The sequence below is a fragment of the Notolepis coatsorum genome (assembly GCF_963971535.1).
Source record: "Notolepis coatsorum genome assembly, chromosome: 10".
Classification (NCBI taxonomy): Eukaryota; Metazoa; Chordata; class Actinopteri; order Aulopiformes; family Paralepididae; genus Notolepis; species Notolepis coatsorum.
The window spans coordinates 91,999,365-92,143,543 of record NC_140174.1 but is presented as its reverse complement, the minus strand read 5'-3'; the positions used below and the strand labels follow the sequence as shown (position 1 = coordinate 92,143,543).

General features: G+C 45.4%; 1 protein-coding gene across 6 annotated transcripts; it reads right to left on the bottom strand.

The window, feature by feature from the left end:
* Positions 1-43,613: 43,613 nt before the first annotated feature.
* kansl3 (KAT8 regulatory NSL complex subunit 3) lies at positions 43,614-107,392 on the bottom strand. Of its 6 annotated transcripts, none has more exons than XM_084323477.1 (19): positions 107,219-107,392; positions 100,866-101,145; positions 96,670-96,840; positions 96,297-96,387; positions 80,895-81,080; positions 73,657-73,809; positions 69,545-69,688; positions 69,309-69,407; positions 67,712-67,783; positions 66,401-66,475; positions 65,718-65,875; positions 64,837-64,900; positions 58,267-58,449; positions 54,887-55,043; positions 47,787-47,966; positions 47,560-47,644; positions 47,215-47,339; positions 46,197-46,303; positions 43,614-44,483 (listed from the first exon to the last, which is right to left on the bottom strand). In XM_084323477.1, exons 2-19 carry the CDS (start codon positions 101,075-101,077, stop codon positions 44,268-44,270), a joined length of 2,478 nt encoding a protein of 825 aa, XP_084179603.1. In that variant the 5' UTR covers positions 101,078-101,145; positions 107,219-107,392; the 3' UTR covers positions 43,614-44,267. The 6 variants fall into 6 exon arrangements, with proteins under 6 accessions (XP_084179603.1, XP_084179606.1, XP_084179605.1 ...); XM_084323480.1 differs by having other exon boundaries at positions 69,545-69,661; XM_084323479.1 differs by having other exon boundaries at positions 73,657-73,788.
* Positions 107,393-144,179: the final 36,787 nt, after the last annotated feature.

The following is a 144,179-nucleotide window of genomic DNA, read 5'->3' as shown; positions in this document are numbered from 1 at the left end:
CTTGCTGCCCTCCCGACTTCCAACAGTGTGCTCTCCCCCCTTTGGCACGGTGTGAATGACCTACAGTCTGTGGGAAGTCGGAGCCTGAGCGGAGGAGGCCCCCGAGGGCCCCAGGTGGACGACAGAAAGCTCTTGCATGAGAGGAGGACAGAGGGGGTGCTTTTTTTTTTTTTTTGGTTTGCCTCGCTGTCCTCGCCCTCCCGGTGAAACCTTTTGGGCAAAGGCCACGGCGGTACAGGAGCTCATACGTAGGGCAAGGCACGACGCAAAGCGCACGTGGTTTAAAGTTTAACCACCGCAGGTAGCTTTTAATAGTCACACTAGGCAATATAGTCATGACATGAAATTTTTTTGGATTGTTTGCTGCGGAAATAAATCCACTCGGAGGAAAAAGATTTTTTTTTAAGTGTAGCAGACGTCAAGCGTGGCTGGATCTGGTTAATTTTTCACATTGAAAACGAGTGTGTCCGAGCTTAGCGGGGTTGTTTTAAAGAGTCTTAAATGACTTCCTGGAATGCTGCCACGGTTAGAGAACGGCGTTGCTTCAGTGTTATTAGACCGCTCTCACTTTTATCAATACACATTTGTGTGTGAGCGCGGACTAATCTGTTTTACATGTACACGTGAATTCATTGGTGAAAAGATTAATAATCTTGTTTTTGACAATAACAAGGCAAGTTGATGCATATTCAGCTGTCACCTAAATTGGATGATAATATTAGAACATACCCTATGATTCACTCTGTTACTCTGTTACAACTGAATCTGTCACCAGGTGGCATTTGAATAGCACTCGTTAATTAGGACAGTTAATTTTTTTTAATAGTTTTATAATTACTATTTTTTTCACCACATGGTATACGAGTTATTAACTGGAAGGTTACACAGACCTCTCTAGTATCAACAATATTGACAATGCGCCTTCTCACACTTGATCTAAGGTGGTCAGTTTGCATGATTTAATTCATTTGCAAGAGGACAATAGACCATATTCACACGGTGGCCATTTTGCCCTCATGTCATGCTCAGGTTGGGATTCCTTTGCACAACAGGGTGGAAAGCAATCCCAACCGGAGCACGACATAAGAGCAAAATGACCGCTGTGTGAATAATGGACAATAATGAATGGAAAGCCGTTCAGAATTTGTCAACAAGATCCTCCTAACTTTTAGTCGACTCGACTCTTCAAGGACTTCCATAGGAGGAGACAATTGTGCCATAGTAGGATTCTGAAATGCATTCTCCTCAGTTTGCAGCCGAATTACTAATTTTACAAGGGAGTAAGCACTTTTCCTGAATGGAGGCAGCATGGCAGAAAGAGGCGACCTTGAGGGCAGCGGAGAGCGCTCAAATAGACTCAGGACAGCGGTGTCCTTGGAAAGAAAATGAGAAGAAAAATCGATATGTGCACTAAGGCCAGAAATGTCAGGAACACTATACCAGGGTCTACATCAGCACCCTTCCTTCTCTGGTGTATTACTGAGTGAGTGAGTGGGTGACTGAATGAGTGGGTGACTGAATGAGTGAGCGAATCCTACTTTTTCTTCTTCTAGTGTTGTTGTTAGTCACACTGACATTTTATACCAATCATCCCAACTTGATATTTAGATGTTTTTTGCCATTACCTAATTTATTCCATCCATTACCGTTATTATTTGAATACATTTTTCGTAATTACTATTGTGCTTTGTCATGCCAATAAAGCCTGTTAGAATGTAATTGAAAGGGAGTGAGGGAGTAAGTACAGGAGGGAGCTAGGGAGTGAGGGAGTGAGGGAGTGAGTGAGGGAGTAAAGGGGGCAGCAGAGAGATCTTGGACACCGTGCTACAGAGTACGAGAGGCGAGAGAGGGAGAGAAGCAGGTGTTGGAAGTGGGTGGGATCCGCTGGTCAAGAGGAGAGTGGGAGTTGAACCTGTGAGCGTCTCCCACACACCCGTCTTCAGAAGAGCCCAGAGAGAACCAGCGACAAAATTACACTCCATTCAAACCATACTTGAACCGGCCTATGATTACACACAGCGCAAATAACACAACAGGTCCCTCCTAGAATTTGTCTGAGGAATAAGATTAACGGTCCTCCATTGTGTCGGGAGGGGTAAGATTAACGGTTCCCAACTCAAATGTGTCCGAGGAGAATAGAGCCTATGGTTGTGACTTAAGCCTGTAAAGAACCCCAATAAAACGCTATTTTTTTGCATTCTCCGGCGTCTCCCTTTTACCTATCGTACTTTGTCTTTTAAACCCACCTCACTTTTCACCCCCCGGAGCGTCTTTATGCCTTTCTGTGCTGCTAATTTGTAATAGAAGTCTGAAATAAAATAAAAATGTCAAAGATCAACATGTCGAGGACACAAACGTTTGTGACGTGAACACCGCGAGTGCAGCTCGTCCTCCTTCCAGGGGTCTTCTTCAGCCCCGACGAGTCATCATCTCACGCTGCGCACTAATAGTTAACCCTTTGCTGTGTGGCAGTGAAAGGGTTAACCTTCTGCATTGTCGCAGTGAAAGGTTAACCATTTTGGTAGTGAAAGGGTTACAGTAAACAACTCTGCGTGACTGATGATCAGAGAGATGAGGGCAACAACCTCTTGAGGCTGTGAACCCTGAACACGCTGATGTAAACACAGGAGAGAGAGAGAGAGCAGGAAGCACCCTCTTCAGACCCGCCGGTCACCATCTCCAGTGAGAGTTCCAGTAATGTTTATGTATACACAAAGTTTCACAATCTTAACATCAGAAAATAGCGCCGGCCGAGTCTGAAGGGAATCTCTCTCCTCTCGACTTCTGAGGGCGACGATGGGGTCTGGATGGTTGTACGGCATAGGGTTGAGGGCAGAGAGAGGTTCGTTTGTCGTTCGAATAAATCGTATAGTGTCAGAAGAGTCGGAAAGGTCAGAAAGGTCGTGTCACAGGAGCGCAGGGGGGGGGGGGGGGGGGGAAGAAAAGCAGGGAATGGGTCAGAATTCCCATGGCTTTCAGAGGTCATTTCCGAGAGATGCCAACTCCATCTGTAACCTAAATACTTCCATCGGATGGAAAACACAATCTGTTCAAATTCCCCAAAAGGGATTTGGCAAGAAATGTGTGTTCACAGCGAGAACTCCTGGGGTTACAATGACAAGTGAGATGTGCTCTCTGGCCAATGATGGGGGGGGGGGGGGGGGGGAGTGTGTAAGCCTTTAGGCTATACTGTTTAACCACATAGTTCAAATGAATAACTGTATGATTATGCATGAGTGAGTGACAATAGATGACATTCTCTATTATGGGCTACTTGTGTGTCGTCGTCCCCCCCACACAGACAAGACCATAATAAAACAACCAATAGTAGTCTATTATCTAAGTATAATTTATATATCCGACTGCACACCCCTCCTCCACTTTGATATAGTGGTGGTCTTGGGAACAGCCGACGAGGGAACGTATAGCCTATTTCTGCGATGATAAAACCAGGTAGGCTAAAAACCTATAGGGGAACGAACCGTTAACAGAAATGAGCAGAATTACTGTTTTGTGAACAGCTGAGGTTGTAGAATAGCGCGCATCGATGGTTATACGGCCACATTTATTGGAAATAAAAAGTGTAGTTCGCCGAAACAGTGGGCCACAACTTTGTTTACTTGTAAAGCTTAGTGGAAATGTTGTTTAAATAAAACTTTTTTTTTATGTTTTGTATTTTTCTTTCCGAAAATCTCAAATATTAAAAACTGTAGTAGAAAACTATAGACACTTGCAAAATAATGCATATAATGTTCTTTAAAGCCTTTTAAAACTACATTGACGACTGTCATCTTCTAAAGCAGTCCCCTGGCCGAGCTCCACAGGCTCACAGACACAAAAGCAATTCGTGGCATGTTTTCACCTCCACAATAAACAAGGTAAACAGCGTTTCCGAAAGCTCACCAGCTTTACAGGGATCCTTGTAGTCGATCACATCTGATGTGGCAGTAGTGGGCTCCACGTAGTAGCTCGGTTCAATCGCTTCCAAATCGATCGCAAAGATCACGCGAAGGCAGCATAAAAGAAACAAACATCTCGCTGCGAGATCCATGGTTCTAGGGATACAGCGAGAGACGAGGGATAGGGGTAGAGAAAAAGAGGGACGAGAGAGGGATAGAAGGAAGAGAGAGAGAGAGAAAATGGGAGGTTTTGGGGGAAATGAGATCTCTCCGGAGGGCGGGTTTAAAATCAGCCTTTTCCACAGTGTCTTGATTCTGCGGCCGTGATTCGCTCCCCTATAGAGCAGCTTATTGCCTACCAACTTTGATGATGATATTACATTTATGGCATTACATGTATTTTCTCTTAGTGCTGCCTGCCGTGTTTCAGAATCAGAAAGGTCTTTATTGCTAAGTAGTTTTACACATACAAGGAATTCGAGTTGGTCGTTTTTGGTGCGACAAGACAATTACGGTAGAATGAATAAAAAGGTGGAATGAAATAGAATATATAAAAAAAAAATAGAAGCACAATAGAATATGATACTTATAAAAGCAAATGAAATAGGCCAGGGCTGTACAATTACAATTCACGCCGGTAATAACAGCCTGCACTATTGAACACTTCAAATATACGGACATGCCATGCCCATGGTTTCAATTAAAATGTCTAATAACACTCTTCAGTCAGTGCGAGAACAATAATAATGGGTTAAACAAATGAAAGTTATAGCCTCGAATTCCTTTTTTTTCCGCTCACTCGATCCTGTCCTGAGTCCTGCACAAATGCACACGCAGGCAAAAGCACGCACTTATATACGCGCGCACTAACATTTAGACGCGCGCGTTCGAATCCGCTCGCGCACATAGTTTGCGAAAGAACCTGGGGTAGGGTCTTTTTTAAATGCTTTATTCACATAGTGAGAGCTTTTATATATAGTTCTATGAGATTCATTAGCAAACGCAGTGATTTAAGCGCCATCTGTTGCCAATAAGTGGAATTATTCCACATGATTAGATCATGATTGGTCTTTACTTTTTTACTTAATGAAGCACAATCTCAGGGGGGCTCATACAGAACCAATGCATTTCACTATAATGTATGCACCTTATATGTGACAAATAAAACAACTTGATTGTCAACCAAACGTCAGTGAAGATGTATCATAAACTGAATGCAATTATTCAATTACAAGAGTGATGATCTGCCTTGCCATCTTCAGTGAACTCCATACATCTTCAACAATGAAAACAATGCCTTTTTATATTATTGATGGAAAGGTTGCTGATATCGCTTGCACTGGAATAACGAAGCTCATTAGTGGATTGATTGAAAACTTTATTAACAGATTGCAGAATGGGTACAGACTACAGTACAGTACGGCTCAATACATACAATTGTTAAGGGGATGCAGACCAGAGAAAGACTTTCGTCTTGTTTACATCAGGGCAGTGGCGGTTGGAATGCCCCACGGGCCCCGAGGCGAGATTGACAGCTCGAGCCCCCCCCCCCCCCCCCCCCCCCCCCCGATATTTATTGTATTATTAAAAAAAAAAAAAAAAAAATCCAACATGAAACAAAACATATCACAATACAATAATAATACGTCAAATGTATATACTCTCTTTTCTGGACTCTTTTCGTATCACAAACAGTACTGTATTTGCAAATCTGGTATGTCATGTATAGATGTAGCACTACTGTCTATCTGTATGTCATTATGTTATAATGAATTGAAAATGGGGGACCCTGATGTAAACAAGACGAAAGTGTTTCTCTGGTCTGCATCCCCTTAACAATTGTATGTATTGTACCCATTCTGCAATCTGTTAAATAAAGTTTTCATTCATTCACCATGACATGTTTAGGTATTTGGCCAGATCCAGCTTGTCTGTGATGAGAGTGTTTTCTGTCTTTATGATTGACTATCATCATTAGATATTTCAGTTTCGTTATTACAGTAGCTGGCTAACAGTACGTTAGTTGACTAATACCAGAGTCAGAATTGGGTAATATGCCGACTACTGGCAGTGATGCGACCTATGTTACCACATAACTTTTGTCATCTCTGGTACTATGCAGTGCACTATGCAAAACGGCAAAGAGATAGGTAACGTTCGTTAAGTGCCAAATTACCATCATCATGATACACCCTCACATAATTCACAAAGTGTTCACGTGCGCCACCCATGTGGTAACCTAGAAATACCATAGATTGTGGCTAGGTGGTAACGTATATGTTTTCTATGATCACTATGAATTGAAAATGGGGGACCCTGATGTAAACAAGACAAACGTCTTTCTCTGGTCTGCATCCCCTTAACGAGCCGTACTGTATTGTACCCATTCTGCAATCTGTTAAATAAAGTTTTCATTCATTCATTCATTCATTCACATTACGTTAGTTAGCATCCAAGCTAGCGTGATAACGTTAGTAGTACTAGTTAGCTTACCTGCAATAATGTTGTCATCGTCCTGGACAGATAAGACTTGTTAAATCATAATATATCCACACTTTGTGCTGGTCCTCGGTAAATGTCCCCTTTAGCTGCTCGGCGTCGTCGGATTTTAATACACCATGGTAGCGGTGGTGATGTGGGGGACCCTGATGTAAACAAGACGAAAGTCTTTCTCTGGTCTGCATCCCCTTAACAATTGTATGTATTGAGCTGTACTGTACTGTACCCATTCTGCAATCTGTTAATAAAGTTTTCATTCATTCATTCATGTTTCAGGTGACTTATTATGTTGAACATAGCTTGCGATATGTTTCTCTGATGTCGCGTTCACGTTACGTGGGAAGAAGCGGAAGAACCAGAGGACATCTCGTTGCTACAACTAGGAAGCCTTCACGCATTGACTCGATCAAAACGCCCACATCCATACTTCCGCAATTCGTGACGCGAAGTGGGAGATATCGGGGTCTATAAAAAATCCCATATGTCCTAGTAGGAATTACAACTAGGAGGCTGACGTGAATGGTTTTTCCCAGTCGGAAGCTGATTCTTCCGATTCTTCCCACGTAACGTGAACGCGACATCAGAGAAAAATATCACCTCCGCACTGCTTGTGAGATTTACGTGGCTACGTCACAGCCAAGGAAAGGGAGTGCTGGATTTGTGCAAAACGCCCTGTTCCTAAACCACACGCTATCAGTCGTACTCGTACCACAGTACTGGCAAAACGGGAGGAGCCTAGAATCAAAACAAACGCACCAGTCCCAGTTGCCGTTACCACCAGTTGTGTTCGATCCAGTCCCACACGCGAACGGCAACTCCATTCAGTCCCGGGCCTGGGCCCGGGGCCGGAGGGGGGGCCCGGGGCCCGGGCCCCCCCTCCCGCCAGACGGTGGGCGGGCCCTAAGGCAGCTGCCTCCCCAGCCGCGCCTATAGCTCCGCCCCTGCATCAGGGTCCCCCATTTTCAATTCATCGTAACATATATGACATACAGATAGACAGTACTGCTACATCTATACATTTATGACATACCAGATTTGCAAATACAGTACTGTTTGTGATACGAAAAGAGTCCAGAAAAGAAGTATATACATTTGACGTAGAAACTGTACATTGGATGAGGCCAGCAGCTCTCTCTGGTTCTCTTCCTGGCGGCCGGCATACTTGTCCCCTACTTATCACATACAAAGCCCTGTTTATGTAACAGCGAAAGCACGCTCTACACCCAGTCTGACCGCCGCTCGTGTGGACACACACATCGAGAGGAAGAGGACGTCTGCTGACACAAGTAGGATTTGCACACTGCAGCTGTAGATGTGGCCAAGGAGCTGGAATCATGCACGAATGTAAAAGCCCCTTCGTTACAACTATAAGTTGAATACAAGGTTTTGATAATATTGTGAGCTGGTTCAGTGATTCCAGACACACTTGGTGACAGGAAACGACAGCGTCTTACCCATACTGTACGACTCTGAACTCTGTTGCCTATACTCAACTTATACCCCCCCCCCCCTCACAGTGAGCTGTGGTGTTCCACAAGGAAGCATACTAGGACCGCTATACTGTTCCTAATTTATGCAAATGACATGTTGTCAGCTTGTGACTGCAACTTGTTCTTGTTCGCGGACGATTCAGCCCTGCTGGTCTCTGACAAGAACAAGTTACAGGTTGAAAAAACCCTCAGCTCAGAACTCGGCAGAATCTGCAACTGGCTCGCTGATAACAAACTATCATTACACCTGGGTAAAACAGAGTCCATTCTCTTCGGATCAAATAATAAACTCAGCAAGACCGACGGCTTCTCAGTTACAGTGGGTGACAATATTGTCACAAGGAAAGATGAAATTACATACCTAGGTTCCATCCTATAGGCAAATGTTTCCTGTGACAAAATGGCATCCAAGGTTATTGAAGATAATGTGTTGTAATGTTGTTTGCTGGAGCCACTTCATCCACAACAGCACACCCCGGTCAGAGTGCGGACACAGACACCAAAGAACAGTCCTTTGTAGTTTAATGTTGGTATCAAAGGATCAAAGGATGATAGGGATTCTTCAGTACAGGTGATTTCCATCCAGTTCATAAGGCTGAATGAAACAATGAGCATCCACACAAGGATGAGGATGGTATTGGGTGAATCTAGCCAATTATTGAGTGAGTGGTTTTCATCCAGTTTGTAAGGCTGGATGAACAGTGAGGAATTGAGTGAGTGATTTCCATCCAGGTTGTAAGGCTGGATGAAGTAGTGAGATATTGAGTGAGTGATTTCCATCCAGGTTGTAATGCTGGATGAAGTAGTGAGATATTGAGTGCGTGAGCGAGTGGTATTTTCTTCACGAACACACTCATGTGACAGCAGACAGCAGTGGAAACACACATGTGGCGGCAAGATGGCCGCTGCATTTAATCACCAGACTAAGGACCCCTGGGCTGTCCAGAGAGATGCCCGACTAGAAAGTAATAGGACACCTGGTGGTCCAAAGAATTGCCTGACTGGAAATAATAATAATACACAGCATAGAAAATAATGGGGAATTTACAACAGCCGCCTCCAGAATAGCATACTGTAGCTATTATGTAAACAGTCAAATTCCCTAAGTGGCTACGGACGATTGTCATCGTCTGTGACAGTCGGGTCCGGAGCGTAGGACACTTGTGGCAGGGAGGCATCCCGTTGCCCCATCTGTAACCTGTTTGTTGTCACAGGGTCCAGATCCGCAATGTCTGATGGCACATAATGGCGCCTTAAGGGGCCCCAAACGGGCAGGATGTATTTATGCCATTGTTGGAACCACCGGCTTCCACCTCCGCTTCCTACATCCTGTGCAGGTCCTCTGGTGATGCTTGATGGCCCGTCTTCCCCACAGGACCCAGTACTGGTGCCTAATCTCTGCGAAGACCCTATCGGGCATCTACATCCTTGATGAGGAGTTTTGTCACTGCATGGCCAGGATCGAGGACTATGGGGTGGATGTCAGTGGAACAGGAGGTGTCCAGGTGACAAGAGCGTCCATCAGCTCGGAGGCACTTCTGTTCCTCTGGGAAGCAATCCGCCTGGCTGGTCTTCAGCAGGAAGACTTCGGTGTCATGGAGGTTAGGTTGAGGTAACGAGGAGTCGGCCGCCGCCCCGTGATGGGTGAACCATGACTCAGACCTATTCACCTCTTCTTCACCCAGCTTGGGAACACATCCTCCATTGATGAGCTGTTGGATCTCTGCTCCATTGATTTTAACGATTGGCACCACCTTAAGGTACACATTTCCTCCTTGTTTGGAGTTGGAGAGCGAGCCACCATCCTTTGGTGTGATGAGGTAGGCGCGGGGACCCGGCTTGGCGATGGCATGGAGAACTCTGAGGTGGACGTCCTGGCACTCACTGCATGCTTTCCTCAAGGTGCAGGCATCTTGTTTGTGGCTGGTACGACCGCAATTACGACAATGTTTGCCATTTGCTATCCACTTCTCAACCTTTCCCGGCGAGCATTGGACAATGTCTGGACACTGCCATAGGTAGTGCTCGACACTCCTACAGAAGAGACACATCCTCTTGAACTTCTGCTTCTTGGCTTCTGATCGAGATGTCTCAGCAGGCTGACGGCTGTCTTGTTTAGGCTTGACGGAGCCATAATAAACTGAGAAAGGCTGGTTGCAAGGTCTAGGTGGGGGAACTTGCTTGTCTCTGTTAGAGAACTGTATCCCTTCCATCCGATGGTGCTGTGCCATTCTCTCTGACAGTCTTTGAGCTTCTGTCTTTACCCTGAGCCAGTCGGCGAGGTCTAGAAAGGTTGTACGGGTTTAGGCTAGTCGTGTTGAGGCGACCTTGAGCCAGTAGGTGCTCCACAAAGCCGTCCCTCACTTGCGTAGGGAGCTTACACAGGAGCCGATCCACATGGCCGGTCGACATGACTTCCATCCCGTTAGGTCCTTCCAGCGACGTCAGCATTCCCACTAGCAAGTCGATGCTAAGGGCGAAGCTCTGGAAGGCTTTGGTATCTCCTGCTTTGAGATCAGGAGCGTTCAGTATTGCGGCAATCTTGCTTTGTGCAAGTTGATGTGGCTGTCCATATTGCCGCTGCAAGGCCTGCGTGGCGGCGGTGTAGGGTTGCGCATAATGCCTGCAGGACTGGGCTATCAGCTTAGCCTCATCTAGAACCAGCTGCTCCATAAGTACACGGTACTTGTAGTGCTCAGAAAGTTCAGTGTGGGCATCGAGTAGGTGGTCCAGCGCCATCTTAAGGTCAGCGAATTCTCTCTCGCTGTCATGGACCAGGTTAGGCAGTTTAGGTACAGGGACTGGCTGCCTGGGAGGCTGGAGAGTGTATGAATCCTGTAGTGATGTGGGAGGCTACGTGGCGTAGTGGGCAAGGTGCTCGCCACGAAATGCTGGAGACGCTGGGCTCGTCAGTTCGAGCCCAGCGCTCCACATTTGCTTTCAGTTTAGCTGGTCGTCCGTACTAATACACATTGGCCGTATTAGGGGGTGGGAAACTGATGGGTGGGGATCGGGCGTTGTGGACAGCGACTCCTACAGGTCGGTTGGTGCGCCTGCGCAGTAGAATCAGGAAGTGTCGGGGGCAGCGTGAGCCTCCCACGCGTTACTCCTCGCCACTGAGAGATCGAGCTGCGCAGGTGAAAAGATGCGACTGCTGTTACCTCAAGTACCAGAGGGGACTTGTGCTATGTATGACTTAGTCCACATTGCAGCCGGCTTGTGGGAGGCAAGAAACAGCGTCCGTGACAGGGGAGGGTTGAATTGGATGATACGAAATTGGGATGGGAGAAAATATAGAAAATGGGAGAAAAAGTGGATAAAAAAAAAATGAATCCTGTAGTGATGTATACTGGGGCTGACGGACATACTGGACTGGTGGAACTGCTACAGAATAATAGGGTGCTGGACCAGGTGTTGGATGCACTAGCTGATAGGCTGGCTGAATCGATGGAGCAGGCTGAGGCTGATACACTGGTTGTGAATGGTGGCTCAGTTGGTGCGGCAGCGATTGATGCATTTGCTGAGCAGGGATGGCTTGTGGAGGCTGATATGCTGGTTGTTGATGGCTCTGCTGGTACGGCAACGCTTGATACACTTGCTGAGCAGGAATGCCTAGTGGAGGCTGATATACTGGTGTTTGATGGTGGCTTAGCTGGTGCGGCAGCGATTGGTACACTTGCTGAGCAGTGATGACTGGTGGAGGCTGATATGGTGGTTGTGGATAGTGGCTCAGTTGGTGCAACAGCTATTGATGCACTTGCTGAGCAGGGATGACTTGTGGAGGCTGATATGCCCTCGCTGCTGCGACAGCGGTTGTGTATGGTGAAGGCGCCGCTGTCCAGGAGGGTAGTTGATTGGTAGACTGCTGAGGTGCACCTGCTGTATGTAGGCCCACTGGCTGGAGAGGAGCTGCAGTGGGTAACCGTCATGCAGGGTAGAGTGCTGTTGCAGTCTGAGGTTGATAATTAGGCTGTGCAGGTGTAGCTGTAGTATATGGATACGCTTGATATGCAGATCTCATGGGTCTGTGCGGCCGCTGGTGTGCTGCGATGCATGCTCTCCACAGTCGATGACACAGGCTGGTTTGACTGGTAGGGAGGCTGGTAACTTGGTACCGTTGGCATTTGCTGGCCCACGTGACCCATTGCTTGCATCACCTGGAAGTAAGACTGTGGCATGACCAAACTCATCGCAGTGGGGGCTGGGGGCCTAGGAGCTGCCCCGAACAGCGGTGCGGAGGTTACTGTTGGCGGTAGAGACTGAGTCGACATGTAGGCTGGCTGCCTTTGGCCCGGCGTACAAGTTGTGGCTTGAGACTGTAACGTTGCAGTTGTTGGGCACAGCAGAGGTATTAGTGGCAGCGAGCTCGACCATGGTGAGCGGTTGGGTGGGATGCCCAGACTATGATGTGACAATTGTGGTGGAAGACGTAGGGGCATGGTAGAACAAGGTCCTCTTGCATTGGAGCTGCCACCTGTTAGGCTCCGACTGTGGTGGCTCTGCTCTGATGGGGATGGCGATGTGAGCCCCACACACACATCCCGCTGGTCAGGCCGGGTGTTAGCATACGGTGATAGGTCCCATAGTCTCGCCTGATCGACTGGTCCTGGCAATGAGAGGCAGGGAGGGGGCCCGAGCGCAGTGTGGAGCTGGTCACCTGTAGTTGCAAACTCTGTCTGCAGGCTGAGTGACCGCAGCTGCTGTGCGCTGGCACCTTCGATGGCATCTTGTAGAGGAGCAGTATTAGGCATGAGGGACTGTGGTAAGCTAACCAGATAGCCTTGCAGATGTGGTGGAAGCTGTTGCAGCCTTCCTCCTCCTTGTCTTCCATTATCATCTGCTGCTGTTCTCTGTGTCCATGGCGCCGTCGTGGGTGAAGTACTCCGGCTCGAAGGACAAATATTGAAGATATAACGTGTTGTAATGTTGTTTGCTGGAGCCACTTCATCCACAACAGCACACCCCGGTCAGAGAGCGGACACAGACACCAAAGAACAGTCCTTTGTAGTGTAATGTTGGTATCAAAGGATCAAAGGATGATAGGGATTCTTCAGTAGCCTACAGGTGATTTCCATCCAGTTCATAAGGCTGAATTAAACAATGAGCATCCACACAAGGATGAGAATGGTATTGGGTGAATCTAGCCAATTATTGAGTGAGTGCTTTTCATCCAGTTTGTAAGGCTGGATGAACAGTGAGGAATTGAATGAGTGATTTTCATCCAGGTTGTAAGGCTGGATGAAGTAGTGAGATATTGAGTGAGTGATTTCCATCCAGGTTGTAATGCTGGATGAAGTAGTGAGATATTGAGTGCGTGAGCGAGTGGTATTTTCTTCACGAACACACTCATGTGACAGCAGACAGCAGTGGAAACACACATGTGGCGGCAAGATGGCCGCTGTATTTAATTTAATTTAACCAGACTAAGGACCCCTGGGCTATCCAGAGAGATGCCAGACTAGAAAGTAATAGGACACCTGCTGGTCCAAAGAATTGCCTGACTGGAAATAATAATAATACACAGCATAGAAAATAATGGGGAATTTACAACAAAGGTAATAAAAAAAGTCAACCAACAAACTAGATTTTTGTACCGGATCTCCTCTCTGGTAAACAAGAATACCCTGAAGACTCTGGCAGCAGCACTCATTCAAGGGTACTACGACTATGCTTGCACCTCATGGTACCAAAGCACCTCAAAGGCGCTAAAAACAAGATTACAAACATCACAAAATAAACTGGTCAGACCACTACTTGACCTTACTCCTAGAACCCACCTCACCCTTGCCCACTTTGACTACCTATAGGATGGCTTAGAGTAGACGACAGAGTACAGCAACTTGCAATGGGCCTGGTCTACAAGATACACTATACGACTAAGGTACCCATGTACATGTCAAAATACTTCCCAAAGGTCAGTGAATACCATGACCACAACACCAGAGGAAGCTCAACAAATCATGTTAAACCCAGATTTGGCTCAAACAAGGGACTAAACACGTTTCGCAATTATGCCACATCAATGTGGAACCGAACACCCTACCCAAAGCTGTAAAGGAATGTGAATCCCTACCCACATTCAAAACCGCTCTTAACACTTTCCGTGCCACTCACGAGATATCTCATGTTTTTTTATAGGTGGTTGAAAGCCACTCATGAGATTTCTCGGATTTTTTTTTTTTTTTTGCGATCTGAAATCATATTGCATCACCCGAGCCTACCCGAGTATAGCCGAGCGGCGCCGGCGATCATTGTCGTCTCCCAAGCGCCCCCTGTCGTCTCCCAGATGACATAAGTGATTTTGGAATGGACTCAATGAAAATGAATGGGGAAAAAAATCCGGTACTCCACATTTTCCAGTCCACTGATCCAGCCGGGGTTACCACAGTTCATTCTGGAACCTCAGATCCCCGCTGATCATGGAGTTCTACTGTATCGCGTTGGATCCATACACGTATCGATTTTTTCGAATGGTGATCAGGAATTGGAATATACCAGTTGTGTTACAAAGGGTCAGATTAAACCGAATATATATATTTATTACTTGAGATATATTGTATAATATTTGTATATCGTCTGATATCCCTTGTATATTCTTTGTACATATACACGGAATATCCCTTTACCTAGGTACAGGCCAGACCATAATATTCGTTCTCCTATTGGACAGCGACCCCCTAGGCGCCAACGGCCATACCACCAATGTCTAGTTCAAAGCCACCGCTGAGACATGTCTCAACATGCCCAGGTTTGCGCAGTAATACGAGACAGAACTGAGGTTGGCACTAGATTATTCACCTTACGTATAAATACGTCGCAGGTGGATACAGCAGTTAGTTAACCCAACAAGTTGAAGCCTTCACCACGATACAACGTGCTGTGAAGTGGGCCCCTTTTGCCCCTAAATAGAGCCTTGAGAACCGCGTGCGAATTGATAGCTAAAGTGTCAGAGTTTAACGCTGTATCGTCGAGTTCGACTTATTCTATTATAAAGTAATAGTCTATTATGTATAGTGTATCGTGCGGCTACCGTTCTACAGTGACCAGCATTACCACCGGTTCGTCGTACCGAGCTAGTGTACTTATCCAGGCTGGGCGGCCTAACCTTGTGCCGCCATCCGAGGAGTCCTAGACGAGAACCGTGTGGATATGTACACTGGATAACCTACACCGACGAATGCAGAGCCTTTTCCGGCTGGATTATATTGCTTTGGTACTGTGGCTGCTGGAGCAGAGAACCGTCTACCCCACTGCTGTGTGGGATCTACCCTGTGAGGAGCACCGTCGAGCCCGCCTCTAGGACCCAGAGGCTGGCTAGCTTTCATCCATGCTGCAATGCATACCGGAGTATAGCTGTTGCTTTGTCTAAGGACCAAGGGATTATTGCACCGTCTCCTGTACCTGGAGTCTCTTTATTCCTCGTTGATCCAGACTTTTGCTCCCGACAATTCCTCTCCCCTGCTGGCTTACAACCGGAGGGAACCCCCTTAGTATCTCCAGCTGACCTACGAGTGTGCCTTATATAATTCTTATGCTACAGGTGGTATTAATTATACCCATCGTAATATGCTCATGGACTTACGCTCTTGACCTATTTAAGTGTTCTTCGCCATATAAGCGCAACTCATAATTCTCAATATTGTACTCTACTATTGCTGCTCTGCTAATAAATACTTCTAAATATGACTTTCTTTGTTAAGCCGTGTTATTGTGTGGGTGTTCACCATATATACCGTGTACTGTATGGCCAGTAATTAAAGTACATAACTAAGTAGTGGTTTAATGATACCATACTCTCAATACAGTCAGGGAATTGTACCCCTCAGTTACAATTGGTCCTTCGAGCCGGAGGAATATCAGTGTAATATCTAAATATAATATTGATATTAACCATGGCCAGCGGTGAACACTCCACAAACGGCTCTCCTAAGCTAGAACGCCCGCAGCGCAGACGTCAGCCACCTCCTTACCTAGAGGACTACGCTGCCAGTCTAATACCTAGCTTTATACAGACGTTAAATGCGGGAAAAGCGGATAGTAAAAGCATGTCAAACCCTAACGACCAGGCGACCTTGCCAGTAGAGACCCTAGTGGGTTCTAACGTAACTGACCAAGCTCACGGGGGGGACCAGGAGGGACATGACATGACTATACCCCCCGACAACGTCAACGGGACGGTCCCCGGAGAGCTCCAGGATAAAGAAAGCGCTCCAGGGACGGAACCCGACCCACTACCAGAAGAGAAGAGCGCCCAGGAGATAGACCTCCTCGGAGTGGGCCAGGAGAACGGATCTCTAACGAGCACTGTCAGAAGCCGATCACCTCCATCAGTGTCTTCCCCCAGCGAGGCGGACAAGATGCTGGCGCAGGCATTCATCGCCACCCTGGCAGCCTCCACCGAACGCGATCGACTCCAAGCACAGACGCTTAGCGAGCGCGAACATTCTTCCATGGAACAAGAGCGCCTCCGGGCGCAACAGCTAAGTGAGCGCGAACACTCTACCATGGAAAGAGAACGCCTGCAGGCTCAACAACTGAGTGAGCGCGAACAATCTGCAGACCAAAGAGAGCGCCTTCACGCGCAACTCCAAGCGCAAGCCCTTAGTGAACGCGAACACTCTGCGACCCAGCGAGAGCGCTTCCAGGCGCAGCAAAGGAGTGAAGACGACCGCATACGCCTGGAGACCAGACGCCTCCAGACGGAAGAGAATATTGAAAGAGACCGCGCCGATGCCCAGCGCGCCGCTGCCGATGCACAGCGCGACGCCGCCAATGCACAGCGCGACGCAGCCCAAGCCCAGCGCGAAGCAGAGCGCGACCTCGCTCACATCAAGCGCGAAGCCGAGCGCGACCGACTACAAGCGCAGATAATGGAGCAACTGATTGCCAGGGCGACTCCCCCTCTCTCCGCACAGAGCTCCAGGGCATCGTCAAGACAAGGGTCTAGGGCACCTTCCCCTACCCGACCAAGCGACCCGGAGCCCGGCCAACAGAAAGAGCCTATACACGTCTCCGAACCCCCTCCCCGACCGGTCCATGCGAGACCCAGCAACCGGGAAGAACCGGCCTATGCCGCCGAGAGACTGAATAGACGACTGCAAGATCTAGAAGACCTAGCAGAGGAAGAGGAAGAGGAAGAGGAGGAAAGTCAAGCCCACCAGCAGCATCGTACTCCACAGGACCAGGAGGTCCAGTACAGCCCAGACTTTACCCCCGAGGCCCTGCGTTACAGACCCCCGACTCAACTCAAGGGCGAGTTTGACGCACAGCCAGCCCCGAGGAACAGCACCTTGGTACCCGGGCTTTGGTACCCACCAAGTACCAGCCCACGACGACACGCACGGGGAGACTCGCCCAGGAGGCCTCTCCCCCAACGCTCACCGATGTGCCAGCCATCCATGGCATCGTACCTTGGCACACCGACGTTCCCGGATTTTACACACGAGGACAGAGCACAGTACACGGAACTACGGATGTGCTTAGAGACTATGATGTCCGACGTCCCCGATGAGACGTACAAATATGCTATCCTCCTCAAGCACCTGAAGGTGCCCAGAGCGCATAATATAGCGCTGGCATATTCCAACTCAAGTACCCCATACACCGCGGCTCTAGTAGCCCTCGACCAACGTTATGGACGCATATGGGACTACGTGATACAAGAGATAAGGAATATTGACCGTCTCCCCCCAGCCACAGACAATCGCTCATTGGATGACCTCTCTATCAAGGTACAATCCCTGGTAGGGATGCTGGGGGCACAAAAGGAAAAGGGTAGACACGAACTGTACGCTAACTCTAATGTGGAAAGGATATTAGAGAAGCTTCCTCCCGCCCGACAAGAGCGCTTCAGGCGGCAAAGAGACCACCGTGATCCCAACGGTCCCGAGCCATCCCTCCTAGACCTGGCCGACTTCCTCGCGAGAGAAGTCAGCAGCCTATGACTGGATACGTTCGTGCGGAGTAGACCAAGCCCCAGAGATGGACCTCGGAGATCCAACGATAACCGCAGGCTGGTGACTGTCATGCACCAAGCCGAATCAGTAACGCGGAACAAGAACCACAGCACCCCCTCGACGAAAGAGAAGTGGAAGATTGTATGCCAGTACTGCGAGAAAGAACATTGGCTGTCACAATGTGACACTTTCAAGAAGATGACCGCCGACGAGGTGAGTCAATGGATAAAGTCCAACCGCCGCTGTTACCGCTGTGCGCGCAGCCATATGGCAGCCGAGTGCCGCTTGAAGAAGAGGTGCAGCCGGTGTGACGGAGCCCACTTGGACGTCTTGCATGACAGCAACAGGAAGAAACCCGCACCCCCAAGCAGCACCAGAGTAAGCGTCATGTATATTGACCCCGCCAGCAGCGGGGGCTCCCGGGTGCTCTTGAAGGTGGTCCGAGTGACATTAAGCTATGAGGACAAGGTCATGGACACTTACGCCGTCCTTGACGACGGGTCAGAAAAGACTCTCCTCCTCGCATCCGCTGCAGCCCAGCTGGGTCTGCGGGGGAGCGAAGAAACGATGACGATTCGTACTATAAGAAGAGACCTGAAGACAATAAAGGGTGAGCACGTCTCCTTCACTATCGCAGCAAGCGGGCAGCCAGAGAGGCGGTATAGGATCACTAACGCTTTCACCAGCCAAGACATAGGCCTGTCGCGGTACACCTACCCCATCGCCAAGCTGATGGATAAATACGTGCACCTGCGTCAACTACCTATACCGCTCATCGACGGCGCCACCCCGACCCTGCTCATAGGATCCGACCACGCACACCTCATCGTCCCGACGGACCGGGTCCACATTGGGCCCAGAGGCTGTCCAGCAGCAGTCGAGACCCGCCTAAGATGGACACTACAAGGCCCCCTCTCCAGGTCTCCCAACCGACCAGCAGCCACTTGCTGCCTCCACTCCAGAGTGACAGAAGAAGACACCACCCTCTTACAGCACGTCGAGAGGCTATGGACACTAGAGACAATGCCCTTTAAGAACGAAAAGAAACACATTCGTTCCAAGGAAGACATTTATGCCATAGCCCTCCTCGAGCAGGGGACAAAGAGAGTCAAAGTCAATGGAGTGATGAGATACGCAACTCCACTCCTGAGGCGAGAGGGTATGCCTACCTTCCACGCCTCAAAAGAAGCGACGGAGCGATATCTACTGAACACCGAGCGTCGCCTAGCCAGAGACCCCGCTCAAGCCACTGTGTACCGCGCTGAGATTAACAAGCTAATCACAGCGGGACACATAAAGAGAATTGACATTCAAGAGGCCGATCAGACGACCGAATCATGGTACGTGCCCCACCACAAGGTCCACCACAACGGCAAGGATCGTATTGTGTTTAACTGCAGCTACCAGATCGGATCACAAAATCTGAATAAAGAGCTCTTGCCCGGCCCAACACTCGGCCCCTCTCTACTAGGCGTGTTGCTACGTTTCCGCCAGAACAAGGTGGCCATCAGCGGCGACATCAAAGGGATGTTCCTGCAGGTGCGACTAGTGGAAGAGGACAAGCCCCTGCTGCGGTTCTTATGGAGAGAGAGGATCGGGGATGAGCAACCATCCATCTATCAATGGGAAGTCCTCCCTTTCGGAACCACATGCAGCCCATGCTGTGCTACGTTCGCACTGCAAAAACATGTCGCAGAGGACCCAGCAGCTGATGAGGAGGTCCGACAAAGTGTAGAGAAGAGTTTCTACAACTGTCTGCAAAGCGTCTCGACGCCAGAAGAGGCCGAGGCCCTCCTACTCAAGCTCCGCGCCTCCCTGATCAAAGGCGGCTTTGATCTCCGGCAGTGGGCCAGCAGCGACCCTCAAGTACTGCGCAGCCTCTCCCCAGAGGACAAGGCAGCAAGCAGCGAGACCTGGATGGCGACCATCCCAGGTGAAGCCCAAGAAATGACATTAGGACTAGTCTGGCGCTTCAAAACAGACTCGCCCCATTATAGACACACACCCCTGACCGAGGAGCAGGGAAGGTCGATTTCACTACCAGACGGAGTGTATACAGAACACTCGCCAGACAATATGACCCGTTGGGATGTATTCTACCTTACACCACCAGGGCAAAGATGATTGTACGAGAGCTGTGGGACAAGGACCAGGGCTGGGACGACCCCATACCCGACCACCTTGCTTCCACATGGAGAGAGTGGGAAACAGAACTCAGCTCGCTCCCAGGTGTCAACATACGCCGCAGCTACTTCCCACCCACAGTGCGGCTGGAGACGTGTCAGATGGACCTGCACGTCTTCAGCGACGCCTCCGAAGTAGCCTACGGTTCGGTGGCCTACTTGCGGGCCCGAGAGGAGGGAGGAGAAATACATACCGCCTTCATCCTGGCTCGTTCAAGAATAGCCCCCCGCAAGCAACAATCGATCCCGCGTCTAGAGCTCTGCGCAGCCCTAGTAGGAGCGCAACTCGCCACGTTAATCCAACGTGAACTCACCATCCCGGTGCAAAGAACAATCCTGTGGTCAGACTCCATGACCGTACTCACATGGATCCAGTCCGATTCGTGTAGATACAAGGTCTTCGTGGGAGTCAGAATCACAGAGATCCAAGATTTAACAGAATCAGCATGCTGGAGGTACGTGGACACAAAACAGAACCCAACAGACGTCATCACACGGGGAATGTCCCTGGATGACCTCACACGTCACAATCTCTATAGTGACGGTCCCGAGTTCCTCAAGCTCCCGGAAGAAGAGTGGCCTAACCCCACCCCACGGGAGGCTAGTCAAGAGGAGGCAGAGATGAAGAAATCTATGTTCTGTGGGTTGACGCACACACCAGTCCCCACAGATCCCAACATAGACGACTGCCCTACCCTTGAGAGTGCGCAGTTAAAGACATTCCTGTGGCACCACCCTGAGGTTCCCTCCACTACTGACATTAATGCAGCTAATTACGAAGAAGCAGAACTCCTTCTGCTACAGCGAGCCCAAAGAGACTCGTTCCCCGACGAGCTAGACTGTCTGCAGGGATCAAAGCCAGTCCCGTCAGACAGCAGACTGCTCCACTTGGCCCCTGAGCGCGACGCCCATAATCTCATCAGAGTGGGTGGTCGTCTGAGAAGGGCCCCAGACTTAACGGATGACGTCAAGTTCCCGATAGTTCTCAACAGCCGACACAAGGTCACAGAGCTCATCATAAAGAAATACGACGAGGACGTGCACCACGCCGGGGCAGAGAGAGTCTTCGCTGAGATCAGACGTCGCTATTGGATACTGCAAGGAAGAGAAGCAGTACGACGCTTCCAGCGGACCTGTCTAGACTGTCGCAAGTGGCGAGCACAGCCCAGTATACCCAGGATGGCTGACCTACCCCCCTGTCGCCTCCGACTCGGCGACAAGCCCTTTCACTCCACCGGTATGGACTGCTTCGGCCCGCTGTATGTGAAGAAAGGAAGAGGGACGGAGAAGCGGTGGGGTATTGTATTCAAATGCATGACCACCCGAGCGATACACATAGAACTCCTTCCAACCATGAGTACAGACTCATTCCTTATGGCCTTCCGGAGATTCACAGCGCGGAAAGGAAAACCGTCTATATTATTGTCTGATCACGGGACAAACTTCAAAGGCGGAGAAAGAGAGCTGAGAGAGAGCTTCCAAGCTATGGGCCCAGAACTTAAGACCCACCTCGCTCCCTATCAGATTGATTTCCAGTTTAACCCCCCGAATGCCCCTCACTTCGGGGGAACCTGGGAACGAGAAGTACGTTCAATAAAGACAGCCCTGTACGCCGTGCTTGGGGCCCAGACCGTGGCGGAAGAAGTCCTCACGACAGTCCTCACGGAGATCGAGGGAGTATTGAACTCAAAGCCCCTCGGTTACGTCTCAAGTGATGTAGCAGATGTCGACCCAGTCACCCCCAACACTCTCTTGATGGGGCGGCTGGACCCCGCGCTCCCACAGACAGTGTACAGACCTGAGGAAGCGAACGGCCGAAGAATGTGGAGGTACAGTCAAGTATTGGCTGACAAGTTTTGGAACAGTTACCTCCTCCACTATCTACCGTCTCTACAGACCCGCCAGGAATGGGTAAAAGAAAGAGACAATTTGACGGAGGGCACAGTCGTCATGATTATAGACCAGTCACTACCCCGAGCTATGTGGCCGGCCGGCCGCGTAAGCAAAGTGATCACTGGTGCCGATGGAAAGGTCAGAGCGGCAGAAGTGCTCGTCCAGGGACGGACATACACCCGACCCGTGGCGAGGCTGATAGAGTTGCCAAGGCTCCCTGACTCTCTTAATGACGACCATGACCCACTGACTTTGTGAATTGCCCTACTCCTCACAACGGACATTGAGTAGTGGACAAGACGGTTAATCTGTCTCTGCTTATCTAATTAGGTGCGGACTAATTAGGAGGCGGCTGTTACAAAGGGTCAGATTAAACCGAATATATATATTTATTACTTGAGATATATTGTATAATATTTGTATATCGTCTGATATCCCTTGTATATTCTTTGTACATATACACGGAATATCCCTTTACCTAGGTACAGGCCAGACCATAATATTCGTTCTCCTATTGGACAGCGACCCCCTAGGCGCCAACGGCCATACCCCCAATGTCTAGTTCAAAGCCACCGCTAAGACATGTCTCAACATGCCCAGGTTTGCGCAGTAATACGAGACAGAACTGAGGTTGGCACTAGATTATTCACCTTACGTATAAATACGTCGCAGGTGGATACAGCAGTTAGTTAACCCAACAAGTTGAAGCCTTCACCACGATACAACGTGCTGTGAAGTGGGCCCCTTTTGCCCCTAAATAGAGCCTTGAGAACCGCGTGCGAATTGATAGCTAAAGTGTCAGAGTTTAACGCTGTATCGTCGAGTTCGACTTATTCTATTATAAAGTAATAGTCTATTATGTATAGTGTATCGTGCGGCTACCGTTCTACAGTGACCAGCATTACCACCGGTTCGTCGTACCGAGCTAGTGTACTTATCCAGGCTGGGCGGCCTAACCTTGTGCCGCCATCCGAGGAGTCCTAGACGAGAACCGTGTGGATATGTACACTGGATAACCTACACCGACGAATGCAGAGCCTTTTCCGGCTGGATTATATTGCTTTGGTACTGTGGCTGCTGGAGCAGAGAACCGTCTACCCCACTGCTGTGTGGGATCTACCCTGTGAGGAGCACCATCGAGCCCGCCTCTAGGACCCAGAGGCTGGCTAGCTTTCATCCATGCTGCAATGCATACCGGAGTATAGCTGTTGCTTTGTCTAAGGACCAAGGGATTATTGCACCGTCTCCTGTACCTGGAGTCTCTTTATTCCTCGTTGATCCAGACTTTTGCTCCCGACAATTCCTCTCCCCTGCTGGCTTACAACCGGAGGGAACCCCCTTAGTATCTCCAGCTGACCTACGAGTGTGCCTTATATAATTCTTATGCTACAGGTGGTATTAATTATACCCATCGTGATATGCTCATGGACTTACGCTCTTGACCTATTTAAGTGTTCTTCGCCATATATAAGCGCAACTCATAATTCTCAATATTGTACTCTACTATTGCTGCTCTGCTAATAAATACTTCTAAATATGACTTTCTTTGTTAAGCCGTGTTATTGTGTGGGTGTTCACCATATATACCGTGTACTGTATGGCCAGTAATTAAAGTACATAACTAAGTAGTGGTTTAATGATACCATACTCTCAATACAGTCAGGGAATTGTACCCCTCAGTTACAAGTTGGATACCATCTGATGTCAGGTAAGGACTCTATGTTATCAGTGTTAGGATAATCAGAGTAAGTTTGATGAAGTTATAAGCTGTTTTGTGAAATGTCTTCTTTCGGTTTCACTGTAAAAGTCCATGAGGAAATCAACGGGGCGATTATCCGTGCGCGGCTCGAATGTGCTTGCGTGCACGTATAATATTGATCATCTAGCGTTTATTTGAAAACGATTCATAAAAAGGCAGACGAATATCAACGTTGTGGAATATTCCAGTAAAAGGCGATTTTCATAGAATGCTCCAGAATGGGCTGTTTTTTATCTGAAAACGGGTGCTTTTCTAAATGCTCTGAAACGGAAATGCCGCGATAAAAAAACAATCTGCCTTGACAGCACTGACTGGAAAATAGTCTTTGATAATGCGATGGGCAGATTAGACACATAGCCATAATTTAAAACATAGATTAGGCGATATTAACGTTAACATTGGCGCCGATGGTGGCATTCAGCCGGTAAAAAGGAAAACCCGGCGTGGCGCTCAAAGTGTTAAAGAGCACAGAACGGGAGGCTGCAATTCGAAACTGGCCACCGTAAATGTCCAAACCCCCCCACCTAATAGACAGTCTCCTCCCCACCGTATGTATATATTCTCATTTAAGTCAAGTCAAGAGATTTATTTGTCACGGCATACAAGTATACAATGAAATGCGGGTGGTCTTGCCCGCAACGATGTGCAAATAACATATAATAGAATCAACATTGTGCAATAAACAAGTAACATTGTGCAATAAACAAGTAACATGTTAGGGCATATCGGTATATGTACATAAGTTATTTACAGAGCATGGAGGACATACTAGGTCCTTTGGTAGTGTCTTTCTGTACATTGAAAGGTTCTTCCCCCGTGCCTTCCCTTATAATGTAACTTACGGTGCCTCCAATGAAAAGGATCAAGATATACTCTCGGATCTTCCACTTATACTGTAAATTAACCCTGGGTTCTTTTAATTGAATGTCGGCGAGGTGAACAGAGAGATGAGACAAAGAGTCAGATGGCAGTCTGTATAGTTTACTGAACTCTCACAGCACGAATAGATCACAATCCGGACCACCTGCTTGAATTCAGATAAACGCAGAATGGCCTCGACGACAGACAACGACAAACTTTTATACAGTGGTAGTTAGACACACCTCTTTCCTGACTTGATGATTGATAGTTGTCGCGTCATAGCTTGAGGACAAAGAACTTTAGGCGGGAAGAGGAGTAGAAGGAGAGGCCGTTTCAGTACGTGCTTTTCAGTAAGGGTGGGGGCCGAACGATAAGTGTTCCCTTGGGTCCCCCGCATTTGGGCGGTTGTGTGTCTGTGTGTACATGGTTGTGTATGCTTTTTGAATCAGTGTGTGCGAGACTTGAGGTCATGTCCTCACTCTAGTAATTTGTTTTTAACTATGACACTTTGTGATACTTAAGCAAGGCAGTCCATAAATGTATGCTGTCCATAAATCCTATGTGTGTTTATCTGTGTGTATGTTTGTGTGTAAGTATGTGTGAAACGAACTTTCTATCAGTGTGTATGTACATGTGCTTGTGAGCCGGCCAGTCGTCAGACGGAGGCAGCTAGAGGAGATGTGCACGTGGATGCACGTGTGTGTGTGTGTGAGATGTACAGGGATGTGTGGAAGGAGCCTACAGCCAGAGGTCATCAGGTCACGCCACATGCAGGGGGGAGAAGGCAGACACACAGACTTCTAGGCATATTCTACATTAAGGCCTTTAGATATATATAAGATATTCGACATCAATGAACTGAAAAACCTATCAACATGCTAATTTATACAATCTCCGGTTATACTATACTATTTTTAAAGTGACCCTTCTTGGTGGCCATAAGTGTGGGCGTGTGCAGCATGAGTGTGTGCCTGCTCATGTTAAAGTGGCTGCTAGTGTGTAAGCGTGTACAGTGAGTGTGTTGTGCGTGTGCTCATGTGTGCTTGTGTGTGGAGAGTTCAGTGTTCAGGGCTCTGATGGCCTGGTGGAAGAAGCTGAGCCGAAGTCTCTCTGTCCTAACAGCTGGTGTTCGCAGGCGTCTGCCTGACCTGAGCAACATGAACAGGCTGTTGTTGGGGTGGTGTGGGTCTTTCATTATTCTGCAGGCTCTGGATTTGCACCTCTTGTTGTATAGAACCTGCAGGGGTGGTAGTGCAATACCGTGGTACTACAAATGCATGGCTTTTGGCTTAAGCTCCGCCCTCAGCTGCTTCCAAAAGATCATGGCCTCCGTCTTCGCCGGGATCCCCGGGGTGGCCATCTACCTCGATGACATCGTGGTGCACGGGGCCAACGCAGAGAGTCACGATGCAAGCCTCCACAGTGTCTTAAGTGCGATGGCGAAGCACCACCTCACACTCAACGGCGAGAAGTGTGTCTTTGCCACCACGACCATTGACTTTGTTGGGTTCCGCCTCTCGGCTGACGGCATTTACCCGCTCCAGTCAAACACAGAGGCCATACACAGTGTCCCAGAGCCCACCTCAGCGGCCCAGGTGGCCTCTTTCCTGGGCATGACGGCATACTACCTCCGCTTCCTGCCACACTACTCCGACACAACTGCACCGCTGCGGAAGCTGTTGAAGCAGGACGAGCCCTGGCTCTGGACGCCTGCCTGCTCGAATGCTGTGTGCCTCCTCAAGTCCCAGCTCACCTCATCAACAGTCCTGGCGTTTTTCGACCTAGACAGCACCACCCTCGTAACATGTGATGCCTCCGCCGCAGCCGTGGTACTGTCACAGCTGCACGGGGGTGTGGAGAGGCCGGTCGCTTTCGCTTCACGGGCCCATAGCCCCACAGAACAGAGGTACTCAGTGGGGGAGCGAGAGGCCCTGGCCTGCATCTGGGCATGTGAGCGCTGGCATATGTACCTCTACGGCCACTCATTCACGCTTAGGACGGACCACCAGGCTCTCACTACCCTCCTCGCCACGTCAGGCACTGGCCACAAACCGCTCCGCCTCCACCGCTGGGCTGACCGCCTGCAGCAGTACAACTTCGGTTTGCAGTTCACGCCGGGCCGGGACAACGTAGTAGCTGACCTACTGTCACGCGCCATCCCCAGTCCCCCCACGGCCCCGCCCTCGACTCCCAATCGGGATCAGGCTGAGCATGACCTGGTCCAGCTCCTCCACACTCCCCTCCAAGAGACAGTGCAGGATGCCTCGTCTGCTGACCCTGTCCTCTCTGCGCTCTCAACCTACATCAGGCAGGGTTGGCCGGCGAGGACTCCGGGACGAGTTGTCATGCTGGAACGACTCCTGCATCGCTCGTGGGCTCTGTACTGTGGTCCCGAGTGTCCTTCGGGCGCGTGTCCTTGCTATGGCGCACGAGGGCCACTTGGGCATAGTCAGGCTCAAACAGCAGTGTCGTGACTTGGTGTGGTGGCCAGGCATCGACAGGGAAATCGAGACCCTGGTCAAGGACTGTACTGCCTGTCTTCTGAGCGGGAAGACCAGGGCCCCAGCCCCGCTCCCACCCATGCAGCCATTGGACTGGCCGTCCCAACCCTGGGAGCACCTGCAGCTCGACGTCTGTGGTGAACTGCACGGGGTACCGCATCACCAGCGTTTCCTCGTTGTGGTCTACGACCTCCACTCCAAGTGGCCTGAGGTGGCGCCCCGTGGGCTCGGTCACAGCCGGGGTGCTGATTGAGATTCTCGAGTCCCTGTTCACACGCTGGGGCCTGCCCAAGAGGATCACGACAGACAATGGCCCCTAAATGATCTCCCACGAACTGGCCTCCAACCTGGGGGGTAAGGGGATACGTCATATCCGCACGTCGTTCTACAACCCGGCTGCGAACGGGGGGGTGGAACGGCTGAACCAATCCCTGAAGAATGGCATCAGAGCCCACCTGGCACAAGGGTGCACATTCATCAACGGTCTCCAACAGACGCTCCTGCACTACAGGGCTACTCAACACGCAACCACAGGCGTCTCCCCAGCCTCCCTCATGCTAGGGCGCAAGTTTCAGCTGCCCCTGGACAGGCTGCGCCCTACTCCGGCTCAGGCTCCAGCCCACCCGCTTCAAGCCACAGTCAACACACGCCAGCGCCGGATGAAGGACCGTTTCGACAGGACCCGACATGCGAGACCACCTACCATCGCCGTCTCAGACTGGGTCAGGATTCGGCGACCCCACCAGGAAAACAAGCTCCGGTCATTCTGGTCTGACCCGGTCCAGGTCAGACAGCAGCTTGGCCTGGCCTCATTCAGGCTGGCTGATGGCACGCGTTGGCATGCTGGCCGACTGCGCAAGGTGCAGGCTCCCGCTGCCCCGGGACAGGGTGTGCCCGCGGCTATAGCTCTGCAGGACAGACGATTCAATGATGTTGCAGCCCCAGCACCCACGGCTATAGCTCTGCAGGACAGACAATTTGATGATGTTGCAGCCCCAGCACCCGCGGCTCAGCCTGAGGCTGCGGGACCTCCGCCGTTGGCTGTTGCAGTGCCCGGGCCCCGCCCACTCCGAGCGCGCAACAGGCCTGCACACCTGAATGATTTTGAGACTGAGTACCACTCCTAGGTTGAGTGAAGGGGGGGAAATGTTACGTCTGGTACTCTAGCGAGTGCCAGCACTTTAACTAGTGTTCTAACTATTGCGACAGTGTCGTGTTATTCTGTTGAGTTTCACGTTACGGCATGTGGCCGAACGGGACGTTGATGTTCTGGTGTATGTTACAATGCATGTGTCTTCAGTTCAGTAAACACCGACATGCTGAAACTATGTGTTGTCTGATTCTTCCAACATAACAATAGCCCCTCATATACTTGCTGTACACCTGCACATAACCCTTAGCTCTGTAGTATGTACTATAATGCTGTATACATATATATTTATTCACACCGCATAATATATACCTTTCCTCACCATCTGTACTTACCTGCACATAGTCCCTTACTAGACCTGTACATATCCTACTCTATTAGTTATGCTACTGGCCAGTAGTAGTCATACCGTCTCTATTTATATAATACAACTATGTACATACATCTGATTAGCACTACACTCTAGTTTAAATTACTAATAGTAATAGTAGTACTAATTTGTATATTTTGTATTTTGTAGCAACCGCATACCCGGCGAGGTCTACTGTCCATCGTAAGTTCAGTGTACGATCCCCTGGGTTTCATTAGTCCAGTTACACTGCCTGCCAAGTCCATGCTGCAGGAACTGTGTAGAAGAGGGTGCAGCTGGGATGAGAACATTCCAAAAGATATTGAACACCAATGGATAAGATGGTTGGAGGAACTGGAAAAGATGACATCATTCAAAGTCAACCGATGTGTTAAACCCAAAGACTTTGGACGCCCCACTCGGGCAAAATTGCATCACTTTTCCGACGCTAGCGAACATGGATTTGGGACTGTTGCCTATCTTAGGCTGCAGAACAGCAGGAACAGTATCCATGTTTCCTTCATGTTGGGGAAAGCAAGAGTCACGCCCCTGAAACATGTAACCATTCCACGTCTTGAACTGACAGCTGCGGTCCTAGCAGTCCGAGTGGACCAGATGTTGAAGACTGAGCTTCAACTGCCACTGGATCCATCAACATTCTGGACGGACAGCACGTCAGTGATCAAGTACATACAAAACGAGGACAAGCGCTTTCATACCTTCGTGGCAAACAGGGTGTCAACCATTAGAGAAATTACTGACGTGTCTCAATGGAAGTACATCAACACCAGAGACAACCCCGCTGATGACGCATCCAGGGGTATAGAAGTTGAAGAACTGCTGACGGATGACCGATGGATTGAGGGCCCAAAATTCCTCTCTCAGCCCATGGAGAAATGGCCTTCTTATACAGCAGACTGCATTGTGGCCAGCGACGATCCAGAAGTCAAGAAGCCTGTTGCTGTGAATGTGATCATCACACTCACCTAGTGCTACAGAACATCTTGTCACTTACTTCTCTGAATGGAAGAAGCTCAAGACAGCTGCAGCATGGTTTCTAAAGGTGAAGAGGACTCTTCTAGAACTGGCACAAAGGAGAAAGGAGTTGCACTGTCTCCGTGTAATGCCTACACGGAGACAGTGCTGGACTATGTTTGTACTAGGGTGAAAGAAACAATCCCCACTACCAAAATGAAAGTTTACCCAAATCAAAAACCCTGGGTAGACAAATCCGTCCGTGAAGCTCTGAGAGAGCGCACCAAAGCATACAACGACGGCCTAGAGGCAGGCAACATGAATGACCACAAGGTGGCGCGATACAACGTAAGGAGGACTGTGTCAGAGGCCAAACGACGCTACAGGGATAAAATTGAACTCCAGTTTGAACAAGCTGACTCTAGAGCTATGTGGCAGGGGCTCAAAACGATGACAGACTACAAAGGCTCCTCCCTCAAACTGAACAGTGACATCTCCTTAGCAAATGACCTCAATACCTTCTATGCAAGGTTTGATGCTGGTAATAACAACACCAGCTCACAAGCCTCGGCAATGGGGGGGGGGGGGTCGGCTGCTGATGGAGGCGCAGTGTTCAGGGTAACAGAGCATGAGGTGAGGCGGACCTTTAAAAAAGTGAATATCAGGAAGGCAGCAGGTCCAGACGGCATCCCCGGCCGCGTCCTAAAAGTCTGTGCCGACCAACTGGCCCCAGTATTCACTGACATATTTAACCTGTCCTTAGAACAGGCTGTCATCCCCACCTGCCTGAAGAAGTCCACTATTATCCCTGTACCCAAAAAATCCAAGCCTGCTTGCCTCAACGACTACCGCCCTGTAGCTCTCACCTCCATAGCCATGAAGTGCTTCGAGAAGCTAGTAAAGGGCTACATCTGCTCCTCCCTCCCCATCAACATGGACCCCCTGCAATTTGCATACCGCCCCAACAGGTCCACGGAGGATGCCATATCCCATGTGCTGCACACAGCAGCATCACACCTGGACAAGAGGCAGGGGAACTATGTGAGAATGCTATTCATCGACTACAGCTCGGCATTCAATACCATAGTCCCCTCCATACTCATAGCCAAGCTCAGGGACCTGGGCTTGGGCTATGACCTCTGCCAGTGGGTCTTGGACTTCCTGACTGGCAGACCCCAGGTGGTGAGAGCAGGCAACTGCACCTCCTCATCCATCACCCTCAACATAGGGGCCCCCCAGGGCTGTGTTCTGAGTCCCCTCCTCTACTCCCTGTACACACACGACTGTGTGGCTCAGCGGAGTAGCAATACAATCGTCAAATTTGCTGACGACACAGTGGTGGTGGGCCTGATCTCTGCCAACGACGAGAGGGCCTACCTGGAAGAGGTCAAGGTCCTGGCGGGATGGTGCCAGGAAAACAGCCTCTCCCTGAACGTCAGCAAAACAAAGGAGATGATTGTGGACTTCAGGAGGTCGGGGGTCAAGGACTACAGCCCCCTCAGCATCGACGGGGCACCGGTTGAGAGAGTCAACAGCTTTAAGTACCTCGGAGCCTACATATCCGAGGACTTGACATGGACCACACACATTAACAGTGTTGTGAAGAAGGCACGACAACGCCTCTACTTCCTCAGGCGCCTAAGGAAGTTCCAAGTCAGCCAGAAGATCCTTAAGAACTTCTACTCATGTACAATAGAGAGCATCTTGACCGGCAACATCACCTCCTGGTTTGGGAATAGCACTGCACAAGACCAAAGCAGACTACAAAGAGTGACACGTTCAGCCGAACGCACAATTGGAGGGGGGCTCCCCACCCTCCAGAACATTTACTACAAGCGTTGCAAGGGCAAGGCTAAGAGAATCATTAAAGACTCCAGTCACCCGAACAACTGCCTCTTTGAACTGCTGCGGTCAGGCAAGCGATACAGGAGTCTCAAGGCGAGCACAGAAAGACTCAGAAGAAGCTTCTATCCCCAGGCCATCAGGCTGCTAAACGAACAATGAATGAACACTACACAACAACAACCACCAAACGCACATAGCACACACATCCACACGCACACACTCACTTTAAACAAACACACTGTAGCACCCACTCCACACACTTATAGCACACACCCACTTTAAACAAACACACTGTAGCACCCACTCCCCACACTTTATATTTATGGATGAAGGATTGCACTACAACTCGTACACCTTACTGTAAATTGTACCTAAAATTGTACCTCATCCCATTTCTGCTTTGCACTAGATAGTACTGTACATTAGTACACTGCATAGTATTGTGTATTGTATATTATATGGTAACTCAGAACATTGTACATATGTCTATACCGAACACTGTGACCTCATTTTCTTCTTCTAAATTCATGCTATATTATGTTATTATGTTATTTGATACTATCTTGTCTAGCACAGTCTCTGGAGCGTAACAGTAAGAAGCATTTTGTATGAAAGTATTCTGTACTTCTGTATGACAACTATTAAAGAACTTGAACTTGAACTTGCAGGCTGTTAAGGTCCTTGAAAAGGATACACGTGGTGCTTCCAGGCACATTGAGTCAGAGATGGAAATGGCCAAAGGAGCCCTGAAAGGGCAGACCTTGTCATTGGATGACCTATTGAAGGCTGAAGTTTCCATCATCCGATACTGTCAGCAACAAAGGTTCCAGAAGGAAATGGCTGCACTATCAGCTGGAAAACCAGTTGCAAGAGACAGTGTGACCTACAAGCTGGACCCTCGAATGGATGATGGCCTTTTGAGAGTTGGTGGACGACTGAGTAGAGCGGCGATGCCTGAAGAAAGAAAACATCCACTCATTCTGTCTAAAGATCAGTACATTTCCACACTCATACTGAGGCACATCCACCAACAACTAGGACTCAGTGGAAAAAACCATACATTGTCGAAGCTTCGTAAGAAGTTCTGGATCACAAACGCCAATTCGGCTGTGAGGAAGATCATTGGAAAGTGTGGTTTTTGCAGGCTCCATTGTGCAAGGGTAGGAGAACAGAAAATGGCAGATTTGCCCAAGGAAAGGCTTCTGCCTGATTTACCCCCCTTCACGAATGTTGGAGTTGACTACTTCGGGCCATTTGAAGTGAAGAGAGGCCGAAGTACATGTAAGTGCTACAGAGTAATTTTTACCTGTTTCTTAAGCAGAGCTGTCCACTTGGAAGTGGCGCCTTCTCTGGATACAGATGCGTGCATCAACGCCATACGTAGATTTATCTGCAGAAGAGGCCAGGTATCCCAGATGCGATCTGACAATGGAACAAACTTTGTAGGAGCAGAGCGAGAGTTGAAGGAGGCTCTTGCAGCTCTGACTCATGAACAGTTGCAAGGAGCTTTGCTCCAAGATGGAATTCACTGGAAATTTTACCCACCAGGAGCATCCCACCACGGAGGCGTGTGGGAGAGAGTTATCCGCATGGTAAGGAAGGTTCTCGCATCTGTTTTGCATTTGCAAACTTTGGATGATGATGGATTGCACACTGTCATGTGCGAAGTGGAGGCAATATTAAATGACCGCCCCATCACCAAACTGTCCGACGATCCCAATGATCTTGAACCACTGACTTCCAACCATATTCTCCTGATGAAAGGCAAGCCACTCTTATCACCTGGGCTCTTTGTGAAGGAGGATCTGTATGTGAAGAGGAGGTGGAGGCAAGCTCAGTATATTTCTGGACTTTTCTGGAAAAGATGGGTGCAGGAGTACCTCACTCTCCTCCAAGAACGGCAAAAGTGGAGTCAGCCCAAGAGAAATGTTGTACCTGGAGATATTGTCGTGGTAGTCGACTCTGCAGCTCCTCGAGGCTCTTGGCTCCTCTGCAGAGTTTGAGACCTTCTCAGACAAGAACAGCTTGGTGCGCTCAGTGCGTCTGAAGACCAAAACAAATGTTTTAGAGCGACCAGTAACCAAGCTTTGTCTTTTGCACGAGGCAATAGTCTCAAAGATTTGATTTGTTTGTTGTTATGGCATACTTTGGCTCTTTGTTTTTCTTTTCATGTTAATTGTTATATGTTATGACATTTAACAATTAGGGGCCGTTGTGTAAGAGCCGATTTACATGGTTGTATTGACATGTTATATTTTATGCATTTGTTTTGTTTTTATGCATTTGTGTTGATTTCTGCCTGTAGACAGCCATGCCTGCTATTGGTTTATGGCATCAGTTCCCATTGCTCACCAGTAGGTGACTTACGTGGCTACTTAGTGGATAATGGGACTGATGACAGCCAGGTGTGTTTTGGTTACCGACAGAGAGCCAACAGTTTTTGACCGTCGCCATTGTTTGGTGAATTAGTTTTGTTTGTAGATAGTAATGTGTTGTTGTACAAGGTAGTATCGTTCACTTTATATATTATATGCAAATTGTGCATCAATGATTGTTTAATGTAAATAAACGCATTTTGGGGTGTTATTGCAACGGACCTTGTGGACATTCTATCTTTGGATCAGACGCGTCAACTATTATGTTCTAGTCTTTATCAGCCTCCAGGGCTTTATATTTATTGTTTTTGTTAAAATCAAGTTAGGCCCTTATAGTCCTCATATCCCTCCTAGTTACACAGTGTCCTCATATCTCTCCTAGTTACACATATGCATTTTATCAGAGAGGTCAGAGCGCAGGGTGCAGTTTGAGGGTTCAGTGCCTTGCTCAAGGGCACTTAGGTAGAGATGGTGGGCAACGCAGATGTAATACCAGCCACCCTTCAGTCACCAGCTCACAGCTGGAATACACCCTCCTGTCAGTGACGGGGATCGAACCGGCAACCTTTTTGTTACTGGCCCGTCTCTTTGCCTCTATGCCATCCTGCCTCCCCTAGGACCCCTAACTGTTCCCAATGAGCAGGTTGGCACCTTGCATGGTTGCCTCCGTGTGTGTAAAAGAGCTATATAAATGCAGTCCATTTATCCAGATAATAGGAAACCCCAACACCACAGCTGAGACATGCAGACATTAGCCAGGATACTGGGGGATTGGAAACACCAGATCTCGTTGAATTTTGAAAGTTCTGCTTTCATGGTAATATTCCCATATTACTTTGCACTCTAAAAAACGTATCTCTTCACCATAGCCTCTTAATACATTCCGACACATTACACTCATTACATCCACACTGTGATCATTGTATTGTGAATTAGAGTGAATGGGTGAATGTTGTTGGATAAAAGAGCTATATAGATGCAGTCCATGTATCATGTACACACCTTAGGGTCAGTGCTCCTGGCCAGCATCAGAGCCGCGTGACTTATTGCTCCCCCTCTGCTCGGCTGCCCTCGTAACGTCAGCGTTATCGAGGCGGGGACCTTCTGTCCCACTGCCAACACACAAGCACACAGCCGCGCCGCAGGATTAGAGCGGCTGAAGAGGTGCTCGTCAACAGCGTCGACAGGGACACCACGTCCTCAGTGCCGAGACCGACTCGGAAAAGTCTCAGCTAGATCCGGAGTTCGTATCCGAGCAGTTACTTTCACTGAACAGAATAGACTTAGTTTGGAGTCGCTGGGTAAAAATGATCATGATACAGTAGAACACAAATCTTCAGCATTAAAAAGGAGCTGTAAGTGGTACTTTCTTTTTTATAAATAAGTGTTAAATAGCTCTACATTCCGACAGCCATCAATGATAAGAGTGTTTGGTCAGTAACATGGGTCTCCCAGTCCCTCCACTCTGCAGTAAACAGAAAAGAAATGTTCTGGTATCCCTTCCCACTTTATCCAATCAGGAGAGATCTTTTTTTTTTCTCATTTCAAGAAGTCTTGCCAAGCCAAATTAGCTGGCAGATTATTTTACTTGTTTCAAGCACATATTCGTTTATTATTTCTTATTTTTGTCAGAGCATTTTTGCAGTGTGGAGTTCTCTCTCATGATTGAATAAAGTGGGAACAGGATACCAGACCATGTATTTTGTGTTTACAGCAGAGTGGAGGGTATGGGAGACTCACGTTACTGACCAGACACACTATATTAGTGATGGCGGTCAAAATGTAGAGCTATTATTTTAACAAAAAAAATATCGCTTACAGCACCTTTAATACATTCCCTGCCACGCACTTTCAGCATCTTATACCATTCTCTGCCAGTACTGTAAGTCTATGGAGATGTTCACCTTCTTTGCAGGGCTATAACTTTTTAAATTGTATTGCTAAATTGACATTACTATGGCCCATTCAACATAGATTATCTATCGTTCAGGATGTAGGAATGTTTTACTTTTTCATTCACACATTCATACGAAAATACCGTCTAGAATATAAATATGTTTTTATCGTTTTCTGCAGTAATTCCTAGAACGTGAGATATAGGCATAAATGCATATAGATTATCAAATGCCGTTTGTTGCCGATCCACGCTATATTAAAAATTTCAACTGTACATGGTCCTAAACGTTATGACTGATCATGCGCGGATGAACGGAGGGGGGGGGGGGGTCGTATATAATTCCGTGATCGTCGTTAAATGCTTTATGTAGTATGGATGATATATAGATCAGAGCAGTTTGCATGGATAATAATAAACAAACAGGCTGAAAGTCACAGCAGCCTCCTCTTACCGTTGGGCGATGAGACTGGAGCAAAAAGATCCCAGTTATTTGATGGGGATCGAGTCGATCCATTTCCGGTTTGTATAATACTAATACAGGCCCAAATCATGTCGATTATTGAGTTATGGCAGCGATCCATATCCACGGTGTGTGGCTAGAGTCCCGCGACGATATGCGAGTGGCCGGACGCATTTAGGAGACGCACCGAGACCCAACCGGCCATTTCCGGTTTGGCAACTCGCGATCATCCACCAGGGGGCAGTATTGAAGCGTTGCAGAGTTGTGCCGAGTCCCACTGCATCAGACAAGACTCCGTGAGGGAAATATGAATAACATGGCGAAAATATGAAATATGATCTCAATAACGTCGTACGCCGTGGATTGGCAGAATTCGCATGAAATTGAAACACGTCATACAACGTGATTGGCGGGGAAAGTGTTAACACATTGGGCACCATGGGTTATATCCATCAAATATAGCCAGTCTGCCACCGTTGAAAGCCTATGGATATGTTTACCTTTTTTGCAGGGCTATAACTTTTTAAATTGTATTGCTATATTGACATTACTATGGCCCATTCAACATCGATTATCTATCGTTCAGGATGTGGGAACGTTATATTTTTTCATTCATACATTGTTGTGTTACTAGCGTCGAGAGTATATAAGTATGTTTTTAATCTTTTCTGCTGTAATTCCAAAAACAGTATAGGCCCTGAAGCATATATAGATTATCGATTGGCGTCTCTTTCCTATACATGCTATATAAAAAAATTCAAATGTATATGATCGGTATACATTATGCTTCATCATGCGTGAAGGAAAGGGGGGGGGGGGGGTCGTTTATAATTTCTTGATAGTCAGTAGCGGCTTTATTTACTATGGCTTGATACGTTGATCAGATGGTTTGCAGTGAAATGAATAAACAATCGGGCTGAAAATAACGTTACTGTCCTCTTATCGTTCGCCGATGAGACTGGAGGAGAAAGATCCCAATTATTTGACGCTGATCTCCTACATCCATTTCCGGTTTGTATGGCGCAATAAACGCCAAAATCATATAGATTATTGCGTTATGGCAGCGATCCATATGCACTATAGTGTTTGTCCAAGAGTATTTTTGTTATGAATAAAGTAAAGGATGTGTTAGAGTATGAGGCAATGAGAACACTCTACAGTTCACTCATCTCACCTTATATCAGTTATTGTGTTGAAGTATGGGGGAATACTTATGGGACCAATATAAAACCATTATATATATTACAGAAGAGGGCTGTAAGAATAACAGATAAAGTGAGTTATCGAGAACACACAAATACATTATTTATTAAATCTAGAATAATTAAACTTGAAGACATGGTTAAGTTTCAAACAATGTTAATTATGTTTAGGGCAAGAAATAATACACTGCCAGAAAAACTACAAAATCTTTTTCATTTAGAAAGTGAGTTTAGTAGGAGAAAATACAATTTTAAACATCAGTTTGCACGTACCACACTTAAACATAATTATGTGTCCTTCAGTTATTGGTGTAAAGTTGTGGAATTCTCTCCATAGCGGGCTTAACACTTTGCTGCCCGACCACGAGTTAATACGGGTTTCGAATGCATGCGTTGTGGACAGAATCACGTATAAAGCCGTGGCAAGTTGTTATTGCTTTTATTCCATTTTAATATAATAATAATAATAATTTGTGCTTCACCTAAAGATTTGGTCAGCAGCCTCCACTGATGTACCGTGGATTACGTTTCGAATCGCAGATTTCTCCATGGAATAAGGGGATTTATCATCAGCCAATGGACATATCGATCTACCAGATGCCGATCGATAACGGGGAAATGCTCGGGGGTATCCCACCGGCTTATGGTAAGATCTTTTTCACATAAATTACAGCCGGATCAGAGCTTGCTATGATACGCAACCAGCCGATCAGCGTATGTGGCTAGTTACACGACCACTGTTATTGGTAATCAATAATAATAAACGACGTCCCCCGCCCCCCCTTTGATGCATACATGCTTTGGGACATTCCCGATGATATGCAGTTTGTTATTTCTTTAGCATATGTAAAACGGAAATGCCGTTGAATATAACGTTAGCAGCTATTAGCCCTATAACTAGCCTTCCAGAAAATATACGAGACAAAATCCGCTATAATGCTTATATTCACGGCGCTATAAAATGACAACCTATTGATGCATTTATTTCTTCTTTAAGCCATTTTGAAGGGACGGTTTATGAACTCAATTGACAATGAGAATGGACAGATAGCAATACTATAAAGTATAGATTTAGCTGTACAAAAAGACACCGGTCTGTTTACAAAAGCTGGTCCTCAACCACTATATTAGACGCATCCCAGCGGTCGCCAATGTGTTAAGGGATGTAATAGTGTTTATCAATTAAAAAAAAATATATATACAAAAAAAATATTTAGTCAGTATGAAAATCAAATGTGATCTGAATAGTGAGATTTTTTTTTATTCTTTATTATTATTATTTTTTTTTTCTTGTTTAACACTTTGGTCGCCAGGCTTAAATTCAGAATAAACCATCCCACGCCAGGGCCCTATTCCCCGTACCTGGTTCAACTAAGTCGATCAAGAGTCCCATTATCCAGATTCAATTAACCCGATGTTTGAAGCCGGGATTTTCCTGTTCCTCGAAGGTGGATTCAGTCTCGTTAACTCGAACCAGACTTGATACTCAGGATCAGTGCGCGCGCCCGCCTCAGCCGAGAAGGCAGCAAGTGTCGAGAGCAGAGATCCTGATTTTCTAACGGCATTGATTGATTGATTTAAAACTTTATTAACAGATTGCAGTACGGCTCAATAGCCTCGCCGACAAGTTAAATGCATAATCTATAGGCACATTTTAAGTCCCTCATTACCCCAATCAATCAATCAGATTATATTTCTTTAAACGTGCCCTGCTGGCAGTAGGTTCAAGTTTCAAGTTTCTTTAATAGTTGTCATACAGAAGTACAGAATACTTTTATACAAAATGCTTCTTACTGTTGCGCTCCAGAGACTGTGCAAGACAAGATAAGTATGAAATAAAATAAAATAGTAAAATTAGAAGTAAAAAAATTAGGTCACAGTGTTCAGTTTAGACATATGTACAATGTTCGATGCAGAATAGACGTAGTTACCATACAATATACAATACTGTGCAGTGTACTAATATACAATACTATATAGTGCAAGGCAGAAATGGAGAAATGGGACGAGGTGCAATTTAGGTACAATTCACAGTAGGTGTACGAGTTGTAGTGCAAATCCTTTATCAATAAATATAAAGTGTAAGTGTGTTTGTGTGATCTAAAGTGTGGAGGGTGGGTGCTGCAGTGTGTTGTTTGTTTGAGTGAGTGTGTGCGTGTGGGTGTGTGTGCTGTGTGCATTTGATGGTTGTTGCATAGTGATTATTGTTCGTTTAGCGATTATTGTTCATTTAGCAGCCTGATGGCCTGGGGATAGAAGCTTCTTCTGAGTCTTTCTGTGCTCGCCTTAAGACTCCGGTATCGCTTGCCTGACCGCAGCAGTTCAAAGAGGCAGTTGTTCGGGTGGCTCGAGTCCTTAATAATTCTCTTAGCCTTCCCCTTGCACCGCTTGTTGTAAATGTTCTGGAGGGTGGGAAGCCTGGAATGGAATGGATAATCAAATGAGATCTTGCTAACGAAAATAATTAGTTCAACAGTTTCAGAATAAGGATACGGCTCTCTTATCCATTGATGGATGTATGGTTGATGTTTCATTTGTCTGCCACCGTGGTCTGATGGTCGAGCATTTTGTCTTTCACACGGACGACCCGCGTTCGAATCCCACTTCTTCTAGCTTTCTTTTTGAAATGTAAATACTTCAATTTGGTGCACGTTGAGAGCTATATAAAGAATGACATCCTCAATGCATGTAGATTTATAATATTTTAACTTAAAACTAGGCTACTTTTGCGTATAATCATTAATATTATATTCCAAAAAAATCATATTGGAAACGCCGGGTCTCGAACCCGGGTCGCCGGCTTGCCAGGAGTGAACACTGCCGTTGGACCACTGTGCCAGACGGGATATATCCATTGTGTATCCAAGACCATCAATGGACAAGAGACCCGTGTTTAGAATATTTTTCTTTTGAATGAAGTTTTATCTCTTTATTCTCAAATGCATTAATCCCAGTTACAATATCACAATAACGTGAGTGATGATACAAACAATTCAACAATCCTCAGATTCCTCGTAATTCATAATCCACAAAAACCACAATCCACGCATAGACACTTCAATTTTATGCTTGAATGAAACACAATCCAGGCGCTCCCACAGCGGAGAATATGAAAGGAATCAGAGCCAAACGAGCGATAGGTTTCAATCATTAAAAATATCCCCGCAGGATTCACATTTGCAATGCTGCGCGTTGTTAAAATAACCACATAATGTGTACATCGCACCTAGCGAGCGCCACGGTATATATAACGTGCATTATTTAGGACAACGTGAATTTAGTATCAGCATTTTGGGTCTATTTTACATTTCAAAAGCCCCCTCTGGAAGAATGAAGCACAAAAACGTAATTCAGAATGGTATAATGCAGATCCTAGACTGTGAGAATCATTTCAGGAAGCGAGCTGTCATTTCTTTGCGGGGGCGTGGCCATGGTTCATCCAGCTAACTGAACTTAAGCCTGCTCTCGACCAGGCTCAAACTTTTTGATCTGTTGTCATGGTGATTTGGACAATCGAGCGTCGGGGAACAGAAAGCTCCGGCTTAAGTCAGGCTATACTGGAAATTATCCGGCTAACTCAGTTAGCCAGGTACGGGGAACGGGGCCCTGCTCTATTTGTCTATGGAGAAGTTCCCCTTCTTTGCAGGGCTATAACTTTTTAAATTGTATTGATAAATTGACATTACTATGGCCCATTCAACATCAAGTATCTATTGCAGGGTGTAGCAACGTTATACCTTTTCATTCACATATTCATACTAAAATACGGTCTAAAGTATAAGTATGTTTTTATCATTTTCTGCAGCTTTCTCCAGAACGTGATTTATAGCCCCAAATGCATTATATTGATGATTGTATACAGTTTGATAGCAATCGGCGCGAGATAAAAAAATTCAAATGGACGTGCTTCTAGAAGTTACTACTGATCATCTGATGTTGACCGGATGGGGGGGGGGGGTCGTTTATAATTCCGTGGCCAACGTTAGATGATTCATCAGAGCAGTTGATATGATCATCAGAGCAGTTTATATCGAACACGTTAAAAAATAACGCTGAATCTTACCGTAGCGTTGGGCGATGAGCGTGGAGCAGAAATATTCCTATTATGGGATGTAGAAATATGCGATACATTTCCAGGTTGTATAATAGTATATACGTCCAAATCATGTTGTTTATCGAGTTATTGGTAACGGATTGCTATCCGTTGTGTCTAGCTCGAGTCCGGGGACTATTAGCGAGTGATCGGACCGCATTGGAATGAGCACCAGCTAGAGCTGCCGCGATTACCGCATTACCGCGGTATCGCTGTTACATCACGGCCACCGCAGAGTAGGCTGAATACCGCATCACCGCTGTTTTTTTATAATAATAATAATGAAGTACCCTCCTCTGAGTCCTCTCGTTGGGCTTGCGGCTCTGCAGATATACCCTACTCCAATATCGAGGTTCCAAGCGACCCTATTGGGTACCAGAAAAGTCACGTGAAACATTGCAGACCACTGATTGGTCAGAAGAGAGACGCGTCACACGTTGGGAGCGTCCTGCAGTTTTTTACATCCTGAATGTCAGCCATTGATCAGAGCTCATCACAATACGGCTAATAACGTTAGCTTTAACTCCCCGCCGGAGTGGACTACCATCGCTCGTCAGGAGTACTAAACGAGACATAATGATTTTACTGTCTGCAACGAATGTTATAATAAAAGCCCTTCGTTCTATACACTTGTCTGATTGAAAACTTTAACAGACCGCAGAATGGGACAACTCAGCACGCTCTGAGCAAAGAAAGGAACTGAGATGGTCCGGTAAATACGCTGATGTTATTGAACGTATAACTATATAATGGTAATGCCACAAAACGAATGCCTTTATTATAAAGTAGTAACTTTATAGTAATAATAATAAGGAAGGGTCGGGGGGGTAACCACCCCTGCCCGCGACACCGAGTGAACGGCGCACGACCATAGGGGAAACTTCGAATCAGTGTTTCACTTTCAATAACTAATGCGTGCTTGCCGAATCCCAAACAATATTCATGCTGCAAAGTCATCCTCTAAAGATCGACATTTAGACTAGAGGCAGGCTATATGCTATAAAAAGTAGACTACTACTAAAAAAAAAAATGCATTCAAATTTTTTATTTTTTTTGTGTGCGTGCTGTAATAACCGCGGCGGTAGGAAATATTTTGCAAATCCGTGCGGTAAGGAAAACATCAATACCGCGGCAGCTCTAAGCTTCCATTTCCTGTTTCCGCTCTGGGCGATCCACCGATCGGCCACCAGATGGCGCTCTTGAACCGTTGGAGAGTTGAGAAACAGTAGATCTCAAGTCTCTGGGGGAGAAATATGATTTCGATCACAGATTTTTGAAATATTGATATCAAAGTCGTGGTACGGTGTCGTTGGCAGAATGAGCATGGCGGGGAATGACGTGTTAAGGCGTTTTTGGCGACCATAGTGTTAACTGTGGATTGTGCGTTTCTTGTATAATGGTATAAATTATTATTTGTGTAAATTAGGTTGTACGCCGACCATTAATTAAATACTTGTTTAGTTTAGGAATAAGGGGCAGGTAACTATAAGATTTATTCTTGTTCCTGCTCCTTTTGTCCATGGAATGATATTTATGATTGTGTAATGAAGAAACTCTGATTGTATGATTCCATGTGGCAAATAAAAACTCTGAACTGAACTGTCTGCAGTCCCAGACGCACCGATCACAACATCCGGTTTTGAGAGTGTAACTCGCCCGACCATCCACCAGGCGGCGGTATTGAGGCGTTGCAGTCTCATTCAGGGTCCCGCTGCAGCACTGGAGGTTGGCTGGGTGAATTATGAATGCCATGGCGAAAAAATGAAATATTTATCTCAAAAACGCTGTACAGCATTGTTGGCGTTCAACGCATGGCGGGCAATAACGCTGTACAGTGTTTTTGGCGACCAATGTGTTAAAAGAAATTGTTTACGTGTCAAAAATGGAGGAAAGAAAAAAAGGTCTTCAATTTCAATCAGGTTTTGTATCGTGGAAACCGTTATCAGTACATCCCTACACATAAAAAATGACTGACATCAAACCCAATTTCAATAAGTTGAGGATACTTGGCTGAAAGCAGACGGCACCTTCAGTGTCAAATATTTTCAGATGGAAGGTTGTAACGACCCTTTTCTCTAGACGTTTGCAAAGGAAACCGACAGCAGGGGTGTTTAGGGACAATAGGGATGATGAAGCAAGCAAGCAGGTAGTAGCTTGGGGGAGGGGGGGGGGGTACAACATTGATTTAACAGTCAAAGAAAGAGAAATGAAAGCACAGGGTTTGATTCCAGTCTTTATTGCAACGATAGGAACAGACGTGGGGTAATAATACCAAGCATATCTTGCTATTATTATTGCTTTTGCAACACTGCTCCCTATGTGGTTCAGTGGCTTGTTTGTTGCAGGTGATTTGATGAGGGTTTTTTACAAAAAGGTTGTCACATGAACAGGCACACGAAATGGAAACAAACAAACAAATAAAATGGCAGCTCCATCAAAGCAGACAGACCCGACAAACAGAAGCAGTCTGAACCGGCCCGCTGAACCCATCTCAGTCGTCACGTGACTCTTGGTCCATCTTCAAAAACGACAACCATCACCAATTACCACCGGTTTCTCTTTTCTTTCTCCCTGTATTTAATTAATTCATGTCGTCATGCGTTTAACATCGTAGCATTTGTGCCGTCTCTCGGGGGGGGGGGGGGGCGTCCATCAGAGCTTAGACGCCACACAGACGCAGCGCATCTGAAACGACAACATCTTACAAACAACAAGGCTCCTCCGAGGAAAACTATGTGCACGACAGATCTCTGAGGCGACAGCGCGGTTGTCCTCTACGGTCAGCCACGACGCTCCCGGGGGTCAAAGACCCGGCACTCTTAAGTGTTTTCTCCCCCCTCCCCCCCAGGAAACGAGGGAGGGAACGAACCCCCGGGGCGTTCAACGTGGCCGTCGTGCTTTGGCGGTGCAGGACATACTGGCGCTCTGGTGGGAGATGTGCGCCAGGCCCGGCAGGCTGTGGGCCAGCTTGGCCAGGCCGCCGTTGGTGAGCAGCTGGTGGATGGCGGTGGTTTTGGCCACCCCTCCTGTGGAGACCACAGGCACTGCCCGGAGCAGCGTGCCGGTGGTGGTGCTGATGGAGGTCAGGACCTGACCCTGTGGGAGGAACGGAGGCCGGTGAGAAACGACACTGTGTAGTTTTACATTTAGTCTTAGTTTGGCTGAGCGCTTTTATCCAAAGTGACTGCAAGTTGTGTACAACAAGTCAGCAGGAAGGGTACAAGTCTTGAGTGCATAGTAGTAAAGACATACTAGCATAGTAGGTAGTAATATAGGCAAGATAGATTCCTTAGTAGCAGAGTGCATAATAGTAAAAGACCGTAATAATGTTTTAATTTTTTTGTTGATATATATATATATATTAGGGCTGACCCCTATTAGTCGACTAATCGGTCGAAAGGAGCCGTAGTCGACTGCCAACCTCTTAGTCGAATACAAAAAAGGTTTTTATCATTCTTTCCAAAAGAAAAGAGGCCTAGAAGCGTGGCTAAGGCTAATGGCACGCATACCAGAGGCTAACTGCCTACAAAAACAGGCACAGAGGCACTGAAAGAGGATTTCACCCATCTAATGAACACACTAGACTAGACAAATATCAAGTTGTATCCATCAGTGGACCAATTGCATGCTTTTGCAGAGGACAAGAAGCCTTCAGTCGACTCCTTCAGACATTAAGCACCCCCCACAGCCCAAATGGAATGATAAAGAAATTTAATATATCTCTATATATATATATTTTTTTTTGTCGACTAATAGTCGACTAACGGCAAATTTTGGCCAATCATAGTCGACTATCCAAATCCTTAGTCGGGGACAGCCCTAATATATAAGGGAATTGGCATAACGACTGGGATGGGTGAAAAATACAGAAAAGGCCCAGAAATAAATGGAATAAAAAAAAAATATATATACATTTATTTCTGGGCCTTTTCTGTATTTTTCACCCATCCCAGTCGTTATGCCAATTCCCTTCCTGGTCGCTGCACGCATTGCCCCACTGTCGGCCTGGGGAGGGTGTAGAACTACCACATGCCTCCTCCGATACATGTGGAGTCGCCAGCCGCTTCTTTTCACCTGACAGCGAGGAGTTTCACTGGGGGAACGTAACGCGTGCAGAGGTTCACGCCATTTCCCCCAGATCGCCTCCCTGCTGAACAGGCTAACACTGCCAATTGTGTTCCCATGTTAACACTTCCTTTGGTCAATCCTCCAAATTCACTATTTTAAGGACTCTATCGCAGTTGTTTACACACACACTTGCTACTGTCACCCAGCCTTTTAACTGTAACTTGACTGCTCTGCTTCATGTATTACATACCTTGTAATTGTATTTGGTTGTTTGTTTGATGTGTGTTTATTATTTCTCTTACCTCTGTGATGTATGCATCGTCTGTCTCTTTTCTATTTTATAAAAATGTTCAGTCCCCTTTCCTGGTTACCCTTCAAGAGGCCCTTTTGTCCTCTCAACCAGGCCATCATTGTAAATACGGATTTGTTCTTAATTGACCTGCCTGGTTAAACAATAAACTAGTCTAGTACACACAGAAATCACGAGCAGCTGGGAAGTGGGGGAGGAAATGTCTATTGTCTAATGTTTTTTGTGTTGTTTGCAGTGTTTTTATTTTCTACTTGGTATCTTGTATTTTGCATTTATTAGTTAAGTGTTGTTCTGTATTTCTTATTATCTTATCATTATTACTGTTGTTATTGTTGATGTTGTGTTGTCAAAAGAAATTTGAAAAAAAAAAAAAAGGATTTGATGAAAAAAAAAACAGAAATCGCGAGCAGCTGGAGAGGGTCAACACGTACCTGGGTGCTGCCTGTTTTCGCTGCCGTCGAGGGCAAACTAGGGGACTTGGTGACGATTTCCTGAAGACTGAAGCTTAGGCCTTGCAGCAGGCTGCTGGCGGTATGTGCTGCATCAAGACACAAGGACAATACATTAAAGGGAACTGTGACACAGGCAGGGCTGTTAAAATCCTTAGTCCACTAATAGTCATAGAATTGTGATTATTATATTGTCCACGAATCAATTCATTTATCAGCAGATCTTAGATTGTGGTTTCCTCATGCAATTGTGCAGGAGAACTTCTTTAAATCTGGTGCTCAACAGGATTTGCTTATAATTTTCAAGGAAATAACAATTAAAAAAGCTTAAAAAAATTAAAAGAAACACCAACTAGGACCATAAACAGGGTGGGAAACCAGCTGCTGCTAAATCTTGCCTGGTAGGTTTGTCAATTCCACCAGCCACTTGTTAGGTGTTCTTGAGATCTATCAAAGATCAGTTTCATTCAAACTTTAATTTAGACTTCCAGAGTCCAGAGTGACTCACCCTGACTATAATGACTATTAGTCGACTAGGAACCAACTAGTGGTGGAGGGGGGCGGAGGGGAGAAACAGCCAATATCAAGAGAGTTAGTGCAAAACATATGCTGCTGTTAGTGACAACAACCACCCCTCCATGCCCAGACGAGGCCAGCCGGACCCTGCGGTGGACGTATCCACAGGGTAAAGGTACGGGACAGTGAGGTTGACGGATGATGCAAGTGGCGATCAATGATGATGTTTGCCTGGATGTGCTGTGCTCACAAAATGTTCTTAAAAATCTTTTTTGCACACGGAACTGATCCCCCCCCCCCCCCCCCCCGCCCCCACACCCCCTCCTGCCCAACCTTTTCATCTCACACACCGACAAAAAAAAAAGAGCGATGAGTGTATCTGCGTGAATTTGTGCCGGAAGCCAATGGGTGGAGAGAGAGAAGCTGCTTGACAGTACAGACAGGCGTACAGACAGGCGTGCAGGCGGGACAGGACAGCGGATACCTTGGGCCGTAGCGGGAGCCTGGGCTGGTGAGGAGGACCCTGACACCATGCAGGGCTGCAGGCTGGTGAACGAGCCGGAGCCCTGGGTCAATAGGGCGCTAGACACCTCTGAGAGACTAGCGGACCTGCAGTGACACATAATAACCAGCAGGCTACTCAGGAGCTGCACCACCACCACCACAGCTCCCAACCAGAGGCCACCACTCATCAATCCGCTTGCACCACTAGACACTAGACACACTGTTGCCCAACTGGCGGGGGGGGGGGGGGATTTGTAGCCATGGTTACTGATAAGAATGTGGTGTGTGTATAAATACACACATGTGATATAACGTTAAGGCATACCGTTGGGCAGTCAAGAGTCCAGAGAGCTCCTTGGCTCCAGCCACAGTCTGTCCTACTGTCATAGTGAGTGGCTTCCCAGATGCTCCTATAATATTGCAGAATAAGACGACAATGTATTGTAAATAGCAGTTCTATCGGAAATAACGTCTCAACTCTTAAAGAGAAATACAAAAATCGACGGCAACACCTAATGCGGTCCACGTGCCCAGGGAGCGATGGTAGCTTACCTTCCTGCGGAGCAGAGTTGATGGCGCCCCCTGCTGACTCGCCGTGGGACACGATGGTGACCTTGATCTTGGCTCTCTTGGAGGCCTTGCTGGGGGTGGGGCTGGGCGTCTGCCTCCTCTTGCCGTGGGACCTCAGCTCATCCCTGTCCAGGCCCTCTGTCTGGTCACTGGATACTGGCACTGCAAGACACACACACACAACAATGCAGTCAGGGTTTCTGCAGGCTTCAACAAGTTACATTTAAGACGTTTGAAGACTTCTTTAATAACACTTGGAGCTAAATATAATACCAATTTCACAACCATACTAGCAAATTTCTTTATATAAAAGTACACATAGCGACACTGCACTGGCGGGCACACAAAGCTCCCTGTAGCCCCGCAAAAAACAACGACTTGAATCCAAAAACATTTCATATATCTAATATTATTTAATCTCCCGACAGCTAGGTTGCCCCCACAAAAAAATCAAATACCTGTGCAAATTAAACCTAAAACTTTTAAGGCCTTAAATTGATAATTTAATACTATTTAATTCCTATTTATACCCTGCAGATACCCTGCTCACTAATGGGAAGGTAAGAGTGGACCACTGCGTGCATGTTCACATGTTAATATCCTGATATTATTTGGGATATTAAGAGCACTATGGGCTAGATCCAGATGGGCAGATTTATTGATTGAATGAAAGTTTTATTAACAGATTGCAGAATGGGTACAATACAGTACGGCTCAATACACACAATTGTTAAGGGGATGCAGACCAGAGAAAGACTTTCGTCTTGTTTTCATCAGGGTCCCCCATTTTCAATTCATAATGAATTGTAAGCAAGGGTGCAACTTGCTCCGTGCAATCCATTCTTTGTGGATCTAGCCCTATGTCTTTGAGTTGGCACATGCAAAAAAGCCATATCCCGTTTACATTAGCAATGATGAGCCCATATAGCCTGGAGGCCAGTATTTTTTAATTTTTTTTAGATTAATTTTTTGGCGTTTTTCATCGCTTAATTTCTACTGGGCAGTCCAGTAGTGAGAGACAGAGGAGGAATGGGATACAGAGTGGGGGGAAGACATTCGGCAAATAACGACGGGTTCGGGAGTCGAACCCGGGTCGGCCGTGTCGCGGCTGAGCGCGCTATGTGGTTCGCCACTGGGGCGCCCCGAGGCCAGTCTTTTTAACGGAAATATTTTCAACTTTTTAGATACAGACCGGCTTTCCTCATATCCACGTCCGTTACATAGAAATCGCAACATAATCGGAGGCCAATTAGGGGCCGCGTTCTAACTGCTGTTCTGTCTCCCGGGGGGGGGGGCCCTGATTGATTCCCGCAGTTGATGATAATAATAATAATAATGACTTGGATTTATATAGCGCTCTTCATGAGACCCAGAGCGCTTCACAGAGTCCATTATTCGTTCATACACAGTCATACCGGTGGTGGCGAGCTACAATTGCAGCCAGAGCTGCCCTGAGGCAGACTCACGGAAGCGTGGCGAATAATCATCGCCTACGGCCCCTCCGACCACCACCAACATTCATTCATATGCATACACATTCATACGAGGCAAGTAGGTTAAGTGTCTTGCCCAAGGACACAACGGCAGTGGGATGGACATGGGCTTGAGCGGGATTCGAACCACCAACCCTTCGATCATTGGACGACCCGCTCTACCCCTAAGCCACGCCGCCCCACAATGATGTGAAATACAGGCCAAAAACGGTAATGGCTTCTCCCAAGTGGTAACGTTAGCGCTAGTAGAATAAGTGCAGTTACAGCAGAAATAGACTCAATAACAACAATAAAACAAGAACAGTGGCGTCGCGTGGGTAAAATAACAGGGGAAGCCAAAAAATAAATAGAAATTCAATATTTTTTATTAATTTCTCTTTTTTTTTTAAGTCAAGTATAGTCACCATGTACACTACAGTATGGCTCGGCGGCCAGTCAAACTTTCTTTTTATTTATTTAACAGATTGCAGAATGGGTACAATACAGTACGGCTCAATACACACAATTGTATAAGGGGATGCAGACCAGAGAAAGACGTTTGTCTTGTTTACATCAGGGTCATTAATACTGCATTAATACTACTGGTTCATTTTTGGTCAGATTTTTCCTTGCATGATTTTGCGCGCCGCGTGGGAGCAAATTCGAGACACATATTCGGTTGCAAAAAGGTGTCCCACGGTCTCCTCTATGGCCATGAATATTTTCACACGGATCGGAATCACGGCGCGCCCGTGGGACACTTTTCCGTTTCGACGAGTTTATTCCACGCTTTCGGCTTTCCTTTTCTAAGCATTTTCGGGGCTACATGTGAATGAGTAAAAGTTGCGGGACGCCGAGATGTTTCCACGATAGAAAGCTCGCGTGGATCCCATAATAGGCTCACTTAATACAGCGTTTTTAAAATCACGCAACATTTTCAGGGTCGCGAGCCGACCTTTTCCCCTCGTTTTCGATGATGGAAGTGATTTAGAAAAAGCTTCGGCACGCCGAGAGGTACCCGTGGATTTAATCTCGCGAGGATCGGGGCAATATTCGGCCCGTGGAAGCAGTCACGGGTTAATACAATTTTCGGAGTGCAGAGGGGAGGTGTGCAGAGGGGATGCCAGACTAATTATTCTGCTCACAGGCCCGTTTTTAAACTTTTAAGGTGTGGCAGTCAGCTCGAATCTGATTGGCTAGTATCGGTTTTGGACTCTACATACATGAATCACATGGTTGAGGCTGGAGAAAGACACCTACCCCCTGCCTCTCCTCTAGCTGCAGTGAGCATAGTGAGTCTGACAGTGTGTTAGAGAGAGTGAGAAGGAGAAGAGGGAGACATTAAAAAAAATAAAAATTATAACACAGATGCACAGATGAAAAAGAATGTAAACTATATTAAAAAAAAATTATATATATATATATTTTTTCATATTTGATATTAATTCATATTTTGATAGGGAGGCCTGGCTTCCGTTGGCTTCCATAAGGATTCGCCACTGAACAAGAACGAGAGTACACATTAGCTGACTTTCTGATTAGCAGACTGGATTTTTTGGCAAAACGCCGATTGGCTGAAGGAGTTTGTCCGTCAAGGCAAGTACTCCCACCACCCACTGAAATGTGGCTAGAAGTCCAGGCTCAGTTTGCGGTAGCAGATGAGCCTGGCCTCCAGATTTATACTTTAAACTCTGAAGTCAAAGTGGTCGCAAATGTTGAGGCGAGCCTGCTGGCGAGGCCTACATGCAACTGGCCAAAGGCTCAACTGCACGTCAAATCGATGCGAGCTGATGTGGACAGCACAGAGCTGTGATTGGCCGCTGCCCTGGGCTGGGCCTGTCGACGTACCTCCTTATTTATCATCTCGATCATTCCATTATCGATCGCAATCAACTACATTGCAAACATGGACCAAATCGAAGAAAGACTGGCTGAGGAATATATAGCCATTTGTAGAACACAACGCAGCACAGCCACCTAGTGGTTCGGCTGTGTACTGTAACCCACGGGTTCGTTGAACTGACGTGGGAGTATGTCGGTCTCAAGCCCCCACACGCAAAATTTTGGCGACAGGCAACATTGAAGCATATCTCGGACTTAAAGCTCATAGGGGCGACAGTGGCTCAGGAGGTAGAGCGGTAGTCTGGTAATCTGAAGATTCCCGGTTCGATTCCGGCTCCTCCCGGCAGTGTGTCGAAGTGTCCTTGAGAAAGACATTTAACCCCCTAACTGCTCCCAATGAGCAGGTTGGCATGGTTGCCTCCGCCATCGGTGTGTGTGTGTGTGTGTGTGAATTTGAGGCATAAGTAAAGTGCTTCGGATAAAAGCGCTATATAAATGCAGTCCATGTATCCTGACAATAGGAAACCCCAATACCATAGCTGAGATATGCAGATATTAACCGTTGAATTTGGCAGTCTGTGCAAGTTCTGCTTTCATGGTAATATTCCCATATTACTTTGCACTCTAAAAACGTATCTCTTCACCTTAGCCTCTTAATACATTCCCACACATTACATACACACTGTGATCATTGTATTTAAATTAGATAAACTTTATCGTTTTATTACCTGCATTGTTTTTGCATTGTTACCACCTTATCCTGACTCAAGCCATCAACTAATATCTGGCAAATTAATGCAAGCGTTAACACACCCAACAACGGTTTGGTGAGATCCTGCACAGTAACTGACCTCGAACCCCGCCCCCCAAGCAACTGTTGTGATTGGAGGATCAAGAAAAGAGGGCGGGACTTCAGGTCAATTAGGCATGTACTAACCACGTGAACATTTTAGGCAACCAACTTGCGTTCAGCGTTTCTCCGATTGGCCACGACGCCCATGTGACCGCGGCAGCGCGAGAAAGGCAGTGCGGAAATAGGCTGCATTCTATTGCCATGCTCTGCGACAAACTCTAACCTTAACCAACTCCGAAACAATGCCTAAACTTAACCCTAACCTTAACCAACTCCGAAACAATGCCTAAACTTAACCCTAACCTTAACCAACTCCGAAAGAATATTGCCATGCTCTAAGACAAACTCTAACCTTAACCAACTTCGAAAGAATGCCTAAACTTAACCCTAACCTTAACCAACTCCGAAACAATGCCTAAACTTAACCCTAACCTTAACCAACTCCGAAAGAATGCCTAAACTTAACCGGCGAAAGAATGCACGTAAAAAAAAAAATTGAAGTTCAAGTTCTTTAATAGTTGTCATACAGAAGTACAGAATACTTTCATACAAAATGCTTCTTACTGTTACGCTCCAGAGACTGTGCTAGACAAGATAGTATCAAATAACATAATAACATAATATAGCATGAATTTAGAAGAAGAAAAATGAGGTCACAGTGTTCGGTATAGACATATGTACAATGTTCTGAGTTACCATATAATATACAATACACATACTATGCAGTGTACTAATGTACAGTACTATCTAGTGCAAAGCAGAAATGGGATGAGGTACAATTTTAGGTACAATTTACAGTAAGGTGTACGAGTTGTAGTGCAATCCTTCATCCATAAATATAAAGTGTGGGGAGTGGGTGCTACAGTGTGTTTGTTTAAAGTGGGTGTGTGCTATAAAGTGTGTGGAGTGGGTGCTACAGTGTGTTTGTTTAAAGTGAGTGTGTGCGTGTGGATGTGTGTGCTATGTGCGTTTGGTGGTTGTTGTTGTGTAGTGTTCATTCATTGTTCGTTTAGCAGCCTGATGGCCTGGGGATAGAAGCTGTCACCAACACACCGCAGGATCCACAGCAAGGCGGCGAACCAGTTGAGCTAACCGTCGATGTTAAAAGAGGGGGGATTACGGCTGCATAATGCCGTGGCGTGGCTAGGCGCAAGCTGGTTGCCTAAAATGATTAAGCGTACTAACCATACAGAAAACAGGATCAAACGGAAATAAGAAGGGAAGGAAGTGAAAGCGGTGAAAGGAGAACAGAGTAAGAAGAGGAGGAGGAGGAGAGGACAGGTAACTTACCAAAGACACAGGAAGGGCTGCCAGGAGGAAGGTTTTTCCTCATAAGCATGTTTTGTTTCATAAAAGCAGCAAACTGAGCTGGAACGGAGCGGGGAAAAAAGGTGGAAGGACAGATGTAGAAAGAAGAGAGACAGAGAAGGAGATCAGTTTCAGTCACGTTCCCTCTCGCCTAGGGGTGCCCCGATCACGTTTTTTGCCACCGATACCGATCACCGATCGTCTATGAGCCGTATCGGCCGATACCGATACAGAGCATTTTTGGTTTTATAATTTTTTTTTTTAATTTAAATAAAATTAAATATATAATTTTCTTTTAATAAAATATATATATTATATAATCATACTTGTAGTTGTATTATCTGCGAGACATCGCCACCATGCAACAAGTCAAAATGCTCGCTATCTGCAAACAGCTCCACTGTCTGTGTGTATACTCGAGCTACAGCCAGGATTCTCCGGTATACTCTGCTTTGGTCAAATCACATTCAGCATGCCCTCACCTAGCCCCTTTCGTGACTGCGATGCAAGCCAGGAGCTCGAATACGCATCGAATCAATGTTATAAGACATTGATATCAGGAGCTATCTGTAGCTACTGCTAGCCGGCTAGATAACGTTAAGACAACGCCTCAGTGAACTATTTAGTTTACAGGGACATTTCATTTAAACAGTGAGCTAACGTGAGCTAACGTTAGCTACCGAGCTAACGGAGGTATCATGCACTCAACTATTGCTGGAGCATTTGTTGATATCAGGAGCTATCAGTAGCTAGCCGGCTAGATACCGTTAGACAATGCCTCATGTATTAAATTAAAAGTGAATAGTTGACTGGGTCATTTAGTTTAAACAGTAACGTTAGCTAGGTAGCTAACGTTAGCTCACAGAGGTCCCATGCACTAGACTAGAGCAGACTATTGCCGGAGGCAACAGGAGCCTTTGTTGACATGGGTCTGGGAGGGGCAGGGGGAGGAGGAGGAGGAGGGGGAGGGGCAGTGCGCTGCAGCTCTGTATGCATGAGAGAGAAGTCAGCGAGTGAGAACTCCGCTAAGAATTGGATCATGTTTTTCGATCGGTTTTCACGATCGGCGAAAATAAAGCATTATCGGAATTCACCAATCTCATATTTATACTGAATATCGGCCGATACCGATCGCTGGCCGATCGATCGGGGCATCCCTACTCTCGCCCTTTAGATGTCGTGGCGCCATCATGTCACACACACACACACAAGCCTATTGAAAGCTTCAGTAGCATTAAGGGTGAAGAACTCATTATGACAAGATCACACAAACCAACGGGGCGAATGCGAGCACTGTGCGTTTGTGTGTGTGGATGAGACCGACCACCGTGCACGCCTAGGTACAAGCGAGTGCTCGCCGTGTCGGTGTGTGTGTGTGGATGTGCACGACCCCAGGGCTAGCAGCACCAACCTTGAGCTTGCTTGTGTGTGAGCACCATGCGTTTGTGTGTGTGTGTGTGTGTGAACGACCCCAGGGCCAGCAGCACCAACCTTGAGCCTGCTTGTGTGTGAGCACCATGCGTTTGTGTGTGTGTGTGTGTGTGTGTGTGTGTGTGTGTGTGTGTGTGTGTGTGTGTGTGAACGACCCCAGGGCCAGCAGCACCAACCTTGAGCCTGCTTGTGTGTGAGCACCGTGCCGGAGCGCTGCATGTGCGTCTTGAGGAGCTGCGTGGCCGTGATCAGGCTGGACTTCTGCGCCGGGGACAGGCCGGACGTCTTTGGCTTGGGGCTGGAGGTGGGACTGCTGCACACGCTGGACAGGTCCTGGGGACACAGCGAGGGGGGAGGCCGTCACGTGGCGAGCAGCGACCGCCGAGCATCCCTGGCGTTACTTATTAACCCGTTCACTGCCACACTACCAAATGGTTAACCCTTTCACGGTGACAATATGGAAGATTAACCCGTTCACAGCCACACAACCAAATGGTTAACCCTTTCACTGCAACAATATTGAAGGTTAACCCTTTCACTGCCACACTACCAAATGGTTAACCCTTTCACAGCGACAATATGGAAGGTCCCTTTCACTGCCACACGACAAATGATTAACCCTTTCACAACCACAGTACAGAAGGTTAACCCTTTCACCGCTACACTATACCTTTCACTGCCACACGACAAAGGGTTAACATAATAATTTTGCGTAACAAAAAACTGTATTTAGTAAAATATCCAGTGTCATCGGTAATACCGGTGTTGTCATGAGTTTATTAGTCATGGGAAATTCCACATCACTGTGGCACGAGACCGGCCCGGCCCAAGGAAAAACGGGAATGAAATTGAATGAAAGTGCCGACCCACAGACCGGAGAATCAGACCACTAAGGAGGCGAGATGATCCACGCATGTAGTGGTTTTCAATTTCTTATTGTCCTTCCACATTCTCACAGTGGACATTACACATGGCCTGAATTCTGCATGAGGCCGAGGGACATCACATTAGCCTACTTGTCACCTACATTTTACACCTACACCATACGTATACTGCACCCGTGTACTGTATACTTTACTTACCCATAGTATATATTCAGAAATATTATTGAGCATATTTATTTATTGCACCTTTGATTACACTGCTCATATGCTTATATTCAGAGTTAATTATATTGTTTACACTGCCTATATTTATATCTTTAGATATTTGAGATATTTGAAGTGCAATAGAGGTTTTTGTAAGCAGAACCGTATTCCATTTTACATTCTTTGTTGTAGCTAAAGTTAATAAAAGGAAAACAGAAACATTTCAATGTAATGCATCAATCATAAAAAAATTAATCTCAAAACAAATCTCCAGGCACTAACGCAGAATGTTGGAACGATCAGGAAATGTATTTCCGAGCAACACAAGGATGACAATAGAAAAAGGAGGTAGGAATAGGAGTACAGCTGTTTTCACCTCTGCTGTTGTTCAATATTCATATAATTTATATAGAAAAAGGTTGATAGCAACGACCCCCAGAGGACATGACACACAGTAGACTACAGATCCTTCAATGTGCAAAAATAACCTAAATGCCAAACACATCCTTAACCACCTCCGAATGAGGCCTGAGCACCTGTGTTTTTAACGCAAGTGTGAACAGGGAAATAGAGAAGGTCCCTTATATCCAGTTTATTTTACATCCATGAGAAAAAGTGACGTTTCGAGCCCAATGGTCTTCTTCAGAATCCAAGTATGCAAGTCTGAAGAAGAGCATTGTGCTAGTCGAAACATAATTTTTTTTGACTAGCACAATGCTCTTCTTCAGACTTGCATACTTGGATTCTGAAGAAGACCATTGGGCTCGAAACGTCACTTTTTCTCATGGATGTAAAATAAACTGGATATAAAGGAGCTACAGTGTGTGGGCCTTCGTCTCTTATTTCATTGGCAGTTTTCTACTGATCCAGGATCTGCCTAGATGGGAACTGGATGTGCGTGATCACTATGCAAACTCAACCTCTAAAGTGCTCAACTGCACTCTCAAGGCGAGAAAACAAATACAATGTTGTACGTCGATCGTTTGTGCAAAAGTGCAATGTTTATATTTATTATCTTTTCCTCAAACTGATCTACGCAATCTGACATGTGATTGCATTTTCAGGTGACCTACCATGTCGAAATTAGTTTCCCTAATTGAAGTTGCCTGCTGGTCACTTAATTTTTGCATGGCCAGTCACCTGCAAATGCAGTCACGTGTCAGATTGCATAGCTCCGTTTGAGGAAAAAGCCATATGCAAACAGTGCTGGGATTATAAACATTGCACTTTACAAACGATCTACTCAATATTACAACTTCGAACCATCAGTGCGACCAAGGTAGTGTAATGACAGAAGCCAACAATTACATTCATCCGACAGCGAGGAGTTTCACTGGGAGAACGTAACGTGTTGACTGGGTTCACACTATTTCCCCCAGATCCCCTCCCTGGTGAACAGTCGCGCTGACCGACCAGTAGGAGTCACTGTTTGCAATGACCAGGACACGTCTATTCGAAAGGCAACCGGTTCATACTTCCGCATTCGCGTTTTGCGCTCCGATTGGCCACTGCTGTTTCTGGTTGCACCAATCGTGTGACGGCAAGTTCTTTCGCCGGTTAAGCTTAGGCACTCTTTCGAAGTTGGTTAAGGTTAGAGTTTGTCTTAGAGCATGGCGATAGAACGCCAGCCCTGATTCCAAACTCTAACCTTAACCAACTTCGAAAGAGTCGCCTAAGCTTAACCAGTGATAAACTAGGTGTTAGGTAGTTTGCTGCTGGTCGAGGCGGAAATGGGCACGTCACGCGATTGGGCGCACATGTCACATGACCAGAAACGTCAGTGGCCAATCAGATTCGCAAAACGCATGAACCGGTTGCCTTTCGAATAGACGCGACCAGGACTCATACCCCCACCAGCTTCCCAACAGCAAACACTGCCAATTGTGTTTGTAGGGATGACTGACCAAGTCGGAGGTACCACTGACAGCTGGATTCGAGCCAGAGTCTCAGTGGTAGGCAAGTGCTTAGACCTCTATGCTACCCAGCCACCACTGGCCTATGGTACTTTCACCCAAAACTCATAACATGCGGTTGAGCAGAGCGGAGGTTGGGTATACCAGCTAACACAGTGTGAACGGGGTGTATGAGAGACTGAGCAGAGCGGAGGTTGGGTATACCAGCTAATACAGAGTGTGAACGGGGTGTATGAGAGACTGAGCAGAGCGGAGGTTGGGTATACCAGCTAATACAGAGTGTGAACGGGGTGTATGAGAGACTGAGCAGAGCAGAGGTTGGGTTTACCAGCTAATACAGAGTGTGAACGGGGTGTATGAGAGACTGAGCAGAGCGGAGGTTGGGTATACCAGCTAACACACAGTGTGAACGGGGTGTATGAGAGACTGAGCAGAGCAGAGGTTGGGTTTACCAGCTAATACAGAGTGTGAACGGGGTGTATGAGAGACTGAGCACAGCAGAGGTTGGGTATACCGGCTAATACAGAGTGTGAACTGGGTGTATGAGAGACTGACCTCAGAGCCTGAGGGGGATATGGGGAGTCTGAGAGCTGGGGAGGAGGGTCGTCCTCTCTCTATGTCGAAGGGCAGCTCCCGCCTGGACCTCTTCTTCTTCTCAGTGTCCAGGTCCCTCATCTCCCCAGAGCCGTGGCTCTCTGCCCGCGCCAGCACCCCCGACAGGAAGTCACCGATCTCATCCTACACGTCGACAGAAGAACGGGAAGAGCGGAACCTTCGTCGTGAAACCTCCAACACGTGTTGAAAATGTATCTCAAACCCTGCCCTCTTCTCTTAACACCTTGAGTGCCAACGACGAGATTTCTCGTTAGTTCATGCCAACCGTTGGGATCTCGTTTTTTTTATTTTTTATTATCGATTTCCATTCATTTTTCATCAATCTAGCCTCACGTTACCAGTGGGGATCTGTCTGAACTCGAACAGGGAAAATACCGCCCCCTATCATCTCTCCGGATGGTACTGCACCCCTTTGGATTGGATTGAATGAAACGCATGGAGAAAAAAAAGTCCTGCAACCACATTTTACTTGTCAGACAAGTAACCGGAGACGATCCAAGTAATCGCCCACCACCAGAACAGCGGAAAATCAGGCGATCAGGAATTGGAATAATCTTTTTGGAGAACATCTGATCTGAGGCAGTGTTAATTTTGTCAACTAAAATGGTGACGAAAGATCTTAGTCAACAAAGGTTTTTTTCATGACGACAAAGAGACGTGACGTCACGTTATTGAATACCATGATGTGACGCTAACGAGACTAAATAGTTTATTAAATACCGTTGACCACAACTGAGGATATAAATGTAATTTACAAAAACCAGGACGAAATTTCTCTTCATGTATGTTGATATTGTTGACTAAAACAAGACGAGACAAAATAATTATAACTTTTCTTAACACATTGAATGCCCATCACGAGAATTCTCGGATTTTTTTTTTATTTATTAGCGATCTGAATTCATATTTCATCAACCGAGTCTACCGTTGGTAATCCTGCCCCGCCAGGCGCTCGGATGTGAAAAAAGCGCCCCCTATCGTCTCCCAGATGGTAATGCACCATTTTGGATTGGACTCGATGAAAATGGATGAGAAAAAAAAAACTCCGGAATCCACATTTTACTTCTCACGCATGTAACCGGAGCCGATCAGATTCATGCTGGACCCTCAGCACAGCGTGTAATATGTGTTTTACAGTATGTAGCGGTGGATCAATAAAAGGATCGATTTTTGGAATGGCGATCAGGAATTGGAATAATCCATTTGGATACCATCTGATCTCAGGTAAGGAATCTATTTTACCAGTCTTAGGATAATCAGACTCGTTTTCACGGAGATATAAGCTTTTCCCCTATAATGTGATATGGCTGTTTTCAGCGCGCGGCACCAGCGTGCACACGTACACATATACTATCGATAATCTAGCGTTTATTTGAAAACGATTCATAAATAGGCAGAAAAATGACAACGTTCTAGAATATTACAGTACAGGGCGATTATCATGGAATCTTAAATTTTTCCGTGAAAACGAGGGCTTTTCAAAATGCTATAAAACGGAAATGAACCGATAAAAAAACAATCCGCTTCGACGATGTTGACTGGAAATGAGTCATTGATAATGCGACGGGCAGATTAGACACAGCCATAATTTAAAACATAGATTAGGCGATATTAATGCTAACATTGCAGTGGATGGTGGGCATTCAAGCACTAAATGTGCGCCCCCTGCTGGGCACTGAAAGTGTTAATGCCCTCGTCCCGAGTTGAGCAGTGTGACGGGGAGCTATGTTATTAGCATTAGCTGAAGAGCTATTTGAAAAGCTAGTTTTAGCTTAACGTTACCTTGGCTAAAGTTGGGACTATTCATAATCCAGCTGCAGACCTGCAAGCAAAGTACAGCAAGTTGGCAAAGGAGTATTCCAAGGTAAATCACTTTTTCACCAGTAACGTTACATTGTTTGTATTTCCATCTAGCTCGCGTTAGCTAGTGGCTAACCTAGCTCACGCTAATGTGGCTAACTGATCGATCCTCTCCCACACAATTAATGACATGTTGTGGACAGCCATACCGGTGACAATGTTTAGCTTTTAGTGCCAAATGATATAAGAGTCTGAGGCGGAGTCTCAAAAGAGAATGTTGAATATTTATTGTGCATTTAAAATCACAACAGAGCCTCTGCTACTACAGTAGCTAACCTAAACGGAGCCTTCTGGATAGGAGGAAGTGCGCAACAACGTATAATGTCTGTGTGGAACCAATGTGCCAACAACCTTTCCGTGGGTGAAGCATAGTTGAGCATAGAACTTTGAATGATACTAATACTAATCTATACAATCACCTGTTGAATAAATACCATTACTTTCTAGTTATTACTAAAAAACAGTACCGTACTTTTCGGACTATAAGCCGCGGCTTTTCCACCCATTTTTCTACCCTGCGGCTTATATAACGGTGCGGCTTATATGTGGACAAAACCCGAAAATCGAAATATTGCTTTTTTTTACTGCATTGAAATGTTATTTATCTGTTCCCTTATTTGCTAAACTTAATACAACTTGTAAATTTAGATTCAGATTCAGAGTTTTATTTGCCACATGGAATCATACACTCAGAGTTTCTTCACCACACAATCACAAATAACATTCCATGGACAAAAGGAGCAGGAAGAAGAATAAATCTTATAATTACCTGCCCCTTATTCCTAAACTAAAAAAAGTATTTTCTTAATGGTCGGTGTACAACCTAATTTATACAAATAATTATTTATACCATTATACAGAAACTCACAATCCACATTTAAACAAAGAAAAAATTAAATAATAATAATAATAATAAAGAATAAAAGAAAGAGAAAAAAAAGAAAAGAAAAGATCTCACTATTCAGATCACATTTGATTTTCATACCGACTAAATATTTCTTTTTTATAATTTTTTTTGAATTGATAAACACTTTTACATCCCTTAAGCTCGCTATGGAGATAATTCCACAACTTCACACCAATAACTGAAGGACACATCTGTTTAAGTGTGGTACGTGCAAACTGATGTTTAAAATTGTATTTTCTCCTACTAAACTCACTTTCTAAATGAAAAAGATTTTGTAGTTTTTCTGGCAGTGTATTATTTCTTGCCCTAAACATAATTAACATTGTTTGAAACTTAACCATGTCTTCAAGTTGAATTATTCTAGATTTAATAAATAATGTATTTGTGTTCTCGATAACTCACTTTATGTGTGATTCTTATGGCCCTCTTCTGTAGTATATAATATAATGGTTTTATATTGGTCCCATAAGTATTCCCCCATACTTCAATACAATAACTGATATAAGGTGAGATGAGTGAACAGTAGAGTGTTCTCATTGCCTCATACTCTAACACATCCTTTACTTTATTCATAACAAAAATACTCTTGGACATCTTTTTTTTAACGTGTGCTATGTGCGATTTCCATGTTAATTTATCATCCATAATCACACCAAGAAAACGAAATTCATTAACTCTCTCTATATCAACTCCATCTATTGTCAGTACTATATTTTCATCTAGTTTTCGATTGCCAAAAATCATAAATTTAGTTTTTTTCAGATTCAGTGATAGCTTATTTACATCAAACCATTTCTTTAGCTTTGTCATTTCATACACAATATATTCTGCTAGTTCCTTTAAATTATTTCCAGAGCAAAAAAAATTGGTATCATCAGCAAACAAGACAAACTGTAATAGTTTTGAAACATCACAAATATCATTAATATATAAAAGAAAGAGTTTGGGCCCCAAAACCAAACCTTGCGGTACCCCACATTCAATGAGTTAATTCTTGTTATTTGTCCGACAGTATTGTGTCCCAATGGGAGTCATTCTCTGTAGAGGTGGGAGTCATTCTCTGTAGAGGTGGGAACTTAAAGCTCAATATAAGAACGGCACCACAGAATCGAGAAAGAGCAATCAATCTGTCAATCCTTTCCGTGTCCGGGCCGGGTGAGGTTTCCTGTGTCGAGTCAAATTAAGCCGCAGGCTCCACTCCTTACATATGGTAATTAAACATTAAAAAACATGCGGCTTATAGTCCAGTGCGGCTTATATATGTACACATCATTCAATTTAGCTGCTGCGGCTTATAGTCAGGTGCGGCTTATAGTGCGAAAAGTACGGTATATATAAAACAGTAGCTGTAAAAAAGGGAAAAAAAGTTTTATAATTTATATATTTTTTTTGTACATTAACTAAAAATAGACACATGTCATCCGTTTGTCGACAAAATCTAGGCTAAAACAAAAAAGACAAAATTGAGACAAAAACTGACTAAGACGAGGTTCTATGTAGCATTGTTAGTAACTGTCTAACTGCATATATAACTGTTTCCACTAGAGGGCGCTCTAGGCGGAGCCACTCAAGACACCACCAGGTGGCGAGTATAAATAGAGATGTCTCCTCCCACTCTACCTCTTTCCCCCCAGCCTCTCAGTGAGAGGAGACCTCATGTGCTGCTGCTCATACCATGTGAATGAATAAACCACGCCGCTTAAGGCGAGACACTGCAGGTGAATAGTCAAATATACTTTTTTTGTTGATTTTGAGATTGTTATATTTTGCTTCCTAAACATGTCTTCTATGAAACTAGTGACAATAAAACGTCAATAACACACATTTAGTTGTTTATTTTACATCATTTTGCCTTATTGCATCCATAAATGGGCACATATTTAATGGGGAAGTGCCTCATTTGCATATATAAACATAAATTTCAGAAAACTTGCAATATATTTTTTCTTAGTTTATATGTACATAACAAATTGGGAAAGTTTCATAGTGATATCTATTCAAATATGTTTTGCCTATTAGGGGGTACTACACTGTACTACACTGTTTGTAGCCCGTGTGTAGTTCTGTTCAGTTCAATAACATCATTATTATTATTATTCAGTTATCAGGCATGTGTTTAGGTTGTCTATTACTAATGGTTTGATTAGGTATTGTGTTTGTAAATATCTGTTTAAAAAAAAAAGTATGGCATTTTACAATACAGAACTTTGAAGGCGTTTTCCCAAAAATTAGTTTTAAGAGTTTTTCCTCATACTCTGAGCCAGAAATCTCCACTTCAGTAGCACACACATACACCAAACCCTCCAGTTCTATTCATATCTATGTTCTGTTGGTATTTACAGAAGGGTTTGTTGATATCGCATTCATACCCTGATTTATATCACATTCTATTCCTAAAAACATGGCGAAATATGGAATTTTACCATAAAAATGGACTGAATGGAGTATTTTCTGATTTATGGAGTGATAAAAAGAGATATCCAAAATCCCCTCTGTAATAACCTTTGGCTCTAATATGTCAACAAAATGAAACTATAATTTTGAAAATGGCTTTATCCAATGTTCAGATTTCTGTCCTGGAATTGTATGCAAATTAGTGCATATTTAAGTAGATCATGCCTCATTTGCATATTTAAACATACAATTTCAGAAAACTTGTAATACAAAAAAGTCTTGTCTTAATATAAGTAATCAACTGGGGAAGTTTCATTGTGATATCTATTAGTTAATTTTTTTTACCCTATTCACCTGCAGTGTCTCCCCTTAAAGGCTAAAGATAGAAACCATGCCTCTTGACCACATTATTGTCGCTCTATAGCCGGATTCTGTCAACAAAGACTAAAATGCTCAGACATTTAGTTGACAAACTGACTAAAAGAAAAATAAATGAAGATGACTAAATATGATGAAAACGAAAAAGGAGCACTTGACACATGACTAATACTAAAACTAAAATGAAAATAGCTGCCAAAATTAACACTGATCTGAGGTAAGGAATCTATTTTACCAATCTTGGGATAATCAGAGCTATTTTCACCTATATATCAGCGTGTGCCATATGTGTGTATGTGTGTGTGCGATCAGGAAATAAGATAATCGATTTTTCAGCCCGCTTCTATAGCGTGCATAAGTACACATATACTATCGATAATCTAGCGTTTATTTGAAAACTATTCATAAATAGGCCGAAAAATGACAACGTGTTTTGTGTATTCCAGTGTATTCCAGTAAAGGGCGTTTATCACAGAATCTTAATTTTTTTCTGGAACTTTCAAAAAACGAGCGTTTTTCAAAATGGTATAAAACGGAAATGAACCGATTAAAAAACAATCCGTTTCGACAATGTTGACTGCAAACAAGACATTGATAAGCGACGGCCATATTAGACAGTCATAATTTAAGATATAGTTTATGCGTTCGCAAATATGAGAGCTCTGTCATTGAAGTGGGTGGTGGCACGCAACAGGGTTCCGGGGCACCGGAACTGTGGCACTCAAAGTGTTAATAAACTCTGCTTGAGGGAAGCAACCGTTGTGATTGGAGGGTCAAGGAAAGAGGGCGGAGCTTGGGACAGGTCAATTGCTCAAACTCCATTGACGGTTTCATATTGATACAAGAAATAAATAATATCCAATTTATCCAATACTCCACCACAATAAATACATAAATAAATAACTGAATTAATAAAATAAATAGACAAACAACAACGCTGTAAGAGCTACTATCATAAGAGTTGAACGGACCTGAATGCAGCGATCCACCATGGTCTGTGTCAGTCCCTCGGTCTTCATCTTTGTGGAGTTGATTCTGAGGAAGGCCACCATTGACGAACAATGAGAAGCAGAGGCAGAGCAGACGTTTCCAGGCAGATGAATAATAAAAGTGTCTGCACACTTTTCTAACTTTCTGTGGTGTGGTAGTGAAAGGATTAAAGAGGTCCCAAACCATCAGATCAACGCTTCCATCCACACAGATCTTTGTCCTTCCCTAGAAACAATAGGTGCTTTCGGACCAAACTAGGGATGCACCGATCCGACTTTTTCAGTCCCGATACCGATACCCATTGTTCAATTAATAAACTGTATGCCTCACTGTGTGGAAGAGACTGGGATCATTCTTTTGTGCAAGGCTTGACTTAAAAAACATTACTTTCCTAACTTAGTGAAACAAAATGAAACAAATTAACACAGATATAAATGTACTGAATTGTTATTTATAATTCAAATTAAACAACTAAAAATAATAATTAATAATAAATAAAATATCAATATCGGAGCATCCCTAGACCAAACCGTTCAGGAACTACAATCATCCTCTGTTCCTGCAGTACGAACACAACCCTAAAAAAAGGCTACTTTCACCAACACTTCCTGAATTATGAAAAAAAAAAGTCCCACCAATCCGAAAATGCCTAAAGAACATCCGCGTGGATTGAAACGTTGATCCGGTGACGACAATACACACCCTTTGGGAGGTTTTTAAGAACCATGGTGGGGAAAAAAAACTAAAAACATTTCACACCAGCCTGCAGAGTATACGACTGCAGAGTATACAACGAAGGAAAACAAATCACGACTTCTTCCTCCTCCACATTCCAAGCCACCAATAAGGACTGGCGACTAACCCAAGGTTGTCGTCGGCTCCTCCCACCACCACCATGCTGTTGTCCGCCCGCAGCCTCTCCCTGAACTCCTCCATGGCCTCCAGGCTGCACTGCAGGGCGTTCTGGCCCACCACGAACAGCACCGGGGTCTTCATGTCCAGCAGCGGATCGTCCACGTCCTGCAAGTCAGCAACGAGGATTCCACCCCATTATTACTTAAAAAAGGTGCTGTAACTGGTATTTATTTGTTAGAATAAGTGGTCTACATGTTGAAATAACAGCGACAGCCATCACTGATAAGAATATCTGGTCAGTAACATGGTGTCTCCCAGTCCCTCCACTCTGCACAGTAAACAGGAAACACACTTTATCCAATCAGGAGAGAGAGAAAAAAAGAGTCTGATAAAAATAAGAAATAAAATCGGGCTTGGCAAGATTTCTTGAAATAAGTAAAAATATTTAGGGTTCTCCCTCCTTATTGGATAAAGTGGGGGTGTATTTTCTGTTTGTGAAGGGACTGGGAGACCCACGTTACTGACCAATATCTATATCAGTGATGGCTGTCAGAATGTAAAGCTATTTAACACTTATTTCAATAAAGAAATACCACTTTAATGACCTGATGTCAAGTGCCAGTTGTCTAAGAAAACAAACAAAAAAACAGTATTATGATAACAATGGCCAAACATGTTTTAATGCCTCACCCCTCTTGGTCCACTGACCGTCGACAAGGGGAAGCCCAGGCACACCACGGCAGTCAGATACTCCATGAGAGACACCTGGAATCAGTACAATACAGTATACACTAGTGAGTGACTTATTTAAAAAAAATTGAAAAACAAAAATGTATTTTTTTATTTCTCCACGTGGTAAATACACAGGTCACAACATATTTACAGGAACGTTTTGGAGTTGTATTTGGAGTGTATTTCGTGACTGTTGGGAACTAGGCTACACTGGCACACTTACTTCCAGTGAATGACGCTAAGCTAGGCTAACAGTGCAGCTGTTCCCTAAGCCTAATGCATGCACAGAGAAGAAAAGGGTATGTACCTGCTTGTCTAACTCCAGGGTAGATGGCAAATAAGCTAATTTCCCAAAAAGTTGGGGTGCTCCTTTAACATCATCTTTCCCTACTCATCCCCTACAAGTCCTCAGCTACACTAAGATGTCTGTGATGGCGTCTTTCCTGCAAGTCCTCAGTTACACTAAGATGTCTGTGATGGCTTCTTCCCTGCAAGTCCTCAGTTACACTAAGATGTCTGTGATGGCTTCTTTCCTGCAAATCCTCAGTTACACTAAGATGTCTGTGATGGCTTCTTTCCTGCAAGTCCTCAGTTACACTAAGATGTCTGTGATGGCTTCTTTCCTGCAAGTCCTCAGCTACACTAAGATGTCTGTGATGGCGTCTTTCCTGCAAGTCCTCAGCTACACTAAGATGTCTGTGATGGCGTCTTTCCTGCAAGTCCTCAGCTACACTAAGATGTCTGTGATGGCGTCTTTCCTGCAAGTCCTCAGCTACACCAAGATGTCTGTGATGGCGTCTTTCCTGCAAGTCCTCAGTTACACTAAGATGTCTGTGATGGCTTCTTTCCTGCAAGTCCTCAGCTACACCAAGATGTCTGTGATGGCTTCTTTCCTGCACGCCTGTCCTCTCTGCTCTTCGTTCTCTCCCCCCTCCCTTTTCCCCTCAATCCCCTGCTGATCACCACCAATAATTTCTTTTGATTGCATGGCAAATCTATTTGTTTTGATTTGATGTAGCGCAATGTTACAAATTGCCTGCCTGCCAATGTTGGCTACCTTAAAGCAGAGCTACTTAAGGTTTAGAATGAGAAGACACAGCTGTACTGCTGTAGCTCTCTCCTTTTTCTCCCAGGTGACCCGCTAGGAACATATGGGGAAATGTGACGCTGGGCATCTCCAAAACGCTGTTTACATTTCATCAAATGGACATTTGAACTTCAGTGGAATGTATCATGTAAAAAAAAAAAAGGATTGTAGGGCAGCCTTACGTGACAAGCGATGAGAGCTCCAACATTCCAGCCAACCAGCACAATGGGTTTATGAGGGAAGTGGCTGTGAACCTGTTATATCGATGACATTAATAACGAAACAGATGGTCAATATGGCTAACAACACTAACCCGACTTTCACGAGGATATCTTAACACTTTGAATGCCCATAACAAATATTCTCGAGTTTACCCCCCGCGGGTTGAATGCCCATAACGAGAATATTCGTTTTTTTCTCGTTTTTTTTTTTTATCATTAGCGATCTGAATTCATATTTCATCAACCGAGTCTACCGTTGGTAAATCAGCCACCCCAGGCGCTCAGATGTGAAAAAAGCGACCCCTATCGTCTCCCAGATGGTAATTCACCCTTTTGGATTGGACTCAATGAAAATGCATGAAAAAAAGAAAACGGACTCCACATTTTACTTCTCACGCATGTAACCGGAGCCGATCAGCTTCATGCTGGACCCTCAGCACAGCGTGGTTACTGTGTTTTACAGTATACGCGTGGGATCGATAAAAGGATTGATTTTTGGAATGGCTATCAGGAATTGGAATAATCCATTTGGATACCATCTGATCTCAGGTAAGGAATCAATTTTACCAGTCTTAGGATAATCAGACCAGTTTTCACGGAGATATAAGCTTTTCCTCTATAATGTGATATGGCTGTTTGACTGTAAGAGTGATCAGCGTGCACACGTACACATACTATCGATAATCTAGCGTTTATTTGAAAACGATTCATAAATAGGCAGAAAAATGACAACGTTCTAGAATATTACAGTACAGGGCGATTATCATGGAATCTCTTGTTTTTTCCGTGAAAACGAGGGCTTTTCAAAATGCTATAAAATGGAAATGAACCGATAAAAAAACAATCCGCTTCGACAATGTTGACTGGAAATGGGTCATTGATAATGCGACGGGCAGATTAGACACATAGCCATAATTTAAAACATAGATTAGGCGATATTAACGTTAACATTGAAGCGGATGGTGGGCATTCAAGCACAATTTTTTTTTTTAAAGAACAAAAACGTGGAAATAATATTTTCTTTTTATCCACTTTTTCTCCCATTTTCTATATTTTCTCCCATCCCAATTTCGTATCATCCAATTCAACCCTTCCCTGTCACGAACGCTGTTTCTTGCCTCCCACAAGCCGGCTGCAATGTGGACTAAGTCATACATAGCACAAGTCCCCTCCGGTACTTGAGGTAACAGCAGTCGCATCTTTTCACCTGCGCAGCTCGATCTCTCAGTGGCGAGGAGTAACGCGTGGGAGGCTCACGCTGCCCCCGACACTTCCTGATTCTACTGCGCAGGCGCACCAACCGACCTGTAGGAGTCGCTGTCCACAACGCCCGATCCCCACCCTTCAGTTTCCCTCCCCGTAATACGGCCAATGTGTATTACTGTGGACGACCAGCTAAACTGAAAGAAATGTGGAGCGCTGGGATCGAACAGGCGATCCCAGCGTCTCTGCATTCGTGGCGAGCGCCTTGCCCACTACGCCACGTAGCCGGCCTCAACGTGGAAACAATATTACACCGCGTCCACAGAGCAACACAGTAAAACAGAAGAAGCCGTACCTCCATGACCTTGGCCCTGACGGTGCCTAACATGTGCTCCAGACACTGAGTGATGCCCACGTTGGCGCCGCTGTTCACATGGGTGTTTACCGGGATGACCTAACGGGAGACAGAGATGTTCAGGGGATCTATTCCAAGGACGGAGGGAAAATGTGTGGATTCACGGAAAACTGCGTGTGGATTTATTTGAGCGGGACGAGTTCATAAAAAAACAGAGTTCACACAAAGTCACAAACCTTTCCCAAACACGAGAGCTGAGACTGCCAGAACCTCATCCGGCGGGAGGTGGAGAAGGCGGGGTTGGTGGGGCCCGACGGTGCAATCAGAATGAGCGGGGAGAGAGGAAGCTTGCCCTGAAATGTAAACGAAAACAGAGGCATCTGTTTTTTTTAGTACATCATTATGAAACCACAAAACAAGATATGAATGTTTGCGAAACTCCCTAAAACCCAGGCATCTGTGGTCGAACCAAATTCGTCAATTCCAATAATGATCTTCGTGATCAATATAAGTTGATCAGTATAGGTCACCTCTGTATGATATGTACAATAATGCTGTGTATACCGTGTATATATATATATATATATAGATATATATATATACACTACCGTTCAAAAGTTTGGAGTCACCCAGACAATTTCGTGTTTTCCATGATAACTCACTTTTATTTATCAAATGAGTTGCAAAATGAATAGAAAATATAGTCAAGACATTGACAAGGTTAGAAATAATGATTTTTATTTTGAAATAATAATTTTGTCCTTCAAACTTTGCTTTCGTTAAATAATGCTGATGCTCCCTTTGCAGCAATTACAGCAATGCAGACCTTTGGCATTCTAGCTGTTAATTTGTTGAGGGAATCTGAAGAAATTTCACCCCATGCTTCCTGAAGCACCTCCCACAAGTTGGATTGGCTTGAAGTGCCTTCTTGCGTACCATACGGTCAAGCTGCTCCCACAACAGCTCAAAGGGGAGATGAAGCATAGCGATATAAACATAGTCATAGCATCAAATTAGTATTTAGATAAACCACAGAAAAAAATCACGTTATAAAAATAAGGCGTTTCTAAGAAAAAACGATTTGTTATGTCCATTTATGTAGCATTTATAAACATGTGCGCCACCATTTTAGATGGTGACGTCACGGTTATGGTTTGGTCTGGCTCCTGGTTTACACTGCTGGTTAGCTGCCTAGTAAACATGGAGTGTCTTGAAGGTCAGTCAGTAAATGCAACGTTGCCTACCAAACAACGGGGCTGCAGTGGTTCTTTTTGTATTGCTCCCGGCTGTTCAAACTAATTTTACTGCGTGAAAGAGAGAGGAAAGTTGGTTAATTTCCACAAACTACCAGTGAAAAAAATAGTGTTGTTGGCGCGTTGGCTGGCTGCAGCGGATCAGCCTGTTGGACAAGGAATGAAGATCTGCAGCGAACACTTCATTGCCTCGGATTATGTTGTTGAGGGTGAGAGGTTTGTCCAGAACGCGTGAACACTTAAGGTAACTAACGTTCAGTGTTTCGTTCAGCGTTTCTCTGATTGGCCACAACGCCCACGTGACCGCGCGCTAGCACGCCCCCTTATCCACGCCTGCCGCTCTGACTGTGTGTTGCAGCGCGCGGCAGAGCGGCAGAGTGTTCTCGCCTTCCTCAATTTATACGCATGGAAGTATTGACTACGCCGTAACGAATCATTAAAAAAATATACCGTTAACTGGAATATGTTGTGCCTTTACACATATGTTGGATTATGTAATTGGTTTGTCATGACAAACAAATAAAACAAATTGCGATTTACCCGGTGGCTACAAGTTGCTGCATGTAGTCACTGTGTGTTGTTGTAGCCACCTCCTCAGAGGCAGGAATACTAAGCTCCCCCTTAAGCTCCAGGAGAGAGGAGAGGCTGAAAACCCGCAGTTCTTGCCCGACTGATGGGAGCCGAATCCCGGATCCGATTTGTCTGATGAATACATGGAGGTCACGAATGCATGGAAGTATTGACTGCGCCGTAACGAATCATTAAATAAAAGATACCGTTAACTGGAATATGTTGTGCCTTTACACATATGTTGGATTATTAGTCACTGTGTGTTGTTGTTTGTTACGGCGTAGTCAATACTTCCATGCGTATAAATTGAGGAAGGCGAGAACACTCTGCCGCGCGCTGCAACACACAGTCAGAGCGGCAGGCGTGGATAAGGGGGCGTGCTAGCGCGTGGTCACGTGGGCGTCGTGGCCAATCAGAGAAACGCTGAACGCAAGTTAGTTACCTTAAGTGTTCACGCGTCCAGAACACCACTTATCAGCTGACGCCTGATGCGGTTCCCTCGGTCTTCGACAAACAGACCGGCCCAGGCAGTTCAACCAGCGTTGCGGAGCATTTAGCGTGCTGGCTAACGAGCTACGGTTCAGCTAACTAGCTACATGCAGCATTTAGCATGCTGGCTACCTAGCTACGGTTCAGCTAACTAGCTAAATGCAGCATTTAGCGTGCTGGCTACCTAGCTACGGTTCAGCTAACTAGCTACATGCAGCATTTAGCATGCTGGCTACCTAGCTACGGTTCAGCTAACTAGCTATATGCAGCATTTAGCTTGCTGGCTACCTAGCTACGGTTCAGCTAACTAGCTACATGCAGCATTTAGCGTGCTGGCTACCTAGCTACGGTTCAGCTAACTAACTACATGCAGCATTTAGCGAGCTGGGTTAGCCGGCTAGTTGGCTTTGAATCCCGGCTAGGTAGCCAGCACGCTAAATGCTGCATGTAGCTAGTTGGCTTTGAAAAAAATAATGAATAATGAAATTTCGAAGTGACCCCAAACTTTTGAACGGTGGTGTACTGTATATATTTATTCTTACCGTATATATATCTATCCATCTGTCTGTACATACCTGCACATAATCCCTTTACATATCTGTAGATACTATATCAATATCTGTACATATCCCTTACCTACTCTTACTAGTTACGCTGCTGGCCAGTAAGGCTGAGCCCGAACATTCGAACGTTCGTTCGTTACGCTGGCATTCGGATTTTAATGAATGGGTTCGAACGTTCGCAAAAAAAAATCCGTTTTTGGGTGGAACGTTTGGTGCACACGCAACGCGACCGGGGAGGTGGGGACGGTAGAGTGGGTTACACACAACATAGCAGTGCTGAAGCACCATTCACATTACACCATGCCCAACCTAACGTAATTATTTCTCAAAACTGCACTTCTTAGCCTAATTAGTTTGCTCCTCAGAAGAGCGGGCCTTGCAGTATTTACACATCAAGGGGACAAACGGTGCAGAAGATAAATATTCATCGTTTGTTGACTTTGCTCCCGGTCCCTGCGAGCCGCGGCCCGAGCTGAGCTGAGCGGAGCGAGCCTCTGTCGTCGTGACTCTGTTGGCACAGCCGCCTTCGACGCTGTGCGATTTCAAACGAGTGGGAACTACTGGGATATGTCTTGGAAACAAAATAACTGGAGATAAAACATTGTGGAGTAAACATCGCGCAATGACTGGGTGAAGTGGCTGGCGCGTATGGCATACCCAACTAAAAGTGAGTGCGTTATATGATATTACCGGTATGTTTGACTGCTGTCTTTTCCCTTTATTTTCTTTTGAGTGCTTTGTTTACATGTTTACATGAACAGCCACCACTGTAAAAAAATTCACTGATAGACTATGCAATGCCGCCCCCCGTAAAATCTATAATAATCAAATTAATTAATAAAAAAAAAAAAAAAAAAAAAAAAAAAAAAAAGGTCCGTTCGAAAAACCCTGGCGAACGTTCGAACACTAAAAACAGGGTTCGGGGCCAGCCTTACTGGCCAGTATGACTACTACCATAGTGTTTTTATACCTGTATCACTGTACATATTAATATTACAACTCTGATCACCTGTACATTGTATATTACTATTGCACTTTACTGTTACATTTACACTTTGGTTGGATGACAAACTTATTTTTGTTGTACTGTACTTGTGCTGTATAATGACAATAAATCTGAATCTAATTTAATCTAATCTAATCCAAAAGTGACACACATAGTACAAAGTACACACAGGTAAAGTGATCTTGGGCTAAGAGGAGTGCTCTCATCGTGGCCAGCTGGGAGAACACTGAGGTGGAGAAGGGGATCCAGCTCTCTTGTGGATAGAGAAGGGTGGGTGTTCGGGGGACATTGTCTCTCTAGGTGTGAGATTGAAGCTATTGTTAGGACAAACAAAAGGGATACCCTCCACACATCTAGACTTCAGGGTCTGTACACCAGATCAACTCTAACCAGGACCTCATTGGACGCGGTGCATGACGCAGTACAAACGAGATGCCTGGTTTTCAGAGAGAATGACTGAGTGCTACCGGTTTGTTGTGCGACAGGACTCCCACGGCAGGGTCCCAGGGCCGCTTCAGCAGCAGAGAGAGGGCCTCGGAGCCAGCCGCGCCCGTCCTGGCCGATGATGTCAGCAGCATCCTGTCAATCAGCGAGGGCAGCTTGACAAACACAGGGAGAGACTTAAAAGAGCACACAGTGCAGAGCAGTAAGATAACGACTGACTGAGCACATCCAACTGGCAGTAAGATGACGACTGACGGAGCACATCCAACTGGCAGTAAGATGACGACTGACGGAGCACATCCAACTGGCAGTAAGATGACGACAGAGCAATCCGCCAGACTCAGTCAGTTCATGCAATTTGAGAACCAACTGGAGATGAGAAAAAGGAGGAAGAATAGGAGACTGTTTTCTAAGGCTGAGACCACTTATCGATAACTACGTGAAATCGATAAGTTTCACTTATAGATTTTTTTTTATGTGTAACAATTATATTATTTAACTTTAGTTTGTGTGCGTGTCGTGGGCCAACTACAGCATTGCAAAAACTACAGAGTGCACGTGACACACACAAACTAAAGTTAAATAAAGATATCGATAATTTTGTCCCGATTTATCGATTCTTCCAAATGGCATATCGTCTCAGCCTTACTGTTTTCACATATTATATATATATGGAATGGTCTGCACCACCTTTGCTGTAGCCCAACACATCACTCCAGGGGTGTGTAACTATGGAGTGCTTTTGTTTGTATAACTGGCCTTTGACTACAGTATTTCCATTTACTGTCATACAACACTAAGAATAAGTAATACCAAGTTAATTAACATTTAACATAGGGGTGTAACGGTACGTGTATTATCGCCAACACACACGCCGCGCATCGCCAACACACACACACACGCCGCGCATCGCCAACACACACACGCCACGCGGCGCCAACACACACACACACGCCGCGCATCAACACACACACACGCGTCGCCAACAAACAACAACAACATTCTCCCCCGCCGGACTCACGCTGATCAAAAGAATAATAATAAACATACTTTTTGGGACTGATCATCTGAGCTCCTCTCGACTCCAGTTGAACTGCTATTGTGTTTAAATCCAAATAATCCTCTGCCATTGTTGTGCAACATGTCATCTGTTCTCTAGTTATTCAGTCTCGTGCAGTTAAATCCTCTCTAGAATGAAAGTGAAACTTACCAAGCCTATAAGTTGTTAAAGGGGCACTAGGCAATTAATTTACTCTGGATGCCTGAACACAGAGTGACACCAGTATCACTGACTACCACGGCAAGCCTATAGAAAATTATTCTATTTAATAATAATAATAATTATTATTATCATAAATATAATATATTAACACTTTCTCCGCCAGGCTTATGTACATCATTATACAATCCTCTGCCAGCTCTATCTGTCTATGGAGAAGTTCCCCTTCTTTGCAGGGCTATAACTTTTTAAATTGTATTGCTAAATTGACATTACTATGGCCCATTCAACGTCAATTATCTATCGTTCAGGATGTGGGAACGTTATACTTTTTCATTCACATATTCATACTAAAATACGGTCTAAAGTATAAATATGTTTTTATCGTTTTCTGCAGAACGTGATTTATAGCCCTAAATGCATTATATTGATGATCAACTACAGTTTGATAGCGATCGGCGCGAGATAAAAAATTTCAAATGGACGTGCTTCTAGAAGTTACTACTTATCATCTGATGTTGACCGGATGGGGGGGGGGGGTCGTTTATAATTCCGTGGCCAACGTTAGATGATTCATCTAGTGGGTGATATGATCATTAGAGCAGTTTGTATCGAACACGGTAAAAAAAACGCTGAAACTCACCGCAGCTTCCTCGTAGCGTTGGGCGATGAGCGTGGAGCAAAAATATTCCTATTATGGGATGTTGAAATATGCGATCCATCTCCAGGTTGTATAATAGTATATACGTCCAAATCATGTTGTTTATCGAGTTATTGGTAACGGATCACTATCCATTGTGTCGCGCTCGAGTCCCGGGACCTATAGCGAGTGATCAGACCGAATTTGGATGAGCACCAGTTTCCGTTCCCGGTTTCCGGTTTGGCCGATCCGCCGATCGGCCACCAGATGGCGCTCTTGAACCGTTGGAGAGTTGAGAGGGGATCAACAGTAGATCTCAAGTCTCCGGGGGAGAAATATGATTGCGATAACAGATTTTTTAAATATTGATCTCAATGACGTGTTACGGCATCATTGGCAGAATGAGCATGGCGAGCAATGACGAGTTTAGGCGACCTTGGCGGAGAAAGTGTTACATTTTTTTTTAAAAGATTTTATTAAAAAAACAAATAATATTAATAATAATAATAAATATTTTTTTTCTGTTGTACCGAACCGTGACCCCAATACCGAGGTACGTACCGAACAGTGGCTTCTGTGTACCGTTACACCCCTATTAGTAATTAATTAATTCATAACCACTGCATTTGAATCCTAAAATCGAGCGGGACCCTTTAGTTTGTCCGGGCGAAGTGGTGAGTGCAGCTGTGTCAGTCAGCTCGTCTTGGAAATGGCTGCTAGGCTACTGGTAACATTAAGTGGACAAGACGCTTGCATCGTTTAAAGGCCAACCTTCATGTTGTATTTTTGTTCAATAAACAATGTGGACTAGGCCAACGGTGACTTTCATGAAGAAGGGAAAAAAAAAGTATTGAAATTGACCCAGTTTTAGCGTTTTTATCAAACATTTTGTCTGCCCAACACAATCACCACGCACGTGGATATTTTAATCAATGGTTCATAACGTGCGTGTGTAATCGAAATTATGTCGTCACAACAGGTGCAGGGCACCAGGGGGCTCACCAGGGGGCGCTGAGAGTCACACACAGCTAGTGGCAGGCACTGAGAGCCTTGCTACTACTAGCCGAATGAAAATGTATCTGTTTCACCTAACAACACTATTGCTCCGTGATCATAGCCATCCATCTCTAAAGCTAACCACTATTTGTAAAAGCCACAACCACGTTACCATATTTGTAATAATGTAAATCATTGCGTCGTTGTACATATTGTGTACACCGTTATAAGCTAACATAGCTTAGCTTGGTAGCTATTGTGCTAACAACATATCCCGACGTCCGGCTCGCTGGCCGGCATGAACGCCCGACACAAAATGGTTCTCTCCTCTCTGTACACCCCCGTCCCCACGGGTACCCTGCCGGGGAGCCCATGGACGCGACAACGGCGGCAGCCGTAGGGTGCTCGAGCCCGCCGTAACGCTAGTGGTACACGATAGCTATGAGCTAACTAACGCTACGGCCGCCGCTGTTGTTGCGTCCACAAGCTCCCCGGCAGGACACACGCGAGAACGGGGGCACACAAAGAGTTGAGACCCACCCCAAATCGAGCACTCATGCCGGCCGACAAGCCGGACACCGCGGTTGTTGTTAGCACAACAGTAGCCCACTGTGATGCACCGAGTGGGCCACCATTGATCAACATGCAGCGACGTGTAGCTTGCATGATGCGTGTGCAGTGCTTTGCCACACAGGTCTGAGAAGAGGACCTGCACATGATTTTACTCGTTCCCCAAACTCCTCTACATGCCCCGATCTCAAATGGTTCACGACAGTAGACATAATGCTAACGTTAGCCAGCGCCATATATCGAGTAGTACTATGACCCGGACGGGCAAGGGATACGTTTCCTGAAGTGACGTCACGGCCGTGCTAGCGTCTGATAAGCTTTTAGATTCGGCTCATTAATATGCACCTGTAGTGACGTCGGCGTTTGATACGCTTTTTTGATTCGCGCGTGCATGTTATTCGTGCGTGGACCTTTTTAACTCTTTCGGAGTGGCATTTCCGGTGTCAAATGGAAAAAAATAAATAATGAAATTATATACCAATGATGTAAACTACCCATAATTGATCAGTAGGGTTTAACCTGGATGTTGGGCTTTAAGTCTGCTGTTTGGGCGCATTACAGATTTTGTTTGGTTTACGATAGAGATGGATTAAACAGCCACTGAGTTTGAGAATTGTGCACAGGGAGGTGTATGAGTGTCAACATATTTAATATTATGGGCCAGTTTGCATCGCCCGGGTCCGTTACCAGCGCAAGGAGAGATACGCAACGTATATTTACATAAAACAACCTCTGTATTTAGATTCCGACAGGGCAAAATCCATAACCAAAGCCTTAATGTTGTTATTTATAGCGACATATATGCTGCCCAATGCAGTCAGGGGAAATTTGTTATATCACTGCATAACGTCGAGCCACAACGTTAAGATTTTATAAAGTCACTTCAGAAAAACACGAGGCAGAATTGTCAGAGTCATCAAACACATCCACTATAGGCCGACAGAGATAGACTCCAGAGCAAAGTTACCAGAGAGTCATCCAACACATCCACTATAGGCCGACAGTACACTGACTCCAGAGCAAAGTTACCAGACTGCCCACAACTCGGTTAAAAAGTTCTTCAGACACGCCCCCTTATGAGAGCCACCTATAATGAACAAATAATAGACAAGTCTGTGTTCCTTATGCTTTCAGCTAAAAGCATTGAAGGCAAAACGTTTCTTCCTCTTTTTTACCAAATACTTTTTAATAAATACTTTTTTTCCCTCTGCGCTGAACCGTACCATACCGAAGACCGTGCCCCCGAAACCATGATATGAAGCGAACCATGATTTTAGTGAACCGTTCCACCACTAATATATAAATACATATATATATAGAATATCTGAATTTTTTCCAGTATCGGTCGGGCTCTAATCTGAATGCAAATTCTTTTTTTTATTTTCTTATTATCTTTCCCCCCCTCCTTTTTCCGTTTTTCTCCCATCCCAATGTTAGTCGTTATGCCATTTCCCAATCCCCTTCCTGGTCGCTGCGCACTCTACCCCCTACCGTCGGTCTGGGAGGGCGGAGACTATGACATGCTTCCTCCGACACATGTGCAGCCAGCCCACCGCTTCTTTTTCACCTGGCAGCGTGGACTCTCACCGGGAGAGTGTAACGTGTGGAAGGGTCACACTACCTCCCCCAGATCCTTTCCTCGCTGTGCAGGCACCCCGACCGAACTGTAGGAGTCGCTGTTTACAATGACCAGGACCCACCCCACCGGCTTTCCCACCCGCTGACACTGCCAATTGTGCCAGTATGGACGGCCGACCAAGCCGGAGGTACCGCAGCTGGATTCGATCCCACTGTCTCTGCGGTGGTAGACAGACGCTTAGTCCGCTGCGCTACCCGGCCGCGCCTGAATGCCAATTCTATTTGAATTTCATGTAGTAATTTGCTAGTAATTCATCATGTAGGTTTGTTGGACATAGCAACAGTAACTAAGGTCGCAAACAATACATTTTATGCTAATGCTTATGGTTCAAAGTTAACACTTTCAGAGCCCAAGCTTAACACTTTGTATGCCACTAAAGGCTTTTCTCGGGTTTACGCCCCAACCGTTGAATGCCACGTCACAAGTATTCTCGGTTTAAAAAAAATAAAAATGTATTAGCGATCTGAAATCATATTGCATCACACGAGCCTACCGTTGGAGATCCAGGGACCGCCGGCGCTCAGAAGTGAAAAAAGCAGCCCCTATCGTCTCCCAGATGGTAAATAACCCTTTTGGAATGGACTCAATGAAAGTGAATGGGAGAACGGATTTCTGACTCCACATTTTACTTCTCACTGATGCAGCCAGCGTCTACCAGAGTTCATTCTGGAGCCTCTGAGCCGCGGCGAATATGGGTTATACTGTACACACGATGGATCAATACAATTATCGATTTTTTCGAATGGCGATCGGAAATTGGAATAAACCATTTGGATACCATCTGACCTCAGGTAAGGAATCTATGTTATCAGTGTTAGGATAATCACTCGTTTTCACGGATATATAAGCGTTTATGTGATATGGCTGTTTTGACTGTAAAAGCCATGAGGAAATAAGAGCAGCGATTATCAGCACACGGCACAAGCATGCGTGCGCACACATATACTATCGATCATCTAGCGTTTATTTGAAAACGATTCATAAATAGGCCGACAAATGACAACGTTCTGGAATATTCCAGTAAAAGGCGATTATCATAGGCATGGGTTGTTTTTTCCCCGAAAACGGGTGATTTTCAAAATGCTATCAAGCGGAAATGAAGCGATAAAAAAACAATCTGCCTTGACAATGTTGACTGGAAAATGATTCTTTGATAAGCGATGGGCAGATTAGACACATAGCCATAATTTAAAACATAGATTAGGCGATATTAACGTTAACATTGGCCGTGGATGGTGGCATTCCAGCCGGTAAAAAGGTAAACACGGCTGGCGCTCAAAGTGTTAACCTTGATTTACCGGTTGAATGCCCACCATCCACTTCAATGTTAGCGTTAATAACGCCTAATCTATGTTTTAAATTATGGCTATGTGTCTAATCTGCCTGTCGCTTATCAATGACTCGTTTTCCAGTCAACATTGTCGAAGCGGATTGTTTTTTTTATCGGTTCATTTACGTTTTATAGCATTTTGAAAAGCCCTCGTTTTCAAGGAAAATATAAATATTCCATGATAAAAGACGTTTACTGGAATATTCTAGAATACACAAAAACTTTGTAATTTTTCGCCTATTTATGAATCGTTTTCAAATAAACGCTAGATTATCGATAGTATGTGTACGTATGCACGCTGGAGACGCGAGCTGAAAAATCGATTATCTGATTTCCTCATCAGCGATCGCACGCACACACACATAGGGCAAACGCTGAGATCTCAGCGAATACAACTCTGATTATCCCAAGACTGGTAAAATAGATTCCTTACCTCAGATCAGATGTTCTCCAAAAAGATCATTCCAATTCCTGATCGCCATTCCAAATATAGATCACTACTGTCTACTATCGATTGGCTACTGTGAATATATATTCCAGGCTGATTCCCATCCCGCGATGACTTCCATGTTGAGCAGACAGCTTGCCAGCTCAAGGAGCCAGCTGGCTCCGCCTCTACATATCGACTGATCCCAGGTCAGTCTAAGTGACTGACGTGCAGTTACTCAGGGATAGACGATAGGGGGCGCTTTTTTCCATTCTGAGCTGCTGGAGGAGCTGCTGTACCAACGGGAGACTTGGTTGATGAAATATGAAATCAGATCGCCAATAAAAAAATAAAACGCTAATACACGTTGTGGGCATTGGGCTGATAAAACATCATATGACGTCATGGGCACTGAAAGTGTTAAGAACAAGTGTAGTTACCTTGCTTTTGAGAGTCTGCAGGACGTCCAGATAAGCAGCCAGCAAGGCTAGACTCAGGGACTCGATCAAGGTGGTGTGTAACCACTGGGTCAGCTTGGTGTCCCAACTGATGCTGGCTAGAGCGTGGCGTACCTTCCTGGCACACTTGTCCACAGCAATCCTGCGCAACACTGGCTCATTGGAGGCCTGGAGGACAAGTGATCAGATGAGATAAACAGACATGGCAAACGCATTCCAAACAGCCAACCTGTCATTTATAAAAACACACACCTAGGCCTTCATACTGGGGACAACAAAACATGACTAGGTCTTCATACTTTTCTCTCTCTCTCTGTGAGCCTGAGGACAACATTCTCTGTTGGATGAGTCTGCTAAGACTGTTGCTATCGCTATCAGTCGCATGCACTCATCCGTGTTTCACTACACACATGAGTGCATGCTTACCAACTGTCCGCCTGTTTTTACTGCAACACTACTATCACCGACATCTAAGAAGGGAGATCCCCCCTTGAATGGCCCTTCTAAGGTTTCTCTCCTCCACATTGCCTGTGGTGCATTTTTTCTAGTGATGCACCGATGTGAAAATTGTGGCCGATACCGATAACCGATATTAATATTGCTGTTCTGGTCGATACCGATATTTACAGATGTCGATATCTCTGTATAGAAAACACTTTATGATAATCAAATAGAGAGCTATTTTCCAAAACGCATTTTTTTTTTTTTTTTTTTACTTTTGTAACCTATTTTCAGAAATTATTGATATTTTGAAACTATTTAAGGCCAAAACATGTAAAAAAAAAATATATATATATATATAAAAATATATATATATCGGCCCAATCTTGATCGGACCGATACCGATGTGTAAAAAAACTGCCATATCGGCCGATATTATATCGGCAGCCGATATATCGTGCATCACTAATTTTTTCCTTACCTTCGCGTGGGGTATGTCTGGGAGTGTTGCATTTATTTTAAAAGATTTTGGACCCTATAGTGTTCTTGTTTTGTTCTTGACTTATTGTGATGTTTCTTCTTGACTTGTTTAAAGAAGACGTGTACGGCCCATGGGGACATTAACACTTTGATTACCACTGGTGAACATGGTAAAACGTGGTTAAATGCCACCACCCACTTCAATGATAGCGTTGTGAACGCATTAGGGCTGTCTTAAATGCTTCGAAGCTTCGTTCGATGGCACAAGCTTCGAACATTTAAAAAAAAAATCGAAGTTCTAAAAAAATTAAATAAAAATCTTTCCAAAATCTTCCGCCTCCATTTCATGAAACAAAAGTAAGCGGCGCCTTCCCGCCTCCATTCCATGAAACGAAAGTAAGCGGCACCTCGACTCCACCTCTCTACAACAAGCACGTGGAGATTATCTGTGTTGAAAACAACAAGTACATGTGCGGCAGACATGTCGACGAAGAAGTCATCAGACGTGTGGTTACACTTTAAAATATGCAAAGACAATGCCCAAAAAGCCGAGTGCCAGATATGCCAGAAGAAATTGGCATATCACAACTCTACAACAACTTTGTCAAATCACCTAAAAAAACGTAAATATCCTCGTTAATTAATTAATAAGGCTATGCCTATGCTGCTATGACTAATGTGTTACCAAGTTGGCTAATTTAATTGTAATAATCTGCTTTTGTAGGTGCATTCTCTGAAAAAAACAGATGCTTCGACGTCAGGCTCAGCCGACACCTCACGACAAACAACAATTGGTGATATGCTGATTAAGAAGCTTACGGAAAGCAGAAAGCAAGCCATAAGCAATGCTTTAGTTTCGTTTATTGCAGAAGACATGAGACTTATAAATATCGTGGCAGGGAAAGGGTTTAAACGCCTAATCAAAATACTGGAGCCAGCATATACTTTGCCGACACGAGAGGCTATCTCCTATGCGCTTACAGACCAGCACAGACGCATACGGGATGCAGTGCGCAGCGACATTGAGAAGTGCTCTGCCATTAGTTTCACAACGGATATATGGACCAGTCTACAGATGGAAGCGTACATGACGGTGACGGCTCATATGATAAACAATGACTGGGGAATGCAGAACTGTGTGTTAGAGACCAAGTCAATGGAGGAGAGTCACACAGCTCGAAATATTGCACAGAGACTGGGAGAGGCGGTCGATGCATATGCTATACCTGCAGAGAAAAGAGTCGCGGTTGTGCACGACAATGCTGCTAATATGATTCTGTGCACTGATTTGCTGGAGGATGAGGCGTGGGGGGCTGTCAGGAGAGTGTGCTGTGCTGGACACACAATTCAGCTTTGCATTAATGCAGCGCTAAAACACGACCCAGTACACCGTGCCGTGGCTGCTGGAAGGTGCCTTGTGGGGCACTTTAAGAAAAGTGCGAAAGCAACTGCAGCATTAAAAGAAAAACAGAACATACAACAAGTCCCAGGCCACAAACTCATTCAAGACGTCGCAACACGCTGGAACTCGACGCGTTTTATGCTGGAGCGTCTACTTGAACAACGGTGGCCCATTTCAGCTGTCCTGTCTGACCCAATCGTCACCAAAAGAGCTGACCGAACACTGGACCTGACAACAGCCCAGTGGGTCATCGCAGAGGAAACTGTTGCCATGCTTAAGCCCTTCATCACTCTGACTGAACTCTTGTCAAAAGAAGAAAATGTGTCCTTGTCTGCAGTAGCGCCAAATCCGCCAATGCTGACAAATTTGAAAAGAAGACACCTGCAAGATGACGACAGTGACAGTCCCACCACAAAAGCTCTGAAAGGCAGTCTGGTGTACGAAATTGATAGGAGGTGGAAACTTCCAGCCGCGACTGAAGCTACTGTCCTCAGCGCAGTCACTGACCCCCGCTTCAAGCAACTAAGCTGGCTATCCGACGAGGAAAAGGAACATGTGTACGCGGAGGTGATTACGTTGGCTGAGCGCCTGGCACCGCCACCACCACCACCAACTGACGATGACGGGGATGAAGGAGGCAGTGAGTCGCCTCCAGCGGAAAAGAGGCGTAGAACGGACAGAGAGAGAGAATGCGACCTCCTTCCGTCTATGGGTGAAGATGCAGCACCCCGTGGAGAAGTGATCACTGCAAAGAGTGAACTGGATGACTTTTTAAAAGACAGAACCAAAACGGATAAAGGTGGACCGCTGGGCTGGTGGAGAATAAATGTGCACAGTTATCCTAAATTGGCAACTGTAGCCAAGCGTTTTCTTTCCATCCCTGCCACTTCAACCCCTTCAGAGCGCATCTTTTCGAAAGCTGGATTTATTGTAAACAAATCAAGAAGTTCTCTGTTGCCAAAGAATGTGGACACATTGGTCTTTTTGGCACACAACCTAAACTTTCAGGTTGAGGATAAACCGTGAGTAGCAGCACTATCCTTTATAGGCCAATCAAAGCTCAGGTATTGTAGGCTTCAATTCATTGTTTCTTTTTGTTAAACCTCAAAAAAATTTATTTTTGTTCAATTTAACTAAGTTGCCGTTCGTTTAAGATATTTTCATATTCGTCTACACTGACAGATTGTGTGTAGTAGCCTAATTGTGTGTGTAATAATTTTTATTAAGCCTCAAATGAAGGCATAGGCCTACAATTTAATTTATTTGAAGGAAAGCGAAGCAATGCCATTTGTTTAAGACGAGGTCGGACTCGGCCGTGTAGTAGCCTAGTTGTGTGTGTAATACTTTTTATTAAGCCTCAAATGAAGGCATAGGCCTACAATTTAATTTATTTAATTTGTTTATGCCATTTGTTTAAGACGAGGTCGGACTGGGCCGTGTAGTATAGCCTAATTGTGTGTGTAATACTTTTTATTAAGCCTCAAATGAAGGCATATGCCTAGTTGCCTACAATTTTATTTATTTTATTTGTTTATGCCATTTGTTTAAGACGAGGTCGGACTGGCCGTGTAGTAGCCTATTGTGTGTGTAATACTTTTTATTAAGCCTCAAATGAAGGCATAGGCCTACAATTTAATTTATTTTATTTGTTTATGCCATTTGTTTAAGACGAGGTCGGACTGGCCGTGTAGTAGCCTATTGTGTGTGTAATACTTTTTATTAAGCCTCAAATGAAGGCATAGGCCTACAATTTAATTTATTTTATTTGTTTATGCCATTTGTTTAAGACGAGGTCGGACTGGCCGTGTAGTAGCCTAATTGTGTGTGTAATACTTTTTATTAAGCCTCAAATGCAGGCATAGGCCTACAATTTAATTTATTTTATTTGTTTATGTTAAGGAAAGCGAAGCAATGCCGTTTGTTATTTAAGACTATGTCGGACAGATGTGTGTTATTGTGCTTTTAAAGTGTCCCGACCCATATAAAAATATGTCTTAATAAAACGTGCTTAATTAAGTCGAATTCTGCCTTTGTCTCCATCAACTACATATAAATATTTATATAATTGTTTGCTTGATAGACGAAGGTTGCAACATAATTATGTTTATATATATATTAAAAAGAAAATTATAATTAATATTTTTATTTATTTTTTTTTTCTGTCGAAGCTTCGAATTAAAATCGAAGCTCGGCCCCGAAGCTTCGATTGCCAAAAAAAGCTTCGAAGGTCAGCCCTAGAACGCATAATCTCGGTCTTAAATTATATGTGTCTAATCTGCCCGTCGTTTATCAATGACTTGTTTGCAGTCAACATTGTCGAAAACGGATTTTTTTTTTATTATTATTATTATTTTTTTTTTTATCGGTTCATTTCCATTTTATAGCATTTTGAAAAGCCCTCGTTTTTCACGAAAATATATAGATTCCGTGATAAACGGCATTTACTGGAATATTCTGGCATACACAAATTGTAATTTTTCGGCCTCATACATTTTATGAATCGTTTTCAAATAAACGCTAGATTATCGATAGTATATGTGTACTTATTATGCACGCTATAGAAGCAGGCTGAAATATCAATTCTCTCAGCGTGCACACACAGACACACACACACACACATGGGACACGTTGATATATCTGTGAAAAAAGCTCTGATTATCCCAAGACTGGTAAAATTGATTCCTTACCTCAGATCAGATGTTATCCAAAAAGATTATTCGAATTCCTGATCGCCATTCCAAATATCGATCGCGTTTATTGATTCAGAGTTGGGTACCGTAAATATATAATCCATGCGTTTTCCGGGCCGGCGATCAACTTGGGTCTCTTCAGTTGGCTTGACGGAAAAGTAGAATGAGGAAACTGGCCCCCCCCCCCCTTCATCAGTCTAAACTAATGGGGTGCAGTTACACAGGGAGAGACGATAGGGGGCGGTATCTTCCCAATTGAGCTCAGAGAGACTGCAACACTAGCGTGAGGCTCGATTGATGAAATATGAATTCAAATCGCCAATAAAAAAAAAGACAAACAAACGCTATATGTCGTTGGCGGCACTCAACTGGCGGCATGAACTAACGACTTATAGCGTCGTTGGCATCCAAAGTGTTAACGTGTGTTGTCGGGCCTTACAAATAAATTTGATTTGATTTTGATTTATGAACTATAAACAGTACTAAGGAGACACGTTGATCTGCCTGCCTGTAATGGCAACCATCAGGCATGATACAGTGGTTACTTACGATTAAATGTCTAATACAATTACATATTGTGATTTGATCACAATTAGAGATGAAATGTCATGGTATACAGGTGAAAAAAAACACGAAGCGACAAAAACCTTGTTTTTCGTGCAATCTGAATAGAGAGATTCAAATCTCCACTTAGTTAGTAAAGTAGTTGTGGTTATGATATTACCTACAGGCTAACCAGTAGGGATGGGAATCACCAGTTTCATCACGATACGATACGATATCGATTCTTTGGACAACGATACGATATTTGCCGATATCACAAAGTCTGCCACGATACGATTCGATTCAGGTGCCTGCGATCGATATGAGGCGATATTATGTGCCCATTTAACACAATCAGACACATTTAGATCAACTAAAAAAAGGCTACGGAAATATCAATTGACGTTTTTATTTTTGAGCTCTTCCAGACATTTAAATTAAAAACAATCTATTGTTTTTAATACAAATAGACCTCCTGTTCACTTTTTATATATTGAGCTTTAAACTTTAAGTAAAATGTTTTGGAACTCACAACACGCAAGCTAAAACCCCTTCCTCTCCCAAACTTCCTACAATTGTTTTATGTTGCATGATGATCATGAATACATTTATTATGTATTCATGTTTAAATACCAACTTTATCTGTCCATCCTCAGTAACACACACACAGAATGCCCCTCCCCCAGTCCCCCACAGAAAGGTAGAATGCCCTCGCCCCTCCTCCTTCCCCTCTCCTGTTCTCTCACAGTTAGCTGCTTAGCTTAGTTAGCTTAAGCAGCCAACGTGACGTTCATTTAGATATTTAACGCGACGTGGGCATAAAGGAATGGCGACGATGCAAAGCATGTTAGATGCATTTGACCCGTTGTGGGGGGAAAACTGCACAGACTTATATCGGGTCGCAAAATAGACGCTCTGTAGCGCTGTTCTGCTGTAATGTCTACACGGAGTTTCACAATACTGTGCGCCGGCGGATATGACTTGCGGGATTTTCAAAATAAGAGTATCGCAATATGAATCGATCTTTTTACGTTGCATCGATCCTATTTGATTATTGATAATAGATCAATATATCGATCTGGATCGATGTATCGTCCCACCCGAATGAACTACCGGTACATCATCAAAACATCACACCACTGTTGTCCCACAATGCCGGGCAGTCCCTTTCACACAGACGCTGGGGCAAACCCACCCCGGCATCTGGTCTATGGACTCACTCCTAACGTAAACATAGAAGAATGGACTCACTCCTAACATAAACATGTAAGGCCCTGTCCACACGAGCGCTGGATTTAACACTTTGGGTGCCGGGAAACGCCTAAACACGTCATTCCCGGCCATGCTCAAGTTGCCGAAGACGCCTTACAGCGTCTTTAATATCAATATTTCAAAAATCTGGGATCGGATTCATATGTCCCCTCCGCTGGCCTGAGATCCACCAGGAGGACCCACTGAGCTCTCTGGCGGTTCAGGAGCGCCATCTGGTGGCCGATCGGCGCAATCGCTTAACAGGAAGTGCCGTAGAGGTTGTGCTGGAGTCGGACGGCCGTATGACTTCCGGGCACTCGCTAATAGGTCCCGGGACTCGATCTCGACACACTACATAGCGATCGATTGCCAATAACTCGATAAACAACATGATTTGGACGTATATACCATTATACAAGCTGGAGATGGACCGGGTAAATCTACATCCCATAATGATACAATTTCTACTCTACGATGATCGCCCAACGGCGCGCGGAGACTGGGGTGAGTTTTAGCGTGTAAAGTTACCGTCTTCGATACTAACTGCTATTATCAACATTTGACCCACATTAGATGATTGGTATAACGCTGCCCACGGAATTATAAACGCCCCCTCGCCCATCCGGTCAACATCAGATGACGTGTAGTAACTTCTAGAAGTACGTCTAGTTGGAATTTTTTATATCGCGCTGATTGCCATAAAACTGTATTGCATCATCAATATAATGTATTTGGGGCTATAGATCACGTTCTGGAGAAAGCTGCAGAAAGAGATGAAAACATACTTATACATTAGACCATACTTTACTATGAATATGTGAATGAAAAAGTTTAACGTTGCTACACAATGAACAATACATATAGGACTTTGAATGGGCCCTAATAATGGCAATGTAGCAATATAATTTAAAAAGTTATAGCCCTGCAAAGAAGGGGACTTTCTCTATAGACAAATAGAGCCGGCAACCTACGGTTGATAATGAATTTAACCCATGGCAGCCAAAGTGTTAATATAACCGAAGTTTGAAAAAAAATAAAACTCCGTCCACACAGGTGAACAACCGTGTATAACTGCGTACTCATGACGACTGGAAAACCAAGCAACCGATACATGTAGTACAATGCCAAAACAGTAGGCGGCGATGTTGTTCAGACATGAAGGCCAAGGTTGAAAAGGTTGAACGCTCACTACACTTCCCGTTTAGCCGCCATCTTTAAATGTCATTTTGCCAACGGAGGATATATTTTTCAGCAAAGAAAGAAACTGCAATAAAAGTGCAATAAATAAACGGATACATTGACTGTGTGTTCTGCCTCTCATTTGTTGATGAAACAAAACCAACTCAGCAACACAATTTACCACCAAGAGCGGATAGTTTAGTCTCACAAAAGACTGCAGGTGTTGTTAGCTACATGCTAATGTGAATGGCTATATCTATGTATAGTATATAGCTTAAATGCTAACGTGATGTGGTAACGTTACCGCTATGAATGAATGCAAACGTTATTTAACACATTGCAGAATGGGTACAATACAATACGGCTCAATACAAACAATTGTTAAGGGGATGCAGTCTGGACTGGGTTCCTTATAACAATAACTTGACAACACATGAGTTTAGTTTAGCCGCAGCTACATGTTTACTCTGAGCAGCAGGTCAGGAATGCGACAATAGACATCAGTCGATCACAACACTCTTCAACACAGACTATACGTTTCGAACAAAAGTTTGTTACAATCATTTTCATATAACGCTACTTGGGACAGCTCTGCTGTAAACACTGGTGTAGCTGGCTCTGCTCTAATCTCTCTATCCCGCGCTCGGTTGTTGACAGTCTGCCATGAACATGGGAAATAATTGCGACAGCTCTGCTGTAAACACTGGGAATAACTTCGGTTGCTATGCCCACACGCAACTGCAAAACCGCAAAACTTCACCCTGGGCTCCAGTTTTCAAGACCGCGGTTGCAGTGTAGCAAATCCCCGGTTGTGTGTGGCCGAACAGTGCAACTGCGCACATACAATCATGGTTATATTAAATCCAGCACTCGTGTGGACAGGGCCTAAAGGCCTCTGCATGCTACAGAAACTTCAAAGCAACTGCAACACAACATCGACAAAGCAACAGTGTTTTAGACACTCTGCCTTTATGCTTCTGCAACATTGACGCGCAAAGTTAGTTTAACTAAAGTTAGTTTAGGTTCATGTTAACGTTAGATAATGTACAAAATAAACGTATTTCCGGTGATTTTAGACGTCGCTCTTTTATTTTGAAATCCCCCGACCGGAAGTGTTATAGTGTCTGTTGCTAGCAGCTTAACTTTCTGTGCTTTTCGAGCTAACGTTACCGTAACGTCATTAGTTTCCAATGGAGAGGACCTCAGCTCACATGCAGCTCAAACTACCTATTGGAATAAATTAATTGATTGATGTTTAACTTGTCCCCGTGTGTGTCCAGTCATTTCGACTAGCAAACGTTGTATTTAACGTTAAAGTTACCTCAGGATACCATTGTATTTAGTTGGTTAGCTATGTAGCTAATGTGGATAGCATTTTGTATAGCAACAATGCTAGCTGGCTGGCTACAGCTTTATTTACTAAATTATGGAGGCTTTTTAATCGTCAAGGTAAGAGAGGATTTGTCATGATCAACTGAAGGCGTATGCTATGGAACAATATGTGCTTGGGTTTTCAGAAAAAGGCCAGCTATGTGACGCTAATTATTTAGCATCAACGCTGGCTGGCTACAACAATGGCGGATGGTATTCTCTGCGAGACCAATATTATTCTATGACAACCCCGCCCCCATTCGCTAACCAACCAATCACTGCTACGCAATATCAACGCAACGGTTGTTTAGGTTAGATTTTGGAGACATGTACGCAGCATCCTCGCAACACAGTCTACAAGACCCTAAACAACAACCGTGCTGAAATCGCGCTGATGTTGTGTTGAAGTTGCTTTGAAGTTGCTGTAGCATGTAGAGGCCTTAAGAGCAGTGTTGGGACTAACGCGTTACAGTAACGAAGTTACTTTTGGCGATAACTAGTACTCTAACGCATTACTTTTGAAATTCAGTAACGCTACTTACGTTACTGAATGGTTTGTTAGTTCGTTACTGCGGTCTTTTTATGTAGATTCATAGCGAGCGTCCTTATTCCGCCTGCGTTTGTTTTGTTTACTGTAGAGAGTGTCTATTTCTTTCCGTAGCCTCATTTCTGGTTTTCGCATTTCTGATTGGCCACTGACTGACGTTCTCTGACGTTCTCTGACCAGAGAGCGTCAGTCAGTGGCCACTGGCCAATCAGAAATGCGAAAACCAGAAATGCGGCTACGGAAAGAAATAGACGCTCTCTATAGTAAACAAAAGTCAGGAGGACGCTCGCTATAAATCTACATAAAAATAACGCAATAACGAACTAACGAACCATTTAGCAACTACTTGGAGAGATAATTAATATACAACATGGAAACGAGATAAAGAACATGTTTGAGGCGGGGCTGCTGGAGTCAGCTGGACTAACGTAACGTTACATCTCGACCGGACCACCGCAGACTTGTGAGTGCATGCCAATGTGTTCACTGAAACTCAAGTTGATCAACGGATTTTGACTGTACGAAATCTGCCAGGGAATCTCATAATACTAATCAAACAATATAAATATAGTCCTTTCATGCACAATTGATATCCTAACTATTCTAACGTTGCAATGCTTTGATTGATATCTTAAACACCGTTGCAAGATGGTTATAATGAAACGCTCCGGCGACATCAAGGCTGTTCCTTCAACCGGCGCACTTCTTATTATATCGACTCGGGACAACATTTGTTTGCGTCAGATTTGTGAGTACAGTATGTATTTGATGCAGCTTGGTGAGAGCAGTATGTAGTGAGTACAGTATGTCTGTGATGCAGCTTGGTGAGAGCAGTATGTAGTGAGTACAGTATGTCTGTGATGCAGCTTGGTGAGAGCAGTATGTAGTGAGTACAGTATGTCTGTGATGCAGCTTGGTGAGAGCAGTATGTAGTGAGTACAGTATGTCTGTGATGCAGCTTGGTGAGAGCAGTATGTAGTGAGTACAGTATGTCTGTGATGCAGCTTGGTGAGAGCAGTATGTAGTGAGTACAGTATGTCTCTTATGCAGCTTCGTGAGAGCAGTATGTAGCGAGTACAGTATGTCTTTGATGCAGCTTGGTGAGAGCAGTATGTAGTGAGTTCAGTATGTCTCTTATGCAGCTTCGTGAGAGCAGTATGTAGTGAGTACAGTATGTCTTTGATGCAGCTTGGTGAGAGCAGTATGTAGTGAGTACAGTATGTCTGTGATGCAGCTTGGTGAGAGCAGTATGTAGCGAGTACAGTATGTCTGTGATGCAGCTTGGTGAGAGCAGTATGTAGTGAGTACAGTATGTCTTTGATGCAGCTTGGTGAGAGCAGTATGTAGTGAGTACAGTATGTCTGTGATGCAGCTTGGTGAGAGCAGTATGTAGTGAGTACAGTATGTCTGTGATGCAGCTTGGTGAGAGCAGTATGTAGTGAGTACAGTATGTCTGTGATGCAGCTTGGTGAGAGCAGTATGTAGTGAGTACAGTATGTCTCTTATGCAGCTTCGTGAGAGCAGTATGTAGTGAGTACAGTATGTCTGTGATGCAGCTTGGTGAGAGCAGTATGTAGTGAGTACAGTATGTCTCTTATGCAGCTTTGTGAGAGCAGTATGTAGCTAGTACAGTATGTCTTTGATGCAGCTTGGTGAGAGCAGTATGTAGTGAGTACAGTATGTCTCTTATGCAGCTTCGTGAGAGCAGTATGTAGCGAGTACAGTATGTCTTTGATGCAGCTTGGTGAGAGCAGTATGTAGTGAGTACAGTATTTGTGTTTGTATAGACCACATTGCTTAGCAGAGTTCAGTGATGTGAATGGAAACTGTCAAGTTGATCAACCGATTTTGAGTATCTGGGGCATGGGACTTGGGAGCAATCTTATTTTTTTTATAAATAACTAAATAGTTACTTTTCACAGTAACTCATTACTTTTGGGTGTAAGTAACTAGTAAAGTAACGACGTTACTTTGAAATGAAGTAACTAGTAAAGTAACTGAGTTACTATTTTTCAGTAACTAGCACAACACTGCTTAACACTTTGGGTGCCATGGGTTAAATTCATTATCAACCGTAGGTTGCCGGCTCTATTTGTCTATAGAGAAAGTCCCCTTCTTTGCAGGGCTATAACTTTTTAAATTATATTGCTACATTGCCATTATTAGGGCCCATTCAAAGTCCTATATGTATTGTTCATTGTGTAGCAACGTTAAACTTTTTCATTCACATATTCATAGTAAAGTATGGTCTAATGTATAAGTATGTTTTCATCTCTTTCTGCAGCTTTCTCCAGAACGTGATCTATAGCCCCAAATACATTATATTGATGATGCAATACAGTTTTATGGCAATCAGCGCGATATAAAAAATTCCAACTAGACGTACTTCTAGAAGTTACTACACGTCATCTGATGTTGACCGGATGGGCTAGGGGGCGTTTATAATTCCGTGGGCAGCGTTATACCAATCATCTAATGTGGGTCAAATGTTGATAATAGCAGTTAGTATCGAAGACGGTAATTTTACACGCTAAAACTCACCCCAGTCTCCGCGCGCCGTTGGGCGATCATCGTAGAGTAGAAATGTTACCATTATGGGATGTCGATTTACCCGGTCCATCTCCAGCTTGTATAATGGTATATACGTCCAAATCATGTTGTTTATCGAGTTATTGGCAATCGATCGCTATGTAGTGTGTCGAGATCGAGTCCCGGGACCTATAGCGAGTGCCCGGAAGTAATATGGCAGACCAGCACAACCTCTACTGCACTTCCTGTTAAGCGATTGCGCCGATCGGCCACCAGATGGCGCTCCTGAACCGCCAGAGAGCTCAGTGGGTCCTCCTGGTGGATCTCAGGCCAGCGGAGGGGAAATATGAATCCGATCCCAGATTTTTGAAATATTGATATTAAAGACGCTGTAAAGCCTCGGCAACTTGAGCATGGCCGGGAATGACGCTTTTAAGCGTTTTCCGACAGTCAAAGTGTTGTTAAGAGTGGACTCACTCCTAACGTAAACATAGAAGAGTGGACTCACTCCTAACGTAAACATAGAAGAATGGACTAGTGTTGTCAAAAATATCGAAAAATCGATACACATCGATTCTGAATATTTCAAACGGTTTCGATACTCATTTCCCGCAATATCGATACTTTCTGCAGTATCGATACCAGCTGGCTTGCTCGCAGTCTTCTACCGCAAGTTGTTGACAGACACACGCTGCTGCAGAGCACGCTTGCCCCTCCCTCCTCCCCCTCAGAGACCCGTCTTCAGTGTATTCTTGTCAACAAAGCATTAAACATTAAACCATTAACTTTAGTTTAATACATGAGACGTTGTCTACTGATGGCTCATAATATCAACAGCTGATTCGTTGTTAGTAACGTTACAGCTATTAGCTAATCGTTCTTCTGTTAGCTTATGCTAGCTAGCTGGCCACCTTATAATTCACAATATAATTACTTCATGGAAACGGAGTAACGTTAACGTTATGTCGAGTTCATACTACATTACACGTATTATGAACTCGACATAACATTAACGTTACCCCGTTTCCATGTCCAAGTGTTTACCGTACTTTTCGGACTATAAGCCGCGGCTTTTCCCCCCATTTTTCGACCCTGCGGCTTATATAACGGTGCGGCTTATATGTGACTCGACGTGACCAAACCCGAAAATGTAAAAATCTAAATATTGCTTTTTTGACTGCATTGAAATGTTATTTATCTGTTCCCTTATTTGCTAAACTTAATACAACTTGTAAATGAGTTAATTCTTGTTATTTGTCCGACAGTATTGTGTCCCAATGCTAATTACATATGGTAATTAAACATTAAAACACCTGCGGCTTATAGTCCAGTGCGGCTTATATATGTACACATCATTCAATTTAGCTGCTGCGGCTTATAGTCAGGTGCGGCTTATAGTGCGAAAAGTACGGTAATTAGCAGCAATCTTGTTGAAAATGTAACGTTAATGCTCCGAGCATAGCTCCGCAAACCGGAAGCCGTCATTAAATTGTTGTAGTCATATTGTAGTCTTTTAGTCTTATTAGGTAACTAAAAGATGTTAATCAAATAAAAAGCAGCAGCACTATTGCATAACCGAGTCATGTTTGCTATGTACCGGTATTTCTTTCTTTAGGGGAGTAGGACATTTGTTTCACAGTTTTAGCATGATGTTTTATAGATGGCTAGGTTAAACACAGGTTTTTGTTTTGATTTGATTTAGATTAGATAATTTAGTTATTTTTAAATGTCTGATCTAAAGAGAAACAAATGGTTTTAAGAGTGTTATATTTATCTTCTCTTATAGTACCAGTGAGAAGCTGAGGAGAATCAACCAGCAACAAAAGCAAAATTTGTAAAAAAATAATAAAAGTATTATTATTTTTTTGTTGTTGCATTTTTCGTGGTATCGAAAATGGTATTGAATATCGATACTTTTCAAGGTATCGTATCGAAGTTCGAAATTCCAGTATCGTGACAACACTAGAATGGACTCACTCCTAACATAAACATAGAAGAGTGGACTCACTCCTAACATAAACATAGAAGAGTGGACTCACTCCTAACATAAACATGTAAGGACTCACTCCTAACGTAAACATAGAACAAGAGTGGACTCACTCCTAACAAACAAGAGTGGACTCACTCCTAACATAAACATGTAAAAATGGACTCACTCCTAACATAAACAAGGAAGAGTGGACTCACTCCTAACATAAACAAGGAAGAGTGGACTCACTCCTAACATAAACATGGAAGAGTGGACTCACTCCTAACATAAATGGTAAATGGACTGCATTTATATAGCACTTTACAACTTATGCCTCACATTCACCCATTCACTCACACACCGACGGCAGAGGCAAACTGCCAACCTGCTCATCGGGAGCAGTTAGGGGGTTAAGAGTCTTGCTCAACGACACTTCGAAGCGCTGCCAGGAGGAGCCGGAATCGAACCGGGAACCATCCGATTACCAGACGACTGCTCTACCTAGTGATGCACCGATGTGAAAATTGTGGCCGATACCGATAACCGATATTAATATTGCTGTTCTGGCCGATACCGATATTTACCGATGTCGATATCTCTGTATAGAAAACACTTTTTTTATGATAATCAAATAAAGAGCTATTTTCCAAAACACATAATTTTTTTTACTTTTGTAACTTATTTTCAGAAATGACTGATATTTCGAAACTATTTAAGGCCAAAACATGTAAAAAAAAAAAAAAAAAAAAAGGGAAATATTAAAAAAAAATGGTGTGTTTTTTTTTTAATATCGGCCCTATCTTGATATCGGACCGATACCGATGTGTAAAAAAACGGCCATATCGGCCGATATTATATCGGCGGCCGATATATCGTGCATCACTAGCTCTACCTCCTGATCCACTGTCGCACCCTACATAAATATGCAAGAGTGGAATCACTCCTAACAAAACAATCAAATTACAAGCAGATGAGAACTCACATTTTCATTGGCCAGCCGGGCCAGTCTTTCAGCTTGCAGGGCTTTCAGCACTTTATTGAACAATTTGTTCTGAGCCACTGACCATCCAGTTCTGAAACAGAAAATAACATGGATCATTGCAAGATAGTCAATAGGCAACAAGGCAATAGGTTGTTGGGTAGTATATGGAAAACAATGCTCTGCATTCACATTCAGAAACACTTATACTGCCCTGTAGAGCCGCAGTAACTACAATTTATTTCAAAATGTAGTTATAAATGAACCTCACTGTCTGTGTAGTTACTGCGGTTAGCTTCTGCAGGGCAGTATAGTAAATGTTAAATCTACGAATGGGTTATGGTCCCATTATGGATTATTCAATATGTCCATGTACTTGTTGATGTGCTCCTCCCAGTCGTCAGGGGGCGGGGGACCGTCTGCAACAGTGCGAGCAAACAAGACGTGTCGCTCACACTCCTTCATCACACTGAGAGCTTTCTGGTTGTCATAGAGGGGGACAGGTGTGGGCGTGACCGTTTCCACATCAATCGAAGGGTCAGACTCTCTGCAGGCCCAAGATGAAAATACTGTAAGTCATTCATATTAGATAGAAACATTCCATCTCAAGAACATTGAAGGATGCTATTCACACACACAATTCCTCACAGTCAGATTTTCTTTTATTATCGAAAGCGACTTACAAGTTCTGTACAAACAAGTCAGTAGGAAAGGAACAACTCTGGCAGTAAGTGATATTGTTCCAAAGTCCAAACAGTGTCAAACTTAGTAGTATAGACACATTACAATAGTAGGTTGTAGTAAATGCATAATAGCAAAGTGCATAATAGTAAGACAGTAAGAAGGTTGGTAGTTTAGTAGCTATGCTACTTTAGCTACCCCTCCCCCCACCCACCTCCAATGTACAGCCCCCCCCCCCCCCACCTACCCAACGCCACCTACCCAACCTCCTCCAATGTACAGTTTCTTCCCCCACCTACCTCCTCCAATGTACAGTTTCTTCCCCCTCAAATGTATATACTCTCTTTGTAAACTCTTTTTGTACTCATAATCAGTACTGTATATTTGTAGATCTGGTATGTCATAAATGTCTAGATGTAACAGTACTGTCTATCCATATGTCATATATGTTATGATGATGAATTGAAAATGGGGGACCCTGATGTAAACAAGATGAAAGTCTTTCTCTGGTCTGCATCCCCTTAACAATTGTGTGTATTGAGCCGTACTGTGTTGTACCTAGGGGTGGGCGATATATCGAGTATACTCGATGTATCGCAGATTGTTCTACCCGAGATGTAGTACTGTACTATATCGCGAACATCGAGAGACACGGCCGAGAGACACTCGCAGTGCTTTCCTCGAGAAGGGACGGCGGAGCTATAGGCTAACGTTAGTGTACTGGTCCCGAGTGTAGCAGGGACGGCGGAGCTATAGGCTAACGTTAGTGTACTGGTCCGGAGTGTAGCAGGGACGGCGGAGCTATAGGCTAACGTTAGCCCATTTCGTGACTGTGATGCACCGAGGGCTAGGCTAACGTTAGTGTAGTGGTCCGGAGTGTAGCAGGGACGGCGGAGCTATAGGCTAACGTTAGCCCATTTCGTGACTGTGATGCACCGAGGGCTAGGCTAACGTTAGTGTAGTGGTCCGGAGTGTAGCAGGGACGGCGGAAAAGCGGTCAAAGCGGACTCCACACTAGTTCCATTCGTGAGGAAAGGGGGTGGGTTATATTGACAACGCTTGACAACAGAAGTTTAAACATAACTTCATATTTATTGGTTATTCGTTTCTGTATATCATCCACTTTCCATCTCTGTGTGTTAGACTCTTCCTGTTTACATTCGAGTGTGACGTCATCACCTACGGCAGCTTAGACGATCAAAACGTGAACCTAGAACAAAACCGGCACAGATGGCGACGTCACAGCAAGAGTAGGCAAAGCCAGAGCAGCATTCATCATTCTGAAGAACATCTGGTCCTCCAAGGACATCGCCATGACAACCAAAGTGCGGCTCTTCAATTCAAATGTCAAATCTGTCCTTCTCTACGGTTCAGAGACTTGGAGAATGACGAAAAGAACATTGCAGAAGATACAGACCTTTATAAACAGCTGTCTGAAACGCATCTTTGGGATCCGGTGGCCAAACAAAATCAAGAATGAGGAACTATGGCTGAAAGGAAGACAGGAACCAGTGGAGAAGCAGATCCTGAGACGAAAGTGGGGATGGATAGGCCACACTTTGAGGAAACCGGCTACCAGTACTACACGCCAGGCCCTGACTTGGAATCCCCAAGGGAAGCGGAAGAGAGGGCGGCCTAAGAACACCTGGAGGCGGGACACTGAGGCGGAGCTCAAGAGACAAGGAACTACCTGGGGGGAGGCAGAAAGGACAGCCCAAAGCCGTGTTGGATGGAGAAAAGTCGTAGATGGCCTATGCTCCATTGGGAGCGATGGGCCTAAGTAAAGTAAGTAAGAACAAAACCCGAGGGGGGGGGGGGGGGGCTGGCTCTCTCGTTCGTTCTCGCCCGTTCTCGCCCCCTCTCTCTCTCTCTACATTCAATGATTTAAAGTAGCCAAACGTTACAGACAGTATAAATACTAACTGGATAGTTGATGATATAAACATTTAATTTCATTATCTGAAATATTCTAAAATCATTAAGTCTGCTATAAGCCATTATCCCTTTGTGTGCGATTATTATTTTCTCACAGTAGTGTATGTATATATATATATATATATATATATATATATATATATATATATACACACACACACATACATATTATGTGCGTGTGTGTTTGGCTAAAGTGGATAGAAAACACAGTACTGTGCAAAAAAAAGGCACCCAAGAGTTTTTATATAAATGGTCTTAGATGTAAATAAATTTTTTTATTAGTGTGTCAGTAGACTACTCTTAGTACATTTTCATTAAATAATTTTTTAAAGCATCTTCATGGTTTAATAATGCAAACATATGTTGCAGGGACTTATTATAATCATCATATTGGCGTGACTGTATGCATCAAAGGGTTAAATCAAGCATTTTTAAGTGCTTTAGAGCAGGGGTGTACAGTGCGATATATATGTCGCACGTGCGACACTGACGTCAGTCTGTGCGATGAATGAATTGACTTCACTAGCACGGGTGCGATGGCCCGTGGCGCAAGCAAAAAAAAGAAAAAAAGTGTGACGGTAAATGAATGGACCACGGCGCTATCCACTTGGTACTTGTAGTCTTGTGCGATTAAATACAATGTCCCTTCTGCGTAAGACTCCATATATCAAACACCAAATCCCATAATCCCTAGCGAACAATATCCCTGCGAGTTGCGAGCAGTGACTCTATCCGCTCGGCTCAGCTCACAACACAGCAGGTGAGCAGGATCTCAGCAGCAGACAGTAGCCTTTGGAACGCGGACATTGAAACAGAGCTAGTGGATAGTGTTGTCGCGACCCAAAACAAATCCCTGCTGTTTTATTCGGCAACGGGTCAAATGCATATAATATGCTTTGCAATCCTCGCGTCATAAAGTCAGAAATGAACGTTACGTTAGCATGAGCTAATAACAAGCTGTTCATAGCCATATAGAGAGAACAGCAGACGGGCAGAGTGAGGAGGAGGGGGCAGACATTCTCCCTTCTCTGTGTGTGTGTGTGTGTGCGTTTGGAAAGATCACATGAAGTCAGACGAGTATATTATATTGATAGTAAATGTACTGAGGGTGGACAGATAATGTTGATATTTAAACATAAAAAATACAATACAAAATAAATGTATTCATGATCATGCAACATAAAACGGTTGCGTGTTGTGAGTTCCAAAACATTTAACTTAAAGTTTAAAGCTCAATATATCAAAACGTGGCACTTTACAGTGAACAGGAGGTCTATGTGTATTAAAAACAATAGATTGTTTTTCCTTTAAAAGTCTGGAAGAGGTCAAAAATAAAAATGTCAAATGATATTTCCGTTGCCTTTTTTGAGTTGATCTAAATGTTACTGATTGTGTTAAATGGGCTTATGTTATGATATCGTCTCATATCGATTGCAGGCACCTGCATCGTATCATATCGTGGCATATATCAGCAAATATCGTATTGTTGTCCAAAGAATCTATATCGTATCGTATCGTGATGAAACTGGTGATTCCCACCCCTAGTAGAGTCCATACACCCAACACCAAATCCCATAATTCCTTACACGTAACGTGTCTGGCTGTGTGATGTCAACTTGTCAGCATAAAATGACAGCCAAACATGGCACTGCAACTAAATAACACAAATACAATAGGAACATTTGTGACTGTTACAAATATAACACATTTTATACTTGTGCTACAAGATTTTGGCCTGTGCTACAAAACGATCAACCTCTGTAGCACCAGTGCTATGTGCAAAAAAAGTTAACGTACAGCCCTGCTTTAGAGGAAATGTCAAAATATCACGATATATATCGTGTATCGTGATATGGCCAAAAAATATTGCGATATCATTTAGAGGCCATATCGCCCAGCCCTAGTTGTACCCATTCTGCAATCCGTTAATAAAATGTTCAATCAATCAATACTTACGTGATTGGGTCGGGTTGGCGACGGGGGGTGACAAACAGCATCCTCGTGGGCCTGGCGCTGCTGGCGTCGGGGTGGGCGTTCCATGGCTTGGCGTAGCTGTGGTCCAGGAACACCAGGTCCAGCTCCCTCTCGTGAGCCGACAGCTGGAACAGCAGGGATGTTCCCATCTTTCTGGCTGATGTCTGGAAGTCTTTGTCCACGCCGCGGTGCATCCTCTTCTGGGGCCCCAAGGGGCCCTAGAGAAAAGGCTCTGCAGTAGTGTGTGAGGATTCAGACTAACCTGCGATCATGGGGGTGAAGCCAGTGTTCACATTAATTAATTCAAGCATGCAACAATATGATTGCTATTATGTTTACAACAGGCGCACGCTCACTAGTTTACACCATTCTAAATGCTAAATGACAATAACACTATGTAACAACAACCATCAAATGCACTCACAGCACACACATCCACACACTCACTTTAAACAAACTCACTGCAGCACCCACTTTAGAACACCTAACACACTTTATATTTATTGGTAGAGAATTTGCACTACAACCCATACCTCATTACACCTTACTGTAAATTGTACCTAAATTGTACCGCATCCCATTTCTGCATTGTACTGTATAGTATATTGTAACTCAGTTACTTTTCTACTCTGCATTGTACATTGTTTATATATATTGAACACTTTTGTCTACGTACTTGACTTCTATTTTATACTATTACTTACTATACTTATTTTATACTGATCTATTTTTATCTTAGCACAATCTCTGGAGCAAAACAGAAAGAAGCATTTTATATAAAAATATTCTGTACTTCTGTATGACAACTAATAAAGAAACTTGAAACATTCTGAATGAGAGGTCTGGCCAAAGCTAGGCCAGGTAACGTAATGAGTAGCTGGTCACGTTACACGTCTCTTGGCATCAATCGATGCAAGACCAATAGATGCATTTCACTGTATGCCCTGGTATGTATGTGACAAATAAACCTCTTGTTTCTTGATAGTACTGACTGGACAAATACGACTAGGGGGAATTGTAGATATAATTAGCTACAAATGGGGGACCCTGATGTAAACAAGACGAAAGTCTTTCTCTGGTCTGCATCCCCTTAACAATTGTGTGTATTGACCTCTGACAAGTCCATGATCTCCAATAAAGGGGTGATAGCATGCAGGTTAAGTGATCATTATATGATTTTCTGTACCCGCAAAAAGCTAAAACAGAAGGCCGGCTGTCACAAAACAGTCACATCTAGAGACCTCAAAACTTACTCTAGAGAGGCCTTTAACCTAGAACTGGGGAGCTTGGACTGGTCAGATGAACTCAGTGGTACACAGGTTGAAGAAGCATGGCTTGGATTCAAAACCAAATTCACAGCAATACTCAACAACATGGCACCCATAAGAACCACCAGGGTTAAAAATCGCGCTGAGCCATGGATGCACACTGAAATACTGGCCGCTATGAAAACCAGAGACAAAAAATGCTCTGAACTTCATAAAAGTCAGACAAAGCTTTCCAAAAGCTCAAACAGTGAACTCCAAGCCCACGTGGTTGAACTAAAAATTCAAAGAAACAGACTAAGAAATGACGTAAACACCATGATCAGAACCGCAAAAAGAAATTTCATCAACGACAAAACTGAGGAAAACAAAAACAAACCCAGCGAACTTTGGAAATTACTCAATAATCAACTAGGCTGCAGTAAAAAACTTAAAACCAGATTCTCAAACATAAACATAAAGACGGACAACACGCTCATCACAGACAAGCTGGATGTAGCCAATTACTTAAACATCTTCTTCACAAACATAGCCACAACACTGGTAAACAAACTACCCTCCCACTCAGGGCATTATGGGGTAGAACACATAGTAGAATACTACAAAAACCTAGGGGTCCACAAAGATGACTTCTAACTTGAAATGGTAACAACTGATGAGGTACTCAAAAAATTGAGCGCCCTCCAACCTAACAAGGCCACTGGCCATGACTGAACATCCCCTCCAAATTCCTCAGAGACGCAGCAGCCGCCATCACCCCAGTCATCACACACATAATAAACCTCTCTATAAAACAGGGACACGTCCCCAAGGACTTCAAAATTGCGAGAGTGACCCCTCTGCACAAAAAGGGCAGCAAATTAGACCCAGGCAACTACCGCCCTGTTTCTATTCTTACCTCCATCTCGAAAGTCATGGAGAAAATAGTCTACGAACAGGTCGAAAAGTACCTGGCGGAAAAAAATCTAATCTACGAATTCCAATCTGGCTTCAGAACGTCCCACTCCACTGACACATGCCTCCTCTATTTGAACGACCACATCAAACAAGAGGTGGACACGGGCAAATACTGCGGCATGGTCATGCTGGACCTACAAAAGGCCTTCGACACTGTCAATCACTCCATTCTGATGGACAAGCTAAAAGCAATTGGTTTTGATAGCTTATCAGTGAGCTGGATGCAATCCTACCTGGAGGGGAGAGAACAGATGGTAGAGGTAAACGGTACTCTATCCCCCCCCCTCACAGTGAGCTGTGGTGTTCCACAAGGAAGCATACTAGGACCGCTACTCTTCCTAATTTATGCAAATGACATGTCGTCAGCCTGTGACTGCAACTTGTTCCTGTTTGCGGACGACTCAGCCCTGCTGGTCTCTGACAAGAACAAGTTGCAGGTTGAAAAAACCCTCAGCACGGAACTAGGCAAAATCTGCATATGGCTCGCTGATAACAAACTATCATTACACATGGGCAAAACAGAGTCCATTCTCTTCGGTTCAAATAACAAACTCAGCAAGACCGACGGCTTCTCAGTTACAGTGGGTGACAATATTGTCACAAGGAAAGACGAAATTACCTACCTGGGTTCCATCCTAGAGGCAAATCTTTCCTGTGACAAAATGGCATCCAATGTAATAAAAAAAAGTCAACCAACGAACTAGATTCTTGTACCGGATCTCCTCTCTGGTAAACAAGAATACCCTGAAGACTCTGGCAGGAGCACTCATTCAAGGGTACTACGACTATGCATGCACCTCATGGTACCAAAGCACCTCAAAAGGCGCTTAAAACAAAATTACAAACATCACAAAACAAACTGGTCAGACTACTACTTGACCTGAACCCCAGAACCCACCTCACCCCTGCCCACTTTGACAACCTAGGATGGCTTAGAGTAGACGACAGAGTACAGCAACTTGCAATGGGCCTGGTCTACAAGATACACTTAATAAGTGACATCACGAATAGGGATGCCCCCCGGACCCCGGTTTTAAACGGGAACCGGTACTATATTAGAAAATACCGGAGTATTTATAAGCTCCGACGTCCTCGGTACTGCTATCGATACTCTAGAGAAATTATTATTATTATTATTATTATTATTTAAAAGTTGCGAACGATCTCTCCTCTCTCTGTCTCTGCACGAGAAGCAGCGAGTCATTATTACACACACTCCTCGCGAGTCGCGCTACACATACATACGGGTACTCCTTAATGAAAGCGCTGTCAATAGTATGCAGCTGCAGCACGTCAGACAGCAGCGCTTACAAGCCCCGCACATACAAGCCCTGCACACCTGATGTGCTGCAGCTGGAAGCATCTCAGCGCTGTCTCCGTGCCGACGCGCGCTGCACACAGACACAGACAGCTCTGCATGGACTCAGTCGTGATGGCGGATAGAGCGAAGCGTTCACAAGTGCAACAAAACATTTGCCAGTAAGGGTGGCAATACGAGCAATCTATCAAAACATTTGTTTGCAAAACACTATATTAGTGTGCAGAAATGCGCCGTATTCGACTGCCTTGCGCGCAGTGGTCCATCTGCATCCACGTCCACTGCAGCCGGTAAGCCAAGATACGGAGTTTCCTAGGCTAATAACGAATTATTACAAATAGGCTAATAAACAAAATAATTGTTTAGCTACAAGTACTACAATCTAAAAACTTTTTATAGATCGTCAAGCTGAGGTCAGCCACCAATGTGTCCCAGGCCAGTGAGCCCACCACACATCCTCCCTCTACCTCCACCACCCAAAGTCCTTTCTCCCTAGCAGCTAGAGGAAAGATGACAGAGGATAGGGTGAACGAGTGTCACAGGGCTGTGACAAAGTTTGTTGTCAAAGGCCTGCACCCGTTCTCTACAGTGGAGTCCAAGGACTTTAGGTAACAACTAATCATTCAGTGTATATCGTTTTTTTTGTATACATAGTTGTCTAACTTGTCTGTTGTTGTTATAAGTTATTATTGAAGCAGCTATTCCCACCACTCCACACACATTTACAATAATTCAATCATTTCTAATCTTTACTGTAGGGAGATGACCAATGCTCTCAACTGCAAATATAAAAATCATAAAAAAATTATCAAAAAGAACCGATAAGAGTATCGATAAAGTACCGAACCGTTAAGCAGTATCGATAGGAGTAGTAGTATCGATAAAATCCTAACGATACCCATCCCTAATCACGAATGTTCCAGAACGTTCTATCATGATGTCATACTGTGGTTCTAGAATGTTCTATGTTCTAGAAAGTCTATTATGACATCACCACAACGCTCTAGAAGGTTCTAGGTTGCAGAATGCCCTATTATGACAAATACGACAGTTCAATGACTTTATCTAAATCCAATCAATAATAATAATAATAATAACCAAAACACTCATATGGCCTTTACACTATACGACCGGGGTACCCATGTACATGTCAAAATACTTCCCAAAGGTCAGTGAATACCACAACCACTACACCAGAGGTAGCCCCTTTCGTGACTTTCGGTTTGCAAGCCTGTGGCTTTTGTGACCGGAGTCACTTGCCCACCCGCCCCGATCACCCAGTAGCGAAACGACCAAGCGTCGTCAAGGGGCTCGCGGTGTGTCAAGAATACATCAGATCTGAATTTCAAAGATACCCAGCGTACAATATGGGTCTAACACAGCTTCACGATGGGGTCTGGAAGCTCGGAGTTGCTAATAAACAGTTTAAAACATTGTTACTCGACGAGTGGTATTTACAGACCGAACGTCCATCTCCGCCGTTGGTGTCACAGCGCATGCGCACCATGCCGCGTTCACGTTACTGGGAAGAAGCGGAAGAACCAGTTTCCGACTGGGAAAAACCATTCACGTCAGCCTCCTAGTGGTAATTCCTACTAGGACATATGGGATTCTTTTATAGACCCCATATCTCCCACTTCGCGTCACGAATTGCGGAAGTATGGATGTGGGCGTTTCATCCATAGATATATATACAGTCAAAGCGTGAAGGCTTCCTAGTTGTAGCAACGAGATGTCCTCTGGTTCTTCCGCTTCTTCCCAGTAACGTGAACGCGGCATGGTGCGCATGCGCTGTGACACCAACGGCGGAGATGGACGTTCGGTCTGTAAATACCACTCGTCGAGTAACAATGTTTTAAACTGTTTATTAGCAACTCCGAGCTTCCAGACCCCATCGTGAAGCTGTGTTAGACCCATATTGTACGCTGGGTATCTTTGAAATTCAGATCTGATGTATTCTTGACACACCGCGAGCCCCTTGACGACGCTTGGTCGTTTCGCTACTGGGTGATCGGGGCGGGTGGGCAAGTGACTCCGGTCACAAAAGCCACAGGCTTGCAAACCGAAAGTCACGAAAGGGGCTACCCCGCCGTATGTATATTTCTCTCCCACCCACCCACCCCCTCCTAATGTACAGTCCCCTCCCCATCATATATACTCTGTCAGGATCTAGGGGTAACAGTACTGTATATTTGAATTCCGTTTATGTCACAAATGTATCAGTACTAAATACCTATATGTCCCTATGCCATAAATGTCATGTATGTTGTGTATGTCATAAATGTCTATATGAATTGAAAATGGGGGACCCTGATGGAAACAAGACGAAAGTCTTTCTCAGGTCTGCATCCCCTTAACAATTGTATGTATTGAGCCGTACTGTATTGTACCCATTCTGCAATCTGTTAAATAAAGTTCTCATTCATTCATTGAGCCTACTGTACACATTCTGCAATCTGTTAATACAGTTTTCAATCAAACAGTGCATTGGCTACAGTGAGTTCACGCTAAACTATATAGCTTTATATGAAATACGAAATTGTAGCCTACATGTTTCCAAGCGTGTTGTATTTATTTGTTGCGGTCGTGAATAGTACACACGGGGCAAGACAGTCGAGCGCTCGCCAAAGCATTTTAGTATTTAATTAACGCTATAAGATGAACGTTAGCTCAGCTCACGCTAACGTGGGAGGGGCGACATTGCTGGCTAGTGTTAGTAGCTAATAAGCTAACGTCAGCTAACACATCTAGCTAACTTGGCGTTATATACGCAACCCGCAGTGCAGCTCACTCACCGTTTGGGTCTATTCTTCTGCCATGTTTAAAATGTGGTTGTTGTGTTCAAAATCTTCTTCAGGGCGAACGAATAATAAACCAAGAAGAGTGTTTCCTTCAGATAAAAGACAGCGAGTTTAATGCGCGTTAGGTTGAAGCTCACTTCCTTTTGTTATGCGAAAGGTGGTTGCCATGTTTTTGTAATACCAACCCCCGTCCTCGTTTAGTAAATCTAGAAACCACAGAGCACCAAACACCCCGTTATTAGACTGTATTACTTCAGATCTGGCAACCCACTGGGTGGCGCGCCAGGTGGAACATGACGCAAAATATGGACTGGATCGAGAAGCATCCATCTGCAGAACGTCAGCCCCAGCACTCACACAGGGCTCGCGCTCTCAGGCCCCTCAGGAATTTGCCCGCTCAGCAGCGCCACCCACCCAAATGGCTGAATTGCCAATGGCTGAATTGGAGTACTGCACTGTGCGGGTTTGATTGATTGATTGATTGAAAACTTTATTAACAGATTGCAGAATGGGTACAGTACAGCTCAATACACACAATTGTTAAGGGGATGCAGACCAGAGAAAGACTTTCGTCTTGTTTACATCAGGGTCCTCCCTTTTTCAATTCATCATAACATATATGAAACTTGAAACTTGAACTTGACATAACAGGGCTTGACATTAACACCTGACCACCAGCCAAATGCTGGTAGAATTCGGCTGTGGCCGGTAACTCTGTCATTCTACCGGCCACAGTGGCCGGTTTTTGATTGATTGATTGAAAACAGATTGCAGAATGGGTACAATACAGTACAGCTCAATACACACAATTGTTAACTCTTTCAGTGCCACGCCTGGTTTTCCGTTTTACCGCTTGAATGCCACCATCGGCGCCAATGTTAACGTTAATATCGCCTAATCTATGTTTTAAATTATGGCTATGTGTCTAATCTGCCCATCGCATTATCAAAGACTATTTTCCAGTCAGTGCTGTGAAGGCAGATTGTTTTTTTATCGCGTCGTTTCCGTTTCAGAGCAGTTAGAAAAGCCCCCATTTTGATATAAAAAAAACAGCTCATTCTGGAGCATTCTATGAAAATCGTCTTTTAGTGGAATATTCCACAACGTTGATATTCGTCGGCCTTTTTATGAATCGTTTTCAAATAAACGCTAGATGATCAATATTATACGTGCACGCAAGCACATTACGGCCGCGCACTGATAATCGCTCCGTTGATTTCCTCACAGACTTTTACAGTGAAACCGAAAGAAGACATTTCACAAAACAGCTTATACTCGGGTAGGCTCGGGTGATGCAATAATTTTTCAGATCGCAAAAAAAATAAATAAAAAATAATTCAGAGAAATCTCGTGAGTGGCACGCAACCACCTATAAAAAAACCAGAGAAATCTTGTGAGTGGCACTGAAAGAGTTAAGGGGATGCAGACCAGAGAAAGACTTTCATCGTGTTTACATCAGGGTCCCCCATTTTCAATTCATCAGGATATAATATGACATGATACATGACATACAGATAGACAGTACTGCTACATCTATACATTTATGACATACCAGATTTGCAAATACAGTACTGTTTGTGATACAAAAAGAGTACACAAAGACGAAAGTCTTTCTCTGGTCTGCATCTCCTTAACAATTGTATGTATTGAGCTGTACTGTACTGTACCCATTCTGCAATCTGTTAATAAAGTTTTCAATCAATCAATCAATCAAACCCGCACAGTGCAATACTCCAATTCAGCCATTGGCAATTCAGCCATTGGGTGGGTGGCGCTGCTGAGCGGGCAAATTCCTGAGGGCCCTGAGAGTGCGGGGCCTGAGAGTGCTGCTCTGCGGCTCTGCAGTTGCATACTATTGACTGGATCAGAGCAGTTTCTGACAGTATTGTATACGATTCCCAAATTACATAATTTTATGGTTGGAAATGTTTATTTGAATGAAACACACATAATAATAAAACTCTAAGATCAATCTTAGCAAAATAATTATATCGAGGACAAGGAGAAATACTGCACGTTCAATGAATGAATGAAAACTTTATTTAACAGATTGCAGAATGGGTACAATACAGTACGGCTCAATACACACAATTGTTAAGGGGATGCAGACCAGAGAAAGACTTTCGTCTTGTTTACATCAGGGTCCCCCATTTTCCATTCATAGTGACATTTATGACATACACAACATACATGACATTTATGGCATAGAGACATACATGACATACAGGTATATAGTACTGTTACATTTGTGACATACGATATGCAAATATACAGAAAAAATATACATACGGCAGGGAGAAAATATATACATACGGTGGGGAGGAGACTGTCTATTAGGATGGGGTGGGGGGTTGGGTTTGGACATTTACGGTGGCCAGTTTCGATTCGGACTAGATATCAGTACCACAAGCCAAAGAGGTACACTTTTAAATTAATAATGATATTTATCCCTCAAACGAATTCTTAAGATTTTAATTTAATTTAGACTTGAATTTGCCTGAATTAAGTGGAAACCACAGACCATTTATTTTTGTAAGATGGCCCAATCATCATTATGGATAGCTTTATGTGATTGGATTCAGGGAATCATCTTACCATGCAGCTTTTCTTCTTGACAATATAAGGTTTGGAGGATGGAAAGGTGGAATTCCTGATAAATAACCTGATAATTATAACGATAGGTTATGTATATAACCTAGTTATATTAGTATTGGCTGAGCGTCCCGCTCTAGCCTAATGAGATACCCCTTATCTCCTAGTACCTACTGTACACCACCACGAACAACTTAATGCACCCATACCTGACCGGGCCCCGCCCCTATGGAGGCGTAGCCTATAAGACCATGGTCATGGTCACCAAACACGCTTCCTCGCCAAATCTCGTTCCAGTAAAAGATCCCTCAAAAGGGAACTCAGGGCAGCGTAGAGCGGGACGCTCAGCCAATACTAATATAACTAGGTTATATACATAACCTATCGTTATATATCGTATGGCTATCGCGTCCCGCTCTAGCCTAATGAGATATGGGTTAGAGCGGACGCGAGACCCGACAGATGTACCCCCTGAGGACCCGTAAGCCCACATCAAGGGGTGCGGGGAGCCCTGTCACCCCATCCTTCCTAATGAAGGGGGGGCGCAGTCAACTCCACCTGAATGCGAACAAGAGGGAACTAGAACCCCTTGAACACACCGCACAGGCGGAACCACGTGTGACTCAACACACTGTGGCCCATACCCACACACTCCTGCTACCCTACCAAAGGACGGGAAGCAGGAAAGGCCACAGACCCCAGAACCGCCTGGGAGACAGAACCCCCGGTCATGTCCATGAGGTAAAACCTTACGAAGGGACCCGGGGAGGACCATGAAGCTGCAGCACAGATGTCCTCCACCGAGGCCCCACCCAGCAGAGCGGCAGAGGCTGCCACCCCGCAAGTGAAGTGCGCCCTGACGCCCCCAGGGGGATCCTGCACAGCCAACGTGTAGCAGAGGGCAATACCCTCGCACAACCAATGGGACAGGCGTTGTTCGATAGTGCCTTACCGGCATGAGAACCACCGTGACAGACAAAAAGCCGAACGGTGACCCCGAGGTCCTGAGTACGGCTGAGGCAATTCCCAAAGCACGGACCGGACATGACAGGTGAAGGCCCGCATCTAACTCACCACCGTGAGGAGGCGGATGAAACGCCTGAACCACAATATCCCTGCAGCGGAAGAACTCCGGATATTTACAGGCACGAAGGCAGGATTAGGCCGCAGAGTGGCACCGCAATCGGAACGAAAGACAGGCACTCTGGTCGTACCGAGAGAGCACAAAGCACACCCACGCGTCAGCGGAGGTGACGGCCAGCAAGAACGCGGTCTTGAACGACAGCTGTTCCAACGGCGCCTGCTCGAGCGGCTCAAACGGGGCCAAGGACAACCGACCGAGGACCAGTTGAAGATCCCAAGTCGGAGCCCAGGAGCGTTGCACCGGCTTAACGCGTCGAGCGCCAAGCAGGAAACGCTTCACAAGAGGGTGGCTGAACAAGACATCCCCTCAAACCTCTCATGATAGGAGGATATAGCTGCTGCATATACCCTCACCGTCGAAGCCGACAGTCTATCAAGGAGAGACTGGAGGTAACTAAGGACAGCATCCAGGGGGCAGGAGACTGAGTCCCGGCCCCCCGCCTTACACCACACTTGGAACATACGTCATCTGCCCGCGTAAGCGTGACAGTGGAGGAAGCATGCGCATTCCGGATGGTAACACCATCAGGATCAAGAACCTGCGCCCCTCAACGTATCCGTCCCAACAACTGACCTAACAGATGTATGGGGAGGAATCCCAGGCGGCACGGCATCGGTCCCAGACCTGCCTGGCTATGTCCGGACGTAATCCCCACCCGTCAGGATGAGGACTGCCCGCGACAGTACACCTGTACCCACATTCTCCCTGCCGGGGATGTGGGGAGCCCTCAGGCCACGCAGATGGAGGACGCCCATAGCCAGCCGCCCGCCGCCTGGTGCAGACGGGGGGAGCGTACCCCTCCCTGTCTGTCGATACACGACACTGACGTCGTATCGTCCGTCCTGATCAACACCATTTGTGGACCAGAAGGACCGCTTTCAACACCAACACATTGAACGTAGCGCAGACCGGGCAGCATGGTTTGCCAGCTGCCCCCTACTGCGTTGGCCCGACGCGTCACCAGCGAGGGAGGCGTCGGTGAAAACGCGACGTGAGACAGCGCCGTAACCGTCCTAGGACGAAACCTCCTGAGCGTGTTGACAACACGCTCTGAGAGGGATGCCCATAGCATGCCCAACCGTTGACTGGGAAGAGGAGTACTCTACATCCAGTCTACAGCAACCCCAGGCTGGTAGAGACCTGCCTGGTACGAGACCTGACGATCCACCTTGACCGCGAAGGACCAGAACGTCATCAGGGCAGAACACTCCGTAACCCCTGACGACGCAGAGGCCCCAGTGCGGCCTCCACGCACTTGGTGAAGATGCGGGGAGCCAGAGAAAACCGAACGGCAGCCTCTTGTACTCATACGCTAACCCTGCAAAGGAAGCGTAGGTAAGCCCTAGGATGGAAGATCGGAGATGCGCATACGCATCCTACAGGTCTATGGAGGAGAACCAGACCCCCACCTGACAGTGTTCAACAGGTAGGAGACGATCCAAAAAATGCTGAACCTTCCCATGGGACAGGTCCAGCCTGGGTCTGACACCCCCCCTCCCGATTTCTCAGGCAGAGAACACCGGGAGGAGAACGCCACGACGATGGCTTGCTTCGTCCACAGAGATTGGATCTCGTTGACCAGAGCTGTCACTGCTGGAGACCCTGACAATAGGGTCTGTACCAAACCTGAAAACGGGTGGGGTTGTGTAAACACAAGTCCCCGCCTCAGCGTTCTCTCCATCCACCTCGACATATGGTACTGCCGTAGTCATATGTGATGACACTCCCAACGCACCCGCCGCCATGTGGCGCAGGTCCTGTAGATAGTTGGCCCGGTCCCCCCGCTGTGCGTAGCCAACCCTGGAACCGTGCGAGCAGAGCGTTCCGTGTCGGGACATCTGACCCTGACACCACCCACGAGGCAATCGCACCCAAGGGGGGACCCCGACAGAAAGGGCCGGTTTGATACGGGTGGCTTCCTAGGTGAAAAAAGCCCCCCCACTGAACACCCCTCCAGAACATGCTGAGGAGTTGTTCTGCAGCCGGACATGCAAGGTGTAAGGACCCCATGGGTTGCAGTGATATTACTACCACCCCAAATCACGCGTGCCTGCGAGACCACTGCCAATTTTTCAGGAGTGGGAGGCACCAACATGATACCTGGCCTGGCGAAGGCGAGGCCGGGGAAGCCCGCACTGTGTGCCTCAAAAGGTTTCGAGCCCCCCTGCTGACAACACTTAAGTTGACAGACGTAACACCAGGCTCAACCAACACAGCTTATGGTGTGGGAGCCGCTTGACAGCACAACATTCTCACGGACAGACCCAGGCTCAGCCATCAACTGGGTGTCAGCCCCTGTCCCCATGAGAAGCGAAAAGTGGGGCCGCCCGCGCTTCAACGAAGGCACGCGGCCCGCAGCCAAAGGAAACAATCAGAGCCCACTTTTTCCACTGGTGTTGGGGAAGGGAGTGATCAGAGAGCGGGCTGCTCGCGGCAGGACGGTGACGGCTTGTTTGTTCAAGCCGAACCCATCCAACATGGCCGATCCCTCGGCCGCCAAGGCTGTCGGCCTTGTGGACACCTGTCGAATCAACGCCCAGGATACCTCCGGCGGGGGAAAACATGGCCGCCTGTCGAGGGTCTCGTCATCGCCGCTGACGAGGCCGTGCTCTCTCTTCTTCTGGCTGCGCGGTGTGAGGCGGTGTGGGGCCTAGGACAATACCGCCCGCGCTCCAGCAGAAGACCAAAATCCCCTGCGGAGAGGGGAATCCTGAGCGGTTATAGCTTGCGGCTGGGTCAAAGCTAATAATGTCAACAACCTCGCGCGATGTGTCGACGTCGGCTGGCCCTCAAGGCCCCGCCACCAGACACAATTTTTTTTTTTTTGATCAAATTTTTTTTTATTATTAATTACATGAAACAGGACAACACAATAACCACAGTAACAAAAAACATTACTTCACAGGAGAATAACAACAATAATAATACAGAATAATAAATTATAAAAAATTATAAAGACAAAAAGAAAAAGAAACAGCGTCCAACCTATCAAATATAGATGGCTACTTCAATAACAAAAAGGGTCTTCAAAACATGGCAACCTTTCCCCACCTTTACAAAGTGGAGTGACTTAAAAGATTGTTTATGGGAGTGTTGCCGCAGATTTACTGTAGATAGCCTAGGTCCCTTACACATGTTCAAGACTGCCAAACTCGCAGAAGGTAAAGTGTAAGAAGAAAGAAATTCTTCCTCCAAGTTGGTTGACAGGTCAATCAGTCTGCCAATATTAGTCCCTTGGGGAGATGGCATGTGAATTGACATATAGCGCAGAATAGCTAAATACCAACCCCCCCTAAAATCCCCCCAGTCAAAGTTAAGAAGGACAAGACAAAAACCAAGACAGACAAGACATTTCCTCCTCCCCCTCCCCAGAGACCGCCGGACCCCCCCGATTAAGCGCCCCAACCCCGCTCAGCCGCACACTGCGGTCTTTACCTTCTCAGCTGCTGCGAACCACAGGTCAATTCCAGCCTGCCCTACCCCGATCACCCGGGCCGTGGATATCTCAAGATAAATCACATCCAATAGAGTTAGGGACCAGTTAATCATTGTAAGCTTCTCAGGCTCCTTCCATCTCATTGCTATTAGCTTCTTCGCTGCTGTGACGCCCGCTAGGACAACCCTTTTCAGTTGTACGGACGCGGGTAGTGTTGTTATATCGTTCAGGAGTAGCGTAACAGCTGTGAATGGGATAGTTAAGCCACACAGATCTGAAAGTTTGTCCGTTATTGACCTCCAGAAGCGGGCCACTGGTGGGCAATCCCAATACATATGCATATAAGTGCCAGTGGCCTTTTGAGAGCACAAAGTGCACCGAGAGTCGGTTATCAGTCCCATAGCATATAGCTTCCTAGGTGTAAGATAGGTCCTATGAATATAATTAAAATTAATTTGCTGGTGATTGGGGTTGCGGGAAGATAATGCCACATTTGCCCAAACATCATCCCAGTCAAACTCGGGGTCCAACTCCGGGATATCCACACGCCAGATTGTATCCAATGATAAATTAACACAAATCAAACATATTAGGGGACGCGAATGCATAGTCAATTCGAGAGAAGCTTTTGTGTCTGGCTGACAGGTGAGAGTAATCTTTGAGGGTGGGGTTGGATAAGCGCCAAAGGTCTGTGAGCCCTGTGTCCTTGGCCCACATCCTAAGGGCCTTAGAGGCCCGTTTTTGGTCGCTCGTTTCAGAGGGCCCGGACCTATCCATCTCCGCATCCCAGCACGCATTAAAATCGCCACCCACAATGAGAGCGTATCCATTAAGTTCCAACATATTCTTCGTGATTGTATTATAGAACGCTGAATCAAATGTGTTAGGAGCATATAATGCTATTATAGCCATCTTCCTATGCAAGAATTCAACTTTTGCTATAGTAATCCTTCCCTCCGTGTCCGACCATACATCCAAGACTTTGATATCAAGGTTACGTCTTGTAACTATGACTACTCCTTTCGTCTTATCATCGGCTGAGGATGAGGAGATAACGTGATATTGCCGATTTGCCAGTCTTGACACGTCACCTACCAATAAATGCGTCTCACTAAGGAGAGCAAGGTCAATATTTCTCCTCTTCAATAGCCAAAGGACACTGGCACGCTTGTGTGGGGCGTTAAGCCCTCCTGCGTTCCAAATTAAAATATTCAATTTAGCCATGGTCGAGCCCGTCTAAATGCGTAGAGAACATACCAGTGCAGCCAGGCTGAGTACAGAGGCGCTGATCCAGGCGGGCCCAGACGGTCAATCCCAGGAGTTCAGAGGAGGAACAATTACACACATATAAGACAACAGTACATAAAACACATAAAAATACCACCCCAGCTACAACCCCCCCTCCTTCTACTCTAAACCCTAACCCACCCGTCCTATTATAAGCCCCCCTATACCCACTCTCCAATCCCCACCCTATGCCCCATCCACTGAGGATGGTCATCTTCCTATCACTTCCCACTAGAGACATGGATCCACTAAGACGCTCCCCACTCCAACCCCCCTCTAGATAAACCCCTGAGTAAACCCCCACTAGTCCAATAAACACAAATAATAATAAAAATAAAATTCAATAAAGATATCGGTCGAAAACCACCTGAGCCCTGGCCCCAACATAAGACAACCATAATGGTAAAAATAGCCATTATTAAATAATAACTCCACAACAACCTGCAACCATCTATTTCCGAATCTGCGCTTCAACGTCGCAATGTTATAGCCCAAATGGGTACAGGAAAATTCAAAACAAAATTAAATTAAAGCATCCCAGCCGATAGTCTAAGGCAGGATCGGGTCACAGGTTAATTGTGCAAAATTGTGTGAACAATGTCAATTAAACAATGACAATAATAACAAAGGGAAAAAAGGGGTTATGGTTAAAGTGCACCCCTGAAGCAGTCCCTCTGATCAGGCACAACGGCTGAAATGACATAACCTATGTAAGAATCGACAATAATAGGAAAAGGAAAAAGAGGGTTATGGCTAAAGTGCAAGCAAAGTTAAACCTGACCCAGCCTGTTATCACCTATTTATGTATATTCGTTCGAGAGCCAACGTGAACCTTGGCCCTAACATGACAGCTATAATGGAAAAATTAGCCATTATTATATAATTACTCAACATCAACCCTGTGACCATCTACCTCGTAGTCTGCATATTAATGTTGCAACGTTATAGTATAAATGGATAAAGGAAAATTCAAAACAAAATCAAAGCATATCAGCAGTTAGTCTAAGGTAGGATCGAATCACAGTTAAATTGCTCATTCAAATGCCATTAAAACAGCGACAATAATAGGAAAAGGAAAAAGAGGGTTATGGCTAAAGTGCAAGCAAAGCTAAACCTAAGCCAGCCTGTTATCACATATTTTATGTATATTCGGTCGAGAGCCAACGTGAGCCTTGGCCCTAACATGACAGCTATAATGGAAAAATTAGCCATTATTATATAATTACTCAACATCAACCCTGTAACCATCTACCTTGGAGTCTGCATATTAATGTCGCAACGTTATAGCACAAATGGATCACGGAAAATTCAAAACAAAATTAAGGCATATCAGCAGTTAGTCCAAGGTAGAATCGGATCACATTTAAATCGCGCATACAGATGACATAAAAACAGCGACGATAAGAAAGAAAAAAAAAAAAAAAAAGGAAAAGAGGGTTATGGCTAAAGTGCAAGCCATATAACCATATAGCCATAAAGTGCAAGCCATACCCGACCATATTGTATATGCATATTCAACCGACCTTGGCTTCTACTATTGGATCCCAAAGCTCAAAACAACCTGGATATAAAAATAAAAGCATACCAGAAGTTAGTTAAGGACCCGATCACTCTTGAATTGTGCAAACCAATGTCACTTTGAACAGCAACAGCAACCAAAATACGTAACCATTAACGGGTCTCGAATGTCTCAGCGCAGACGATAGACGAAGCCCGCTTAGCTAGCCCGAGGCTAGCGCGTAAGCTAGTGATGAATCCGGATAGCACGTTAGCCTATTATGTACATTGTTCAGCTAGCTCGTTAGCTTCCAAAGAGGCGATACACAAGTATGACCATGAGGTCAGCTTTAGCAAGTAACAAAAGTCATTGGGAAGCCCCGCTAGTTGGATGGGCAGTGGGCAGTGGGCAGTTAGCATGTCTGGGCATGACAGCAAGTATTTGTGAATAGTCGGCCTAATCAATATATATATATATATATAGGCCCACACCGCCAAGTCACTCACCCGACATAGATATCAAGCAACAGTCTCGGGTATCCCCGCGAGATATTCCTTCGCTTTAGCCAACGACCAAAATGAACGCTGACCATCGACCTTCTCCAATACAGATAATTTCGCGGGAGCGAATAACGTGGGCCTCAGGCCTAGTTTCCATAGCTTAGTCAGGACCACCTTGTATTCGCCTCTCTGTGCTTGAACCTCCGGCGTAAAGTCTTCGAAAATGGCCACTTTGTGATCGCCAAGCCTCAGATTACCCCTTCTGGTACGAGCCGACCGCATGATGAGTTCTCTCTGCTGAAGCCTGTTCAGCTTGACTATGATGGGCCTCGGCTCTTTGTTCACGCCGGGAGAAAACCTGCCCGCTCTGTAGGCCAACTCACAGACAGGAGGCGAAGGGAGGACGTCCGTCCCTAGTATTTTCTGCAGCAGTTCGGGCATGGTCTCAGAGAGACGGCCTTCACCGCTGGTCTCCGGTACTCCAACAATCCTGACGTTGTGGCGTCTATCCCGGGACTGCATCTCCTCCATTGCCGACTGTAGTTTGTTGACTTCAGCCTGCCTAGCCAGCAGGGCGGATTCGAGACCCGCCATCTTCTCGCACTGTAATGATACCTCCGTCGTTAGCATGGCTAGTTCGTTAGCATTAGCCGATGAGGCAGCGTGAATCGACTCCATCTTGTCTGTCAGCGGGACCACCGCCAGCCGTATTTCTTCCGATATCTCACGACGGAGGTTGACACAAAAATCCGCCAACACTTTCTTCTGTGCTTCAGCGACGCGTGCCTCAGAGTCTGCGTGTAGCTTGGTCATGACCAAGAGCACAGCTTCGCTTATTTCCCCGACACCGGACGACGATGCGGCCAGGCCCGGTGGTGGTGGTTTGCTGGTTGGGGCGCTCATGGCTCTAGTTTCCACCCCCGTCATCGCAGAAAGTCGAAAAAAGGCGATGATAGTATCCTAAACACGACGACCTAGCAAACAGATAAAAAACAAATAAAAATAAAATAAAGACTAATGGGGAGAAACGTATATTCAGCACGGTAGAAGGGAGCTCATGTGAAACACGTCTACTCCATGATCGCTCAGCTCCGCCCCTTTCACCAGACACCATTTTTTTAATAGAAAAAAACAGCAATTCGAACACAGTTCTAATCGCTGCCAATTCCATACCGTGGCGGTACAGGCTTTAGCAGCCCACCAGCCACTCGCCAGGCCGACCCACCCATGGCGTCGGCCGGGCGGGGCACTGTTTCAATATGTCATGTTAACACGGAGCACCAGTGGTGGTTGCAAACAGCAACCTCCACTGTGGTGTGCACCATGAAAGGGTTAAATGAATAAAAGAACTAACCCACAAAATACTGTAGAATGAGCAAACCCATATACACAACGTTAAGGGGAGGCGGACCAGAGCGAACTAGTCCCGCCTTCATTCAAAATATTCACAACAGCACACCAGCCCTAGCTTAGCCCATTTACCAAAAAAGGTAAACAAAGCCCCCCCCCGCACTACTCCCCCAGTAGACACCGATTGACCGTCAGCATAAATGGTTGAGAGGAGAGAAAGCTGTAGCAAAGACAGACCTTCTCATAGCAGAGTGACAGAACGAAACAGTAGCCCCCTACACTACTACAGCCTAGCGTGAGGCGATGTGGGACCCAGATCAACAACCGCCTGCGCACAGACACGCAACATGTTTACCATGTCGGCTGGACCCATAGCCCCACTACCCGACGCCAATGTGGATAGGAACTAGCCAGCTGAGCCATAACCCGCCGTTAAGTCCCATCCTGCAGTAGTATAGCTCTACTGCTACATCGCCGAGCTCACGCATCGGCCCCAGATGGGGACACCGTTCCACAGACCCCGCCGGAACACAAAGGTAACGTACCTGGCTAGGCTACCTAGCCACGGCCTACCCTGTTGTCAACCCATTTACCCGTAAAAAAGGTAAATAGGACTCAGCAAAACCCCCACAACAGCTACCGACTGACCTTCATTGATGAACCGGGCAAGAGGAGGGAGAAGTGGCAACATCTCACGGCGGAGACATTAGAACAGCGTAGCAGTTAGCATGTAGCAGTAGTGTTAGCATGTAGCATTAGCGTTAGCATGTAGCATAGCATTAGATGTTTAACAGCACGCCCAAGACCGTTTGGAAACCGTTCACTGCAGTGAAACGTTCACCAAACCATCCTGCCCCCGGCGCCAACACACAACATGGTTGTGTAACAAAACAAACCAGCATTACTAACACTAATACCCATGCCTGAAGACACAGGGCCTACCTGGGTACAAGCTGGCCCGACAGCCAATCTTGCACAGCTGAACCTTGGTCTGCTGCCATCAGACGAGGAAACATCAACATAGGCCCGTCGTGTCGCTGAAAACATGCTTCGAAGATGCCAGGGGCCAGCAACCTCCGGTAAGCTTTCAACATTACACAATTCCTCCAATCTTTTTCATACTACTACTAGTTACATACGGTGCACGCAGCCGATATGATGGAACGAAAATAGAGGACGAGTGTTTGGTGACCATGACCATGGTCTTATAGGCTACGCCTCCATAGGGGCGGGGCCCGGTCAGGTATGGGTGCATTAAGTTGTTCGTGGTGGTGTACAGTAGGTACTAGGAGATAAGGGGTATCTCATTAGGCTAGAGCGGGACGCGATAGCCATACGATATATAACAACATATTTGATTCCCATAAATGTTAATTCTTAAAATCTCCACCATTATTTACTATTTTCATTCTTCATGCACAGGTATAGCCTACTCATTCACAAATATTTTAGTTTCTTTGGGATGCCATAGCAATAGCATAATTGAATCAAAGAAGATTCAGGCAAGAAATAACTTGAGAGAGAGAGTTCTCCAATATAAAATATAGGTTCTTGAATTAATTACTCAAAGTAAGGAATGAACAACAAATGAAACCATGTGAATGTAAGGCATCTGTCACCCTGGGGTATAAGAGTTTTTCTAGACAGATGGACAGAGGCCTGCCATCAGCCAAACACTTTTGTCTCTGGAGACCGGGAAGACCCCACCACCACCTCCCAGTCATTCCAACAATTACGAATCCCTCGCATCCAGAACAAAAAAAAACTCATTGTTTTAATGATTAACGTTAACTCATTCTGCGCCATAAGCCGGGTCCTGTTGTAGGCAACTATGCCACGCTTTAAAGATAGGAGTGCGTCACCTTGTTTGTAGAGCAGCTATATCTATATTCTATATTATAGCTATGGAGACAATACTATAGTCATTTGACACTGACTTTCTTCCGTCCAAGATGCAAAAAAGAGATACATTTTTTCATGCACACGTTCATGCATTATCCCGTGGTGAATATAAATATAATTTCAGTGTGATCCGGGATAATTCCTGGGAAGCGAGTAATAGGGCGCAACAGACTCCAAATCATCCAAAACTCTGCTGCCAGGATCATCACCCGCACAAACTCATCCGACCACATCACCCCCGTCCTCATTCAACTACACTGGCTCCCTGTGCACTACCGGATCGATTTCAAAAACCTCCTACTCACCTTCAAAGCCCTCCACAATCTAGCCCCCATCTACATCACTGACCTCCTCCGGGAATACACCCCCTCCCGCACCCTCCGCTCATCATCTACTGGACTCCTCTCCATCCCCAGCTCAAGCCTCAGCACCATGGGTGCCAGAGCGTTCAGCTGCTCGGCTCCCAGACTCTGGAACTCCCTGCGCCCCCCACATATCCGACAGTCTGACTCACTCTCATCATTCAAATCACAACTGAAAACCCATCTGTTCAAACTCGCATATTCAGTATAACCTCCGTCACTGTCCTATACCCCCTGCTGTTTGTTTGTTTGTTATTTTAACTTCACTGTTTTTTATACTTCCTGTTGTTTGTTTTATTTTTTAACCTTGACTTTTAACTGCCTTGCTGTGTTTTTTTCCCTACAATCTGTAAGGTGACCTTGGGTGTCGTGAAAGGCGCCACCAAATATAATGTATTATTATTTATTTTTTTGACCAAATCTTTTAATTTAAATTTTTTCAAACAAGAAACAACACAGCACAATAATGACAATAATACATAACAGACACCCAATAACACAAACTAACACAACAATGACTAGACAATAAATTAGACCTATATATATTGGATACACAACCAGTCAAAACAATTTGTCACAGAGAAAAAGGATAACAAAATAAAATCTTTACTATAAAAAAGTGCTCACCGAGCCCCCTCCACCTCCAGGTCTGGCAACCGCAAGCCACAGTCCCGGAGAACCCACAGCCCGGCCCCCCCGCGAGCCAAAGCACCACGCCTCTTTAGTGCCTCGACCCGCAGAGACCCCGAACCGCGGCCCCCCCCAGCCAGAGCCCACGATCACCAGACCCAGATCAGAAGGGGGTCAGAAAATATACATAGGATCAATATTGAATGAAAAATAATAAACAAAAACAAAATTACAAAAACCACCATAACCATCAACAGACATGAATATTCGCTCGTTCTCCCCCCCCCCCCCCTCTCACCCAGGACCCCAACGTGAGACATCAATATAGTACCTTATTCAGTACTCAATTTCCAGAGTCATATGCGTTCTTTTAGTTTTTCCACCACAGCCCACCAGACCGCGATACTGGCCTCATTAACACCTATGACACGTGCAGTGGAAATCTCCAAATAAATAACATCAAGATAGGTGAGAATCCATACCTTCGGACATAACTTATCTGGTTGTATCCAGCGTGAGGCAATCAGATTTTTGGCAGCGGTCAGACCAGCCAAAATGAGTCTCTTTACTTGTACAGATGTCGGCAACAGAGAAACATCATTTAACAACAAAACAGAAGGCAAGGCCGGTATGGTTAGAGAGAAAATCTCTGATAACTGAGTGGTGACATTTTCCCAGAAGATCTCAACAGGAGGGCATTCCCAGTACATATGCATATATGTTCCAATGGCACCGTCTGGACACAAGGTACATCGAGTGTCAGGCCTGAGACCCATTAGGTTCAATCGCCTGGGAGTCAAATAAGTCCTATGGACAAAATTTAGATGGATCTGTTGGTGATCTGGGTTGCGTGATGATAGCCTAATATTCTCCTATACCGCATCCCAATCAAAGTCTATATCCAACTCAGGGATATCCTTCCTCCAAATCGTATCTAAGGGTAGGTCTTTATATGAGGCCGTAAGTAAATGCAGATAAAAGTCAAAGACGAAGCCTCTCGATGTCTCTCTGTCATAGAAGAATTTGTGAAACCGGTGTCGTTCTAGTGGAGCGTCCCATGGGACTCCGTGAGCCTTTAGAGCTGCCCTCATTTGTAAATAAAAGAAAAAGGAACTACGGGGAGATCAAATTCGTTGGATAGGTCCTGAAAAGACCGGATACCAGAGTCGTTGAAAATATCCCTCAATACATGGATACCTTTCCCCTCCCATCTGGGGAATCTAATGGGTCGTTGCCCAATAAGGAGCAAATTGTTATTGAACAGTGGGGAGTGCGTGTGCCATTTATGGCGGTTAGTGCGAGTTCATGGGTATCACGCCAAATCTGGATCACATGTGTGATCAGAGGGCCAAATCATAATTTGCATTGTTTAATTGAGATGTTGGTGTACACGATATCTTGAAGTCTGTGTGGGGACACCATCTCCTCCTCCAATGGACGCCAGGAAACAGCCGCTTGAGCGTCAACCCACGTGATAAGAGGTCTTAGAGAGTATGCTTGGAAATAATATTTGAAGTCCGGAAATGCCAAACCCCGTCCAATTTACTCCTCTGTGCAGTGGTTCTCTTTAAGCGTGGGCGTTTGTTATTCCAGACAAATTTATATGCAGCAGAGTGCAGTTTTTGCCAGTAACCAACAGGAAGAGACAACGGAAGCATGGAGCTAATAAAATTAATTCTAGGTAAGACATTCATCTTAATTATTGAGGCGCGGGCCTGTAATGAGTTCTTTAATTTGGACCACCTGTCAAAATCCTTCGCAATCCTGTCACCCAAGCTGGAGTAGTTATACTTTACAGTCTGGTTAACAGTCGGGAATATTTCAACCCCAAGGCATTTAAAGTGATCTATCATGAGAATATTTGCTGGAAGGAGGGTTGCCTTCGCAGCTTCGTTGAGTGGAAGGAAGGCTGATTTTGGCCAGTTGATCTTAAATCCAGATAGGCTGCCAAAGTAATCTATTACTTGGAGAAGGTGGGGCAGAGAGACAGCCGGGTTCTGCATAAATAGGAGTACGTCATCCGCATATAAGCTGATATGGTGATGTGTGCCCTTAATTGACACAGGGGATATAACTCGTGATTGCCTTATGTGCTGCGCTAGGGGCTCGAGTGAAAGAGCAAAGAGTCCTGGGCTAAGAGGACAACCCTGTCTAGAAGAGTGCGAAACAGCAAATAGTGGTGAGCAAAGCTTCCCTGTCAAGATCATGGCAGACGGGCCTGTGTAGAGAACTTTGATCATGTGAATGAAACCCTCGCCCAATCCCATCCTTCTTAGTACTCACCATAAATACGACCACTCCAGTCTGTCAAAGGCCTTCATCGCGTCTAAGGACATGACGGCCGTAGGCGTTGCAACATCCTTACTGGCGTCAATCACGTGTAGTAACCGTCTGATATTATCCGTGACCAGACGGCCTCTTATAAAGCCAGTCTGATCGGGATTAACCAGAAACGTCATGTGCTTTTGAAGTCGGATGGCTAGCACCTTAGCATATAGCTTGAGATCGGCTCAGAGGAGACTTAAGGGTCTATAGCTGCCACATTCCGTGGGGTCCTTATCTTTCTTGAGTAGAACAGATATAAGTGCCATATTGACATCCCTGGAGAAGTTGCCCTCCTCGACTGAGTGTAAAATCATTGAAAGTAATAAGGGACCAAGTATATCCCAAAACGCAGTATAGAGTTCCGGTGTTGTCCGCAATTGCTTCCCTGAGTTCATCTAGTGTGATAGGTTCAGCTAACCGCTTTGCGTCCTCTTCTGAGATTTGTGGTAGGTTAATTTGACTAAGATAGTCCTCCAGCTTGGCGTGATCAAAGACCACTTCCGACTCGTACAGGTTGGAGTAAAATGAGCGAAATGTATCATTGATTTTCTTGGGGTCGGTGGTTACCACCCCCTGTTGGTTCTTAATGGCAGGGATATCCGCAAATTGATCGCTGGCCCGTATCCTCATAGCCAGTAGGTGACTTGGTCTAGAGCCATGAAAGTAATAGTGTTGTCTTGTTCTGTGCATTTGAAATTCAGACTGTTGTCTTAAGATGGAGTTAATCTCCTTTTTCACTACTTTAATTTGGAGCTCCAGTCGGTTAGAATATTTGCGCTGCATAGAAGACATCATTGTTTTATGCAGCTCCTCCAATTCCACTAACTTGGAGAGACGCCCCTTGCGGAGATTGGAAGCAAATAGCGTGGTATTACTCCTAATAAACCCCTTGACCGCATTCCACAGAGTTCTGGGGTCCTGTACCGAGCCAGCATTAAACTGCACAAATTCAATGAGCTTCTCTTTAAATTGTAGATAAAATTCCTCGTTCTTCAGGAGTGTTGAGTTAAAGCACCATCTAGGGGCACGAGACGTCATTTTGCTGAGTGAACCCTTAAGGAGGATGTATTTGTGGTCTGACAGTGCAATGGGCTTCAAGTCAACGTCAAAACTATCGAATAGCCTAGGGGAGGAGAGGACATAATCAATTCTGGAGAACGTTTTATGTATCGCGGAGAAGAAAGAGTAGTCTCATGAGGTTGGGTTGAGTACCCGCCACATATCCATAACCCCGTGTCTTTAGACCAGCCACGTAGGGCCGCGGACGCCTGCTTTTGATCGTGGGTTACAGCATCTCCGGATTTATCAATCAATGTATCCCACATGGCATTGAAATCAGCACCCACTATGAATGAGTACTCAGGCAGTTTCAGCATCTCTGTAGTGAGTGCAGTATAAAATTGTGCGTCATACACATTAGGGGCGTGTAGAGCATTGTGCTAGTCTGATACACAAGCTTGAGACGTGACGGCCCCCGTACTACTCTGACGTCACTCAGGAAGTAAACACCGGTCAGGTTAGCAGCATATAGCACTAGACTGTAACGTATCGTCCCTGTAAGATACTTGTATTAAATACCCATCTACGCCCACCTGCCTACCTCTCGTTCTTTCTACATGGTGTCAGACGTTGTGGACACAGTAGTCAACCCGCGTCCGAAAGTGAAAAGCGAAGGTTTAGGAGGTAGCCTATAACTAGGATATATAACGCGCAAGGAATAACGCGCGAGGACTCACGTTCAGCATGGCGGAAGGATTCCGCAAACCAGGCCCACTCGTGTTTGACAGCCACGTCGCGGAGAATTGGAGAATATTCGAGCAAGAGTATGATATATTCATTGCTGCCGCACACTATGACAAGCCGCCTCGCTCTCAAGCCTTCATCTTGCTAAACCTGGCTGGCTCGGAAGCCATAGAACGGGAACGGGCGTTCGTATATGGACCAGCCCTGTACGATGGAGACGACGAGCAGGGAGAAGAAATAGTCCCCGCCCAATCAAGAGAAGACCCGGAGTGTTTGAAGAGGAAATTCCGTGAGTTATGTAATCCACAAACAAACGTCACTATGGAAAGGCACAAGTTTAATACAAGGAGCCAGAAACAAGATGAGACCATTGAAGCTTATGTCAGTGATTTAAAAATCAAAGCAAAGAGCTGTCAATTCGGAGATTTGCGCGAAGAGCTAATCAAAGATAGACTTGTGTGTGGCATAATAAATGATGGCATGAGGAAGCTACTACTCCGTGACAGCAAACTAACTTTAACCAAGGCAGTGGAGACATGTCAGATCCACGAAATGACAGAACAACACACTAGGACACTGGCTGCACCAAAGCAAAGCACAACCAATGTAGATAGCCTACGGCACAGAATAAAAGAACGTGGTTACAAGAAGAAGCCAAATACAGAACACTCAACTCGGTCCATAGCCAGCTGCAGCAACTGTGGAGGCAGCCATGAGCCCAGACGAGAAAGGTGCCCTGCATTCGGTAAACAGTGTCACGGATGTGAGAAAATGAATCATTTCAAGCAGTACTGCAAATCCACTCCAGGGAGTCACAGAGACAATCCACAGCACCAATACAGAAAAAAGCACGCTGTGAACCAGGTTGACAGAACAATATCGTCAGGCGACAGCGACGATTCGTTCTACTGTGATGGAGTCACAGTAGTGACAAACACAGTCAATACTGTGGGATCACCAGCGACACAAAAGAGTGAAATATTCTGCAGAGTCCAGGTCCACGGAATCCCCGTCGAGCTCAAAGTGGACACCGGAGCCAAGTGCAACGTGATATCTCGCAAAACGTTCAACCAAGTGAAATACAAAGAGAGAGTGGATCGCTCCAGGACAGCGAGGCTGGTTGCCTACGGAGGAAATTAAATACACACATTGGGGACAGCAACCCTAGCATGCTACATAACAGATAAGTCCCACTCCCTACAGTTCCACGTGGTGCAACAAGACGTCCAGACGCTGCTGGGTTTACAAGACAGCCTTAGCATGGGACTGGTCACACTCAGTAAGGAGATACACCAGCTACATCTGACAGACGAGGAAAACTTTTCACACAAGATGTTCTCGGAATATTCAGACCTCTTCAAGGATGAGGTGGGTAGGCTCCCCTACACCTACTCCATGAAAATCGACCGAGAGGCCACGCCTGTCGTCAGGCCAGCACGCCGGATCCCAGTCGCTATGCGAGAGAAGGTTAAGATGGAACTGGACAGAATGGCAAGCACAGGCATCATAACACCAGTCTCAGAACCCACTGAGTGGGTATCTTCAATGGTAGCAACCCACAAGAAGAACTCAGACGACATACGCCTCTGCATTGATCCACGAGACCTAAACAAGGCGCTCAAACGCCCACATCACCCAATGCGCACTGTGGAGGAAGTAGCAGCGCACATGCCAAACTCAACCGTGTTCTCAACACTGGACGCCAAGAACTCTTTTTGGCAAATACCGCTGGATCACAAATCATCGCTACTGACTACATTCAGCTCGCCATTCGGACGATTCCGTTTCCTCAGAATGCCCTTTGGCATAAGCAGTGCCAGTGAAGTCTTCCAACACACAATGGAGCAAATTTTCGCAGGATACCCCTGTGCAGTGATAGTCGATGACATTATCGTTGGAGGAAGCAGCGAGAAAGAGCATGATGAAAATCTCAAGAAAGTCCTCGACAGAGCATGTGAAGTCAACTTACGGCTCAACTCCAAGAAATGCAGGTTCAGACTGAAAGAAGTTGGCTACGTTGGACACCTGTTCACAAGTCAGGGTCTTAAGCCAGACCCATCAAAGACGCAAGCGATCAGCGAGCTGCCTGCACCAGAAGATGTAACGGCTCTGCAGCGATTCCTCGGCATGGTAAACTACTTGGCCAGGTTTGTCCCAAACTTCAGTGAAATCTCAGCCCCCTTGCGACACCTAACGCACCATGACACGGAATGGTGTTGGTACAAGCAGCACCAAGACGCATTTGATGCGCTGAAACAATGTCTCTCAAACCCACCCACGCTGATGTACTACGACGTCCGCAAGCCTGTCACACTCACGTGCGACGCTTCCCAGTATGGCCTAGGCGCGGCGTGTCTACAGGACGGTGTCCCAGTCGCTTATGCATCCCGCACCTTGACGGAGACGGAGAGGCGATACGCACAGATCGAGAAGGAGCTTCTCGCAGTAGTGTTCGCATGCTCCAAGTTTAATGACTACGTATACGGAAAGCACATCCTAATCGAAACAGATCATCAACCGCTGGTCACCATCCTGTCAAAGCCCCTACACACGGCTCCAGCCAGACTGCAGCGTATGATGCTTAGACTCCAAAGGTACGATTTTGAGCTGAGGTACAAGAAGGGGAAGGACATGTATCTCGCGGACACGTTGTCACGTGCTCCCAGACAAACCACAGACCGGCTTAGTGGTGAAAAGACAGACTTTGAGGTCATGGCAGTGAGACACATTTCCTCATCACGTCTGAACGAGCTCAAGGAACACACAGAAAGGGACCCAACCCTGCAGAAAATATGCAACATCATCAACCACGGATGGCCTGCGAGGGAGTCGACGCTGCCGGCAGGGGCTCGCCAATACTTTGCATTCAGAGATGAGCTCACAATCGACGATGGCGTCATCATGAAGGGCTCAAGAGCCGTCATTCCCAAATCACTGCAAATGGACTACATCACGATCCTGCACAGAGGCCACCCTGGCACAGAGTCGACCAAGCGCAGAGCGAGGGACATTGTGTTTTGGCCTGCCATGGCGAAGGATATCGAGGAGAAAACGGCATCATGCCACGTCTGCAACAGCACAAAACAACACCAACAAAGGGAGCCACTCAAGCTGCATCCCATTCCAGACTTACCGTGGTCAACCGTGGCGACCGACATCTTCGAGTGGAATGGACGTCACCACCTAGTGCTGGTCGACTCATACTCAGGTTGGTTCGAGGTGGACCTGCTGCGTGACATCACATCCAACACAGTGATAACAAAACTGAAAAGACACTTCGCTGTGCATGGAGCCCCACACAAAGTAATATCGGACAACGGGGCCCAGTACACAAGCCAGCGCTTCAAGGAGTTCGCCTCGGCCTGGGACTTCGACCATGTGACCAGTAGCCCGGAGTTCCCGCAGGCGAATGGACTAGCAGAGAGAGCTGTGCGCAGCGCAACTCATGGAGAGGTCCAGACGGGACGGAACAGACGTCTTCCTAAATCTGCTCAACCTCCGTAACGTTCCACGTGACCAGTCACTTGGGTCACTGGCTGAGCGGCTCATGTCAAGACAGACACGTACCACCCTACCCATCTGCAAGATACTACTGGTTCCTAAGGCGAAGGACAACAAGATGATCAAAGCACTGCTCGAGAAGAAACGCAGCATTCAGAAGTCGTGCTATGACAGATCAAGCAGGCCCCTCCAGCCACTGGCCCAGGGACATGTAGTGAGGTTACAGACTCCACGTGGATTCGACCGGATGGGCACAATCAAGAGCATCTGTAAGGAACCAAGGTCCTACGTCGTGGAGTCAGAAGGAGGAGAGTACAGAAGGAATCGGAGACACCTTCTTCCCGTCTCGGAACCGGAACCGCCACAGGGTGACCTCAGCGACCCCTGCGACCCCGATATCACTCTCCAACCTCCGACTGGCCAACCCGAAGGCAACAGTCACCCTGTCACCGAGAAGGCAGACGCTCAACAACACGCCCAGATACAAGAGACTGTTCAAAAGACTAACCCGCACACTCAGTCTCCGTACATCTCACGGGCGGGCCGCGTCTGCAGGCCAAACAGCAGATATATGTAGTGTTTGTCACAAGGACTGTTAAGAAAAAAAAAAGAAAAAAAAAGGAGTAATGATGTTCATACTATACACCTGTTGTGTATTACCACTTGAAGTACAGTTAACCTGTAGTTTGTTCAAATAGCCACATGCTAGATATTAATAGTAATCACTTCATGGCGTAATTTGTTATAGCCTACTAGCCTGTAGAGCATTGTTAGTATTTACATTAGAGCACAACTTAAGAGGAAGGATGTAGAGCATTGTGCTAGTCTGATACACAAGCTTGAGACGTGACGGCCCCCGTACTACTCTGACGTCACTCAGGAAGTAAACACCGGTCAGGTTAGCAGCATATAGCACTAGACTGTAACGTATCGTCCCTGTAAGATACTTGTATTAAATACCCATCTACGCCCACCTGCCTACCTCTCGTTCTTTCTACAGGGCGTATGCAGCTATAAGAGCAATTTTCCTGTTAGTGTATTCCATTTTCGCTATAGTGATTCGTCCTTCAGCATCTGACCACACGTCTACTAGTTTAATATTCAGCTTCCGCTTAGCCACTATGGCTACCCCCCGGGATCTAGTGCTAAAAGAGGAGGAGCCTATACTATGATAAAATTGGTTTGCAAGTTTAGCACTGTCAGCCTTTAAAAGATGCGTTTCACTCAGCAAAGCCACATCGACCTCCTGTCTTTTCATCCATGTAAGAACACTTGTGCGCTTATGTTGCATATTTAGCCCCCCTGAATTCCAGATCAGGATGTTTAAGTTAGCCATAGTCCAACCAGGCTGCAGTATGATTGGACGTGATTCCCCTGAAGTAGAGTACCACAATATATACACAACCCCACGCTAAGGACCTGTTGGGCGAGATCAGACATACAATAGAGCGAGCAAAGAGAAATAAAAAACAAAAAACCCTGTGTGTCCCCCCCCCCCCTCAAAAATCTTGTCCGATGTCGATCAAACATCACCTGGCACTGTGACCGGGTCACAGCAACCAGGACCACATTATGTAACTTTTCTATTCTAACCAGAATTGTATATTGTAACAAATTAGGACTAGGGGGACTCCCCCGTCTCTCAACAGAGAGTATCAATCTATGTCTATATAGTATTCAGTGCAAAGAACATTATTCACACGAAAAAGGCACATGAAACATAGTTTGTCCGAACTGAACTTGATTAAAGTGACGTACTCTTAACACATGTCGAAATAACACCATTGTGGAAACAAACCCCAATCATTACCGTGCTGTCCACGTTGAGGTTGCGCAGCGCCGGCGACATACTTGTATTCTGTTATGACAAAAAGGAGAGTTAAATGCATAACATTGTCCTCAGTGGTAGGATCGCCTCGACCTGCCACTCGCATATAGTTCGTTGCAAAGGGGAACAATCCCCTCGAATGGACGGATCATAAGCATATTCAGTCTGTTTGAGTGAAGACTGTGAACTTCATCCCGCCCGGTTAGAGTCGAATAAAGATAATAAACAAACGTATAGTCCTTGCGCCGTTTACTGGACAGCTCAAGTGTTGGATGATAAAAAGGGCCAGAGACAAATAATAATGAAAAAACTGATAAGAGTATAGGGCGTCTGAATTACATTCAATTAGGCCGTAATCATGTTCGTGATTGCAACAGTACCGTATAGAGAAGTCAGGTATTACCGTCTTGAAAGTTGAGTAAGCAGCGGACGAAAGTGACCACCACAATGCTGGGCTGGCTAGCTAGCCGGTGTGCTAAAAGCACATGTGCAGTGAGGATGTTAGCTTCGTTAGCTTGTATGCTATCCGCCCACACGTGGAATCAGCTCCGCTTCAATAGGGATGCTACATTTACATTTACATTTAGTCATTTAGCTGACGCTTTTATCCAAAGCGACTTACAAGTTCTGTACGACAAGCCATCAGGAAGAGCACAACTCTATCAGCTGAGTAACAATGTTCATCAAAGTGTTGAGTGCTACAGTGTAGGTTAGTTTATTAGGACAAGTGCATGACAGTATGGTTAGTTAGGGTTAGATTTTTTATTATTTTTTTAATTCAGATAATGGTTGAAGAAGTGAGTCTTTAGTCGACGGCGAAAGATTGGACGTGTTTCGGCTGTCCTAACTGGGGTGGGTAGTTCATTCCACCATTGTGGGGCAAGGACTGAGAATAGGCGACTTCTCTTTGATGACCCTCCCGGAGCTTGGATAGGAGTAGGTCTGAGGCGGCCAGAAGATGCAGAGCGTAGGGGTCTTGAGGGTGTGTAGTTAGAGACCATTGACCGGAGGTAGGCGGGAGCAGTTCCCTTTGCCGCACGGTATGCTAGGTCAAGGGCCTTGAAGCGGATTCGTGCAGCAATGGGGAGCCAGTGCAGGTCCCTAAGAAGTGGGGTGACATGGGCCGACTTCGGTAGGTTTGAGATCAGGCGGGCCGCTGCGTTCTGAATGAGTTGAAGAGGCTTAGTGGCAGTGGCCGGGAGGCCAGCGAGCAGTGCGTTGCAGTAGTCGAGGTGGGAGATGACTGTTGATTGGACGAGGAGTTGGGTGGCTTCTTTTGTCAGGAAGGGGCGTATCCTTCTGACGTTGCTCAGGAGGAATCGGCAGGTTCTGGTTGTCGCTGCGATGTGAGCAGAGAAGTTCAACTGGTCGTCGAGGACAACACCAAGGTTCTTGGCGGTCGGGGACGCGGTCACAGCTGCATTCTCGACTGTGATGGAAAGGTCGGTCAGGGGGGAGGATTTGGCCGGCAGGTGGAGCAATTCTGTTTTGCTTAGGTTCAGTTTGAGGTGGTTGGTCGTCATCCAGGCGGAGATGTCGGACAGACAGGCCGAGATCCGCTCAGAGACGTGGATATCTGAGGGAGGGAAGGAGAGGAAGAGTTGAGTATCGTCGGCATAACAGTGGTAGGAGAAGCCATGAGACGTGATAATGTTACCCAGTGATTTAGTGTAGAGGGAGAAGAGAAGGGGTCCTAAAACCGAGCCCTGGGGGACACCCGTCCGCAGGGGGCGGGTGGCCGACAGGGTCCCTCTCCATGACACTTGGTAGGAGCGGTCATTGAGGTATGATGACAACCATGTCAGCGCAGAGCCAGCCACTCCCATTCCTGCGAGGGCCGCGAGGAGGATCTGGTGGTTGACTGTGTCGAAGGCTGCAGATAGATCTAGGAGAATCAGGACAGAGGAGAGGCCTTTCGCTTTTGCTAAGTGAAGTGCCTCTGTGACCGCAATGAGGGCTGTCTCTGTGGAGTGACCAGTCCTGAAGCCTGACTGATTAGGGTCTAGGAGGTCATTCTGTAAGAGATAAGCAGTAAGTTGGTTGGATACAGCACGTTCAAGTGTTTTAGAAAGGAAGGAGAGAAGAGAGACAGGACGGTAGTTGCCTATGACGGTAGGGTTCAGGGATGGTTTTTTTATGAGGGGCGTGACTCTGGCTTGTTTTAGGGAGGTGGGGACCACCCCCGAGTTGAGTGAGGAGTTGATGGTTGCAGTTAGGAATGGGAGGATGTCTGGTGCTATGGACTGGAGGAGTGGGGAAGGTAGCCGGTCCAGCTGGCATGTAGTCGGACGGTTCGACGTTACCAGTGTCAGGGTCTCGGCTTCTGTAATGGGAGAGAAAGATGACAGAGTGAAGGATAGCTAGCATGTTAGCAGGCCACGCGTGAAGCCCGCCTCAGGTACCCGCTCCAGCACCTCACTGCCCGTCACTCGGCGCTTGCTCCACCGCGGCCTGTCCGCTCCCCCCCGTCGGAGCGACCGTGCTGCTTCTTCGGATGTAGTCCTCCGCCTCAGATGGTGACTTGAACAGCCGGTTACACGACACCTCACCCCGCCCCGTCTTTACCTTTAGTGTTGCTGGGAATAGCAGAAACACCTCCACAGCTCGCTCTCGTGCCAGATCCATAGCACCTGCGAATGCTCTTCGCTGTTTAGCTGTGTAATCGCTAAAGTCAGCGGCGAATCTCAATGTACAGCCATTCACAATCGGGGGCTTCGGCCTGGCCTCTCTCAGTATTTGCTGTCTCGTCTGGAATCTCAGGCAGCAGAAAATGAATGTGCGAGGGTTTGCACGTCCTCCCTTCACCTGGGTGGCGGGTCTAAAAATCCTATGCGCTCTCTCGATCTCAGGTCGGGCTAGCTTTGGAAACCATTTTGGGACCATTTCCTCAATGTACCTTATCGGGTCGTCATCCTCCATTTCATCAGGCAGTCCATAAATTCTCACATTGCATCTCCTCCCACGGTCCTCCAGGTCTGCCGCCTTCAACTCACAATCACGTAGCCTGTCCTCCAAGTTTAATATTCCCGCGACGTTGGTTTCAGCCGTCTGCACGACCGCGGACATATCTTCCTCCGCCACGGTTAATCAAGTGTTTATTTCAGCCACCTCCTCCTGCAATGCATCCACCCTGCCCGCTAGCTTAGCCAAGATAGCGTCCGTTTCCTCTCGGAATATCGACCTGATGAGATCCCTATCCACTTGGTTCAGGGTTCCCAACTTGCTCTGCGTATGTTTAGACATAATTCCAACTTCTGGAAAATCAAATGGTTTAAAAAATAAAACGTATTCAGGGATAATGTGGTCCGGTTGCCGAGCACCGAAAAATCAGCCAGCCTGTGCTGTGGAGCGGAACCGGAAGAATATAATGTATTATTATTATTATTATTATTATTATTATTATTATGAATTCTACTTTAAGCGTTGGCGTTTCTCGCCTGGACATGCTATTATTTCCAAATCAAATGTATATAATAGGTATTATGTTTCATCATGAATGCATGAAAGGGGGGGGGGGGGTAGTTTCTGATGCTTTGATTGCCAGTAACGACATTCGTATTGAGCACTAAAAAACGCTGATCAGCTGGATCGGTATCAAAACATTGTTGGATCAAGCTGAAATTGATGTCAGATAGTCCTTACCTCTGGTCGGGGGTAATCCAAAAAGAATATTCCAATTGTTTGATCGCCATCTGGTCCATCTGATGTCCATCTGGTCCATGACATAATACGGCACAACACATGCAACCAAGGTCCCGGACCCGTTTCAATGCGACCGAGTGAATCGCTAGGCTTCCCTGTACAAAAGAAAAATCGCCCAGAGCGGTTTAAACGTAACAGCCGGTCTGGAACAGGGTTTACTGCACTCTCGATACTGCCACCTGGCAGGATCTGGCCGGTACTGCACCCTCGGCATCCCAGTATGCCTTTTAACGGCAACATACGGGTCTGTGACATTAAATAGAATATTAAAATAGAAAAAAAGGAAAAACAATCAAATAACGAGTATACTCGTTGTTGGCGTTCAAAGGATGGCGCCCAATAACCCAATAAGGTTCCCCTTATCATCTCTCTCTCTCTCTCTCTCTCTCTCTCTCTCTCTCTCTCTCTCTCTCTCTCTCTCACATACACACACTCCCCATACCCTATAAACGTCACAGGTTGACAGGACAGGGCTCCCATACAACCCTGTCAATACATACACAATTATATACCCCCCTAATATACATTGACTGTCATTTTAACATTGTACATTTATCTTTATTCACCACACAATTTTTCTACACTATATACCCATACCTAAGACTGTGGAATGTGCCTCATTGGGTTACCGGTACCATGGAGAAACGTTAATAACGTTAAATAACATTGCGGTCAGGTGGCATAGCGGAGATTGCGTTCGTCACCAACGCCGGAGACACTGGATTCGCCTGTTCAAATCCAGCTCCCGGCGTTGTCACCAGCTTGGCTGGCCGTTCACACTAATACAATTGGCAGTATTAGAGGGTGGGAAAGCTGGAGGGGTGGGTCCGGGTCATTGTAAACAGCGACTCCTACAGTTCGGTCGGGGCGCCTGCTCAGCGCGGATAGGATCTAAGGGGGGTAGTGTGATCCTTCCACACGTTACACCCTCTCAGTGAGAGTCCGCGCTGCCAGGTGAAAAGAAGCGGTTGATTGGCTAGACGTGTGTCGGAGGAAGCACGTGATAGCCTCCACTCTCCCAGACCGACTGTGGGGGGTAAGTGCGCAGCGACCAGGAAGGGGATTGGGAATTGGCATAACGACTAACATTGGGATGGGAGAAAATCGGAGGAAACGTTAAATAACGTTAAATAACGCTGTGGATCATTGTATAACTGAGACACAACTATGAACCACTTGAACTGTGTGTTGCAGGATGTCTCTTCCACAGCTGTGCCCAGAAAATGTTTCAACATTATTGACTATGTGATTTGGCGCAGCTATGGACAAATATTGTGTCGGGAGGGGGCCTGGGGATTGGCTGATGATGATGAGCTAAGTGCCCCTTTGTTACCTCACTGTGTGTGGCTGGATGTTAAACTGGAAACAGCAAGCCACTAGAAGCTTCCTCTCCATTAGGTGGCCAGACGTGGATGGAACAGATGGAGAACGTTACTTTTTCTACACAGAGATTTCTCACGAATGCACCACACTGTTGCTTCAGCTGGGATCTTATTGGATCAATGACCCAGTGTTGGTCAAGTTCTATATCCTGGACAGGCGGCATACAGACACTTTCCTTTGTTTTGCCCTTCCCCATTATGTTTCATACTGGCCCAGAGTCTTGCTTCGCCTATTGTACTATGCTCACGCCTATGATGACGCACGTTGAAAAAACCTTTCATGCACCTACATCTACCTAGCCACGCCCACCACGTCCGGTAGTATATAACCCGGTGAAGTGGCCATGCTCACCCTTTCCTCGTTTTTTCATGTGAAAAGGCTGTTCACAAGCACCTGCAGGGCTGAGAGTACGTGTTATTGTTACTGTTAGTTAGAGATGGATATAGCACCACCCAACAAGTCCTTTTCAGGACTTCCCCAGCGTGTCCAGCGCTGGTTGTCCGCCGCTCGTCGTGGAGTATCCCTGGACCAGCGTTCCTTCTCCGGAAGATCACTGGAGCCTGGGGAGAGCTTGCGGCGGTCGGTGGAGAGCTCGAGCCGCCCCGCAATTGCGGTGAGCCCTTCTCGCCTGAGAGGGATCCACGGCCCTGGGTTGAGTGGCGTTGAAAGCCTAAGCTCAGCGCACCGAGCAATCGGGAAGCGTGAGCGGCAGGCAGTCTGTGGAGGTGGAATTTTACCCCCCGTTTGGTGTGCTAGGGCTAATCACCCCGGCCCTGCAGGGAGAGCCACTCCCGGGCCAGGGGGAAGACCTGTGTGTCTTCCCTGGTGTGTCACCGTCTATTCGAGACGGAGGTCCCCGAGTCCCGGCCCTGCGGAAAGAGCCACTCCCAGGCCAGGGGGAAGACCCGTGTGTCTTCCCTGGGGTGTCACCGTCTATTCAGACGGAGGACCCCGAATTTTACCCCCCGTTTGGTGCACCAGGGCTAATCGCTCCGGCCCCTCGGGATGTATACTTGGAGGAGGTCAGGCAGCAGTCATGGCTGGTGCTCGTCTTCCCCAGTATTATGGCGGCTGCAGCTGCAGCCAATGGGGTCCCACTCCCTGTGCCCCACCGATGCCTGTCCCCGATGGCGTGGTGGGGGATTTTTTTCAGAGGGGACCCGTGCAGCAGGCAGGGCCTGCTGTGCCTTGGTTTCCCCCCAATTGACCCATTATGTCGCAAAAGGACAGGTGGTGTCAAGTGTTAAGGGCCTGACCAAGGCCTATCTGCCCTTTACGCAGGGGCTTAGGACCGGGGCTTAGGACCGGCGTGCCGTGCTTAGACAAGCCGCTCGCCTCGATCCTTTGCCCGGAAATGATGTGGCATCCCGACCGGGTCGATGCCGAGAGGTAATTCGGCTTGGAAGGTGGCGGAGTGGGCTGATAAAGCCTACACCGCCACCGTACGGAACCTGGCAGTGGGAACTAACATTGCTCAGCTGGCCGCGTTCATGTCAAAGGTGGTCTTGGGTCCCGAGACCCAGGCTTCCCGCGGCGTTCCACGCCCCGCAGCCAGGGGGGAGAGCGCTGTCTCGTCAGCGTCTGGTGACCCCCCCCTTGTGAAGTCGTGGTGGTTCTCATGTCGGCTCATTTAAAACAACGTAGCCCAGAGTCCACAAACGCACCTTTTACATATCTGTAGATACTAGATCTATATCTATACATATCCTACTCTTACTAGTTACGCTGCTGGCCACTATGACCATTACCATTGTAAACATTATACTACAACTCTGTACATACATCTGATTAGCATTACACTCAGTAGTACTAATTTGTATATTTTGTACCCAGTTTAGTCACCTGTACATTGTATATTGCTGTTGCACTTTACTGTTACATTTGCACTCTGGTTGGATGCCAAACCTCTTTTCGTTGTACTGTACTTGTGCTGTATAATGACAATGAATTAGAATTTAATCTAATCTAATCTTTATCTTTTTTTGTGGTCTTAATGTAATGTTTTGTTTTTCTATGAAAACCCAATACAGATAAATAATGACCAGTTACAAACTATGTTCGATATTGGCTTTTTTACCGATATCCGATATACCGATATTGTCCAACTCTTAATTTCCGATACCGATATCAACCAAATTCCGATATATGCAGGGTCCCCCCCCCCCCCCCCCCCCAAAGAATTATGGAATCATTTCAGGTAATCTCTTGTCGTGGAATTAACACAACATTATGCATACTTTTGACAATAAATAAAGTAAGAATTTGTTCTTACTTGCTTTGCTTGCCTGGGAAAATAAAGGTTAAATACATTTCTTTTTTTTATAATATATAAGATAAGATAAGATAAGATATTCCTTTATTGATCCCCTTGGGGAAATTCAGGCATCATAGCAGCATGGGGGGGAGGGGGGAGTACAGGTAGTAAAACAACAACACAGTGTACAGGTAGTAAAAACAACACAGGCAGTGTAAACAATTTGGTCAATATGGTCAATATAATTTACTATCTGACTAGCTGAAGAAATATTCACATTATTCACAGTGTCACATAAGGTGCAGTATGCATAAGGTAGTGTTATAATTTACTATCTACTGAGTATACATTATTCACAGTATCACATATATTCTTTAATATTATAAAAAATATATATACAGATCATTTCCGATATTACATTTTAATGCCAATATCGGTAGGCCGATACTATCGGACATCTCTGGTTACAACCTCCACCCTTGTTTAATTCCAAAGGTCCTCGTAGATCCACTGCTTAAAAGCAAAATCAATCCATTGAACACACAGACTCCATATCCACAGAACCTGACTACATCAACCTTTTAACAGCCATCATGGTGAGTATCAGTAATACTTTTGGAATAGATTACAGTCATTTGTTGGTAGCCATTTTCTTATGAGGTTTAGGTTTAGCTAATTTCTGGTGAAATATTATAATATTACACCTTGATAAACATTTTAAATAATTTTAATTGTAACTTTTTCTCCACCCCAACATCATTGAAGAAATCAGCTAAAGAGCCATAGAAATAAATAGCTATTGACATCTGTATCCAGAATGGATCTATATTGTGTTTTCCAAAATAATGTTCTATTTGTTGTGGATTATTGTGTCTTCTAGCGTTTTTCAGCAGGCAGTGTTTCACAATATTGAGAGTTTATGTATTTAACTTGACAAACCTATGTTTCTTTTCCCTTTTCGTGTGAAGAAATACTTGGCTCTGGCTTTATTCTTATGCGCTCTACCTTCGGTGTCACATGCCGCCTGCTTTGTAACAGCTGGTAAACCAGGTAAAAAAAACATTTGAAATCTGCTACCACAAGAATACATGTGCGTTATGTATTAGCCTTAACCTTGTTACAGCTTACATTTTTGTATATTTCTATCATTTATCTTATCATGTATTTTGCAAATGTCATCTTCCATAGGTGAAACACATTGCCAGGACCATGTGGACAAGACATGGCACGCTGTAGGGTCCACCTGGAGGAACAGTGAATGTTGGGACTGTGGTTGCGGTGGTTGCTGCCAGGCGTACGTACACACCACACAGCATTTCAGTGTTCTATTGCACGGTGATTTACTCCTGTTCTGAATTGTTAAATTTTCTAATGTTAACGGTGTGATTTCAGGTATACAACTCCCAGACAATTCCCTGAAGACTGTGTGTCAGTGATGGACTACAGTGTGTGTGAATATAAGGTGCACAAGAAGGATGATCCCTCTGTTGAGTGCCCTATCTTTGTTGCAGTAGGGAAGTGATGAGTTGACGTGGTCTGTCATGTTTTCTGGTGTGTCTTACTGAATAAAATGAGCACAGAAGATACATTTATTCGTCCATTCGTCCGTTCATTCGTTCATTCGTTCATTCGTTCATTCGTTCATTCATTCATTCATTCATTAATTCATTCATTCATTCATTCATTCATTCATTCATTCATTCAGTCATTCATTCATTCATTCATTCATTCATTCATCTATCCATCTATCCAATAATCCAACTATCCATCCTCCATGCATTAGTTTCTGCGTTCACCCATTCATTCATCTGTGGCAGTTGTTTCTTGAACCCAGTCTATAAAACAGATTTTCTTTTGTAAAACAAAAGGCTTTTGCCGAATTCTATTGTTCATTTGCTTATGCGGGTCAGTTCAGGAACATGACCAGTTCACACTGGAATCTAATATTGGCCAAATTCTTTAAATAATGTCAACAGCCTAACAAATTAAATCTGATGAGAGCAATAAATCTGAATTGAGCACTAAGGCTTGCAGTGTGAATGTAGCCAAGTGGCCCAAATCTGAATAAAAAAGTTCAGATTTCATGTGATTTGTGCTCTTCACATTGTCGTGAAAAGATCTGATCTGAATCACATAGTAGCAAATAAATCAGATTTGTGCCACTTTCGTCCAGTCTGAACAGCATCCTTGATTGATCTGAAATGGTCATATGAAAGAGGAGGGAACACATCTTTAAATTAAATCTACATACATTTCCACGTAGGAAAACTAGCCCCTAGATCACTATAAATCTCACCTAAAATAACATACCTCTTGCATTACATGAGGATTTCATGGTTATTTGTAATTAGTTATAGCTCACCATCATGTAATTAACATAATTACTCCACAAAACAAGGACATACCGTATAATACATGAACTGTTTGTATGAAGGGACAGGGACTTACTACTATTAACCAATTCAGCAACACGTTAAGCTGTCAGCTGTGTAACCTACATCCTCAGACCAGTTTCATCCTGCTGAAACTTCTGGAGAAAAACAATAAGGAGAATACGTTTGACTCATAAAAATATCATGACTACATATTATAAATAAGAATAGTAATCAAATACAAATAAAATAAATATATTTAAAAAATCCAGATATAAAAAATCTGGAGGGGCACGTCAAGCAGATAGGCTCTGTTACCCATACTGTACGACTCTGAACTCTGTCTCCTATACTCAATTTATACCTACCTACTGCTTTCACTGTCTGCAACTGCCCTACACTGTAATCATAATAATCTTCACTACCCACCTCATACTATAGTCTACACCCATATACTCCACATGATAGCATGTACAACAGTGCTGTATATACCGCATATTTATTTAATTCTATTTAATAAAAAAAAAAATCATTGCAGATATAGATTGAAGAAGTGTGTCTTCAGTCGATGGCAAAAGATTGGTCGGGTTTCGGCTGTCCTAGTGGGAAGTTCGTTGACCCTCCCAGAGCTTGGATAGGAGTGGGTCTGAGGTTTAGTGTAGAGGGAGAACAGGAGGGGTCCAAGGGCCGAGCCCTGGGGGACACCCGTCCGCAGGGGGTGGGGGGCCGACAGGGTCCCTCTCCATGACACTTGGTAGGAGCAGTCGTTGAGGTATGATGTCAGCCATGTCAGCGCAGAGCCAGCCACTCCCATTCCTGTGAGGGACGCGAGGAGGATCTGATGGTTGACTGTGTCGAAGGCTGCAGACAGGTCTAGAAGAATCAGGACAGAGGAGAGGCGTTTCGTTTTGCTAAGTGAAGAGCCTCTGTGACCGCTATGAGGGCCGTCTCTGTGGAGTGACCAGTCCTGATGCCTAACTGATTAGGGTCTAGGAGGTCATTCTGTAAGAGATAATCAGTAATTTGGTTGGATACAGCACGGTCAAGTGTTTTTGAAAGGAAGGAGAGAAAAGAGACAGGATGATAGTTGTCTATGACGGTGGGAATTATGTTTTATTTTTTATGAGCGGTGTGACTCTGGCTTGTTTAGGGAGGTGGGGACCACCCCGGAGTTGAGGGAGGAGTTGATGGTTGCAGTTAGGAATGGGAGGATGTCTGGTGCTATGGTCTGGAGGAGTGGGGAGGGTAACTGGTCCAACTGGCATGTAGTGGGACGGTTCGACGTTACCAGTGTCATCATCTTGGCATCTGTAATGGGAGAAAAAGATGACAGTGAAGGATGAGGTTCTCGATTGAGCATTTGGAATGGGTGGGTGTTGGGAGAAGGAGCTGCGGATGTTCTCCACTTTTTTCTCAAAGAAATTCGCAAAGTCTTCGGCAGAGAGAGAGGAGGGGGGAGGAGGAGTATCACTGTACACATTATACTACAACTCTGTACATAGGTAACATCAGGACCATGTACCACCAGTTACAACCTCCACCCTTGTTTAATTCCAAAGGTCCTCATAGATCCACTGGTTAAAAGCAAAAACAATCCATTGAACACACAGACTCCATATCTACAGAACCTGACTACATCAACCTTTTAACAGCCATCATGGTGAGTATCAGTAATACTTGAACTCTTTCTGCGCCAAACCCGGCATTTCTCGGGTTTCAAATCCAACCGTTGAGCGCCAAAACCCGGGTTTTGATCCTTTGATATTTTTTTCGATTTCCCCATTCTAAACACTCGCGCGGACCTGCCTGTGTCTCCCTGGCACCGCTGCCTACATTAAAATTGCAATGCCGATCAAATCTCACCAGGTGGCAGTATCGCCTACCTTTTGAACTGGGTCTCTAGTCTCTGGTCTTAGTGAATCAGAACACAGCAATCTGTCGGAGATTTGATCGCCTGAAACCTGTATTGTTTCCCGTATGATAGCCATGCCCAATGGACATTAGTGATTGCGATGGAACAACTGGGATTATTAATTTTGGAGTACCTTCTGACTAAGGTAAGGTCTATTTTAGGTCTGTTTGACCAAACCTAAAACATGCTTTTGTATTGATCACAGTGTCGTATTTTACCGAACCTAAAACATGCTTTTGGTAACGATCGCAGCTTCGAGGTAAAAGCAAGCAACCCGAACGATTTGGGCATATGCATATAACACGTCATATCTCGCAATCTAGAAAAAAATACTGGATTAGGGGCGATGTTTAGCGTGGAATAGCGCACAAACTAAAGTATGTAGAAATTAACTGGTTTGTCAGTGTTGGACTATAAACAATGCCTGTCAAATGAGCCATACTATTGTCTCCATAGCTATAATACAGAACACACGATGGGTCCGCGGAAATGGTCAATAATGCTGGCGCCATTGAGTAAAGATGGGAAAACAGCGTGACAGTCAATGAGTTAATGGAATACATTTAGTTTGTTGGTAGCCATTTTTTTTTAGTCCACTTTTTCTCCTTATTTTTTAAATGTTTCTCCCATCCCAATTTCGTCTTGCCAATTCTCCCTTCAATTCTCCCCTCCCCTGTCTCAAACGTTGCTAGACTATGCCTCCCACTGGTCAGCTGCAGTGAGGACCAAGCCTTGCATCACGTGTCCCCTCCGGTACACGAGGAGGCAGCTGTCGCATCTTTTCACCTGAACAGCGCGATCTCTCAGTGGCGAGGAGTAACGCGTGGGAGGCTCACGTTGCCCCCGATACTTCCTGATTCTGCTGTACAGGCGCACCAACCGACCTGTAGGAGTCGCTGTCCACAACGTCCAATCCCCACCCACCGGCTTTCCCACCCCTAACACTGCCAATTGTGTTAGTATGAACGACCAGCCAAGCCGGTAGCAACACAGAGAGCTGGGCTCGAACCCAGCATCTCCTGCGTTAGTGGCGAGTGCCTTGCCCACTGCGCCACTTAGCCGCCCCTGGTAGCCATTTTCTTATGAGGTTTAGGTTTAGCTTATTGCTGGTGAAATATTATAATGTTATACCTTGATAAAAAAAATTATAAATTCAATTGTAATTGTCTTTTTCTCCACCCCAACATCATTGAAGAAATCAGCTACAGAGCCATAGATATAAATAACTATTGGC

Excerpts from the sequence above, each read along its gene's own strand:
- kansl3 (XM_084323477.1), bottom strand. The coding sequence starts at position 101,077 with ATGCACCGCGGCGTGGACAAAGACTTCCAGACATCAGCCAGAAAGATG. Across the intron at positions 96,388-96,669 it reads TGGGAGGAGCACATCAACAA|AACTGGATGGTCAGTGGCTC; the intron begins GTACATGGACAT and ends TTTCTGTTTCAG. Across the intron at positions 65,876-66,400 it reads CGGTCAGTGGACCAAGAGGG|GACGTGGACGATCCGCTGCT; the intron begins GTGAGGCATTAA and ends GCTGACTTGCAG.